Raw genomic sequence first — 128,076 nt, 5'->3', positions numbered from 1 at the left:
ATTGCAGAATAGAAGTAATCGCAGTGGAATTGTTTCTTTTGATTGGTAAATAGATCTGAGTATCATCTTCGTAGAAATGAAAAGACACGCCATGTTTACGTAGAATAGAGCCCAGAGGTAGCATGTAGAGAGAAAATAGAGAGGGAGCTAAAATAGAGCCTTGTGGGAGGCCACAGGTCAGAGGTTCAGGGGAAGAGGTAAAATTACCCAGCTTCACTAAAAACTTTCTGTCAGACCGGTATAACTGAAACCAATTCAGGACGTTAGCTTTTAGACCTACCCAAGACTCCAATCTAGATAATAGTGAGGAGTGGTCTACGGTATCAAAAGCAGCCGATAAATCTAGAAGAATAAGAACCACAGAGTATCCGGAATCAGTAGAGAGGTAAATATCATTTAACACTCTCAACAGGGCGGACTCAGTGCTGTGAGCAGACTTAAAACTAGATTGAAAAACCTCATAAATACAATTACTTGACAGAAAATATTGAAGTTGAATCAGCACAATTTTTTCCAAAACTTTTGAAATGAAAGGTAAGAAAAATTGGCCGAAAAGTTTTTAGAACAGAGGAATTCAGTGAAGGCTTCTTGAGCAGAGGAGTGACCGTAGCGACTTTAAGACTGGCAGGAACAGAGCCAGTTTGGAGACACTTGTTGGTAAGAGACACCAAACTTGTCCCAATTTAATTGATAATTAATTTTAAAAATCTCAGGTGAATGATATCGCTAGAACAGAATGAGGGTTTAAGCTTGCCAATCACCTCCTTCAATTCCTTGAGATTGATAGGTTCAAAAGCATCGAAAACGGCAGAGGCAGATGACATGATTGAAGAGACAGTTAAAGTTAAAGTGCGGCAGACGCTAAGTCAAGTTAATAATTTTGTTACTGAAATATCTCAAGAAGCTTTCACAGAGCGCAACAGAGGCAACAGGCAAAGTGTTAACGGAAGGATTAGTAACAGATTGAATAATTGAAAACAAAACCTTAGGTTTAGAGTGATTACGTTTCGATTACGTAATTAGTTTCAATTAAATTCGAAAAATATGCAGCTTTCACGCAGACTTAGCTGCAGTCTGGTAAGATGTAAGAGAGTCTCTGAACATTTGAAGAGAGATATGCAGCCTGTCCTTTTTCCATTTTCGTTCTGCCTTTCTACAATTTTGTCTTAGGAGACGGGTGTCAGAGTTATGCCACAGTTCAGATTTTGGTTTGTGCTTGTGAGGCTTAAGGTGAGCAGTTGCATTTGCTACCTTAAGCCAGGCAGAATTCATGAGGATAAGATGTTGATCAGCATCCAAGTCAGATAATGGTTGATCCAAGTGCAACTGTGAGCAGCATTCAGCAAAGCACAAGTTGAAATTTGTGCTAAACTGAGGAGAGTAGAACTGAGACAGAATTACAGGTGTAGTAGAAAAATGAGAGAGATCTGGAAGAGTCAGTGAAAATAGTATGGGCTTATGGTCCGAGATCATAAAATCTGAGAGCACAATATCAGTCACATCAAGCCCATATGACAGTACAAGATCCAACGTATGGCCCTGAATATGAGTAGAGTCACTGATCCACTGAGATAGATTAAAAGCGTCAATAAGATTGAGAAAGTCATGTGATAGGGGGTTTGACGGGCAGCAGACATGGATATTAAAATCGCCCACCAATAGAAAGCGATCGTAATTTGTGGCAATATTGCCGACCAGTTCAGTGAAATGCTGTATAAAGTCCTTAGAAGAGTGTGGTGGACGGTAGATCACCCCTAAACATACAGGACCATTCCAGTCTAACTGAAGAAACTGAGCTTCAAAACTGGAAATAGCTGTTACAGCGACCAATCGATAGCGTGCAGAGAGAGAGTTCTTTAAAATAGTTACTATCCCACCCCCGCATCCACTCAGACGAGGAGAGTTAAAAAATGTACAGTCAGAAGGGATCAGATCAGCAACATTTATCCAGGATTCCGTGATGAACATAAAATCCAAGTTGTGAGATGAGTAAAAGTAATTTAATAAAAAGGTCTTATTCACCAAGAAGCGGGCATTTAATAATTCCATCTTCGGTGGAGAAATAATAACAGGAGATGAGGACGCTCTTTTCAGTGAGTGCAGATTTCCGTGAGTTACTCCCCATCTTCGAGAGCCGAGGCTGATTCGGTGGAGACCGGCATGAGAAACAGGACTCGGTGCAGGGGGAGAACAGGACGAAGCCACCGGTAGATCAAGTCCAAGCAGAGCCGCCGTAAAACGATTCATAGGAAGGATCCGAGAGAAAGCCAGCCCGCAGATGAGCTTTCAGCTTCACGAGGTATCCTCCGTGGTTGCCTCGTTTCCTCCTTCGCTTTCTCCGCGGGATGTTGAGGGGCCACCCGCGAATACAATCTGGGATAACCATTCGGAACGACTCATTCGTATTGTCAAAGGAGCAGTTCACATCCGAAGTATAAGAGTTTGTGAGTGTGGATATCCAAGAGTTTGTGAGTGCGGATATCCAAGAGTGCTTGGCGGTCGTAGATTAAAAGCGTGCAGCAGTTTAAAGACAGAGCAGACAACCAGACTAGCAAACACGAGAGCAGTAGACGGCATGCCAAATACACAGGCGCCATCTTGGATCAGAAAAATTAATTCAATTGAGTTAAAAATTAGTTCATTGAGGGAACCCTGAATGCCAACATGTACTGTGACATACTGAAGCAGAGACTGGGCCGCAGGGCAGTATACCAACATGATAACGACCCCAAACACCCATCCAAGACGAAGGGAAAAAGAAGCTGAGGGTAAAGGTGATGGACTGGCCAAGCATGTCTCCAGACATAAACCCTATTGAGCATAAGTGGGGCATCCTCAAACGGAAGGTGGAGGAGCGCAAGGTCTCTAACATCTCGCGCTCTGTGATGTCATTATGGAGGAGTGGAAGAGGACTCCAGTGGCAAAATGTGAAGCTCTGGTGAAATCCATGCCCAAGAGGGTTAAGGCAGTGCTGGAAAATAATGGTGGCCACACAAAATATTGAAACTTTGGGCCCAATTTGGACATTTTCACTTAGGGAACAGCAAATTTACACTGTTATACAAGCTGTACACTCACTACTTTACATTGTAGCAAAGTGTCATTTCTTCAGTGTTGTCACATGAAAAGATATAACAAAAATGTGAGGGGTGTAATCACTTCTGTGAGATACTGTATAATGAACATTATTAGGGGCCATTCACACACCATGTTTTTTTAAAGGGGACCTATTATGCAAAAATCCCTTTTATAAGGTGCTTGAACACAGTTGTCTGGCCGCAGTGAGTGAAAACAACCAGCCTATAATGGTAAAAATCCACCCACTCATTTTTTTTACAATCTAAAAAAATCATAAACAGTCTCTCAGAATGAGCAGTTTCAGATTTTCCCTCTGTTCACGTCACCGAGGGGAAAAAGTCCTGCCCATTTGTGACGCTGCCCTATAAGCATAGACACAGCCCTGAGTGAGAAGCAGCAGTCCGACTCCGCCATTACTGATTGCTTGCTGTAGCTGCTGGAAATATACAATGTCAGCACCAAAGAGACATTTCAAGTGTTGTGTTTTGGGATGCACTAGCGAACATAGGAGTCTCCATAGACTTCCTCCATCTGAGCCGCTGAGGACACTGTGGTCAAGTTTCATTGTCTAAGGAAATGTCCTGGAAAAAAACGGTAAAGTCCCCAATACGTGTAGGGATCAATACCAACACTTCGTGCAACATCAGTTCCAGACAAAGTATCACACGTTTGTTTTCCAAATTGCCCTTCTGAAAGAGCTTCTTGGCACTCTGTCAGGCTAATGACGCTAAAGCTACCATCGTCTCTGTCTGTTTTCACTGGTGCTGCCTATGAATGATTGTGAATAGGAACGTGGTAGTTAAAAGTTGCATATGAAAGCAATGTGAGTCGATCGCTTGAGTTTGTTGAGCTCATAATCACGACTGGGACTAAAGTTTATGATAGCATGCCATGCACCATGAGACCAGCTATGTCGTTATTTTTATCCCACCGTGCTCCCCGTCTGTGTAATTCATAAACGCAAATGTATTATGCACAGTACAATCAGATGACTGACTTTTAAACAGAGTATGTTTTCTGTAAAGATTGTACTTATAGGGGAATGTTTGTTTGCAAAGGCTAACAGTGCTATTGTCGGAGCGTGACCTCTTGAAGCTCCGCCCTCTTCTCCGGGAGCACCAGTTCATTTGCATTAAAGCAACATACTCATATACAGCGCATTTTGGTTTATACCCTAAAAGTGGCAATTTTAACAAGTTATAAAAAATTATCTGTCGGGTATTTTGAGCTAAAACTTCACATACACACACTGGGGATATCAGAGACTTATTTTACATCTTCTAAAAAGGAGCATAATAGGTCACCTTTAAAAACACATTCTATGTGAATGGTCCCTAATAGCATTCATTATATATGTGTTTTCCATATCATGTTTGCTGTTTATTTACATGTATTTTGATGGCACTATTAAAGCCTGTCCTTAATAAGATATACATGTTGAAGGAAATGGTTTGTGGAAATGCTGGCATTAATGTGTAGCATACACAAACATGTCACTTTACATTATCTTCCTCCATTTACTGTTATATTTATCGCATACCACCATGAAAATTATACAGCATGGGTGTTATTAGCCTTCATGTAACTTAGTCTAACCCTATCAGTCCCAATCAAGTTATTAATTTATTTCACACTGGTAATTGCTAATATAAAGATGGTTGAGCAAAGATTTCAAAGCTGTATGCTAAACATTTTCTTAACAAATAGGCAAAAATTAAAACATGTTACAGTTATCCCTTCTCCCTCTCATCCAGAACCACTAGAATGCATGAAACTTATCCGAAATGACCTGTGTGTGCTTTGTATTTCAGGGTTCAGTTATTCTCTCAAATGCCCTATAATCAAAATCAGCTCTTAATTCAGGTCAGAGAAGCAGAGTTATATCATGCTGTTCATCTGAAACTGGATCTGTGCGTAACAACTGTCCCATGGCAGCCTGGCTCATTTTACCAAATTTGCAATCATGACAAAACACAGACATGTACAAGAAAAAAATGGTATTAAGCTAATTTTCTAATTGTTTACAAGCCTCCACTGAGACCAAGTACACCATGGGCACACCAGGTAAAAAAAAAAAAAGAACGGTTTAATCCAGTCCGGCTATTGATCTAAAATGAGTGTGACACCCCTGGGTTAGAGGCTGTCAGTGAACTGCTAAGATGAATAGTGCAGTTTCACTGAAACCTATTAGTCATGTAACAGGCCTAAACAGCTCATGCATTATTTCTGACTGGTTTAATAGTGGAACAATAGGACAAAGGACAAATTTGCAAGGGCCGAGTTATCATAATTCAGCTTTTGTGACAGGTATTTCAATATTAAGCACAGTTAAATAGCTTCTACAAAACTATTTCCCGTTACAAAAAGTACTAATTATTGAAAGCGTGCACTATTTTGACATTTGTAATGTAATTAGGGTGAAACCCTGCAAATAGCACACTGGGATGAGCTAATAATGCTATAGTTTGTCTGTGGCTTTTGATGTTACAGAAGGCAGTATGATCACATTAGGCACTCGGCAAACTTGGTAACGCTTTATGTGGAGGAATCATACTTGTGGTATATATAGGTACAAAGGTATAATATATAATATATATAGTACAGAGACTTTCTACTGCCAATACATCCACAAACATGCTGCTGTGAGCATGTAAGAAATACTGCTGCTGCATATGAAATGATCCCCATATATAACATACATAACATTACCTCATAGCAGATCTATACAGGTGGAGCTGGGGAAGGTGGAGGATTTCTTAAGCGCGCTGCAACTGCTACAGAAAGCACTAGCCAAGTATTTGAATATTGAGCAGCAAGCTCATTGGCTACTGATGTGAAAAGAAACCAATCAGCTGCGCCATGTGAATAATGATGTCATTATCGAGGGGTGAGAACCAGAAGGGCGTAAGTGACATTTTTGGTGAAATGGAGATCTATATATATATCAAATGAAAGCTCTCAATGAGCTCTTTCTACTGGCAAAAGTACTGTCATCCACAAGTTTTTTTTTATTTTTTATTATAAACAATTGAAATCAGTACACAAAGTCAGATCAAACTTTGGAAAAATATGGTAAAAAGTTGGTGAAAAGTCACTAACAGCTTTCTGGTTCTCACCCCTCGTTATGTCATTGAGTTATTGGCTTGCACCATCTAGAGTTTCATGACAGAAATTTGCATTTACTAGCAGGTGTCATATATGTGTTTATCATCATCAGAATAAAAGGACCCAGTACCATGACATTATGGATGTAAATCTCCAGTAAGTTGTTTTATTAAATTTGCTTTAGAAAATGTACACACATTAAACAATCAACATGCACAGGTTTACTATACACAATCCAATTCTTTTCAATATGAAAACGGTATTCAGCTCCAGTACATCATCTCACAGAGATGTATTCAATAAACAATGCATTAATACAGAAATATCAAAACATTAGGTCAAGTGTTGTTACATGTATTCATATGGAAGGTGGGTCTATTTGAATCTAACACACGAAAACACAAGTTAATCTTGATCTCGTCAACATTTCAACCAAAGAGGAACAAAATATCATCTTGCATTCCACTACATAATCTTTCCACAAATCAATCTCTGACAGCCATGATCAAATTACTTTACTTTTAAAGGACAACACTTGACCTTTAACAAAAAACCCATTACAAGTTGATATCATAAAACTGAAACAACAAAACAATACTTACAAAATAGAAAACACTTTTTTTAAACCTTTTTTTTCAGAAGCAATCACATAAACCAATTATTTTTTGTTTGTTTTTGTTTTTTACATTTATAATCAGCACTTAAGGATCTCAGATGAAGTACTCTGAAGCAACTCCAGAGAAAATATGAATAATATTCACAAAATGGGCTGACAATCCAGAACAAAATACACAAGTCCCAACAGGCACCTAAATGTCAGCAGCCATTATCAAAGGTTAAATCAAAATCATGCAGCAGCCTTCATCCCGGACACAAAAACATCCAAGAGCTTCAACAGGGTTTGATGTGACATCTATATTGTACGGCAAGTCTGTAGGGACAATGCAACTTTTCTCACTCAGAGAGCATTTTCATTTACCCTCACTTCTGACTGCTTCCTATTTGACCTTACAATTCAAAACCAAGGCCGAGTGTGCGGGCTGCCTTGAACAATGCCCTGGAGTCTTCTCAAATGTGCGTGAGTGAGAGTCGTATAAAGGCCCTTTGAGTGCGGTCATTCTAAAATGACACAGAAAGGTGGCCACGTCCCTTTCGTGAGGGGAAACAAAAGAACAAAAAGCAAAGCTGCTCCTAGTCAGCTGTCTGAACAGTCCTGATACAGCTCGCCATGCTGTTCATCTCACATTCATCTTGTCTTCGCCTCTGCTAATAACCATTATTCCCTTGCAGATTTGGTCAAAAGCCACTGCAGGGTGCACTGTAATTTATTAGCGCGGTTTAATGGTGTGTACATCACGGTAAGGATCAGTCAAATCATGTGCTTTCAGATCATGGCTCTCAATTTTTCTGCGTTCTTGTGTTTATATCTTTCGACAGCAATGTTTTAGGCCATATTTTATTTTAGGATTGCAATACACAAGTATAATAATTAAAGGAATAGTTCAACTGAAAACATAGACCATCCAAGAAGTAGATGAGTTTGTTTCTTCATCAAATGCAGCATTACATCACTTGCTCACCAATGGATCCTCTGCAGTGAATGGGTGCCGTTAGAATGAGAGTCCAAACAGCTGATATAAACATCAAAATAATTCACAAGTAATACATGATGTTACTTGATGGACTGGACTGGAGTGGTGTGGATTATTGTGATGTTTTTATCAGCTGTTTGGACTCTCATTCTGACGGCACCCATTCACTGCAGAGGATCCATCAGTGAGCAAGTGATGCAATGCTAAATTTCTCCAAATCTATTACCTCAAAGAAACAAATTGTATTCATTTTGGATGGTGTGAGGGGGTGAGTAAATGTTCAGCAATTTTTCATTTTTGGGTGAACTATTCCTTTAATTACCAGGACTGAAAGAGTCTAAAGCAATTTGAGCGCTACTGGGTAAGCAGTTTTTTGCTCTGAACCTTTCCTAAACACATCTGATTCAGCTCATAATGGCCCTGAGGAGCATCTGGTGAGTGGCCTAGAATCTGTGCCGCAGTCCAGCACAGCGAGAAAGTGACAAATAAAACACAAACTATTTATCTGAGGTTTGCTAAACAAGCTTCGAATACATAAAGTACCAGAACTTTTAACAATCACAGAAGAACAAGTCACAATGTACATGGCCAAAACAAAACAAACAAAAAACAAGTGGCTTTTAGCAACCATTCAGCATTTCTGGTTGAAGATACAGCATACGTGTGCAGTATCCAGCGCTGCCCACCCTTTTAAAACAAATAACAACTAGGGATGTGCTGATATCTGTACTATCTGTACTAAAAGCAACGGCCAATTCAACAATGTTTGCATACTCTGCTGTGTGAAGAACACCGGCAGCAGACTTAATATGCTTGCTCAGATCTAACAGTGTGCAGATAAACCGAGGGCAAAGAAAATAACACTAGCTGACATCTAATTTTTTTGTTATATATAATAAAACAAGCTAAACTGGGTCAAGAATGTATTCTGAGTTTATGCTGTAGTGCTTAACAGATTATTAATACATTAAATGCTATTAAAAACACAGATATCATGTACATGTACACTCGTTTTCAGTTTTCCAAAACCAAAAAAAGAGTATAATACTTGAGTCATCCCTTGTGAAAAAGAAGTACACTTAGGTAGGTATGCTTTTAAGAAGACTATATACTTTAAAATAATCAAGTGTGCTAATGAATAGAATGTACTGATAAGCATTTATGGTGAACTATACATGCTTTAATGTCAGTTCTATTGAAACTTGTCATTTATTGAACTATATTTGTAATTACTGATTTGCAATGAAGCAAATTAGTATAAATCTATTAACTGTGTAATCTTAAATAACACATCAAGTTCTTTGCATGTGCTTTAATGTGTCAACACATCAAAATAAGTGTACTTCTTTTAAGTATGACAAAATATTATTTAAACAATGATTAAAAATGTACTTTATAGTTAAAAAGTCATTAAAGTGAATACATTTTTTCATTAATATTTCATTAATATGTCTTTTTTCATTAATATGATCTAAAGTACTTTTTGCGCTACAAGTGCAAATTGAATACAATTAAGAACATTTCTTTTTCACAAGGGATAATTAAGAGATACTAATAAAAAAGGTCATTAAAATGTGGCTTTAGCACTCTTTCTGTTATTTAGCAAAAGAAAATCTAAAATCTGTCATTTTGTAATACTGTAATAATTGGTTGCTCATCTCAAAATTACAGTGCATTTTTGATCATCAAAAATTATGAAATTATTCTTTATTAAACCGAATCATTATGACTGCATTAAGTGTCTAAATGCTTAATCAAATTTTAAACTAAGAACATCTCTAGCATATTTATAAAAGTCTAATACGTTCCCTCATGTCACTATCATATGATATAATTATCGCTGTGAGTGTACACAGATTTACCCATAACCTCTCCTAGTGTTAATGCAGTTCAAACTTTGTAGATCTTGTCATCACAAAACCTGTGAATGTACTGTAGCACTTCGTCAATCATGAATACTAGAGGCTTGTAGCTGCAACATGGTGCCTGGAGCAAACTAATACAAGCCTTGTGAGTGCTAAAACATAGATAAGGCACCGAGACAACTCTTGAACAAATAACTGAACTAATAAGCAAAGGCTAAAAGTTAATTAACGATGTGATTACAAAACAATCACAAGTATAACAAACAGCTTAAAGGGATCATTCACACACAAAATATGATCCTTCTATAATTATTTACTCACCCTCATGTTGTTCCAAATGTTTTTCTTTTTCTTTGAAACACAAAAGGTGAACTTTTTGGCTTGAGAACATAAAATTCTCATATGAATTTGTGAGAGGTGACATAGCATACAAGTTGTATGGACTAAATTTATCATATTTTATAGCGCTTTCATGACCTCAACACTTAAAATTAGCTGTAAATGTACTCATCCTCAGGTCATCCAAGATGTAGATGAGTTTGTTTCTTCCTCAGAACAGATTTGGACGAATTCAGCATTACACCACTTGCTCACCAATGGATGATCTACAGTGAATGGGTGCCGTCAGAATGAGAGTCCAAACAGCTGATAAAAACGTCACAATAACTAACCCACACCACTCCAGTCCATCAGTTAATGTTGTGTGAAGAGCTGAGTATTTGCAATAAACAAATCCATCTGTAAGCTGTTTTAACATCTTCCTCTATCCATAATATTGCTTTCTCCAGTGAAAATGTTGTCTGGTCTGAATCAGGAAAGAAATATGCACAGATCAAGCAACGTTGAAAAGCAAAAAACAGTCTAAATCAGTTCTAAACAAATATGTAGGCTTGGGTTTGATGCGAGAAGACAACAGGGGATGGACTTTTCACTGTAGGAAACGGTTTTATAGATTATGGACTCTGATTTTGGACAGAAGTGATGGTGAAAAATTGCCATATTTGGACAACATGGACTGGAGTTGTGTGGATTGTTGTGATGTTTTTATCAGCTGTTTGGACACTCATTCACTGCAGAGGATCCATTGGTGAGCAAGTTTATCCAAATCGGTTTTGATTAAGAAACAAACTCATCTACATCTTGGATGAACTGAGCGTAAGTGAATTTTCATTTTTGAGTGAACTATTACTTTAAAAGGCCTCTCTCTCAATTCATTGTAATTGCATGGGAACATTCTTTAAAATCACACTTTGTGTCCCACAGCCAATTAAAGTCACATGACAACAACATGAGGGTGTGTAAATGATTTTGGGTGAACTAATCCTTCAATTTATGATGTGATAACTACAAAACAATCACAAGTTTAACAAACAGTAGCTTAGTAAGAAGTAAAAGGATGTTAACTACTTTGGCATGTACATGGAAGTAAGGCATTTGTTCTGAAGGATCAATGAGAAGATGAAATCTTAGTGCAGTAACATGACTCATCCCTCCTCGTACACCAATATGCTTCAAAAACCTTCGATTGAAACCTTGTTAGGGTCTCGGATCACTTGCAAGGACACAATGATACACAGTACATAACACATGCACATGAAATCTGACCACCGTGACGCTGACATTTTCCTGTTACACTCCTTGAAGGCCTCGCCAGGCATTGCCTCAGATAACTCTGGAGAGATAGATCGATAATCTCTCTTCAAAAGTGTTTTGGTGCACATCTCCAACAATTCCACAGTGAGGAAGAGTGCAGGCAATCAAACCGGTCAGAGGATGTTCGATCCTTTGGACCGTTAACACAAAGCCGGTCTCAGTGTCGATAACGCGATGATAGAAAGCAAGGAGACGGGGATGGTGTTGGGTCGCCAGGCTCTGGACCCTCGTACACTCATACCTGGAACATGGAGAACAGGACTTAAAGGGGCTGAAGCTTATTAACTTGTAATTGATGAATAAAAATAGACTGGGAGTAATATAAGAGCAATAAAGGAAGGCATCGTTGGGAATTGAAGGATGAAATTATAGCTTTATCAGTGTTTAGCTCTACATCTGGTGGTGGACAGTCTTGTGCTCTAAGCAAATTTGTATTGACTTCCAGTACTGTGCAGTTTTTCCAGTTTAAATGACTAACTAATTAATGGTAAAACAGGTTAGAAAACCATGCTGTTGGCAGGCACATCTAATAATTTCCTACATTAACAACTGAAAACTGAAAGTAACTTTCCCTTCTGTTACATTGATATTTAAATGAGCGTTATGACAGCAAAGTAATTCTTAAAAAAAAAAAAAAAGAAAAAAGTAGAATAGTTTAATCCAAAAATGAAAAATTGCTGAATATTTACTCACTATCTTACACTGTAAAAAAACGGTTAAATGACTGGCTGACAAACAAAAAACATAAAATTAAAGTAAAATATTGTAATTGAAACAAGAAAAAAAAAAAAAATCTGTAAAACCCTTAATGAAAATTTCTATAAAAGTATTGTTTTTGCACTTTATTTCAAATAAGATATTTTACTGTAATTTTACGGTTTTTGTTTGGCAGCTGTAGTTGCCAGTCGTTTGACGTGTTTTTTTTTCCCCTCAATTTTGTTTACAGTGTACCATCCAAGATGCAGATGAGTTTGTTTCTTCACCTGAACAGATTTGGAAAAATTTAGCATTGCATCACCAAAGGATCCTCTGCAGTGAATGGGTGCCATCAGAATGAGTCCAAACATCTGATAAAAACACCACAATAATCCACAAGTAACCCACACTACTCCAGTCCATTAATTAAAGACTTGTGAAGAGAAATGCTTTGTGTTTGTAATAAACAAATCCATCATTAATGAGTTTTTAATTTCAAGCTGTTGCTTCTGGCTAAAATATGATTCCTTTATACATAATCTTGCTTTCTCCAGTGAAAAAGTCGTCTAGTCTAAAACAGGAGAGAAATATGCACAGATCAAACACCATTTACAAGCAAAACAGTCCAAAACAGACGATTGTGGATTGCTTGTGGATTATTGTGATGGTTTTATCAGCTGTTTGGACTCTCAACCTGTTTCTCCAAATCCAAAGAAACAAGCTCATCTACATCAATTTTTGGTACAACTGTTCATAAACTTGGGGTCTATACAATTCTTTAGTTTAGGAAGTATCTTGTTGCTAAACAATTATTTATTTGATCAAAATTAGAGTAAAAACAGTTGCATTTTCACTGACGTCCAGGAGATGCTCACTGAGCAGTTTTTCCTAGTTTAAATGATTGACTAATTAATCCTAAAGCAGTTTGGAAAACCTTGCTATTGGCACAGCTAATAATTTCCAACATTAACAAAGGAAAAGAGTCAGGGCTTTTTCTTGTAAACTAGACATTGCAGGCCATTAGATGAAAAATGTGAACAATAAGCCACAGAGAAGTTGTCCCTTGCAGTTGCATCAGCCTGTGACGTTGTATCCATGGGGGAGCGGAGACCAACGGGCAGAGATAGATGGCGAGAGCTTGGGCTACTTAATAAAGATCAGACTGCTAAACCCAGTGGAGAATAAAAGGTGTACAAGGAGGACACATCAAATCAGTGAGAACTCATTTAGAGAGGCGCATTAAATTCTGAGGGCAGTAAGAGAGCGTCTACGCAGCAAACTGCACCTGCGCTGTTCACTCGGGGGAACAGCAGGAGAACATTATGAGGTCAACAGTGCATTGTTTATTTTATAGGGGCCTGTGTGTTTAATATCCCTTTGGCATTGAATGTTTATCTTTTTTTGCACGCACCCGCAGGTTTAACTCACCTACGGAAATGTAATATTGTGTAAGGATGCAGACGTGAAATAAATGAGCCGAATATAAACAACTGATAAAATCGAATTCATAAATCACTCATTTTCTAAAGTAACAATGTCCAACAGAAACAGCAGGATAGTAAAATTTTTTTGGTCTCCCTTGAGCTTGTTACATTTTCATAAAGGTCCTGAAGGGTAATCAGCAAATATGAGCAGTGATTTCACAGCACTGTGATTGGCTCATTACCCAGTGTCATTGTTCACAATACGGCTGCAGCTAACGATTATTTTTTATTGTCGACTAATCTATCGATTATTTTTCCGATTAGTCGACTAATCTATTGATTATTTTTCAATTAATCTATTTATTATTTTCTTATCAGTTGATGAATTCTTTAGTTAAACTATCAATAAATAATAACAGTAATTCTGCTATTAACCTTAATATTTTATTCAAACGTGTTCTCATAATTAATATTTTACAAAAATAAATAATAATAAAGAAAATAATAACAATAAATAAACAAAAATAATAACAAGAAAAGAGAGAAAAAGAAATAAATAATAATAACAATAAATAATTAATAAAAATAAAAATGAAAGAAAGAAAATAACAATAAAGAATTAATAAAAAGAAAAAGAAAAAGAAAGAAAATAACAATAAATAAAAAATAAGTAAAAGAAAAATAATAGCATTAAATAACTAAAAAAAGAAAAAAAGAAAAGAAAGCAAGAAAGACATAGGCTAACAATAACAAGAAAGAAAGAAAGAAAGAAAGAAAGAAAGAAAGAAAGAAAGAAAGAAAGAAAGAAAGAAAGAAAGAAAGAAAGCTAATTACAGGGCAGTGAGACGATCAATAGAAATGCACATTATGGCTGCATTCACAGTTGCTGTTTGGGACTGACAGCAGTTGCTTTCAGGTGAGAGACTTGAAATGTTTTATTTATTCAGCAGATTAAAACATCTGCTTGAATGAACATCTGAACATCTGTATATTCAACATCAACGGCGACCTTGTAACATGTTTCAGCAATGCATTTCTAACATTTATAATGTGTTTACAAACAATTCTCAGAATTGACTTTACACAGACTTTTGTAAGCGAAATGAACAGCCATTTTTCATATTGTACATTTTAATAGTAAATTCACTTTTATCATTTTTAGAACTGCAATATCAGCCATTATTTTAGATGTGCTGCATCTGTAATTATATGGTATGTGTAACCTGGAAACGGTCTAAATGTAACTGAAACAAGAATTTACATTTTTACCATTTAGTCAGTATTTAAAAAAAATTTTTTTTTTGAAAGATGTCTAATGCTCAAGACTGCATTTATTTGGTCAAAAATACAGTAAAAACAGTAATATTGTTAAATATTATTACAATTTAAAATAACCGTTTCCTGCTGTAATATATTTTTAAAAGTAATTTATTTCTGTCATTCAAAGATGAATTTTCAGAAATCATTCTAATAAACTGATATGCTGAAATATTTATTAGAAAGAAGAAATATTCCTTATTATCAATGTTGAAAACAGTTCTATCATGACAACTCTGAAGATTTTAGCATGGTAATAGATATGACAGTGTTAATGTATTTGGTCTTGGCTGAATTGCTGCTGCTGTCGGTTATTGCTGTAGTTGCTACTGCCAATGCATACGGCGATACGGTGCTGAGCATTTAAGACATGCTGCTGCACAAATAGCATATAAAATAACCCATAGCAGATCTATACAGGTGGAGCTGGGGAGGTGGAGGGTTTCAGAGGAATTCTGAAAGCGCGCTGCAAACTGCTCTAGTGAATACTAACCAACAATTTAATTATTTTGTGGAAACTATGATAATTTTTTTCAGTATATTTTGATGTTCAAACGAACAGTATTTATTTGAATTTCTTATTATTATTCCTTGCTATTAAAGTACACATTATTGTTATGCACCCCAAACCTTTGAACAATTAGTCCAGTGTAAAAACCTTTACACTGGACTAAAAAAATATTATTTCAGGAGACCACTACACACCAATGCATCAAATTTAAACAAGTGTGTTCTTACTAAGTTTATGTATGTTGATGGGTTCGGTTGGCATCCCTTCTCCTCCGTCACTCAGCGCTCGTATCTGAATGATGTAATCGTCATCTGCAGGTAGCATGAGCTCCACTGAGGTCAGATTTGTTGTTATTGTGTTAATTTCTTTATGCCGGTTCCTTCTGTAAGACACCTGGAGAGAACAAATGAGAGAGGTGCTAACAACCACTTAGATTTATTCAGCACAAGCTATTTTAGACGATAACGGAAGTAAAATCAAATTATCATAAACTGTGGGGAACTGTAGTGTTTATTAGCACACCTGGTGTTTTTGCTATACTGTACAGCACATATTTTGTAGATCTGCGGTATAAATTAGTTTTATTTTTAATTTCCGTTACCACTAAGGTGGGTAATCGTCCAACAAGAGAAATAATATAAGCACTTTAATGTAGTTGTTTCCTAAATGCTCACTGGAATAGAACAAGCTAATATGATTATGTGAAAATAATGCCCTACAGTTTGGCTTTGAGGCTTACATTGCTGGGAAGCACTTACCTGATACCCGGAAACATCTGACTCCATCTCCAGAGAAATGACAGGCTCCCAATGAACAGTGAGCTTAGAGCCAATCAGATTCCACTCCACGTTCAAAGGTGGCTGCCCGGGTGCTGAGAGGAAACACCACTATTAGTTTCTGTACATGTGACGACATCAGAAAGCCAGGAGAGGTGCCTGGATGTCTGTTTGTTCATAATTTCATAATGTATTACACTAAACAGATAGTTCTAGAACCAGAAAAGGCAGTTCTGGCATTTAAAATGTGTATGACATTCTTTTCCTCTGTGGAACACAAAAGGAAACATTTAGTAGAATGTTCACACTGCTTTTTTCCTAACACGATAAAATAGTCCATATGCTTTATATATTATATCCCTAGTCTTTTGAGGTCATATGAATATATAGTATAGTATGCAAGTTAAGGACTACTTGGGTACTTTTGCTGGTCACTGTATTCTTTCGCTATATGAGAAAGAGCAGGATGAACATTCTTTTAAATATCAAATTTTTTCCCTACGGAGGTTTGAAATGATGACTGTGATTAAATGCTGACAGAATGTTATAACCTTATAACCAATAATTATTTAAATCTTGCTTTTTCTTTACTTTTATATTCAGCAAGGACACACAACAAAAGTGACAGTAAATACATTTATAAAAATTTCCATTTCAGATAAATGCTTTCTATTAATGTGACACTGAAGACAGGAGTAACGGTTGATGAGAATTCAGCTTTTCCATCACAGTAATAAATGGCATTTGAAAAAAATATTAAAATTGAAAAGAGTTTTATTTTTCCACAATACTACAGATTTTTACTGTATTTTTGGTCAAATAAAAAAATAAAATGTAGTAATAAAATAAAATGACAGGTGTCTTTATCCTATTTAAATATTAAAAAGGACAATTCTACTTTTTTTTATAAAGTGTGAATATTAAAATTAGACAAACAACAACAATGAATAATAAGTTTTATATACCTGCAGTGGCAATGCCTAAATAAACTGAGAATTTTAACAAGCGTATACTTACGGGACTTCTTGGTGGTCACATTGATGGTGGGAGAAAGAGGGCCAGTTCCTGCTGTGTTGAAAGCGCTCACTGTCAGGAAATACTGAGTGTATCCTCTCAGACCGCTGATGTTAACCTTGTTTTGATTGGCAGACACTCTGACTTTGCCCATGGTCTCAGGTTTTGTATCGTCCTCCCAGTACACCACCTGATTTCAAGAGCAATGAAGAGAAAGCACAGTCTGTGGGATCTAAAGCCTCACGGATATAATGCTACGGTGCCATTATTGTTCAGTGCAGGGGAATTATTATACAGGAGTACTTCACTTTTTCCACACAGTGGGTTTGGGGTGACATGGATGAAGAGTTTCACAGAGGAATGTGTAATGTGTTCTCTGTGTCCTTAAAAAGGATGAAGAAAAGCCATTTTGCCCAATGCGGCAGAGAGGGCCTCCTATGCATACGGTAAGAACAGGGTACCCTATTCTTATTTTCAAATGGAGCGTTTCCATGGGTACAGAGGGAACTTTGAGGTGCAGCATGGGAGATGACAGGCTCTGACAGAACCCACGGTGCATTTCAAAACTGGACAGAGAGTCATTTCCATTTAGAAGAAGGGACGCACCTCATAGCCCAACACTCTTTCTGAGGAAGCGCTGAGAATGTGCCAGCTCACTTCAATTTCAGTGGCAGAAATGCTTCTGGCCCACACGCCGTCTGGAACGCCACTGGGCTCTGAGAGGAAAGATAAAAAGAGAAAAAGATGAATACATAAAGACAGAAAAGAAGCAAAGAGATGAGAACAAAGGAGAAGAAAAGAGATAAGGAAATATGAGAAAAGAAATGACAAAATAAGACGAATAAGTGAAAACTAAAAAAGAAGAATCGAGCTGAAACAAAATGAGACAACGAGAAGATGAAAATGTGACTGAAAGCAGTGAAGAGAGATATAAATGAGACACAACTATGAGAAGAGATGAGATAAAACGAGAGAAGACAGAAAAGATGAGAGAAGAGAAGAACTAGGATGGAACAAGGAGAGAAACTGAAATGGGACTGAGAAAAGAGAAAGGGAAAAATGAGACCAGAGAAGACTAGATGAGACGAGAAGAGACAAAAAGAGAAAACAAGAAGATAAAGAGAAGAGATGAGATAAAATAAAATAAGACAGGACAAGAGGAAGAAAGAGGATACAGTGAAGATACAAACTTGAAACAGGTGAGATGAGACAAAAAGAGTGAAGATGATGAGAAAAGATAAGACAGAGAGAAAGATGAAGAAGTTGAGGTGTTCTTGAGAAGTTGAAATGAGAAGACAAGAAGAGAAAATGATGAGAAAAGAGAAGATGAGAGCAAATAAAAAAAGAGATTTAGAGAAGGGAAGAGACTAGAGGAGATGAGAAGAGAAGCACTAGGATGTAACGAAGAGAAAAGCAGGAAAGAGAAGAAAAACAAACAAACCAAGAGACGAGGCAAGAGAAGAAGATGAAATGAAATAACACTGAAAGAGAAGAGATTAGATGAGACAGGATGTGAAAAGACAAGACTATGAGGAGAGAAGACCAAAATGTGACAAGATTGATAGAGAGTAGACAAGAAAAGAGGATGCATCAAAGGCGGATGTACCAAGACCAAACGGAAAGAGAATAAATGAGAATAAAATGAGAAGATGAGATAAGAATAGACGAGAAGAGAAGAACAGGATGCAACAAGGAGAGAAGCTGAAACGAGACTGAAAGGAAAGAGAAGAAAAGAAAAAAAGAAGAGATAGGAAGACAAAAAATGAAATGATGAAACAAGATAAAACTGAAAGACAAGAGATGAGATAAAACAATGAAAAAGCAGGATGAGAAGAGACACAACTACGAGGAGAGAAGACCAATATGAGACAAGATTGAAAAAGAATAGACAAGAATAAAAGACAATGGAAGAATGTAAATGAGACAAAAGTAAAAGTGAAGAGATGAAATAAAACAAAAAAAGATGAGGCCAGGAGAACGGAAGACACAAGAAGAGAAGTAAGACGCAAAAAAGACAAGACAAGGCTAGAAGAGAAGAGACAAGATGAAAAGCATAATCATCAGTGCACAAATCAGAAGTTGATGAAAAAATTATTTATAAATCTTTTGTCTCTAAAATGGCAAATTACTAGCCTCTATTTTAATAGGATAGTTGATTGACATAAAGGAACATTATCTGTACAGGAATTCAATTAATGCGGTAGCTTCCTGACACACCGCTGTCTCCCCGTCACTCCACACTGTAATAGCTCATCTCAAACCGATCCTAACTAGCTGAGAGATTCCCACACTGCCGAGCATGAGATTCCAGCACTAAAACCACCTGACATTTACAAAACAACATCACGTAAAGCCATTATAGTACATGCTTTACTTTGTAGTTACGATAAAAAAGAAAATTGCATTATGTATTCTTGGACATTTAGCAAAAATGTGTTCTGTTAAAAAAGGGCAAATTACTGCTAAAAACGGCAAGCAACAGTGTTGGAGAAACCCATAAAATTATATAACATTATATATTCTAAATCTATATCCTACAGTATCCAGCTTTTTTGACCATTTGTTATAAAATGAGCCGTGTTCTTTCAGTGCTGCACATAATAAAGTGCTGGTGGTAAAGGAATCAATTCCAGCCTGTTCTTTGAATGTATTATGCACCTTACAATAGATGAATAAATACATAGCGAAAAGAAAAATTCATTGAAAACACTGTAAATGACTGAAAAGGTAAGCTTTTGTGCGCTGCTCATAATGCGATTGACAGTCTCACCATTCTCAGCCGAGAACACAATGGTAACAGGGCTGAACGGTCCCTGGCCTTTGGTGTTGTAGGCACCCACTTTGACGCTAAATGGAGAAAAGGGCGGGATGCTCTCGTTTCGGTATACGTAACGGGACTGGGATGGTATGGAGGTGACGGCGTGCGTCCAGTTGACCTGCCCAAGCGGCCGGAAAGCAATGATGTAGCCAAAACCATCTCCATTTTGCAGGTCTTCAGGCACAGGCTGGGAGGGAAACAAGAAACTATAGTGATATTAAAACATACAGACCAGATCCAGCCTCAGGTTCACACCCAGTGCCTTTCAAAATCCCACACAGTTGCAACCTCTTGAGAGTGCAAATGAACCGCTTTCTAATATACAACCAAATTTGAATTGAATGCCATTACGGGAGTAAAGGGCCCAGATGGAAAACAGGCTTGGCTTTGACTGAGGTAATAAACACCCCCATTCAATTCCATTTAATTAGCCAAAACTATTACCTCGCACAGAGGGAGTGATAATATAGACAGATGACTTACCTCCCATGTTATTACTAGCTCTGACTTGGAGCCCCCCCCACCTCCGACATCGGTGGGGGCCGTGTCAGGAACTGCGTACAGAAAAACAAAGAAAAAGCAGGCATGTTTTCAGTCCAGAGGATAGATGCAACCCCTGCCTTTCTCATTGTTTCTTTTCTTTTTTTTTACTCAAAGCCTCATTATCAAGTATCAAATGAAACAAAGCTCCGGTCCCTTAGCAACTGCTTTTAAAAGATTCTGTGGGCAGCGTCTCAGTTAACTGGCTTTGTTTTCACCATTTGCCAAGAGACTCTCAACAATAATGCTCGAAGAATTCGTTCTATAATATACAAAGAGGCACTTGAGCACCGAAAATGTATCGCTTCATCATGGGACGTTTGAAGAATGTGAGCATTAGTGGATTCAACCTCAGACAGCACGCCCACAGGCCGCCTACAGTCACTTACTGACCATCTGATGCATACCACACACAAAACTGGATTGCGCTTTCTCGATCTGGCAAGCTCTGTTCTGATTGGCTGACTAATTTGATGGGCATTTTGCGTACCTTTTGAGGATGAAATTATCACTGGACTTGCCAACGTTTGCCATGATTAAATCAGATCAATAGTACGCAGAGCAGTTCTGTCTGTGAAATAGTCTGTCTTTAATACTTTTGGAAAGGCAGAAATTCTGATCTTGGAGTAATTTTGCTTCTGACCACTTCTTTGTTAGTCGGGTCAAAGAAAATAGCTAGCAAAAATAAGTTAACAAAAGATGTTTTGATTGTGTGTTTTGATAATGTACATCATCACAATAATTAAACGATTTTAATCAAATAAATTTAGGGGAAAAAAAGGATTGTTTCATCTAATCCATTGACAATCAACAGAGCTCGCAGAAGCTGAATGAACACTGGTAAACAACAGCATTTGCTAGCAGGTTTATTAACCCAAATGCATCCTATACACATATTAGATTAGACATATACATAACATACACTTAATAGTTAAGGTTTAGTAAGATTTTTTTAAAGAAATTCATACAGTTGATAACCGTTATCTACTAGGGGTGAAACGGCACACAAACATAACGGTTCATTATGTACCTTGGTTTTGATGTTATGGTTCGGTACAGCAGGTACTTGCTTTTTTTTGTTTTTTTAATTAAACAGTGGTTTACTGAACAAATTGCTCTCTTTAAATACATTCAATTATAAATAATATTTTCTTAGGGATAAAAATCTACTTCTCAGCTCATGCTCTAAATTATAGCGAACCCTTTTACATGACTTAAATGTAATTATTTTTTATTATCTATTTATTTTTAAATATAATAATCAACACAACTTAAAAAAAGTTATATGCAAACATGTAAATTGCACACAGTGCAGTTTTTAAATTAACTTATAAATTATACAATTTCTATTTGTTGTTTAAATATATTCATTGACACAGTGGCTGTGATAACTTGTTTCATAACAGATAAGACATCACTAACAGCTAAAATAAAATATAATGAGTATATAGTCGAAAAATGCTCTTTTCTAGATTTCATTTCTGTAGTGAACTAATGAGCTGTGGACCTGACATCTTAGTAGTAAAGAGGAAGCGATGATCACAGTCACTCACGCTCCACGCTTCCGTTTGAACGAGGCGTTTATACAGCAATCTGTTGCACCACATCAAACAGCGTCAAAATTGACATTTATTGTTTGAATTTACTGAAAGTTTTTTATCAACAAAATTAACAATTTTAAAGATGAGACTTTGTTTCTTATCAAAAGTAACAATAAATAAAACAGGATGATTCCAATGATGTTCCACTCGTGCAGTGGTTAAAACAATAATGTATTTGTGCCGTACACATGCGCAGCGAACCGAAAATGTTCGGTATGAATATGTATATTGTTACACCCATATTATCTATTTTTAACTATTTTTTACTGTATTTTCAATCAAACACACAGCCTTGGTGAGCATAAGAGAATTCTTTCAAAAACAATAAAAACCTGAATGACCCCAAACTTTTGAATGGCAGTGTAAAAATAAAGTTATGAACTGTATTAGAAATAATTGTTTCACATGCATTTGTTAAATGTTGGTATGTTTAATTTAATATATACAATTTCTGAATGTTTGCAACAACTTTGTTCTCTCTCAAGTAAAATGTAATTTTCATAGACTAAAATTAGATCAAATTAAAAATGCTTAAAATGAATGACTATTACATTAAAGACAATTTAATTAAAAAAGACAATTTAAATTCAGTTAAATTTCAGTTAATTTATCAATCTAAAAATTGTGTATAAATAACACTGTTGGTGACTCACCTGCATCCTCGGTTCTTGTTTTAAGAGAAGCGGGGCTCGGTTCCCCCACGCCGACGCTGTTTCTGGCCAGCACTCTGAACTCATACTCCACCCATGCGTTCAGATCCACCACCGTTGCCGTCAAGGTGTTCCCATCAATCACCTCTGGGACTGAGAGCAAACAGAAAAGTCACGGTTTAATCGAAAATACCTGGATTACACAGTGGCGCCATGAACGTCAACAACAGGAGCCCAATTTTGAGCCAATGTTTACAGTAAGCCAGAAATGTCACAAAACATAAAAAAAAATTGTTCTATTCCACATCTCTGTCTGGGTCGGATGTTGTTTGAATGAATTTGGATTCAAGCGGCAGGGCAAGAGACCAGATTAAGTCGTTTTGCGTTAGTACTTAGAGGCCCTTATATGTACTCAAAGCGAGCATAAGCTTCTTTCTTAAAAGCACATGAGACGTGCTATGGTAATTTCAGTCTCTCGCTGAATTGATGCTCCGCTTGACTAGCTTTAGCTAATCCTGTATTGTTACCCGTGTTCACCGCTTGCCAGCCCACTGTGAAAGCTGTCTTGGCCTGGATGATATAGCTTGTGATGGGGCTGCCATTATCCTGGCCAGGTCTCCAAGAAAGCTGAGCCGTGCTGTCTGTGATCTCCTCCACTGTTACGCCATCTGGAGCTCCTGGGGGACCTGATTCAATCAGACAATTAGCAGTGAATTAGCAATTAGAAATGAAGTTACCTTCACTGACATCTAACCTTGCTCACCCCCTGCCAGGAAGCTCTCCGCTTATCGCCCCACTAAGTTGTGATATAAGGCCAGTCTCTAAAAGGTGTTATTACATTTTAAGCTGTTGCTTTTGTGGGAACACTAGATCTCTTTGAGAATCATAGGAAAGCTTTTCAGAGGCTTGAGCTGTTTTCTTAACAGCTACAGCATGTCTCATGTGAAAAGCTGCAAGCAGGCCTTCCTCTGCACATCTTTAATTGGTTCCTCCAATTATAAATGTGCAGAGCGCTGTCTTCCTTTGTCAAAATCACACTCCTTTGGGGGAAAATATAAATAAATGGAGCATAATGTTTAGTGGTTTTGTCAGCGCAGGTCATTGTGTCACTCGTAGCATCAATAACAAGATCAGACAGTGTTTGTTTCTCACCAAAAAGGGACTTGAAGACAAAACATGAGGACAAATTGTAAATTTGCTTCTTTATATTTGGTTTTGGTGGCTAAATGCATCTTTAGCCAGACTAACATTTACATAATTCATTTTAAACCACGGACCCCCTCTGTGCATAATATTGAAATGCCAGACACTCCTATTATCTGTAAATTAAACTGCCAGACGTTTTAGTAGCTGATTGTTCTTCAGGGTTCCCAATGACTTTTCCAGCTCCTTAACCTTTATCAAGTAAATAAAATGTTTAAAGAGCTTGGCAGAACTAGAAAAATGTATATTCACTGAAAAATGTCTATTGAGTTTTGAGACTGCATTAATTTATATGACTTTTCTAGATGTAGAAATCATACATTTATAATTTGACTCCCCATAGAGCACAGCAGCTGTGACGTCAAAATCTGGAAGACTAATTCGTCATGGGTTCGCTCAACATTCTCTTATGGGTTTTTATAATGGTGCTTTTCAATTTATAAGTAAAATAAGGTCTGTGGTAAATATAACTTGACGATACTTGTTTTGCTGTACAACATAAAGCGCACACACTCACACCCCAAACATTCTTATGTAGTTACTTACTACATTATTACAAACAGACATTTAAAAAAAATAATGTAGATCAAAACGTCAAAGTATTGTCAGTTTTTGATTAACACAGACTTTAAATTTCATAAATTAAAAAAAAACATTCTAAAAACTCATAGGAAAATCTTACAGGAACCCACTGCAAACTAGTCTTCCGGTTTTTCCAGGTTTATGGCTGCAGCAGTCTATTCAGGTTTTTTCAAGACAATGGGATTGAATTTAAGTAGCAAATATGTTGAGTTTTAGTTTTAGCTGACTGTAATGCTTGTTATTATTTTAGTAATTTTAAGTCATCTTGAAGCCCTCTTGGAAGTTTGCTGAGGCCCTCTAGTGGATCCCGGCCTCTGTTTGAGAAGCATGCAGATCCTTATAAAACTGATTTTTTTTTTTTGATTTGGTCACTACAGCCAGTTTTTTCATGCATTTTGTGCTTGCTGAGCGCTAATTTTATACCCTGCTTCTACACTGTTATAAAGCATTATCATAGGCTCTGGCAGTAAAAGTTGGCATGTCAATCTAATTTCAATTGAAAGATATTGATCCCGCTAAATCTCATTTGTAACTTTGATAAACAGCTTTGATACGTTCCTCTAATTACCTCTAATGGAACATGTAATAACAGATCAATTCAACAGACAGATACATTTCCTTGGCAAAGCATTTGAGTGTTCTTCTATCAGGTTTTCCTTCCAAATCCAAACCCTGCATTTGAAGCACCCCCAGATGCCTGGCCGTCGCTCTCTTACCTTTCACGATTAAAATAGCCGCCGCTGATAAACTCTCGACATCCGTGTCGACCACACAGACGTACTTTCCGGCGTGTTTCAGCTGTATATTCCGTATCATCAAATCTCCAGATGTACTCTAGAGATTTAAACACACACATACACATTACAATCCACTCTGTCAACTGGAGCTTTAAAGCGACAGGAAGATGTGTGAGTTGTTTGCTATATTTGCCGGCAAGTGATTCAGTAAGTGTAGACACCCTGCTGGGTTTGGCAATGAAAATGTGGCCCAACTCCACAGCTAATGGATGACTTTTGGCAAAGGCTGTTCGCTGCTACGTTTGAAACGTCCGTCATAGATAAACATTCCCTCTGGCCAAGCCTTAGGCTCCTTCAGCACTGCACAGAATCCAGCTACCAAACTCACTCGCTAATTGGCTAATTAGAGCTTAATCACATTTAAGAGGGAGTGTGATTGGATTCAGTGTGCCGAAACCCTGAGATACGAAACCGTACAAGTGATGAATACTAAATCCACACGCGACAATTAAACGCCTTTGTTAATCTAATAAAGATGAAGAAAGTTGTTCATAAGAGTGGAGGTGAACTTTAAAAGCACTTTGTCAAGGGAACAGATTAAGTACTGTGAAAACAGGTAAAGTTATAAATATATTTCCAATTATATACATCATGATACATGTAATTAACGAGTAAAAAGAGCATCAGAATCCTCATAGCATAAAGTTATAATCATAGCGAGGACCTTAATTATTGGAAAGTACTTTCTGATAAACTAACGTTTTTATTCTTAATATGAAAATTAGATTTTTAAAAGAACAGACAACTTTGAAAAACTCAAGACTCCAGCATTTTGTTTCACTCCATTGCTCTCCATTTAGATGATTTTTAACATAAGCATTTATGTATGCATTAAATTAACATTCTATAACGAAAGCCCGAATAAGACAATATATTTACGTGACTTGCACTACTGTTCTAAAGTTTGAGGTCTGTAAGATTGTTTTTAAAATAAAGGAATACTTTCACTTAAAGTAACAAGGATACATTCTACTGATCAACAGAAACAATAAAGACATTTACATTTATTCAAATAAACTTCTATTCCTTTCTATTCCTTAAAGGAATTTATTCCTGAAAAAATGCATCACGATTTGCATAAAAAAAAAAAAAATCAGGTGATTTCTGAACGATCGTGTGACACTGAAGACTGGAGTAATGGTGCTGCAAATTCAGCTTTGCATCACAGGAATAAATAACATTTTAAAATATATTAACATAAAAAACAGCTATTTTAAATTATAATAAAATTCCATAATTTTACTGTATTTTTTATCAAATAAATGCAGCCTTGGTGAGCATATGGTATAGCATATAATGTATTAAATTAGGTGATCAAATGAAGCTAATGAAAAAATTCTCAGGGAATACTTGACAGTTGTGTCACTTTTCATGTAATATTTCAGTGCAAAAACTCACCTACTTCACAACCAGCATCACTTTTGTGGGTGCATTTAATTCTTACTTTATTCACCCATCTGTCAAAAAACTTCAGTTTACTAAAATGGATCCTTTATTGCCATTGTTTATAGACACTGATTTGCCTGGATGTTGATATTGTCTATGCAGCACTGAAGTCTTTGGCACAGACAACTTCACTAATTTAATAAAAAGCGATTAGATTTCAAATAAATTCAATTACATGAGATAAGATGTATGCTCTTATCTGAGGGGGAGATTGTGGTTGGCAAACAAGAGGTAAATCTGCGATTTCAGCAGTAGGCTACAAATTTAGTTTCATTATGGAAATGAATTCATCCAAGCTGCGAACTTCATGCTGATAATCCTACAAGACGGGTGGCATCGGAGAATTCATAAGAACTGGAATATAATTACTGATAAGAATCACTGGCTTAAATGAAGATGAGAGCGCTTCCTATGTGTGCCCCAAATGTTGAAAACCTTCACATTTTCTCTTCACATTTATGATGGAATTACCATAATTAATTTGATTTTACTGTTGCTTTCCACAGAAAACAAACTCATTTAAGTCTCTAAAATATGCAGCCATATTTGAAAAAGAAGTAATCTTTTTGATGGCTTTGGGGTGGCGATTAATGAATCTGTTTAAGGATTGCTCATTTGAGTCATGCACATCCAATATTGACCAGTCAGTCCTCATTAGGGCATTCTCTCAGTCTTTAAAGTCATTACTATTTCTAGAAAGGCGTCATTACATCCCAGAGAAAAGCAATCTGAGATGAGATCTGACCATTCAAAAGCCATATGAGGATATTACACTTGAGATCCTTGAAGGCAAAACTTTGATGGATTGGTTTTTATTCTGTGAAGAGGTCGGAAAAGAGCTCAAAGTGAACGTAGTGGGCTGCTAAACAGTGAAAGGAACAGCTAAAAACCTCAAAAAGAGACTGATGAATTGATCCCTGCCAAGTCTTCCACATTTTAACAGTAGGTCTGGCTCAGAGGAAAATAGCTTTATACAGCAACTACTGGCTCTTCTCCTTCAAAAGCTAACATTTGTTGAGTATAATGAGTACAATAAATGTATTCGTTGTAAGAGCTGTACGGTACCAAGACATTAAAGGTACACGCAGTATTTTTCCTCATTAGAAAGGTTTTACACAAAGAAATGAATCGTACATTTGCATAGTAATTTTGGATACAATCTTTTATCAACTTCTTCTCTTTCAGTTAGCACAGTTTTTGTATTTCATTTGAAACCGACTGATCGCAGGCCTTATTGATTTGCAGTTACGAACCCGTTTTTGATTGAACCTTATCAAAATTATTTTTGCACAAGCACAGATCAATGAGGCCTACGATCAATCAGTTCCAAAGGAAATACAAAAAGTGATAACTGAAAGAAAACAAACTGACAAAAAGACTGAACACAAGATTTGGTGATAATACAGCATTATGATAGGTTTACAAGCAATTTTTGACTGGGAAATCCAAATTAGTTAATGGATAATCAAGAAACTGCTTGGTGAAGATGAAATGCTAGATATTTATTGAACATCTTTTCACAGTTCTATGACATGTTAAACAGTATAGAGCAGAATATTGATAGAAAGAATATCCAACAACATATGACTTACCCCACCCACATGCTCGTAATGTTGGTCTAGTTTATTGAGGAGCTGCCCATTGAAGGCCCAGGAGAATGAAACATCCAGAGCAGGGTCACAGGAGATCTGGCAGGGCAGTACGATGCTCTCCCCAACAATGATCTCCATGTCCACTGGACCCTGGGTGATTTGTGTGGGATCTGCTCCAAATCACACATAAGCTTGATTCATTTAAATGTAAATATACACATACAGTATATATAAATTCTAAACCACAGAATTAAAAGAGCCATATTTCTAACCAGAAAAACATGACAAAACCTGAAATCAATACTCCAGGTACCACAGCCAGACCAACCGACTGTAAGATTTAGAGCAAAAATAAATTATTTGAAAATCGAAAGCAGACAAAGGTAGGAGACTGTTTCCTTATCAATGAATGAACTACTAATTCCATGATGAAGCACCGCGATGTATTTCCACAGACTCCTACAGAGGCATATTAACAACCTTGGAGCTCACAGTAGGTCTGTCTTGAAAGGTTTATACAATATCACTAAAAACCAATTTCTCTAAGGAGGAAATGAATGGGATTTTTACTTCTATCCACTAGGTAGGACACTACAGCTTTATCTACTGTATAAGGAAAAAGGCTTAGTAGTCTCTTGCTCACTCTCTGTTTTTGATGTAGACTGATTTAATACCACAGAAGCTAATAGATAACCAAACACACTCCACACACACACACACAGTATAAGAAAACAAATAGGGTCAAGTTGGGTGGATTGGACTTTTTTAATCATTAGTTACAATAAATGCTCTGAAAATAAAATAAAAAAATAATTTAATGCTGTAACGAACTTCATGAATTTGAAATGATCAAGGAAAATTCAATTTCTATTCAACCGATATGACCCCTTTAATGACATCAATGTTTTTACAAGTGCCCAGTTGCTTAGTGCGGAATTTCAGATTCATATTCAAATCTGCTGGCGTGAAATCTGCTGTAAAAAACTGCGATGTGGTAATCTCAGCAAAACCCAGAGTGCAAACGCAGCATTCTATATTTTTCCTCTCTAAATTGTGCACGCTCAACCTATAACCTACACCCTCACACACTCCATTAGTGTAATCCAGGGTAATTGCAATGCCATAAGCAGAGCGTGAAAATGGGTAATTACAACAACACACAAAAAGCCACTGTATCCCATCCCTGTTGAGTTGAGCTGAGAGAAAAAAAAAAACCTGCCAGTTGGAGAGCTGAACCGCTCAACCCATCGCATTACACTAGAGGAGCATGTAAGCCCCAGAAAGCAATCAAACAACTTTCCTTTCAGAATGCATTATAAAAACAGAATGAACTACATGAAACAGAAATCCTCTAATTGGCAGAACACCTTTGTATATACTCCTCTGGATCAATCTATTTGTTGCTTTTTCTGCTTTTGTTCCGCTATTGTAAGTCGCTTTGGATAAATGCACCTGCTAAATGCATACATGTAAATGTTGTTCTGGGGTAACTATCAGGTCAAGATAGCATATTTCACTAAAAAAAGATAATATATAAAATAAATATATATAAAATTAATTCTCATTTACTTAACCTTGTGTTTTACCAAACTTATGTGATGTTCTTTATTCTCTTAAACACAAATATGATATTTGAAGAACCTTTCAGCTATTTTGTTTATGCAATAAAAATCAATGGGGTCCAACAGTTTCAAGCTCCAAAAAGGACATAAAAGGTAGTGTAAAAGTAATCCATACAACATCAGTGGATTGATGTTTAAAGTTTTCTCAACTGATCAAATAAATTAAAGATCCATTTGTGTATACAGAGTCCAAATCAAATATGGCATCACTTCAGTGTTATTTTAGTATCACTGAGATACGTAAATAGCTTTTTTTTTGGTAACACATTTTGAATTAGGTTTTATTTTAGTATTTTCTTTTTGTTTTAATTGTATTTTATGTCTTGGTAGTTTTTTTTGTATGCAGATGATTTTATTTCAGTTAACTTTTATTTTATTTTAAGTAAAATATTTTTTTATGGTTTTTGTTTTAGTTAACTATATTAACCATGCATCACATTAATAACATGAAATCTCATTGGTTCTTACATGTCATGTGACTGAACATAATGATGTCATAACACACACACACACACACACACAAAACAGTGAGGTTTGATGTTATTCACACCTTTTCATATTTCATTAGTTTTTTCTTTGGAAGTGCTACCTTTATGTCCTTTTTGGAGCTTGAAACTGATAGACCCCATTGACTTCTATTGTATGAACAAAAACAGTTGAGACATTCTTTAAAATATCTTTGTGTTCCACAGAAGAAAGAATCATCTGCAACAACATAAATGACAGAATTTTCATTTTTGGATTAAGAAGAAACTGTCATGATTTTGATTAATTGTGCAGCCGTATCAAGCACACAATTGCCTGTGAAGCCTCCAGAGTTTGGAGAAAAATCACCACTTCCCACACAACATTCCCACAGTTGAACGACAATCTAAAATAACTTCTGTGTGCAGCAAAAGCAAAGAGGAAGCCCAGAGCGTAATACTGTTACAGTAATCCATACCTGTGACCAGCAGTCTTCCTGTAGTGCTGGCTGCACCAAACTGGTTTCTAGCCAAGCAAGCGTAGTTTCCCCCGTCCATCTTGGTCACATTTATAATTCTAAGTGTTCCATCAGGGAGTAAAGTTATCCTAAAGGAGAGAAGAACAATCCTCTCAAATCAAATTTAAACTTGGTTAACTCATAATGGAGCTAGATTCCGAGTACAAATGTGTTTTATCTTTCGGGAACAGTAGAAATGTAGTAAGAAGAACATAATGTGTTTCTATACAATGGCACATAAATCTCTGTACACTGGACACTCTCCATGGCTCGGTGCATGCAGCTGTCCGAGAGCCAATGAAGCTGAAGAGTGCGTTCACATGAAACAGTCATTCAAACGTAAAGCCGACGAGCTAACCGCGGGCTGCATCGCTCAAACTACCACCCCATCATTTGAATTAGACTAACCCTTCATGACTATTTCTACAATTTTAACATACTCTTTAACAGGCTCTTAAGAAATACAAACCTTATTTTCTCACGTACATGTGAAGTGCCTATAATTTGAACCACTTTCAATTTCATTTACAGTAATTTCTATTTACCTGTAACTGCAATCTATGACTCTTTAACCCTTTAAAACTCTGTAAAAAGCCTCTTTCACTGCTGGTGTCAATGGTTGTGCTGCTTTATATTTTTTGTGTAAACTTTCATGTTTTTTTTTTTAAATACAGTTCAAAAGAACAGCATTTATTTGAAATATAATCTTTTATTTTTTTGTGTCCTTGCTCAGGAAAATTATTTATTTCTTTAAAAAAGGATTACTGGAACCAAAATTTTGAACTGTAATCTATATTATTCTTGAGATCTAAAGGAATTAGCATTTTATACACCCAAAAACTGCTTAGTAAAGTTAATATATACTAAGTCAATGATATTTTGATAAAATATTAGTTTTTTCTAGTTTTCTAGCAATTTTATAATGTTACAACCATCTCCGTAATGGTACATTTTTGTATCTTGTAATAAATACTAAATTATCCTCAAGGCTTTCTCAGTGTAAAAATGTAATGGTACTATTAGTGTTGGCATATAGATGTGTAGCAGTGTTTGGTTTATGGAAAAAGCCTTACATAACAGCTATCCACTATATATCATCCATAGTACCAGATAGCAAATGCTGGTAACCCAGTGCTGGAATGTTAATGTCATAATGCACAATTCCCCGTCAATGCGCTTACAGTTAAATTGGACTTGGGACGTCTCACCGAATGCTCTCAAAACAAACAACTGTGGCTTAATGCAAATCTATTGTTTTCCCAAAGTAATTCTGCACCCTTGACAGGATTCTCCCCATAATCCAACTTCATTATAAAAAGAGCCAAGCTTGCGATCCGCCGTGCTTCCTCAAGTGGCCTCCTACCAGGAATCATTTCATACTTGACAGACTCAACCCAAAATGCAGAGCGACCTCCTGCCGGCCCGGCCTAATGGCCTGCTTCATAATTCATGAGTGTTATGGTCAGTGAGCTACCACAATTGGCAATGCAGCTTCCTTTTGATAACTGTACAGTTGCAGGCTGTGCACAGATAGTGTGAACATAGCAGGGCTGCTGGGGTGAAGGAATAAGAGGAATTAAGGACAAGAATACAAAGAAAAGAGAGAAAAAATATTTTATCTGTACCTCTCTGAGCTCTGCACCGGTTCGTTGCCTTTCCTCCACATGCTGATGGCTGTGGGAAAAGCCTGCGGCCTGCACTCCATGGTGACTGTGCTGCCCGTCTTGGCTTTAAGCAGAGCTCTGAGAGGGCTTCTGGAAAAGTCTGGGGGCGAGGCTGTGGAAAAACACAGGGCCGAGAGAGTCAAACTGCCACCTCAGGCACGAATGCCCTGCATGCATTACTGTAAACGGACAGCAGCATTCTGTTTGTTTTTGTGTGTGCTGCTGATGTAGGACCACTTAAGCATTTTCTCTTAAAGGAACAGTTCGATGCAAATTCTGGAGGGACTTCACTTGTATGCTATCTGTTGTTTTAGCACTTCACTAAAGGAACTATGCAAATCAGGTAAGAAAATTAGTGATGAATGCAATTTGCGCAGTCCAGCTCCCCATCGTGCGGATGGTTCTGAGCACTAGGTTGTGCAATATACAGTTCACTACCATAATCTGACCAGTCTTTATTGAGACCATCCGAGAAAAAAAAAATACTTATATATTTAGTATGATCATACTTAATATTACAGTATGTGAAATATTATTACAATGTAAAATAATGGTTTTCTTTTTTTTCATATATTTTACAATGTAATAATATTTCACATACTGTAATATTGATCCAGGGTTAATACAGTTAACTTAAAATAAACCCATTAAAAACATTTTCAATACTTCATTACTAAAATGAAATATAAAAAATTGACTTATTTAATTACAGCTAGTTTCCAAGGCAACATTTCTCATTTTCTCAATGACTAAAAAACGTATAGTATAAAACCCTAAACATGTTTAAGGATGACTGATATTACACAGTCAGATGACACCAGTGTTTATATAAGTTGTCCAGCTTTTAAAGTAGCCCTTATATGAAAGACATTTTCCGATACCGATGACGCAATGCTAAAAGACCAGCACTAATTGGGTCTAATGTGTCTCCTCTGCCGAGAAGCAGCGTTTATCCAATGCTGTGAATGGGAAAGCTGCTTATGCACTGTCATAGCGAACACGCTGCGGCCTAAAGCATTGTTAAATAGCATCTCTATTACCTAATTAGCCCGTGGAGGGTTGCTGGCTCCTACACAAACATCATTAGACAAGACCAGTGAAGGAATTGGCTGCAGTCAGAAAGCAGAGGTGTCCTTAATGACCTCTACCCACTTTCCACCATTTCTCTCTCTCTCACTCTCTCCATCTCTGTATGAACCAATGACGAAGATCTTTCTCTGGTCTTTGTCACTGTCTACTCGAAGGTTTTTCAACCAGTGAACCCCTCAGTTGTGGCTTTGTCACGTTGTCAACAGAGCGGCCAGAGTTCCTCATCTCCCACCAGCCAATCAATAGTGGATTAACATTTCTGAAAGTCACAGTGCCACGCCACCCCACTCTAAATGTTGCAAAATCAATGTTCTTATGGGAAATGTTGAAAAGAGGGCAGCTCCTTGGTGTGTGAGCCCATTTTAAGAGTTTATATGCCTGTAAAAAACCTCAGCACACACCAGTGGATGAGAGCTGTGTTCTGATATTCATAATCAGTCACACTGCAGTTTCAACCTTTTTTGCAAACTGCACTAGTCACTTCTTTGTAGTGCCAATTGAACCAGTGACTCAGAGCTACATTTAAAAGTACTGACTCAAAGTCTACTCACCATCATTTTTATTTAAAAAACTCAAGCACACTGTAAAAGTATGTAAAAAAGGTGCTCTAGTCTGTCTACTCTAGTCTTAAATAGGTAACAGACACCTAAATGCTATCATAAGTGTTCTCAATGCTACTTGTTAAAAGCTTGCAAATTAAGTGTTGCTTTGTTTGCATTTATTTTCCCGCAAATGAGAAATGTGTGTTCATACAGGTATTCAAGCAGTGTCAATAACAATAGTACGATAAACAACAATAGTATGAAAAAAAAACAAGGCTTTACCTAATTATTAAAATAACTATACATAAAAATATATATTATAATATATAATAGCATCATAATAGCATTACATCTGCCGGTCTTAATTCACTCTAATCTAGTATGTATTTTAATATTTATTAATGTTTCTCCAGCTGCTTTACCTACATTAAAATAAAAATATGCATCATATAGCATCACATCTGCCAGTCTTGATTCACTCTATGCACTCTAGTTTTTAAAGTAATACTTATACAGCCATTCAAACAGTCTCTTTCATTGTTGAAATGACAGTATGAAAAAAAATCATAATTTATTGCAGGCAACCGAATGGCAGTAAAAAAATAAAATAAAATTATAACTGGCAAAAATAATAATTTTATTATACAACATTTTAGTTTATATACATTCATTTCTGATTTTAGTTACTAGAAAGATTTTAAATGTTATACTGCACATGCAAAACTGCAACCAAAAACCAGTGTAATGAAATAGACATGTTTTGTGTTTGTTGGGATTGTGTTGCAGAGTGAACAAAGGCACAAGATAATTGGAAATGAGAAGGGTACAGAAGGTTCTCTTACCTAACACCACCAATTCAGCACCAAAATAAATGATTCCGTGTTTGTTCTCAGCGACACACTGATACATGCCAGCGTCTGAGAGGTTTACAGAGCTGATTGTCAGGGCTCCGTTCTCTATCTGGATCCTGTCCTGTGAAACAGAGGAACAGCAATGAAAAGAATTTTAAAATAGCTGTGCATTCGACTCAAACAACAGAGATTTAGGCATTATATAATCAATACAGCTTTGTCATATACATTTGACAGAGTTCTCCAGCTGAGGTTTGACCCAAGGATGTCTGCACTGCCAATCTAGTCTTTTCACGACTACACCATTGCTTGAATTTTACCTCGGCTGCCAGTAGTTCTCCATTCTTCAGCCAGCTGTATGAAGGCTTGGGCTTCCCATTGGCCTTACATTCCCAGAACAATCTCTCTTCGATTGACAAAGCATTGTCTCGCATCGTCTGAACCCACTGAGGCTTTGCTGAAGAGACAAAAGTCAATCATTTTAATGAATTAATTCATCAGTCATTCTTTATATATTCTTTTTACTGTTTTTGTGAAGATCTTTTTTTATGGTCTTTGTTCTCAGATGTGATCATGTTGTCAACAGAGCGGCCACAGTTTCTCATCTCAGTATTTTTCCCATTTTATGCTCACCAAGGGTGCATTTATTTGTTTATAAATACAGTAAAAACAGTAATATTTTGAAATATTATTGCAATTAAAAATAACTATTTTCTATTTGAATATATTTTAAAATATAATTTATTCATGTGATGCAAAGCTGAATCATTACTCCAGTCTTCAGTGCCACACGATCCTTCAGAAATCATTCTAATATGCTGATTTGCTTCTCATTTTTTATTTATTTATTATTATCCATGTTGAAAACATATGCTTTTGTGGAAACACATTTTTTTTTGAGGATTCTTTGACGAATAAAAAGTTCAAAACAATAGCATTAGAAATATATAATATTGTAACATTATTATGCATCATTTGTGACATAAATGCATTGCATCTTCATTGGTTTAATGTGTCCTTGCTAAATAAAATAATAATAAAACATTCTTACAGATAACAAACTTTTAAATCGCAGAGTATAAATATCACAATCTTGATTGATAGGTTGACACTGAATATTTTTAAATTCTATATGTTAGTTAATGTCTTAAGAAAACATTATATAAGTTATGAAAAAACTAACTTTAGTTATATTGTTATTTTAAAATGAACATTCTTTTCTGCATTTGTCCTCTTTTCAAGCTTGCCTCCTTGTTGTCTAATAAACACAGCATTATTATTGGCTCTTTGAGAGACTGCTTTGTTCCTCTTTTGTCTGTTAAAAGCATCTGTTAAATGCATAAATAAATATAGTACCACGTCTTCCAATCTTAATGAAAACATAATTGTTAAGGCAAACACTGTCGATATTGATTACTGCTTAGTAATGTCTATTCTTATTGTATTTCTAAATTAATTATTTTCTTACGATAAAGACTTACAGTTGAGGGCCATATATAGCGACTAGAAAATCAGAGAGACTTGGGCTTGTTCTCTAGTAACATGCTAGCAGTTACAAAAAACCTCCAACTGTACAATGATTTTAGGGTTTGGCTTTGCTGAAACATGGCCACTCTTTTATCCAATTAACTGGAAGCTCAAAATGTCAATAAGTACTTGATCTATCCGTCTTCCTCCCGATTAAAAAGGTGACAGGTTTCCATTCATGTCTATATCCATGATTGACCCGTCAAGCACGGTTCTATAATGTGACACTCTCCTCATGTTCTGCGTTGTTGATTCCCCCCAATCACACAAGATCAATCACCATTCCTGCTAACAACGTTTGCAGGTTTTGTGGCAACTAAGCACTTAACTGATCGATTGGAGTCATGTACTGATTGACTCATCAAGAAAACTGATCAGCTTTGGTTTTCCAGGAATTAATTAAACCTAAACATCCATGAAAAAAGAGCTGACCAGCCTCGCAACTGTTATCTGTTTTTCTTTTCTAAGCTCTAGCCTTTTTCAAAGAGTTTGGCATACTGCATTATACAAGGATGCTTCCACTCTGACAGCGCTGGGAAGAAAAGCTTTCATGTTTTTGTATCGTTTGTGGAGGCTGGGTCTTTTCAGAAGAAGGTCAGAGTTGCACCTGCCCCTCTAACCTTCTCAATAAGTCATACACAAACCTTGGGAATGAACAAACTCACATTCACAATAACAGCATTTCATCTGGGAACTTAGAAGTGGTGGATACACAAATGTGAGTGGAAGGAACACCTTTGAAATCCCAGCAGTCTTATGCAACAGCGCTACGCTGATTTGCGCTACAGTTTTTTATGTATTGTATTTCACTAATGGGTTCCTTGCAAGTAGTTTTCTTATTTGTATTATATATCCATTTATTTGAATCAATAACACCACATGTGAAAGGTCTTCATACCTACGAGATATTGAGTAGCTGTTCTGCTATTAATTATCATGAGGAACATGTGCTATTTTTATCTTGCTATTCAATAATTTTTAAGCACGCTATGGCTGGTAATTCTGCACATAGTCAGTGATCTCCACATCATTAGGTTGAGGCATGTTCTTCTTATTATTGTGTCGATGGAAAATGACAGAGCCAAGGAGGTAATAATTCTCACATGCTTGCTTCTAGTGCCTAATAGTCCTTTGAGTCATGCCTCGCCTCCAAATATGGGCTCACAAGTGCTTAAGTTCCAGATAGCCTGTAATTTGTCCATATTTAAGCGATATCCCTTTGAGCCAGACTTTGGTGTCAGATTTGGAACAGAAGCTTTATCTTATAAAACTAAGGCAAAATAATGAATAAACTGGAGAGTGAAATATCAAAGATAATAACAGCTGACCTAATTGCAGCGTCTGGATTGCTAATAATGAGCAGCATAAACATTGCTTTCTCAAAAACACAATCATGTACATAAATGCTGCTAACATATTATTGTAGCCCAGTTTGTGCTGTTTACAGTGTTATTAGACTTTAGCCATTTATATTTTTATAAGCAACTGAAAAAAGCACAATGAGATGTCAGGACATGTCAAAAGTTCTCCAGGCCCCCAAAACACCCTCAGACCCCAGGGGGTTAACTAAAATACAATGATAAAGAATAACAAACCACAGGTGAAATAATGATTCTATCTAGCATATATCCATTTATCTATCCATCCATCCATCCATCATAAAGAAAATATCTACAGTATATATCCATTATAAAGCAAATATCTATCCATTCATCCATAAAGCAAATTAATGTTGCCTACAATTATCTATCAATTACATAAAGCAAATAAGTGTTAGACATCCATCCATCATAATGCAAATATTTATCCATCCATCATCCTTCCATAATAAAACAAATATCTATCATCACAAAGTAAATATCCATTCACCCACCCATCCATCCATCCATCCATCCATCCTAAAGCAAATATCCATCCATCCATCAATCCATCCATCATTAAGCAAATATCTATCTATCCATTATAAAGCAAATATCTATCCATCATAAACAAAATATCCATCCATCCATCCATTTATCCATTATAAAGCAAATATCTATCCATCATAAACAAAATATCCATCCATCCACCCATCTATCCATTATAAAGCAAATATCTATCCATCCATCCTCCATCCATCCATCCATTATAAAGCAAATATCCATCCATCCATCAATCATAAAGCTAATATCCATCCATCCATCCATCCATCCACCCATCCATCAAAAAGCAAATATCCATCCATCATAAAGCAAATATCCATCCATCCATCAATCCATCCATCATAAAGCATATATCCATCAATCCATCCACCCATCCATCATTAAGCAAATATCTATCTATCCATTATAAAGCAAATATCCATCCATCCATCCATCCATCCATCCATCCATCATAAAGCAAATATCCACCCATCCATCATTAAGCAAATATCTATCTATCCATTATAAAGCAAATATCTATCTATCCATTATAAAGCAAATATCTATCCATCATTAAGCAAATATCTATCTATCCATTATAAAGCAAATATCTATCCATCATAAACAAAATATCCATCCATCCATCCATCTATCCATTTATCCATTATAAAGCAAATATCCATCCATCCATCCATCCATTATAAAGCAAATATCCATCCATCCATCCATCCATTATAAAGCAAATATCCATCCATCCATCCATCCATTATAAAGCAAATATCCATCCATCCATCCATCCATTATAAAGCAAATATCCATCCATCCATCCATCCATTATAAAGCAAATATCTATCCATCCATCCATCCATTATAAAGCAAATATCTATCCATCCATCCATCCATTATAAAGCAAATATCCATCCATCCATTATAAAGCAAATATCTATCCATCCATCCATCCATTATAAAGCAAATATCCATCCATCCATCCATCCATTATAAAGCAAATATCTATCCATCCATCCATCCATTATAAAGCAAATATCTATCCATCCATCCATCCATTATAAAGCAAATATCCATCCATCCATCCATCAAAAAGCAAATATCCATCCATCCATCAAAAAGCAAATATCCATCCATCCATCATAAAGCAAACATCTATCTATCGATCATTTATAAAGCTAATCATAAAAGTAAATATCTATATAAAGCCATCATAAAGCAAATATCTATCATCCATCATAAAGAAAATATATATCTATCCATTATAAAGCAAATATCTATCATTCCATCATAAAGCAAATATCTATCTATCCATCCATTTATTATAAAGCGAATATCCATCAATCCATCATAAAGCAAATATCTATCTATCTATCTATCTAAAAGCAAAACAAAAATGCTATCTATCAATCTATGACTTGGCTCTATAAAACTGTAACTTCTGCCATTTGACACCTTGCTGGATCAACGAAAGTGTCTCAAATTAGTATTTAGCACTGCTGAGTCTTGGCACGATGCAACATCACGCTGCCAAATCCATTACGTGAGCTCCGTTTATTTTGGTCTTTACTATGCAGTTATAGAAACTATAAGAAAGTCCAGACAGGCCAGAAAGTAATCAGAAAGCAATTCACTGCAATTGAGAAATGACTGAACTGGCAGAGGTCCTCATGATAAATGCTGGCAAGAAAATCTGAATCGTTTTGACAACAATATCCATTAAGTGCATTTTAAATGATTAGCAAGCATTAATTTCAATGACAGAGAAAACGATATGGCAAAGACGACCGGCTTCTGCAAATCCTACTAATATCCAGTCATTGTGTAACAGTACTTTGAAATAATGACACAAATGCGAACAAAATAAAATCATACGATGAATAAAACAATCATGTGTATCTACATGTGTACAACAGCGCCACTTACACAATGTACAATGTATCTGAATACAGTGATTTATTGCAAGAAACTGCTATGACATTTTGCAAAATCCGGGTAATAAACAAAAATTAATCATACCATGTGCACTGAATATAAAATTACAATGAGTGAAATAATCATACCATGGAAAGACAGTCGTCCTTGCACTGTGTTCTTTCCCATCTTATTCTCAGCCACACATTCATAGCCTCCGGCATCCTCCTGCTGGAAACTGGGAATCTCCAGAACTACATTTGAGTTCTTCATCTTCACCTTGCTGGGAAACGGCACTCCATTCGCTCGCCTCCACGTTATCTCTGGAACTGGGCTGAATGTATGAAAAACTACGGTGAGTGATCTTGCAAAAGAGAAAAATTAAGCTACATAGAGAGAAAAAAGAAGGAAAGAACACACAGAGAGAGAGAGAGAGAGAAACAGAAAAGACAAAGAAATTTTGTATAATATCATTATATTGTAGATTACTGTCGTTCCTCCTCAGATCTCAGCTCTAACATACTAAATGAGTTACATTTCCTCATAAGACACCATCTCATTTCTTTTTGCAAGGAATACGTATATGGCTCATCCGCTAATGGGATCAACTGAGAGAGAAAAATTGCCTCAAGGCAAAAAATAGACTGTTATACGGTATTTCCCAAACAGATTTTGACAAGCATGTTTAAAAGGTGGCGAGAAGTGGTGGAAAAAGTCCAAGTTGAAAAACACATTAAGCTCAGTGACAAGAGTACCATTAAAAGTCAGGGTAGCCATAAAGGAAGGAAGCGGCATCAGTAACTACAAAAGGGTGAGGAATCACACTTACTTCCCCAAAGCAAAACACTCCAGTGTCACAACTGATCCCTTTGCAGCTGGAACCATGTCAGAGAAATTAACCTCTATTTTCGGCTCATATTCACCCATTACGCCTATAAAGTAAACAAAATAATAATTTTTTATTTTTTAATGTGTGTACAATAGTAGAAAACACATTATATGATAGATACAAAAGAGTGTTAGGAGGTGAACAGCTTTTTTTCCCTGAGAACAAGCAGCTAAAACAAAGGCAACAAATTATTCATACCATCATCTGGAGTCTGACACAATGTGGAGAGGTGTGGTGTTTGCTGCAGTTTTTACTGTGTCGGTAAATATTTTCTCCAGCCATTGTTTGTGTTTACTTTATGGCAAAGTATATTTAGGACTGTGAAAGCATTTCTTGAGAGTAAGCAGGGTTGTCTACGAAGCTCTGACTTCTAAAAAAAAAAAAAAACACTGTCTAAAACTAATTTACACTGTCTTACAGTTGTTTAAAAGTGTTTGCATGGTTAACATGCTGTCAAGTAGACACCAGAGAAAATGTTTTCGGTGTTGCTTTCAAATCCTAAGCAAAATAAATTAGTGTTACATTTAAAGTCCAAATACAAAGACAGAGACATAAATCAACTATTCATCGGCATTATTCAATACATTAAAAAGTAAACCATCGCTACCAAGCCTACTTGCATTTCTGTTTTTGTTGATTTTAAAACTATTCTCAAATATAAGTTTTTGTCTTAGTTGAGAAGTTTTTTTAGTTGCTGTAGCTACTTAACAGACCTTAGCGCATTTTATATTATTAGTAGTAAACATTACTACCAGCCAAAAAATACGTGATTGACTAATATTTTATATATATACTGCATATCAGTCATGTAGCAAAAAGAAAATTACTAGCCAATGGTGGTAATATTGTAAAGGTCTACTAAGAGGGTTTATTAAGTTAATCAAATTAGTGAAATCTAATATGGAATTAATTTAAGATCCTGCTACTTCATTTATATATATCTATAAAAAATAAAAAAAACCCCCCGACTACATAGGCCTATATTTGTTTATTGCACCTTGGGAATTGAACCAAAGCACAAAAAATATACATTTTGCTGTTAGCCCATGCTAGACACATAATTTATCTAATGTTGCATAAGAACATGTTAACTATTTAGTTTGAGCACTTGTTTAATATTTAATATTACTTGGGTTTTCTTTTTATTATTTTACTGGATACACTACATTAAAGCTCTTTATTTATGTAATTTTATATGTAAGATGGAGCTGGGTTGGACCTCCTACAGCAAGTGCTCTGACACAATTCAACCCAACCTGATGCTTAACTGCATCAAAAGGTCAATCAAACCCTATAGTGCTATGCTATGATTCAGCTTTTGACTACTAAATTGCCCACTGGAAAAATGAGAAGATATTTACCATCGGTTCGTAGTACCAGAGGGGTCGGGGAGCTGAGGACTTTGCCTTTAGTGATGCGGTTTACCACCACGCACGTGTAGTTACCCACATCTGAGGGCTCGACTTTGGCGATGTAAAGGTTTCCCGTCTCCTGAGAGACAAAGCGACGATTGTCTTGCTGAACAAAGTAAGGGTACTCATTAAAGACCCATGCAAATGAGAGATCTGGAAAATAGATAGGGAACAAAACATATATAATTCAAAACAAATCCACTAGGCTAGCCAAACACTCTTGGGAACTTAAATGAGAAATTCTTCATTTCTTTTATAATCATTAGGGCACCGATAACACTTTTCTTTTCCAATAGCACTTCTGAAATCTGATCCAGGTGTATCTAAAATGATCATAGGGTAATTAGAAGCCTAAGCTGTGTTAAACGCATCTTTATAAAACACTAAAAAGAAAGTCAAGCCAAACAATATTAAAAAATCAAAATAAAAAATACTCTGACATAGGTGTCAGGCGTAGATTCAAATGAATGAACTCACACACTTACTTGAAAGCCATTAAGTCCTTCAAATTTGTAAACATTTTTACAGGCCACAAGGTGCAAAAAAAAAAAAAAAGTGTTCCTATGGTCTCTAAAAATGATTTTAGACAAAGCATGTAAGCTCTTCCCATTCAAAAAACATTTCATGGAGCACACTGATAAAAGTCAGAACTCTGTATTTCACACATGTGTACAGCATATTTATGCTAGACTAGACAATAAACCAAAAAAGTAACACTATAAATGCCTTACCTCCTGCATATGATGGTGTACCACAAAGTAAAACAACCCCCTGGCCTTCTCGCACAGAGACAGCACTTCTCGTTTGAGTTTTTAAATTCAAGTCTGAAAGGCATAAACAAAAAAAAAAAACAGTCAGAAGATACAGCAGTGCTAGACATGAGCATGAAATAAAAATACCTTAGAGATGATTTCTTTTATCCCAGATTAACATCCCAGCAGGCACCATGCTATCAAGTGATATCAAATTTTAGTCAAGATTTGATCAAGATGTTGTATAACATAATTTTAAGGTCAGTTTGGACAGAAATTTCTTCCAGTGGTAATTGGGTGAAAATATGAAATTAATACTCACTGAAATTGGATAATGTATATGTAGGCCAAAGTGTTTGACATTTGGTTTACATCAAATCAATGTCAAGGTTTAGATTAGGGGTGCGCCAATCCGATATTCAGTATTGGTATCGCTCCGATACTGGCATTTTCTGCTGGATCGGGGTATCAGTCAGATGAGGCCGGACTCCAGACTGCGACTAAAACGGTTTTAAAACAGACTAAAACATTTGAGACCAAAAATATTAATTTGCGAGTGAAGTTTTTGCTGAGGTCGTCACTGGCGACAATGTATATTTACATGTTAAGACTTAAAAAAAAAAAATCCTGATTGTTTTGCGATCACATCTTTTGTTATGTTCACGTATTAAACAGAGACGATGCGCATCAAAGTTTTAATGGAAAAAGTTTCAAACAGTCCTCATCTGCCGAAATGCCTGCTAAACGCAGCTCCCTGCAGCACGAGAGATATCAAAATGACGGAGACGTGCAAAGTGAAAGTGCACAAAAGCGGTGTCTATTTCTTGCACAACTTGAACAAACATCAACAGGAAAAGCTGTCGGCTGTGTGGATACTGGCAATATCGTTAACAATTCTCGTTTATAATCATTACTAATATGGCTTCTTCTTATCAAGATCTTAGTCTATATGCTGTGTTCTATATGCGTGAACTTTATATTAGCCTGACAAATAACAGTTTGAAAATGTGTTGTGTTCACTTTTTATTTTGTGACTATATTAATAAGTTGGAAAAGGCGTTTAGTTCCCACTTTAAGTGAACCTTAGTTCCCAGATGGATTAAAATGCTGATAAATGCAAGAAAAGATTAGACATAAACATGATTGAAATGTCAAAATGTAAAAAAAAATAAAAAAATTAAATACTTTATTCTATGGCACCTAAAAAATAATTTGGCGCATACGTTTTTTTCTTATAGGAGCCAATAGCTCCTTACTTGATTTATTTGTCTGGAGCCCTGGATATTCTGCGTAGACTATTCTGTTATTTGGTAAGCGCCACAAAAGCCACAAACACATTATAAAGCACCATAAAGTTTTCAAGCACTATATTCCAAGTGTTCTGAAGCTGGTCCATAGTTTAATTATGTGAGGTACAGATGAATATAAAAATCAAGTTCACATAAACTCTTCTCTCCGCTGTGGCTCTCTGTCATCCACCATTCAGCACTCAAACTGCGTGTCGCATTCGGTTACAGTAAAAACTCTCATATCTCAGTGTTCCTAATATTATGCTTGATCTGTAAATAAAGATAAATGGTTTTGCATAAAAGGACTTTATCTTGCTGGAGTTTCGTGCTGTTAAATCGTGTTACTTTCTACCGGGTGTCTGTTAGACCACAACACTGTTGTAGAGAGCACTATCTTCACGAGCACAGTAACTGTCATTTAAAACTGTTAAAAGAAAAGCGCTTTGTGTCACTCTGTATTGGAGCCTTTTGTTTTATAATATTTTTGTGCAATGAAAGATTATTAATAGTGTAGGACATCAGAGACTGAATCAGACAAATTTAAGATTCGATCAGAACATCGAAACATGAGAAGCTGAGATTCCACAAAGAGGGGCCTCAAAGCTGTAACAGGACAACGTCATAAATCTGTCCAAATCCTAGAACCAACTAGTCTGAAGCAAGCAAACTAACCAGCAAGCCTCTTTCACAGAACAGCTTACAACCTTGAGTACAACTCGAGTCTGTGACCGCCTCAAAACTTCTACCAGCCACAACTCCATTGGCTTCCCAAGACGTCACTTCACGACTACTGAACTCTCAACCAATCAGCCACTTCGGGGAACCCCTTTCCTGCAACGACGACGACAAAAGTGATTCCCTTAGCAACGCAAGCAAGTAACCTCCAGGTTCTAACTGAATTGGTGTCTTTAATATAAATTTTAGCCTCATTGAGAAACTCAAAGCGAGGGTTAATTAAGTGATTGATGGTTGCTCAGGTCTATGCAATAGCACATATTGCTATGAACATGGGATTTCACATTTTCATTCTCTTAAACTCATCCTTTCCTCACTTTCTCTCTTTCTGCAACGTGTGAATGCTTGTGTTCATGTGTAAGATTAGTTTATGTCTTAGGTTGATCAGTGTCCTGTTAAAAATGTATTACAGTGACCCTTTTGATGGGCCTTCCACATGCATTACTTTTTCGATTGCCACCGCAACCAAATTTTGCCTCGCTTTGGTGACTTTGATGTTGAAATGATGATGTGTGAACATGTGATTAATGTAGAGCTTGTTGGAGAGCATGACCAGTTGTCTCGACAAAGTATGCTTTCCATGTCGCTTTATTCGTGACCTCAATGGTTTTGACACCGATACGCATGTAACATGGTGTCGAGAAAATCTCTTTTTCAGTATCCTCTGAGACCTGGTGCTCAACACAATACATTGCTCCCCATGTTGGCCTGGAATTCAGATGTCTGATCCTTCACTTTGCATGCGTCAGGTGACCCCTTGGAGCTTGCTCACAAGTTAATGTCTTAATCTGCCGATCCTGTTACTGTGCTATTAAATAGTGTTTTCACTATATTTTGGATTTTAATATCCAGTGCAGAATTGATGTTATATGGCTTGGTCAATGAATCGCTGCCACCTCAGTGATCAGCTGTAAAACAGTGATTCTGTTCAAACTCCCTATAAAATCATAACTATTTGCTTTACTATTCGCTATTACAATAGCCTTTCTTGTTCGTCTCATCTGTCATATTGTGCTGCCTCATTACTGTACTATATATTTAAAAGTGTATCTTTTAATTTTACAGTATATATTTATATATACATATATTACTTGTTTTTCATGAATGTATTTTATAACAATAGCAATGTGTATCATTTGACCAGATTTATTCCTACATTTATTCACTTTTATTTGTTCCCCACTAAATAATGCTTTTTTTTCACTAATTTTAGATCTTATATAATTATTGTAACTTTTGCTACTGAATTATCCACAAACCTAGTTTATAATAGTATTTGTCATAGATTATGATTATATATATTTTTTCGTTTGTTATTTTTCTTTATAATGAAGATGTCTATATTTAGTAGATTGTGTGTAACACACAAAAGAGTGATGATCAGGTCAACACACATTGAGGTATATAAATTCAACATTGATTTAAAAAAACTGCACTGGTATCGGATCGATATCGGCATCGGCAGATACTCAGAATTTCTGGTATCGGATCTACTCTAGAAGCTTGCATTCTGTAAGTCAACGATGCATTATTGTACCATCCCAAAGAGGCACAAAATCACTTTCACAGACTTTTTCATTAACTGTTCCCTCCTGGTGGAATGACCTGCCCAACTCAATCCGAACAGTCCTTAGCCATCTTCAAGAAACTATTTGAACCTCTAACTCTTGCACTTTCTATTCTAATTATGTTTTATCTAACTGTCTTCTTTGTATTTATTAGTCTTCTTTGTATCTGGCCCTCTAACACTAGCTTTCTATTTTTATTCTATCTACTTGTTTTCTTTATATAAAAAAAAAAAAACCTTGTTAGGCTAACCAAGACTTGTCATAGCACTTGCATATTGTTGCTCTTTTGTTGGTTTTGATTGCTTCTATTGTCCTCATTTGTAAGTCACTTCGGATAAAAGCATCTGCTAAATAACTAAATGTAAATCTATGTTCTATTGTGAATAACATATTGCTTCATGTGATCATTTTATTCAAATATTAAAACCTCCCAACATTTCTGGAATTCAGGTTGTGTTAAAAATATAGACCAAATATTAATATTCCAAGTCTTCCAAGGCAAAACGATTGATTTGTGAGAGGAATAGATGCGATCATCATCTCCATCCGCTCTAAATCTCATCCTGTGTGCTGCAGTCGGTGCAAAAATTCAAAAAATGTCGCCAGAAGAAGCCTTACGTCAACCTTAGTTGTGAAATGCCATTGGCTTTTGTGTGTCTCGTGACCGATTGCGTCATGCTATGGGAGTATCTTTTTGAATGAGATATGAGCACGTTAACGGAGCGGGATTATTTTCAGCGATTAAAACCTTATGTGTTACTCTCTTCTTCGCATAAAGATATCGTATGGCTTCAGAAGACTTGGAATACAATACGTCTTGTTTGTAATACTTTTATACTGCTTTTTTATGGTCAGTTTTTGCAATAAATACCTGTGACTGTTCTTCTATTTGCCTGTTACATGTTTTATATTGTTCAGAAATGGGTAGATGCTCCAATGAAAGTATAAATTTATAAAATTATTTATAATTTTACAAATGCATGCAAACCATTAAATTAAGGTAAACAAGTGAAAACAACGGAGGACCCTGCATGTCGAAAAGTGATGCTAAAAGGGTACCCTGTGCACTTAAAAAATGACACTGAAGGGTACCTTGAGCGTCAGAAATCAATGCCAAGGGCTCCTGACCAAGCATCAATATGTGACAAGCTGGGAGTGAGAATGTGTTTTTCAATAAAATATGACTTTGCGATATGACTATTTCTGGTACTTTTTTGTGCATGCACGGCTGTACCACGTGGTTTAGAATGCGTGTGAGACACAACCGCTTCCATGGAACGCCGCGATTTCACTTGGTAGTTGTACTCCATTTTTTGTACACAATTCACTGTATAATGCGGATGAATTTGGCCAATTTTAATTAAACAATCATGAAGTAGTGCTGCACAGCTAATCAAATTCAGATTGTGATATGGACTAACGTCAGTAATTATTAATATTTTGTTCTGTGATCTTTGTTCACAATCAAAATAGGTGCATTTCTTTTTGAATTTACATTTGTATTATTTATGTAAAGTTTGTTGAATAAAACTTTTCTTTCATTGCATTGCTTTTGTGTCATTATTTTGGTGGTCGAAAGAACATCAGTGTGTGGATGTCAAATGAACGTGAAGTTTTTTATATCAGTTTGATTTGCATTTTTTTTTTTTGACACCAATATTTAATGTCAATTTGATGTCTTTTCAAAATCAAGGTGCCTGCTGGGATGTAGAGACAACTATACGTAAACCATTTGTAAGACTTCAGCTCAGTAGTTTGTGTGAGCATCCCGACCTGCCCAACATAGTAGTGGCTCATCCAATGGTGTGAGTTTGAGGTTGGACTAGAGCTACAACTAAAAATCATTTTGATAACTGATTAATCAAATGATTGTTTCTGTGATTATTCAGATAACACTTTTTTTTCTGAATATTTTATTGCAATAAATAAATATTTTTTTTTATTTTTTTTATTTCACACACTCTATGAAATAATTTCCTTGATTATTTGGATAAAAGGCCTTTTTTCTGTATTTTATTGCAATCAATCATTCAATCTATCAATCAATTCCAAACAAGAAAACAAATCTAGTGGTTTTATGTAGGCTATACTATACATTGTTACACTGTAAAAAAATCTATGCCAATTATAAGTAGGCTACGTCACAATAACTCACTCCTCTGATCAAAGTAACATGTTCTTGACATTTTATTGTTATTATATTATACATGTTATGCTTTTACTTGCCAAATTTATTCCACACAAGAAAGAAAATTCTCAATTCATAGCAAAATGTTCTTGCCATTTCTTTATTGTTAGTGTTAGATTATTTTGATGATGGTCCTATAGAGTGCTTCATCCATTTTGGCCCATTGGTTCAAAATAGGTGTTCAAATGGGTTGAGATATTGTGACCATATTCATCAAACCATTCAATGACCTCTATGGTTGGGTGACAGTCAACCTGGAAGAGTCCATTCCCATCAGGATAGGAATTATTCATCATCGGATAAAGGTGCACTCTGAACAACTTTTTTGACTTGCAGTGACTTCTTCCCTCTAAGGAAACAAAATGAACCCAAAGCATGCCAGCAAAATAGCTCCCATAACATAACAGAGCCACTGTATTCTCCTTAATTGACTCCAACGTGTGGCTGGTGGGTTATTATCAGTATACAAAGGATAAAATGCAAGCTCCAAGGGGTCACCTGACGCATGCAAAGTGAAGGATCAGACATCTGAATTCCAGGCCAACATGGGGAGCAATGTATTGTGTTGAGCACCAGGTCTCAGAGGATACTGAAAAAGAGATTTTCTCGACACCATGTTACATGCGTAACGGTGTCAAAACCATTGAGGTCACGAATAAAGCGACGTGGAAAGCGTACTTTGTCGAGACAACTGGTCATGCTCTCCAACAAGCTCTACATTAATCACATGTTCACACATCATCATTTCAACATCAAAGTCACCAAAGCGAGGCAAAATTTGGTTGCGGTGGCAATCAAAAAAGTAATGCATGTGGAAGGCCCATCAAAAGGGTCACTGTAATACATTTTTAACAGGACACTGATCAGCTGAGCAGCTGAAATAGACAAAACTGTTTTTTTTTTAAAATAGGAGTCAGTCAGTGAATACTGATATCCTGTTTTAATTACATTTATGAGCCTCTGTGGTACATCTGTTCTATTTATAGCTTAGAATTCTGGCTATTGTGACGTCATACGGTCATCATTTACTCACTCAAGTTCTTCCAAACCTGTACGAGTTTCCTTCTCCTGGTGAACATAATATGTGACCCTGGACCACAAAACCAGTCATAAGGGTAAATTTTTGGAAATTGAGATTTATACATCATCTAAAAGCTGAATAAATAAGCTTTCCATTGATGTACGGTTTGTTAGGGCAATAGGACACTATTTGGCCGAGATACAACTATTTGAAAATTTGGAATCTGAGGGTGCAAAAAAAAAAAAAAAAAAAGACTAAAAATACTGAGATATTGAGAACTTTAAGGTGAATTAACAACACTTTTTTGTGTGTGTTTACAGAGCCGAGAGAGCTCAATGTGCAACAACTTGGTGTAAACACATGCAAATAGAAAAAGCACCAGCAAATTAAGAAAACATCTTAATCATTTGACACCACATATGCAGCAAATACTCACAAAACAATAAAATACAGAAAAGTGCTGCAAGTAGCACAGACCACAATGCTTACAAAAAGTAACCATGATTTTATTATAGTAAAAGTGAAGTAATCATGTTTTTTCTGGTGTATATTAATTACCATTTGTATAACCACAGTTGTTTTAATAGTAAAACCATGGTTTAATAGTAAGTCCATGGCAAATGTAAGCTATTTGCTGTCTGAAAATGCATTAAACAGCACAGAAATTTGTCAAAGCACTTGACAGGGCAAGCCATATTAAAATATATGCCTAAAGAGTTTGTTTAAAGCACTTAATGTAACATGAAGCATCCTCTTGTTTTGGGCAGTTTGGACTGTGCATTTTTCCTGCACTGCTCATACTGTCACCTCTGCTGTTTTTCAGATGTTTTATCCATTAAAATGAATTATTCACTGCTGTAAAATGACGTGACTGGCAGAGGTTGTCAATGCACAGCACAGAGACCAGATTAATTAATGAAATGAAAAGTCATTGTTGACTAGTTTCATTAATGATTATTAGCTGTTTGCTATCTGATGCCAGAAAATGTCTCAAGGTTACGTATGTAACCCTAGTTCCCCGAGGGAACGAGACGCTGCGTCGAACGCTTTGGGAACGCCTTCAGCGAGACCATGCTCTGAAACGTGTTTAATCAAACCAATGAATGGGCGCGATGTAACGGACGAGGTGACACGTGACCAGGAAGCTATAAAAGTGCGTGAGGTGGATACACCGGCAGCTTCTGGAGAATGAGGGAAGTGCTAGCAGGGATGCCGGAAGTATGGCAGGAGACGCAGCGTCTCGTTCCCTCTGGGAACTAAGGTTACATACATAACCTTGAGACTTTCCCCTTCAGGAACTCGATCTGTGTTGAACACTTTGGGAATGAGATGCCCATGCCGCCAAACTCTCAAAAGTCCCTGCGTAGTGTGTATGAACTTTCTTTTCATACGGCCAGGCTTCAACGCCGCTACGTTTCCGGGCGGACACTGGGTATGCTCTCCTTAGGGCACTGGGGAGAGACGGGCACCATATAATGAGGTGTAAACCGCTCTTCCCCAGCGGGGGCTACCCTCAGAAACCCTGGGCTTCTTTGTCGAAGACTTCTTAGCCAGAAGGACGGTCCTCAGATCGTCACTCCTTTCGCGAACCACATTCATGTGGGGGCGTGCGAGTCACAACGCTCACTTTCTGCAACTCTCTGTATGAGGAACGGGCACACGGTTGGGGCTGCTCCCGTCCCGCAGCCTCCTGAGATAGAGAGCGGAGAGGAAAGAATCGCTGAAACGCCGCCGCTTATTTACGAGCCTCCTGAAACCTGTCGGCAACGGAGTTGGCGGTGTCGCCAAACAGGCCAGAAGGCACAAGCGGGGCGCTGAGGAGGAAGACCCTGTCTTTCTCTTTTATATCTGACAGGGTCAACCAGAGATGCCTCTCCACGGCCACTAGGGCTGCCATAGACCACCCGATTGCTTTGGCTGTCTCCTTTGTGGCGCGGAGAGTAGGGTTGTAACGATATAACGGTATGACGTCTATTGCGGTTTGAACGTACACGGTTATCATACCGTAAACATTTGCATATCTACGGTTTTAAAAAAAGAATTATGAAAAAAAATATATAATAATCTCACCCACGCATATGCAATTTATTTCGGCTGCTTCACTCTGCTGAAATAACAGAGACAGAGATTGTATCTAATCTCCATCCCCCGCCGAAAAAAAGTTTAAATTTGCTGTATGGGAAAAAAAAACACAAACGTGGTGTTGTCCTTGAGGACGAATACAATTTTCAAAAAATGTGGATGCAAAGTGGCTGCAAAAGCAGGCAATACATCCAACATGTTCGCTCATATTCGCGGACATCATCCCTCCGTGCAGATAAAGGTATGTCGCATTTATAACACATTATAAGGCCGTATAATTTCCATGATGCAGAGGGAATGCCGGTGCAGTCGTGAACATGGGATTTACAGTATAACGTTAACAAGGTTGTCACTTAAAACGCGCAATCTGATGGATGGATAAATCAAAAGTAGATATGAGTGGCACCGTTTTATCTACTAAACATAAACATCAGCGGAGCTGCTCTGAGAGAAAACCAGTTTTAATTGAGAAAAAACATTGTCAAATACACTAAACTCAAAGGTCTGCTACAACCTGTCAAAATAAAAGTTCAATTTAACTTGAAGTCCTGACAGAAATGAATTAGCACTGTACAATGTACTTAAAAGTTATGACAACAATAATAATATTCTTTATAATAATTAATTTAAACATTATTTTTAAGGAATATCATGTTTGTCCATGTTTTAACTTAGAATACCTCTGTTGTGCAGCACTTTGCCAAAAATAAAAGTTGTTAAATTTTCATTTGATAACATTTTAAAACATTAATTAAAATGTTAACGTGTGATATAGATATACATAAGGCTTATGGCTTTATTTTGTAATTTTTTTCCTCAGAAAGGAGGCTTACTTTCATTAAAATGATTTCAAGTTTGTTGCAATAAAGGATTTGTTCACTCAAATAACTTGTTCTTATTCTTTTAAGATTCATTGTTACTGATAAGAATTATTGTTTAATATATACCGTGAAACCGTGATATTTTCTGAGACGATTATCATACCGTGAAAATCTCATACCGCTACAACCCTAGCGGAGAGACAAATCAGCGGTTCTTCTGAGTTCTTGAATATCGTCAGATTTTACTTCCCCGCCCTCATCCAGCTCTTTCAGCAGGTCTGCTTGGTAAGCTGAAAGCGTATGTAAGCAAGCACCAGCCTGACCTGCTGCCGTGTACCCTCTGCCCACCAGCGCTGATGTAGTACGAAGCGGCTTGGTGGTCAGCGCCGGAGCTTTAAGAGACGATGCCACACCGGGAGACAGATAGCTCGTGAGCGTCTGTTCAACCCGGGGCATCGCTCTCTATCTGCACTCATTTAGTCCCGAGACGTTACTATAATCAACAAGGGAGGGACTAAAGAGGCGGGCCGAATAACAATCTTCCCTACGATCTCGAAACCTCAGAATGGAGATCGGGGAAAAACGGCAAGCCCCGGCGTGGAGGGAGAGGCTTAGACTTCAAAAAACGCTCATCTAACTTGCTCTTGTAAGCTCCTCATACTGTGCAGACTGGGGTGGTTCATCGGCGCTCTCGCAATCGCCCTCCTCAGAGGATGGCAGTCTGAGCGCCGAGTGCTCTCCGTGGGCGGAAGAAACCGCTCCATCAGAGCGTGCTTCCCTCGAGAGCTGACTGAGCGTGCTTCGCCCCCAAGCAAACAACACAAAGGGCAGGGAGGAACACACAGCCTAAACTGCTGTTTACTTTTATCACACCCCTTATCAGACTTAGACTTAGCCTTTGGCATGGCTTTATTTTTTCTCACAGTGACAGACAACGGTAAATAGGACATACACATACACACAGAGCGCTTCGCTAAATGACAGAAGCTACCGGTGTATCCACCTCACGTGCTCTTATAGCTTCCTGGTCACGTGTCACCCCGTCCGTGACATCACGCCCATTCATTGGTTTGATTACACACATGTTTCAGAGTATGGACTCGCTGGAGGCGTTCCCAAAGCGTTCGACGCAGCTCGAATTCCTGAAGGGGAACATTATTTTTGCGGTTGCATTCAGCAACGTCAGTAGCACAGAAATCACACATTTTGCACATAGTGACACACCTTTAAAATAATGGCATTGCATGCACAGGAAACTTCTGATCTGATCCAAAACAAACTCATAACGTTTAAACTTACATTTTTGGATATAAGCTGAAATGTATATGGGCATATACAATATGGATTTTCGGACAGAAAGAGCACTAAACGTAAAAGTATTTATGTATGCACTTTATAAATGTATAAATTTAAATAAATGTAAAAAATAAAATAATAGATAAATGTACCGTGACAATAATTTTAGTTTCAAAATAATATTACATGTAAATATTTCTTTCAAATTAGTTAAAGCAATGTAATGGAATTGAACATATTTAATTGCCATTAATTACATGCAATAAAATCAACTGACAGACTAAATATTTTATTAATCTTTGTAAACATTAGTAAATTTTTGAAAGCCATTCATACCCATATACAATTCAATACATTAATAATGTGCCTATTTTAGGGTCTATACCAGAGGTGCCCAAATACTAATTAAAAAAAAAAATGTACAGTGAGAATTTTAGTTTAATATAATACTATATATGCTATTAGGGGTGTAACGATACACATATTCGTATTAATAATAATAATAATAATAATAATAATAATTGTCAGCAGCCATATCACCCTGTAGCCCAAGACTGGTTGCCTACTGAAGCTAAGCAGGGTTGAGCCTGGTCAGTACCTGGATGGGAGACCTCCTGGGAAAACTAGGTTGCTGCTGGAAGAGGTGTTAGTGAGGCCAGCAGGGGGTGCTCACCCTGCGGTCTGGGTGGGTCCTAGCGCCCCAGTATAGTGATGGGGACACTATACTGTAAAAAGCACCGTCCTTCGGATGAGATGTTAAACCGAGGTCCTGACTCTCTGTGGTCATAAAAAATCCCAGGATGTCCTTTGAAAAAGAGTAGGGGTGTAACCCCGGCATCCTGGCCAAATTTGCCCACTGGCCTCTGACCATCATGGTCTCCTAACCATCCCCATATCTACTGATTGGCTTCATCACTGTCTCCTCTCCACCATTAAGCTGGTGTGTGGTGGGCGTTCTGGCGCACTATGGCTGTCGTCGCATCATCCAGGTGGATGCTGCACATTGGTGGTGGACGAGGACGAGGAGATACCACCCTTACTATGTAAAGCGCTTTGAGTGCCTAGAAAAGCGCTATATAAATGTAACAAATTATTATTATTATTATTATAGTGTACGGGCACGCGCTGCGAAAGGCCCCACGATTACCTCCTCTTGCTGGGGTGTGTCGAAAGACGATGATTTTGTTTCTACGATAGCAGAGATGTTGTCAAAAACATCAGTTATTGACAATATTAGGAGGATTTGGCATTTCCAATTAATGTAGGCCTGTTGCATTCTTATTTTTATTAGGTCTATTATTTTTATGAAGTTACTTTTATTATTCAATTAAAATTACAATTAATTTGCCCCGCAACAATTTGCATTAGTTGCATTAAGGTGTTGATAACTAATTTTCTCTCTTCTTTAAGCTAGTTCAATATTGGCAGCATCAACTCTACACCCTGTATTGAGCAGCTGAAGTGCTAATATAGCATGCTAACACACAGTCGATGACTCACATGCAAACTGGAGGCTTGCTCTTCTGCTAAGAATTGCTCCCTGTGGGTTGAAGGCAGTGCACTGGTATATTCCTCCATCCTGGGCTCGGTCCAGACTCCTAATGACCAAATTTCCTCCAGATAGCCGCCGACGGGAATCGGTACTGAGATTAATCAAAGTGCTGTTCAGAGACCACCTACAAACACACAAACAGACAGATGATAGCGCACTCAGCTCAATGTGTTGTGATAACTGCTGATTTTGAATGATTTTTCGTGATAACCTTTGAAATTGATTTTGTTTTGGATGTAAAAATGTCACGTGGAATATCAATGAATCATTACAAAGCGGATTCAGATTGGTATTAAACTTCATCCCTGATTCATTTCAATAAGAAATATTTCAAAATCCGAACAGACTGATGGCCTATGAAAATGTTGTGAAGAAAAGCTACATTTTTCTCATCGAACGTCCAGTTTCACTTGGAAAGGGATCATATTATACAGGTACAATTGTTTACAAATTGCAATTCATGTTGAGTTTTTATGCTGAAAGATTTCCAGCAGCTCTTTTTGCTGTCCTTTTCATTGTGCAATGATTAGCGCCGGAGAGTCTCATCAATTCCACTTTTTCACACCTCATCTACGACCATTAAGACCCAAGACCCGAGCCCACCTGTGGCCTTAACTACTAGCATGCAATTCAGAGGCCAGCCCGCTAATGTGGACAGATTTTCAAAGGGCGCAAGATCATTTAAGGATCCTGAGGCCTCACTAGTCATTCACTCTGACAGGGCCTCAGCTGGGTTGAACTCCCATAGTTTAACTGTGTGTCTGCACACTCCAGGAACAGATGCTGTGTGTGCTAATTTACTAGTGTGAGCAGTGGATGCAAATAAGCTAATGGAGGTGTAAATACAAAAACAATCTTATAGAGCCATGATCAAGGCCCCCTATTGTCCAAAACAATATACAAAGGCTCTATGACTTCTCCAGTTGTTCACAATTTACCAGACAAGGATTAAGCATAAGGATTTTTGCTAAAGGTCCTTGCACACTGAATCTGCATTTTTTTGGTTTTCTCATATTCATCATCCTTTCCTATCAAAATGCTTGCTATGGATGTGAAAACGCAGAAAATCGAACCTGGTTAGATTTTCTTTATGACGGAGGAAAGTTTTGGAAGCAATGTGTAAACTTGATTGACAACATGAGGTCGTATTTATTTTTTAACGTGCGACAATTTCGGACTCAGTGTGCAAAAACCTTAACACTTTACCAATTCTTTTTTTTTACTCAATTTCTATTATATTTTTAATATATTCATTAAAAAAAAATTAATTTAATCAATTTACATGACTTTTCCAAAAAAAAAAAAATAATTCCAAGACTGTAGGAAAACTGAAATTAAATAAAATAATAAACGTCTCGATTTTTAGTTGCTTTGGCTTATTTTGTTTTGTAATGCAAAATCATCTTGAGGGCCCTTGAAAGTTTGCTGAGGCCTAGTGGGTCCTGGTCCATTTTTATTTATTCTATATATACAGTATATATTTTTAAAATTAATATATGTATAATTATTTGTATTTTTTAATTATGCAAATAATTAAAGTATATAATAATAATGACAATAATAAATACTATATAATACAAATTAAAATAACAACAACAACCAGGGCCGGCGCAAGCTTAACTGCCGCTCTAGGCAAAGCCCTGCCGTGCCGTGCCGCCCCCACTTCACTCTCATAATTACATACGATTTTAAAGATGCATGTGAAAGACTGGAGAATTTGTTTATTGATACAACTGCATTAAAATAAAAGCAGTTTTCAAAAGGCATGTTTTTGGATTGTTAATTTTTTTCCTCTACTTCAACGTAAAAAAAAAAAAATCATAATGGTAACACTTTATTTTAGGGTCTCTTAACTAGTTGCTTATTAGCATGCATATTACTAGAATATTAGCCATTTATTAGTAGTAATTAAGCACATATTAATGCCTTATTCTACATGACCTTATTCTACATCCCTAATCCTACCCAATTCATAAACATAACAACTATACTAACTATTAATAAGCAGCAAATTAGGAATTTATTGAGGGAAAAGTCGTAGTTAATAGTGAATAAGTGAAAGTGAAAGTGAAGTGACATACGGCCAAGTATGGTGACCCATACTCGGAATTCGTGCTCTGCATTTATCCCATCCAAAGTGTGTGATTCACAGCAGTGAACACACACACACCGTGAACACACACCCGGAGCAGTGGGCAGCCATTTATGCTGCGGCGCCCGGGGAGCAGTTGGGGGTTCGGTGCCTTGCTCAAGGGCACCTCAGTCATGGTATTGAGAGTGGAGAGAGCGTTCCCTATTGTAAAAACTCTATAAGTGTTCCCTATTCTAAAGTGTTACCATAATAATAATAAAATAATAATAAATAAATAACCACTAGTATAGCTGCAAATGCAAATTAAGTGTACAAGCCTGAAGTGGCCATGGGAAGATTTGGGAGAATTCCTGGTGAGCAGCGCAAAACAGCTGGTGTGCACAGCTATTCATAGTCAGGGCTTAATCTGAACAAACCCGGTCCGGATCCGGCACCTCCGAATTCCGATCATCTCATTTGGCGGATACCCTTCCTCCAATGAAAGACGTACATGTCAGGGTTATTATAGTTTTGCATTTTTAAATTTGTTTTTATTTTAATATCGCTTTCAACTTTCGCTATAAATTTCAGTTTTGTTTTTATTTTTTAATAATTTGGTTAATTTTAGTTTAGTTTTTATTTTGTGAACAGTTTTCTAGCCTATAGTTTTTATACAGTTTAGTTTCCGTTTTAATTTTAGTTTTAGTAATTAAAGTTTAGCAGAATTAACAGAACACTTCCAGAGCGTTCTTAACTTTATAGAAAAATGTTGCAATAAAGTAACCGTGATTTTTAGTTTAAGTGCACACTATAAAAGCAACTGATGTAAGCTGGTAGTCACTTAAGTGGGTCAACCAAGTGATTGCGTGAATGATCCCTTACTCTCCATCCTTTGAAAGAATGGATGAAACGCATTTGTCCGTGTGTCTCTCCGTCTCGAATCGCGCTCACGGAAAGCGCTCGAGAAACAGTATCTCTTCCGCGGCTCGGTACGCTTTCAACTCGTTTTTTTTTTGTCTCGAGCAAGAGACTGTACGACATTCACTACATGATTTGACTGATTTTTTTACGTAGAGAGGGTGACAGCGCACTGCATTAAAATAAATGATAACTCATGTTTTCATAACCGCTGACCAAATTCAAAAATGAAACTAAAACATCTTTGAGAGCAAGGGGGCCCCATGGTGTTTCGGGGGCCCTATGCAGCTTGCCTGTAAAGGCATCTCTCTCACTGACTACTTCGTCCCGATCAGATTCAAAATGGTCAAAACATGATCTACATATATGCTCTACATTTTTTCTGATCCTTCCTTTTATGCCGATCGTCTTGTATTCGGACCCACAAGAACCAGAAGTCCCGTAACTCATTCAGGACATGCGCTAGGGTTTTCCTTACCGTAATATACCTAGAACACGGATTGCCGTAAAAACTTGTCTTTGGCGGGGAAGCGTTGCCTCTTAATTGACGGGGAAAGTTAATGGCCGGGAAAGAGTTAATAATTCATATTCCACATGCACAAAACAGTGTTGCATATTTCCATTATTTCTCTTCACTTCCATACTAAGGCAGAAAACAACAACAACAACAACTAATATTCAGATGAAAATGTTAATAGTTCATATTTAAAAAAAATCAAGCTTTTTCCCCTTCAAATTTGTTTTGTCTTCCAAACTGTTTTTTTCTCCATGGGAACAAAAAGCACAGTTTACTGACAAGGAAGGCCATGATCTGGTTTTATACACCCACGCTGTGAAATTCACAAATTTATTCTTATGAATCCACATCAGCTGTCAAGTATGCCTTTAGTGAATGACACAACAGGTTAGCCATACATCCATAAAAGAGCAAATATGATGGAATATCACTTGACTCAATACATTGGTTCCAGTCACAGCTTCTTACCATTTTCACCCATGTATATTTATTGTCTTTTCTTTTCAGCATGTTTATCTCTGAGAGCAGCTGTATATGTCATGAACATAGCAGGGATCAGGATAAGGGCCAAGAATAAAATGCTCTTGACATCTCAGAATGTAATAGCTTTCTCGCTCCGCTCAAATCATCGCTGCTTCTAATGTGAGGTCTTTCGCGAGCAATGCAAATAAGAGCTGTTCGACGTCAATAAGCGGTTTTCTGTTGGGTAAAAATAGTAAGTGAGGCAAGTGAGGCCTGATCAAGGGCACTTGACACACAGCGACAAATAGGTGACACATCCGCGCAGGCTGCGATAGCAGGAGAAAACAGAGATCGAGTGAAGGGAGCTGTGAAGTGGGGTTACGTTTGCCTCAGGGCTTTTCTGGAAAGTGCAGAGTCTCCAGTGTGGCTAAGGCTGAACTGGAGTCGACCCTGCTGTTCATATCAATTTTGTATGGGGGGGGCGGCATCATTGATATGACTGCTGGTGTGGGATCCAAAGCACCAGGCTCATCTGCTCATCTCTCTGCTCTCCTCATGGTGCTCAGACCTTCAACACCTGTGGACCGCCCTAGAGACCAGTCTCTGGCTGTGGCAGCCAGCGTATGCTCCAGGGGAGCAATCTCTACTTTCACAAAACACACACACACACACTCATGGGCCAGCAATGCAGGCCAGACACTCTCAATGCTTCAAAATGGTTTCTAAGAAAAAACAAAACAAGAATACATAAAAATGAACTGCATTTGTTTTGCAACTTAATGCTATTGCAACAGAAATTCAATTTTTAAAGTTGTGGTTGATTGCAATTTCACTTTTTTAACGTTAGTGTGTAATGTTGCTGTTTGAGAATAAATAATATTTGCAAAGTTACGAAGCTGAAAGTTCAATGCAAATAAAGATATCATATTTTCAATTCTGGTAGTTTAATGCCTACAAAAACGGCTCATAGGGACTACAACGAGTTCCCGGGTCCGTTACGTCAAGAATCCAGATAAATCCCGCCCCCGGGAACACGCAGCAAAGGGGGCGAGGCCATGCTGCGCTGCTTTAGAGAAGAGGAAGAGAAAACTAGGGATGCACGAAAAAAATCTATTCATATATGAATCGCGATTCTGTCTTCTAACGATTCTAATGAATTCACAAGTTTCAAAATCAGTGTTCTAAAGCAGCGGTTCTTAATATTGTTCCTCACATCCCCTGCTCTGCACACACTCTGCATCTCCCTCTCTCTCTCTCTTTCTCTCTCTCTCAGATCATCAGCTCAGTGAATACACTTATTTTCACATACTGTAACTTTGAGAAGCGTTATACATGGACGCGTGTGCGGTTGCCGTACTGTATTAAAGCTTTAATCAGAATAAAACCGTATATTAAAAGCTAACAGAAGCAGTAGCATTTACAAATAACAGCGTATGTAAAATTATGAGAAAAGTGTATTCAATAAGTGTATTCAAGACGCATTAAGACCCATTCACACCAATAAAAATAACTGTAATGATAGGCCGATATGACCAAACTCTCATTTCACGATAAGATAAATGCATTTTGCAATAAGAATATATATAATCACAAAATAGTTATTTGGGATTTTATTTTTGTTATTAAAAATGAGAACAAAGTAGTAAATTACAGACAATAGGACAAATATAATAGAACAAAGATACAAGGTTTTTCAGGTACAGAAGGTTTAACATTATAAGAAATATTACAGAAATTGAAAGTCAAATGTAAAAATAAAACACTGCATAGTTTTCACTGTATGAAATTGAACAATTCTTAATAGAGAAAAAAATTATTCAGTCAAGAGCAGTGAGCGATTTTCTGTTATGCTGTTTGATTAACATTAATGACAATGGCGGCAACGGATATATTAGGGTGCTGTCACTTTAAGCAAGTCAACACTTTGCTAGAGACTTTAATTCATTGTTACAATTTATATAATCATACTGCCTTAATAACTATTAGCGTCCACACTGATGGATGATAACTTTGTATTTAATATAAACGCATGCTGCAGTTATGTTGTCTGCAGCATTAAATGCTTGAAAATCTGATTGGCTATCAATGTTTGTTATTCAGCTGTTCTGAAAGATATTTTTAAGATATTATCGATGGATTTCTATGGTATTGCCATGCCGTGGTTGCAGCAGATGAAATAAAAATTTGGATTTAAGTCCAGCAGTACTTTGGTCACACTTTAGGTCCAGTTCTCACTATTAATGAACTATTAACTACAGCGTTTACCTCAATAAACTCCTAATTACTGCTCATTTATAGTTAGTAAGGTAGTTGTTAAGTTTAGGTATTGGGTAGGATTATGTATGTAGAATACTGTCATGCAGAATATGTGCTTTATATGTACTAATAAATAGCTAATATGCTAGTAATATGCATGCTAATACTGTAAGTAACTTGAAAGTGAGAATTGGCCCCTATACTGAAGTGTTACCAGTACTTTTATTATAAAGAAACAAAACACTCTAGGAGAATTTCTTCCAAAAACAGAACAGAACAACCAGGAAAGCAACGACGAGAACAGACCAAGAACTGAACAAAACATGGGGTTTAAATACAACCCAAACCAATCAAAGAAATAAACATCAGGTGTAAACTAATCAATGAGCAACCAAGGAAAAAAAAACTAGAAAAAAAGGAAGCATACAAAACCACAAAACAGAACAGATGTGGACTTCCCTATTCTCACAGAAATTATAATAATTAAAACTTTAGAAAAAAAAAAAAAAGTTATTGTCTTGAACGGGCCTTAACAGACCTACAGTACAGTGGATAATATAGAATTACTACATAAATTGTGACTTGTTGTTTTAGCTTTAAGTATGGATTTGGAATCCAAATTGCAACCCATCCTAATAAACTGACTTCACAGCTGTTCATAAGTGGATGCATATCAGAAGTTTTGTTTGTATCTAGTTTAGCAATTTCACTTGAATAATTTGTGGTCACAAATAAGCAATATAAAATAGGGTGCATGGTTGTGTGCAAGTGAAAACATTGTTGTCACTTTCTATCACCAACGAACCACAAGGAACACCCAGCAAAATATTCCAGCACCATTGCAGATCATCACAAGCACTAACAAAAACATGTAAAAATTCTCCTCAACAACTAAATATGCTTCCTCTTTATTTGAAACATTACTGCCATAAGCCACTTCACAAAATAGAGTGAAAAGTGAAAAACAATTTTTGACAGTAAATGGCACCTATGCTGTTTGGCTGAAATTATGGCTCCTCTAATCCAAATACATCATGGAGACTGTCCAAACTATGCAATATATATTTTTAGCAAGCTATATCACCTAGCCCTATTATTCACAAAATGTAATAAGTCTGCCAAAATGGTGCACAAGGACTTTTGTTCTTCATGCTTGAAGTCAAAACCATCACTTGGTCTTTATTGCAGCATTTAGCTGTATTTGTATTCAAAAAAGATGCATCTATTAAGGAAACTAATTTCTTATGCAAGCTGCAGCAGGACAGGAGTTTGGGATTTCTAATATAACTTTGAAAGACTGGATATTTTGAATTCAGGGTTTGATGTATTCTTTCAAGCAATTACCTTGTCGTTTGAACAAATCATTTTAGCACACGCTTCGTTTAAGCTCTGCAGACTTCAAAAATATATTTTTGTCTGCAATCACACTTCACTGAAGAATTTATACGGATTAAATCAAGTCTTTTTGGCAATTCATCCTTGATATCTCATGCTGCCAGTAAGCACTGGAATTTGATAAAGTTTGTCAAATCCTTATTCTTTGGAGTTTCTTCGTCAATATTTTTTTGCCTGGGTGTCAGGAAACTTGGGTGGTAAAAATCATATTTTGACAGTTAGGGGAGCAAGTGCTGCAATGTTCAAGAACGGGCCGGTGAGATAGTGCAAGAGTAATTTAAAAGTGCATCTACCTTCAGTTTTTATGAACCTCACAGTTGTAGCCGGCAATTTATTCTAGAGAGCTGACAACTCAGCTTCCCTGCTCAATAGCAGGAAGGAGCTAGAGAAGAAGCACTTCAGCCCTATTTGCACATCAAGAGAGGTGTGCAGGTTAAGGCTCAGGCACCGCTCTGCGTGATGTGCGGCACAGCAAGAGAAAGAGCAAAAAGATGATTAGAAGAAAATGAGGAACGCACAGGCCTGTAAAGTAAGGGTACAGTAAGGCTAAACATCACCCATGCGCCTTCAATCGGGGAGGAAATCTGTTCCTTAAGTGAGATGAGTACAGCAACCACTCTGGATGGTGATTAAAGATTTGTGTCTTTAGAATGTCTGTGTCTAACTTCCTGTTAACACCTAAGATGTGTTTTGGTAGATTGGATCATGTGTAGACATAGGAGAGACATTTCCATATACTCCTGACTTTTTCATCCATCTCTTTTGTCCACTTTCGACCACTTACCTGATTTCTTTGAGGGGAGGGTGTATATGGGATTTTTCAGATCAATCAGTCTAATATTGTGAAATAAGCTTGCACAATTTACTTATGAATGTAAAAGGAGACAACGGAAAATGATACTGAGAGCAGCAGCTTTTGTTTCTGCTCTGATAGCTGCAAAAAAAACTACGCCGGGTAATCAGGAATGGTAAGAGAACATTGTGCTTTTTGTAACCCAGGCTCATTGGAAATACATGCTTGTGGTAATGTTTCTGCAACACCGATATTTTGTACCTATGTTTCACGGCAGTTCAACACACATTCAATACGTGGCTGTGGCCATGTTTTTATTACGTTGGTACAGGAATGCATTGCTGCGTTTTACGTTAATTAGTTAAACCCACCTACACCAAACCCAACCTTAAACCTACCTGATAGTGTTAATGAAAGCAAAAGTGATATAAATGTATCAGTTTTCTAATCTCGCAGCATGTTAAAATCGTTTTGAAGTCATAATATTGTGCAAGGATTTGTGTGAAATTTAGGCTATTTTAGTCGAAACTCTGGGTAGGCTTTTAACATTTCAAATCAAACATAAGATTTCAGCTGGCAAAGTTTAAATCTCGTCTGGCTAGCACGCTTCAACAACACATCCCATAATGTTTAAGAATTAGATCAGTAGGCAGAGAGGCAGCACTCTTTTGTGCCTGTTGAAATGCATTTGACCTCATTAATGTTTATGAAAGCAATACAGTCAAATGCTTTTTAGAAATGGTCGAATGTGGACAAGCTCAAAATGTTTCAGACCCCATTTACAACTGTATTTAGCATTGTCATCTTGTGATCGACAAAAACACAACCTAATGCAAGGTGTAAACAGGGTCTAAGTCCAAATAACTCGCTGTATATGTCATACACAGCAATCTGCAGTGAGAAAAAGATATGAGGTCAATGATTTTCAATGAGAGTTGCTGTTTTCTGGTGACATAAGTGATTGGCTGCAATTCAACAATGCTAAAATGTTTCACTTTATGCAAATGAATTGTGAGCAAAAGGAACAAAGACAGTGGAGATCATGTGATCCATCTCCTGCGAGATTCGGAATGTGAATAGTAAAGAATTGAATGATTTTGATTCCTCTTAACGATTCCATTTCCTTAACAGTTTCATTTCGTACTTTAAAAGGAATAAAGGGAAATAAAAAAAAGCAAATTTCTTGAAGAAAGAAATGCTTTCAATAATTATTAAAAACTACTTCTTCTTTTTAAACTAACAATACATCTAATTTTTGAGATTTTATACAGACCACCAACATTATTAACACCAAGTCCTAACAGGACACTTGACGCCACAAGATGTGATAAAAATCCTAATCAGCCAAGTTGGCTATATACGTGACAAGCACCAGGAGATTCTGTTTCTGGAATGCTTTCTATTTCTGCAACATCACGGCTGACAGCTGATTGCATTTTATGTAATATTAAATTCATTTAATTTTAATATCATTGTGCATAACTTTTATAGCCATAAAGAACGTAACAAATCATAGTTTACCACATATCTTGAAAATAAATTAAGAACATTTTAGGAAATAATGTATCAGTCACTGTGTGCGTTTTGAATTTTTATTAATTTAATAATTTACTTCCATTTCGTTGCGAGTGTGAGACAGAAGTGCACTTGCAGAGAGCCCACCCACACTCTCTTCTGACTGGCTCTGATTAGTGATTGATTTTGTTGCATCCTGTAACCGTGTCGTGTCTGGTATGGACAGAAAATTGTTTGTCGCTGGAATCTTATTGCATCGTGTCTGGTTTTGAAGAGAGAGTAATGCCTACTAGCGAAGAACAGTACAGCAACCAGGTGACCTCAAAAACACTGTCAGTGTTGAGAAGGGCATAAGAAATTCTCTAAGCGAAAAAAAAAAAAATTCTGATCAGCTATTTTCAGACATTCTGAAACAGACTGCAAACAGTAATAATATTTCAACCCAGTATTCAAAACACACTTTTGAATAAAAAATGTACACATTGCATTTGAGAGATCTAGCTTGGTTTAAATTGCATGATGCATGGCACATAACATGCGCCACATGTTTAATTGATGTGCATGTGTCAATGCATTCATTGAGCCCTGCCAGCGTGAATCCGGTATAAATATTGCAGTTTTATGGCGCTTCTGTTGAGATGGAGCCCAGGAAGACACTATGAGGTACAGCCTCGAGATGTGAAATCCATAATCCATTAAATTACAGGAACATTCCTGATTAACCATTGCCATCAGATAATGCAGATGTCACAATGTGACACACTGCGCCCGGCATATATCTAATCTGAACATACAGCAAAAAATAATGGACTGTTGAGACATACCCAAAAGAAAGATCATTTTGTTGTCACGGTTAACTCTCCCCATTGCGAGGGAGTGAAAGTTGTGAATTCTGTACATCTTGGTCATTAAATTCTAATAATATCATACAGTACTTCATGAATAAACATAACATCATGCATGATTGGTGTTGCAGAATCATTCAAATTACTGAGAGGAAGAAAAATGTCTCAAAACTTTGTGAGCTGCCTACATAGGCAGCATTAAGTCATCAAAATGACAGAGCAGTGGGTGGAAACTTGCAGATTAAGGGGCAGTAATATTATAATGCGATCCCTTTGCCACATCACCAAGGGAGCGAAATCAGACGCGCTCATTTTTTTCAGAAGCTTGCAGAAAAAGGCTAACTAAAACAAAGTTACTGGGTTAACCTTTTTCACGTTTCCTTGGTTGGTAGATGCACTGGGGACCTGATTATAGCACTTAAAACCTGGAAAAGTCAGATTTTCATGATATGTCACCTTTAAATGCTAATGAGCTCTGCTGACCCCGCCCCTCTCTTCCATGGGGTGGCGAGCAGACTGTAAACTACAGCCGCAAAATTGGTTAACTAGCACGTTATTAGGAAAGGCGATTTGCAAAGATTCATAAAACACCCTTATACTCACTTCTTCTGTAGGTGAGGCTGGATCACGAATGATTTGTGTGAACATAGACACATTTATGTAGATCGGGATCGGCGCATTCCCTTCAAAGCGAAAGTAACGTTAATCCTCTGCGTCTTCAGCGGCTCAGATGTCAGGAGTAAATGACGACTGCTATGTTCATTATTACATCCAACAACAGAACACCTCAATCGCTTAATCGGAGACATCTTGTCTTCCCCTCCACCGGAGTCGACACAATGGCGGACAGCTCTCAGCTCACTCAGGGCGGGTCTAAGGTAAGACGGCCTTGTCAATCAGCTATGGTGGGAGCGGCCTGTGCAGAACTACGTCATTCAAACAGGAATCTCAGAACAGCCCAATTTGAGAAAGGGGATTTTAAAATAGGGATTTAAAAAAAAAAACACTGGGTGGATTTTTTTTATCATAGGATGGATGTGTACATCCAACAATGTTCAAACAACTTGAAAAGTGAATTTTGCATCCGATGACCCCTTAAAGAAGCTCACTAGATTAAAGAGAGAGAAAAATAGAAGCAGAAAATGCAGTTGTACCTGTACTGAGGGGAAGGAATGCCCTTTGCGTCACAGGTCAGTGTAGCCTCTTCCTCCAGTGAGCCCACTGTCAGATCACTAGGCTCCATTCGCCATTTCGGCCCATTGAAAGACTTATAATCCACACACTCTGAGAACAAATAACAGAATGCAATTACATATTTGTATCTTAATGCACAGTGTCATTTTTTCAATATTAAAATACCTTTTCATATTAATGGAACAGTTCACCAAATAAAGAGCAGACGCATACCTGTTCTTTTCCTAAGGAGAGACAATTAAATGTAAGCCATACTGTAGGTTTGTTCCTTCCAAAGATGTAAACGCTACAGCTTTGTGGCGCTATTAAACCATTGATCTGTTTGTTTGAGTATCCAAAGCTGCCAGAGACAGTGACACTGACTCAGCCAATGCTGTTAGTTTAGCGGTGGGAATAATGCCTGACTAATTTGTTCGAACCAAAGGCTGATGGGTTTAAAGTCACCATGAATTCAAGATTGACTATTCATATTGTTATGGAAAATTACAGGGTTTATTATAAATGATTTATCTTGGTATGCATTATTATTTTAAATTTTTTTCATAACATTTAATCAAAAACTTCCTGTCCTCCTCTCTTCTCTGATGACAAGTGCACCATTAAGAGGATGACAACGATCCAATCAATTCCCAATGGACAAAATCAAGCCCCATTTTTATCTCATTCAAAATAGATGATAATAGATAATAATAGTTGATTAGCAAAAGAAAAGAAACCTGTTTGCAATTAATAATTTTTGCAATTCATTTATGTCACGCTTACTCTAGTAAAAAACTAAAATGACACACTTCAGCTTTAAATTCAGCTTATTTGATTTTAACAAAAGAAAATTCAATAACACTTTATAATAGGCAATAGGCAAGAGTTTTCCCTCAATAAACTCCTAATTTGCTTCTTATTAATAGTTATAAGGAAGCTGTTATGTTAAGGTATTGTGTCAGGTTAAAATATGCCTATAAGTACTAATAAACAGCCAATATGCTAGTAATATGCTTGCTAATAAGCAACTAGTTAATAGTGAGAATTGGACCTTAAAATAAAGTGTTACTGAAAATTCTACTTGGTATGGTGTTAAAGGCATAGTTCATCTGAACATGAACATTCTGTCATCATTTGCTATGGAACATAAAAGACGATATTTCACAAAACATCACAGTGGCTTTTTATGCATACAATAGAAGTCAACCAAAACAGTTTGTTTACCAACATTCTTCAAATGATCTTCTTTTGTTTTCTGAAGTGGAAAGTCATACAGATTTGGGACAACATGAGGGTGAGCAACAGGTTTTCCATTTTGTGTGAACTACTCCTTTAAGAATTTTTAAAAAACAAGTTTGAGGGTAAATAAATATTCTGCAGATGACAGAAGCTGCGCAGTAACATGCATGCATAAAGAGTGCAGAAATGCGGACCATATGTGGTGAGATCACACCAGGTGTGTGGGTTCTAATCAAGTGCTATGCTCGCATCACTCAACTTCTGCTTAAGATGTTATCAAAGTGGAAAATGCACAGGAATCTTCACATTTAAGTGTGACATTTGTTCAGAAAATGGGAACTAAGGTGCTCTCATATGACATTTACATTGTGCACATTGTGTCTTTCTATTTTTTATCCTCTCCTCAACTCACTGAAATACAATGTCTCTATTCAGTTATATGTTACTTTAACTCAAAATGACAATTCTGTCCAATGACTTTCTTTTTTTTTTCTACAGAAGACAAAAGAAAACATTTCAAAGAATATGTTGGCAATTTAAATAAACTTGGACTGAAGTTTTTGAGCTTTAAACGGACCACAAAAAGAGAAAAAAATACTAACTTGTGTTTGAGGAACAGGCTGAATACGGTTATATATATGCATGTGTGTGTGTGTACAAAAGAGACTCTAAAATTCTTAGAGAGCACAAAAGACTGTAAAACTGTCATTACTGTCATTGCTTCTCTCATTGCACAAGCCAATTATGAGCTGTCATCAGATGACTGATGATCTCTTTTTAAATATTTTTTCTATTAATTAAAACTAAAGAGTATTTTTTTTTTTTAAATGGATGTCCCAACTGGGATACAGGATTTGCAATTTTCAGAGAGTTCAATTAAATATTCATGCAATATTTTGGTGAGTTAATATAATTTTGTAATATCGATATATCAATTGCAGGTCCCTAAATCGAATCAAATCACAATCAGCATGTTTTGATCAAATATCATATTGCTTGCTGGAGTTTTTTTCCCCAGAGAATCTGTTTTAGATGGTATCATGATAAAACATCCACTTTGCACCCCTAATAAAACAAATACATTTTTGAGTTGGATTTTTTTTTTTTAAGAATCGGAATCAGAATTCACAAAACCTGAATGATTCATTCACAAATCAAACTGGTCCTCGAGTTCAGCTCACAGATTTCAATCTGTTCCTCACTCAAAGCTATCGTATGGCTTCAGAAGACCTCAAATACAGCACACATGTTGTACAGACCACTTTTATGGTGCATCCTGTTTGAAGCTTGAAAGCCTCAGCGGGGATTCATGGAAAAGAGCAATCAGTAAAAATACTCAAAATATCTTCTTTTGTGCTTTTGGGAAAGAAAGTCACAGATTTGGATCGACACAAGGGGGAGTAAATGATGACAGAAGCATCATTTTTAGGTGAACTATCCCTTTAAGAGCTGTATATTCTCAGTGAATTCTTATTCACAGAAATAACATCTGTATAGGAAGTGGAGCCATAAACTGTGACATACAAGTTCAATTTCCTTGGAGGACACATTATATCGAAGCCTCCAAAAGCTTCTATGACACAACACAATTCATTTTCAAAATGACTGCACAGCTTAATTGAAAGCCCCTCCACCACATCCAAAACACGTCCTGTTCCTGTAAGCCTGATTCTGTGCGTCAGGGTCTATTACTGTCTTCCGCTCATAATCAAGATATGGGCTGATAGCAACAAATGCTGCAATAACAACAACCAGGTTGACCACATACACATAATGCTTCACTGAACAAGAGGACCCTTTTTTTGGGGAGCACTTGTTATTTATATACTGTCAGATTTCTCTTTTTTAACTCCGAGCTTCAGAACATTGTTACAGTCTACCTAAGAAAAGATTAAGTTAAAGTTGATAGAGACATAGTTGTGAATACATCACAAGAGCCACAGAGGGAAGGAATTACCAATTCATTTTACCTGCAAGACACTCCATGATTGATAGGAGCAAAAACTGTTTCCATAGTAACGTCATCTTCAGCTGCCAGGGGCGAGTGTTACTTGAATCCAGTGCGCCGTGAATGAACGGCTGCTCTCTCTCTCTCTAGAGAGAGAAAACCACCTGACCTGTTGAGGAACAAATTATGAGAAATTAGAAATACTTTGTTATAGGTAGTCCAGTCTATTTTTCTCAATTAACTCTAAAAATGAGTTTTTATGCAAAAGAAAGCCATGGGGTAATGTGCGGTGGCTGCTGTGTGCTTACAATACACATTATGGGGTGAAATTATCACAGCGCTAATGCAGCTAATGTGGCTTAAAAGATCACAAGTGAGATCACATGCATTCAGAACAGCACTCTTTTCCATGATGCAAATTGATACTGATCGGCTGGAGAAACTAAAGTAGATTTTCACAAATAAAAAAAGCCTATAATCAACAATATAAACAAATAGGTCAACAAGATTTATGCAAAATGTGAATGTTTTTCATTTAAAATGTAATTTAATCATTATATACACAATTAATAAGCACCCATAAACAACATGAACACATGAACACATGTCCGGTTTCACAGGCAAGGCTTAAATCCAGTCCCAGACTAAAATGCATGTTTGAGCTGTCTTATCGGAAAGTAATTTGCTACTGATTTGTATCAAGATGCACATCAATAATGTTTTCTAAGGCACATTACCAAAAAAAAAAAAAAAAACAACACTCGAATGTCCTAATTTAACTTAATTTAAGGCCTTTAATCCTGGCTTAATCTAAACCCTGTCTGTGAAACCAGGCCTGAAACAATGATATTGAAGGATCAAACTCAGTATACACATTATTAATAAACATACTATGCATAGGCAAGCAGATGAGCCCAGAATATGAACACATTGCTTGCAAGTGTTTCTCATATTCTCACTATTATAAATACAAATCTCAAGGTGCAATTTAGCTCAGAGCTCATCTGCTTGCCTTTATTTAGTACGCATAAACATATGGTGTATATTTAATTTGATCTTTTAATATGACTGTTTTATCATTAAAACATGTCAAGCGTTTTAGATTGCCCCACAGTTTTGTGGTCTGCATGAGATTCATATGATGTAGCAGCAGTTTGTTTCTGATTGAATTGGTTCAGTTAATGATTCAATGACTCTTAAAGACAACCCATTCCTCACTACCCGCTGGAGTAACAACATTGTAAAAAAAAATATGAAGTTTTTACAAAATAATTTTGGCAGATGTGGTTGCCAGAATAATTAAACTGTAAAATGTACAGTATAAAACTGTAATTTACAAACAAAGAAAATTTGAATGTAAACCAGTCATTTCAACAATACACACTGCTATTAAAATCTGTTTTGTACCTTTAACATACTGACAATCACCATAATAATGCAGGTGGTAAAAGAGAAAGCCACGTGAAGAATCAAAGCTCATCACAAGTAGCTTCGCCACAAACAGAAGTACGCAAACACAAAACACCATCATGGTAAAACACGACACTTAAATAATGCAATACATTTTCATTAAACAACAGAAGATGTAATATAAAGCCCAAATGTACATAACTGATAACAAAAACTATTAAAAAAACATGATTATTTAAACAAAATACTTTCAAATGTGGAGTGTCATGCAGAGAATTATTCTCAGTTTACAGTTTTTGACTGTAAATTATACACTGATTAGTTTTTTTCCTTCTAAAAACTGTACAATTAATAGCATTTTACTGTAAAATTACATGAAATGTCTAGATTAGATCTTTTACAGTTTTTCCCTGTATATAGTACGGGAACTTACTGTTAACGTATTAACTGTTTTTTTCCGTAGCGTTTTTACAAAATTGTATAGTTAAAATTACACATATTTTGTAACCTGCAGAAATAGTCAGAAAAATCCCAAATATATGAAAGAAACAGAGAAAACACAATTGGAAATTGGCTCAGCCAATCAAATATGAGGACTGTTCATTTAAACCAAATTTTAAGAGTTTAAACCAAAACAATCTTTTATTAATTTTTATTATTTAAAAAACAAGCAAAAAAAAAAAAAAAACTAAACCAGTATTTGGCTAATAAAAGGTGTGCACATGACGTCACAGTAGCCAAATGTCACAATGGTTATGCTACAGATTTTTTTTTTTTATCAGAAAACTGGACTCATGATGTCGTAGCATATGAAGCCACCTCATCGTCATATTGCGATTCCCACATATTGTACGTATTGAATCAATGGCAAATCATCTGATTTTAATGAGAAAACATTACCTACTGAGTCACAGTTTTATATCTCAAATCTCCCTGTACATAAACTGTAAATGATTCAACAATGATTTTGTTAACAGCATGCATTTTAAAGTCATTATGATAACAACTTCAGCATTGATTAAATTGACACTTGATTCAACAATATACACATATACACTTCATTCCTATGCAAACTAAACTAATGCTAGCAAAAAGCCATAGAATTTGCACTGTCCTGTAGCTTTTTAACTGTCCTTGTTTCCAAGAGACTGAAGTGGATGTTGGTTAATAAAAAGTCATCATAAAATACATGCATCGTAACTTATTCAGAGTAATAAAGCTGACTGCATTGGTACATTTGCATCTCTCTGAGCAAGATGTTGCATTGGTAAACTTTTCATTTAAAACAGCATATGTATTATGTTGTAAGCAATCTTATGCTAACACTTGAAGCAACTACTCACCAATGCTATAGGGAAGCTATAAATCCATTTGCCATAAAATCGCAGCATAAAATATTAAAGCGTCTGAAGATTCAGTCTGGTTAAAGGGGAAAATTATGTCCTAACCTATGCCAGTTGGCCATCACCTTTTGGATGAGTCAGGATGTACACATTACAAATGTGATGGTCTGCGTGCTTGTTTTTTTTTTTTTAAATTACACACTATTCACAACAGCCAGTGAGTTATGGGGTTTGAATCTGCCAAGCAACATTTTAAATCAATTTCTGGAGCCAAAGACAGTGAAAAGAGACAGAGGGAAGGATGTAGTACTGCGGATGTGAGAACAGAGAGATTTCAAACTGGATCTCAACTGGTTTTGCTTTTTGATTTTACACTGGGCATCACAATCCAAGCTAGAACCAAACAACATACATTTATTAATATTATTAATAAGAACAATATTACCATTCAAACCTTTGGGTTAGAGTTGCTATGATTCTTTTTAAATGTTTTTGTGAAAGATCAGAAATACAATATTGTGAAATATTATTACAATTTAAAATAACATTTTTCTACTTGAATATATTTTAAAATGTATTTTTTTTCCTGTGATAAAATCTGAATTTTCATCATCATTACAGTTTTCAGTGTCACATGATCCTTCAGAAATCATTCTATGCTGATTTGCTGGATAAGAAACATTTTTATCATAATCAATGTTATTAAAAAAAAACATTTTGCTGCTTAATATTTTTCAAGATTATTTAATGAATAGAAATAAAGCATATAAAGCATCTATTTGAAAAAAAATTGTAACAACATAAAAAGTCTTTACTGTAACTTTTGCGCAATGTGCCTTTGCTGTTTTTCATTCCAAATAATTACAATTTACAATTAATGTTTTAAATATTAAATGGTCATATTAATAAATTTACATTTTTACATTTAGCATGTACTGTACTAATCGTTACGCTATGGAAAATATACTATGGTTAGTATTTGGTTACTATCTCCTCGATTCAGATTTTTTTTTTTTTCTCAGAAGCAAATAATTTACTGCACAAAACATTTCTGGATGGCACCAAGTCATGTTTATCCTAGCTGCATATTTAATGTTATGCTGGTAATATTTTCTGAACCTTGTGTAGTTTTGTCCATGCTTTTCAAGGATAAGAGCAAGTGATACAATCTGTCCATGTTGGCATCTGCCAACCAGTTTCTACCAAACAGCAGATTAATTTGCGCCCACATACCACAGAGTTTGATCAGAATAGACCTGTGACCCATTTTTGGGCTGCGGCCCACCAGTTAAGAACCTCTGCTGTTAAGACGCTCAACATCAGTTTCTCATAATACACTTCAGAGAAGCGCTTCACACAATTCACTGACGCACAAAACACACACGCTTGCACAAAGCCGAGTAATATCCAGGCCACTGAAGACTTATAAGGCCACTCCAAGAATGATAATTATTGCCATCTCGTGTAGCTGCCGGAGCGTGGGGCCTCAGGAAGGATTCCCCTCATCTTTCAAGTTTTAGGCTGGTTTTAGCAGGAGTAAGTGTGTAAAATGGGATTTAAATACTCTGGATTTTGTGTGAAGAACACTGCATGTCATGTTCCTTCTTGCTAAGCAGTCTTGAAGTGAAATCCTCAACGGCAGAGCCTCTGAGACCTTCTCATCACACTGAACCGTCTAGTTCATTCCCATTAACGAAACGTGTGTGCTGTGTAATTAGGGGCTCTGCTATTTGCAGCCTAATTTAATGCCTTTTAATACAAACAATTCAACATCCCTCCAAATAAAACACCCTGAAGATGTAAAGCCACATCAATAATGCTTAATGTTCGAACTCTCTGAAGTGAAGACTGCTTCAAAAAGCCATCTCCACTCCATTACAAACAACTCACTGATTCCTTGATTATGTTTACTTGTTCCTTGACTAAACATAATTACGGGTCAATAAAAAACACTCTTTTGAATGTACAGTATATGCGTCCAGATTAGTGTGAGTTTCATTAACTAAAATGTTCGTTGACCACCTTTTTCATGACTAAAACAGGACTACGATGAGACGACACCAACATCATTTAACTGTGACTGTTATTGACGAAAAAGACAATGTAGTTTAAAAAATAAAACTTTTTAATTCAATAAAACAAAAAGTGATGCTTTCTTCACCAAAAAGAGGAAAGAAAATTATATAGACTGTTTTTAACAAGCCTCCATAGGTTTTCATGCTAAGGGTTGCCAGATGTCAAGAGATTAAATCCCCCAATCAGAGCTTTTCTCTTAAAAAGGATAAATTTCTATGGAATTATTTTTTATCCCGTGACAAAACAAGTTTACATAATTCCTGTCCCGTGAATTACTTAATCTTCACAACCTGGCAACCATGAGAACATTGTGTTCCTTCACATGGCTGCTGTGACTAAATCTGCAATCAAACCTTCTCGGTGATGAATAAATCCACACATGGATCTTGGTTATACTGATTGCGATCTTCATTGCTGCATAAATGCACTTACGAATCGAAGTCTGTTTCTGCCACAAAATGAAAAAATAAAAAAAGGTAATTGAAACATCATGTTAGCATCTCCCAATTCGGAGTTTATTGCAAGATATTATCAGACTTGCAAGGCGTAAACTCAGAATCTAAGAAAAATTGTGAGAAAGAAGTCTGAATTGTGAGATAAAAAGTTGCAATTATATTTTATCCAGACACAAGCTTCCATATTCACGCAACGTTTGTAAGAAATTACAACGTTATCTCACGACCAATTCGTACATATTTTACAAGGTGGCTAATTCATACGACCTCACTCGTACGATTTTGTATAATTTTTCTAAACCCCAGTGACGGATAGGTTTAGGTGTAGGTCATTCGTACGAATTCATATGAATTGTGCAACTCGTAAAATACGTACGATTTAGCAAAAATCGTATGAATTTGTACGAGTGAGGTCGTATAAATTTGTATGAATTAGCCACCTCGTAAAATATGTACGAATTGCCGTGAGATCGGGCTGGAAATTAACAATAGAAAAGTCTTTTAATTGTTATTTTAATAGAAAAACACCAGTAATGATTACAATTTTGAGCAACATAATTGTGATTATCTGTTTAACTACAGCATGTCTAAAATATGACAAAGTTTTCATTGATTAAAACTAGACTAAAATTCCCAGACTTTGTCAACTAAAACTAGTCAACAGGACACGCTGACAAAGTATGATCAAAAAATAAAAATGGCATCTGACATAGGACTAAGACTAAAACTAAGACTAAATAATAAAAAAAACAGCCAACAAAATTAACACTAGTCCAGATCTTTACCCAAATGCAACACTCAAACCAAGCTGATGTAGCAGAGATATAGAATGTAATGAAAAAATGTTCAAGTGTAGCAATAAATTGACTTTTAGTATTCTTCTCTCCTGAGGACAATATTCTGTCAATAGCAAGTGTAACAAAATGCATTACGATGCCCTGAAGTGCTTCAGATAAATGAAACATCAGAGACATTAAGACAAAAAGAAGCAACACAGACAGACAGTCCATTTGTGACAAATAAATCTGTTGCTGTCCCGTAACGTTGCATTTATAGGTTAGTTAGCTGACGTCTTCATGGCACAACACTTTGTTCTGTATAATATGCGGGTGAGATCTTGCTGGTTTATGTCTTGATGATTCTCTGCGGGGTATAAGAGGGATTATTGTGTCGCTGGCCGGCCTGACTGATTTTCTCAATTACGAAGCTGTTGAGCGCAGTTTAGCGGGACAGATGTTATATTTGTATTCATTTATTTCATTATTTTACAGGGTGGATGACACGTGAAATGAGCCTGAAACAAGAGATGAATATCTATTATGTCCCTTATGTAAGGACACAGATATAAATGGCATCAGGTGTGAAATGGTTTAAAAAAAAAAAGATGCTGAAATCAGTCACAAAATGACACTGAACAGCAATATATCATTATTTAGAAATTGAATGTAATGTTAGAAATTGAGTGAAATAATAAATCTATCTATATTGGCTAATATTATTGTTCAAGTCAAATTATGCTTAATAATCTGACAGCATTTAAGGTCATGCACAACCGTTCTTGTTCATTACTGTTTAATTCAATTGGTACGCATAGATCATTGCTTTGATTTTACTCTGCATGTAAACATTTGTATGTTATAGCGTCTTATTAAGTGTGCATATGTCTCATGCACATATCTGTTTATTGCTTTGAGGTCACATCTGTAAAACAACCTGATACATTTTCTTGATAGCAGATTTTTTTTTATATAGTTTTCAGCGTATTGTTATGCATGTAAACATACATACAGCATGCCGTCAATATAAGGCTGGGAAATGTATCAAATATTCAAATAATATTTGCAATGATGTTAAATAATATAACACTGTAAATATTTCAACAATTTTAATAAACTGTTAATTTGGTAATTACATGTCAAGAGACCAATTACATGATTCTTCATTGGAACTTGAAAATTTAAGGGGATAGTTCACCCGAAAATGAAAATTACCTAATAATTTACTCAACCTCAAGCCATCCTAGGTGTATATAACTTATTTCAGATTAATAAAATCGGAGTTGTATTAAAAAAATGTCCTGGCTCTTCCAAGCTTAACAATGATAGTGAATGGGGGTCCAAAGATTTTGAAGCCCAAAAAAGTGCATCCATCCATCACAATAAGTAATCCACATGGCTCTGGGTGGTTATGAATTGATGCATTTGTGTAATAAAAATATCCATATTTAAAACTTTATAAACCATAATCTCTCACGAGAGAGTGGCATTCCAGGCGATGACGTAGGATGTTGGCGAATGCAGTGACGAAATCAGAACCAAAGTGGAGAAAGCAAAACAAAACATCACGAATTAGAGGTACAAAACGAGGATTTGAAAAGAAACATGTCAGAGGATTTCGATATAAGCCAAGAGAAGACTGGTTTTCCTTTGCTTTAAACAAAACTACAAAGCATTTTTTTTTTTAATGATGGATGGATGCACTTTATTTCTTTTCAAAATCTTGATCACCATTCACTGCCATTATAACGCTTGGAAGAGCCAGGAAATGTTTTTAATATAACTCCGATTGTATTCGTCTGAAAGAAGAAAGTCATATACACTTAGGATGGCTTGAGGGTCAGTAAATCATGGGGCAATATTCATTTTTGGGTGAACTATTCCTTTAAGTGCAAAAAACAGCATTTTTGAAATGATTCCATTTATGTGACTCAGTTTAAACTGTCCATTTCTAAGATTCAATTAAAATGTTTCTTTCAACAACTATGTTCTTTATTTTTTTTATTACATTTTTAAATTACATTTTAGTTCTTGCATTAACATTTTGAATCTACTTGGCAGAAAGGCCTGTAAATGATATATAAATTTTCCTATATATATATATGTGTGTGTGTGTGTGTGTGTGTGTGTATGTATGCTGTATATATATACCACACAGGATATAGGATATAAAAATATATCGGTCAGCCCTAGTGACCTACTAACACCAACTGTCAAACTGAAACCCAACAAATGGAGAGATACAGCGATGAGCAAGGCCAACTTTTGAGGCACAGTTGTAGTGGACGTGGCGATATTAATCTCAGGTGGTGACGAGTGAAGCTTTCACTCTGAAACACAAAGCCATTAATAACAGCCTATCAATTGCTTTCTCTTTCTCTGGAACCAGAGAGTGGCCTCTACGGGTACCGGAGCACATCATCAAAATAGCAAATGAGACTGGCGGCAGCGGCGAGGGAAGCGATACACAGAGGCGCCAGATTTGTGATAATCATCATTCACTCTGTCCCTTTGCCTGTAGGCACTTTACATCAAAACAAATGACAACTGCATCTCACAGTGACATGTTAGTTTAAGCAAATGCATAGAAGACAGCTTATCAAAACCATTCCCGACAGAGAAACAGCCGTGTGCCGACGCTGATACCAGCGAGGTTTGGGATAAATGTGCACATTATTGCATTACTGTAACGGGTGAAGTCTGTTTTCCTACGTGATGTCTGTTTTTCCTTTTTAAATTATGAATAAATGTTTGATGAACAGCTTGGTGAACAGCTGGGTTGTATTTAGCAACAGGTGAGATGACCAATCTCGCAATTGAGAGAGGGCGGATGAATGCAAATCGTTTCTAGGAACAACAAAAAACTATACAAATTTCAAAACAAAAGAGATGCAAGAGGTTTTCATTTCTGTGTGCTTCAGTCACAGCGACATTAAAAAACCTGATTTGATATGTGAATTACTAAGGCCGCTTAATTATCAACATGATCAATACATTGCTGAAAAATCTTTTGTACACAATCTACTATACACCTTCTGTCGTCTGATTGATAATTCATACTTTTTTAGCAAGATAAAAAGCCTTTTAATGTAACTCTAAAAATGTTCTCCTTCAGGTCATGGTCTTGCTGTGAAATCTTCAATGATTCAAGTTACCGCAATAATAACTTTTACTTCATAACTTTCTACTTTACTTCATCATATCTAGAAAAAGCATGTTAAAATGTGAAATCTAATATGATGCATCAGGCTTTTGAAGAATATTTATTTGTTGTAGGTATACACAATATTATCGGACTGATATTGGAATCGGCCGATAATGGCTTTAAATGTAAATATCGGCATCGGCCTGATATGAAAAAATATGCCTATATGTCTTGCCGATAAGAGGAATGGGTTAACTCACATGTGCTCAAGGTGTGCTAGTGATTAGATCACGTCAGCAGTGTGGCTCATTCTTGAAGAAAAGTGTTGTCTGAATGATGATTAGAGTCACTGTTTTAGATTGCTGCACTTAATCTGTGAAAGCACCTACAGAATGACGCGTTCAGTAATAGCATGTGTAGCAGCAGCAGCGGCAGCCTCCCCCGGGTCCTAACGCATGTTCGGCAAGGAGATTTAATCTTTAGGGGACGCTGTTGGCCTACTTCTTATTAAATTAAAAGTAAAATAGCCTACACAAATAACATTTATACTGTGTTTCTGATTAAATAAAGCAGTAATTGATGTCATAAAATAATGAATATGTTTTGATTTAATGGTCAGAAGCTATAGCTTAAATGAAAAAAATTAAAATCAAAAACATGACACTTGTAAATTAAATAATTTGATATATACTGATTTATTCATTAATGTGTAATATGTTTTATTCCTTAAACAAATCATGAGCTCTAAAAGATTTTCAGAATTTTTACAACTCTTTTGTTTTACACCGCCTACAAATGTTAAATCTTAAAATAAAATGTTAGGGTTAACACGGCATCTTTCTGGGGGGGAAATGCAGCGATTGATTTAGTTTATTTATAGTTATTTTCAAAGCTTCAATGTACTGTAAAAAAAGCCTTCATTATGTTTTATTTAATTCTAATAAATTAGTTAAAAATGTAAAATATTTTGCTTATAATTTCTGCACAGGAGAGACTTGGTGTTGTTTAAAAACAAAAGGAAATATATCGTTATTGGCATCGGTATCGGCTAAAATTAGATGAAAAATATCGGCATATCGGATATCGGCAAAATCCAATATCATGCATCCCTAATTTGTTGCATTGTTTTGAAATATGTTTTGACCCCCACAATACAAACTACAGAGCAAAAGCATTTAAATATGAGGAAATAGAGCGGCACCTGATATTTATGTGCATTTTATGTACGAATTTTATCTTACTTTTGGTCATATTAATATTAGCAACTGTATCAAATAGTATATATGCATATTTTACTCAGTTTGGACACCTGAATTGAGGTGTTTTTTTCCTCCTTGATTATGTGTTCCATACTCTCAATATAAAACTATATATAAAAGCCTGACGTATCATATTTGATACATACATGAATATTTTGTTAAAAGCTTCAGTAAACTGTTCCATTTAAAAAAGAAATCTATTTCATATTAGGCTTTACAGGGTTAACCTATAGCTTTCCTCCTTTTAAAATCAATGAGAGAACATCAAAAGTACATCATATTCAGAAACATATTTTCATTAAAAAAAATTGCATTCTGTCAAGAACTATTATGTTTTTTTTTGCCCCTTCCTCTCTTTCTTTCCTAAGTGCTGACCTTATTTAGTTCTTTCCAAGAACTTTAAGCTACAAATCCATTTAAACCTAATTTCTGGAAATTAGAAGAGCTATTAAAGTGTTGTTTTTTTTAACTGACAAACAAAATACTTTTAGCCGAAAATGGAGGTACTTATAAAAACCCTTATTTTATAAATGATAAAATCGTGAAAAACTTCCATTAAAAAAAGTGTCTGAGGATTTTTCTGTCACATTGTGTTGTTAAGTGCTGATCTGTTGTAATTAGACTAGGCATGCGTTTGTCCTTAATTTATTTGCTCCCTTAAGCCCAAAGTCGGAGACACTCATTAGGATAACGAATGGCAGCTTTGGAAAGAGGTCTCAGGACACAGAATTCTTCCCACTCCTACATGACTAGACGACTAATAAATCTCATCATGGCTGCTCCCTGTGCACGAGGAGTTTTAAGAACAACGCCGTTTTTTAAAAATGTCAACCCACAAGGGCACTTATGCTAACAGATACCTAGAATTACTTGTTTTTGTGCCATATAGACCCTGCAAGAGATTATTTGAAATGCAATTTAGTTCTTGCCGTGAATAAACTGAGGGGAGCGCACATATATAAAGCAGGTCATTTGAAGATTCTCCATGGTGTGAATTTTACGCAAGTTGTCTGTGGCGATGAATGACTTAATTTCACAGCTTCAGTATTATTAAAGGTCCACAGATTTTTTTTTTTCCTCCACACGTGTGGAATGAAATGAGCAAAATGCCTCTCCTCACATGCAATGCAGAATGCATGTTTCATGTGTATGAGCAATAGAGTCCTCGGCTGAATTTTATCACGGATTCATATTAAATCTGTGGCTGCGAGATGAAAGGACACTCGCCACTTCTAAGCGGTGCAGAAAGGGAGGAACATTTCTTGACTTCTCTTGACTCCATGTGATTCTCATATTGCATGCATACTTCAGATAAATAATTCAAGTGAAATTAAAAACCAAAAGTTCACATTAAAAATGCAAAGTCATATTACAAGTATCATTCCTGGAGGAAGTGGTTGCTCTCGAAGAGAGCATGATATCAGTTCAACCACAGAGCATGGTGAAGTGTTACATCATGACTTGCTGATACAATATCACTGCACTTTCAGGAAACACAAACAGGCATTTTGGATACATTTATGCTATTTTTTACATTACAGCATTCAAGTTACGTGATAAAGAAAAACCCAACATGCACTTTATGGGTATAGTTACCGTACTGTGCTGAGCTACTTGCAAATACACTTTACACTACATCAGACAAAAGCTAAAAGTACATGATTCAGCAATGTATTTGGTAAAAATGACATTCCTGCAAGAACTATTATTAGTTTTTCTTTTTTATCTTTCTTTCTTTAGTGCTCATTCAACTTCAAGAACTTCACAAAGCTACAATGTCTATTAACCTCCTTTCTGGAACTTTAAAGTGGTTTTACTGATGAATGCATGACGCATGCATGTTTGGAAAAATAAATAGTGTGTGTGTGTGTGTGTGTGTGTGTGTATATATATATATATATATATATATATATATATATATATATATATATATATATATATATATTTATAAAATGAGGGAAAAAATGTGAATGACCTTGTTTTAATATGACTTAACATCACTTATTCAACCTAGATACATTAATTTATACCAACAAAACTAATTTTATGGGTTAAATCAGGTAGAAATAGCTCTTCTAAGGCATGCAGGTTACTACTTTATACAGTGTAGTATATATTATTATTACATATAGGCTAATCTAATAACATATTATTATGGATAATATAAAATGCGATTGGTGTAACAAGGGCATTGTAATGTAAAGTAATAGGCACTTTTGTTCTGAATGTCAGGCTCTCTCCAGGGGCTTTCCTGACACACCAGCAGAGCACCTGTGCATTTCTGCAGGAGATGCGCAGCTGAAGCTCTGCCTGAAGTTCACTGCTGCAGAGCTCCTTATATCCGTATCTGTCAAATCCAACCCTGTCAATCAGCATAATTCAGCACGCTGTTTAACAGTAAACCAACACGAGCTGATGGGTGAACCAATATTTGACCTGCTGATTAAAGCATCTGCTGCTTCATTCACTGTGAATTCTAATGCAGCAATAAATGGCACGGAATTATACGGCTGAACCTGAAAGCCATGCAAGGTGAAACAATGAGCAGACAGAACAATTATAATAACAAAACGCTCTGAAATGAAAATTTCTACTTTACCCGACTAACGTGTTTTTTCTTCTCTCAGTACGTGTATTTCTTCAGTCTGTGCTCCACAAGCGGTAGATGAGAGGTGCTGACATCGCAGTCACTGAGATTTCGGAAAAACCATTTTGCCCAAGTCTTTGCGTCCAGAGATAGCGACAGGGAGAAAGAGAGAGAGAAGAAAGCGCAGGCTGTAGGAGGGTTTCGCCCTTTCTCCTTCGGTTCTTCACCCCTGAATATATTCCAGCAAATCTATCTGCAAACTGCGCGCAAACCCAGACAGTCCCTCTCCTGTGCCAAGCTCACCTCGCTGGATTCACAGCCATACAGAGAAAGAGAGAGACGTTGTTTGCGGCTAGATTTACATTCAGCGTGTCCAGCCAGCGCTGGGTCCAGCAAATCAGCAGAATGATAGCGATAGACTGGAGCGACACACTTTATGAACAACTGCGCCACCTTCTGACCGAAGCGCACAGCTGGCTGTGATGAATACAGAAGGGAATCGTGAGGATTTTTTACTTTTTTGACTCGTTTTCCCTCAACGATTCTGCTTCCCCAGTGGTTCCATTAACGATTTATTTTACATCTGAGTAATGAATGAGTGAAAATGCATTTTGAAAATGCATTTATTATAGCTACATTATACATGTCTTAACTGTCAATATTGACCAATTTAATAAGTGCTTTCTGAATAAAGGTGTTTATTCATTTTTAATAAATAAAAAGTACAATCTTACATTTAAATGGTAGGTGTTACGGTTTTCACAAAAAATATTAAGCAGTTTTCTAAAGATCCATGATCATCATTGGTGACCAGCCTTGGTGAGCATAAGAGACTTCTTTCAAAAACATTAGCCAGTAGTTTATTTATTTAATAAAGACATAAATATATAACTAACATTTAGCCAGTAGTTTACTTTTCTTAATCAATCTTGTTTTCCAGTATAAATATCTGAACATCCCTAAACATACTTTCGAGATGAAAAATAAAATATCAGTACTTGTTTTCAGAGAAACCAAATTAAATGTAGTGATATTTATTAATGATTTGCCAATGGGGTAGGAAAAATAAACATGTTTCCCTTTGAATTATGTTTATTTTTCTTATCCCATTGGCAAATAATTATTTATCTGAAAAGTGATTTAATACTACATGTGATTTTGCTTCTGAAGTAAATACGTAAATGCATTTTGTTTTAAGGATGTTTAAATATTTATAATGGAAAAGTATAATTTTTCTTTCTTACTTGAATTCTTTCTCTCTTTTTTTTGGCCACATAATTAGTCAGTTACAGCATGAAGCCCATTTTTAGGATGCCTCCCAAAACATTTTTACAGCGTGGGCTGTATAGCATTGCACTGACTATGCTGATCTCGTCAGGAAACTTTCATTTAACATAAAAAAAACCGAACTGACATGCTTTATCTCTGACACCTACAGCACAAAGCGCGCTGAACTTGTTATGTCAAACATGACAGGCTTGCAGTTATGCTCAGTGCCTTGAGAAAGATTACATATCTGAGTGTGCTCAAATTGACCTTGAAATGAGAGTACCCAATCCCATTCAGGAACAAATGACATGACTCTATGGGTGCCACCGGTCCACAAGTGCAGTTGGACCTGTGTAAAGAATGTCAAGTCTCTGCGATTGAACTTGTCAACTGGTCTGAGCTCCAAATGGTTACACTATTCTAGAAGGGTTAACAAGTTATTCAGGTATCTGCAATAAAACAAGCCCCTTCACCCTATCACGCACACAAACCTATAATTCAAAGATGAGAGCAACTTAAATTCAACCTTTAGTAGGCTTCGTCTGTGCGTCAGTCAAGAATTTCTATAAAAACATCACTGTCTATCAGCACACACCCCACAGGCCTGCGCTGGAGCGTAAAACACACCCACGTCCACCCACAAAAAACACTGCATTTTATTAGCACTTCCCAGATATATCCATCTATATCACCCCAGTATAATTGTTGTTGGAAATAAATCTCTGAACAAGACCGGAAGATTAGATGATCTTTGGAAAGGTCGAACAGCACTCCTCCGGGTGTTGAGAACAGGTCAATTCCAGAGACAAACCCCAGTAAAATAAGCTCTCTTTATTAAAGCCGAAGCCATGTTCTTCCCCACTGCCATTAAACACACATTAATCATGCTTACTTCAGCCCAGGATACTTTAACACAGTCCAGCCATCATTAATAACGCTCCATCCAGTCCCGCGTTGACATTTCCTTTAATTATCTCCGTAATTTATTCATGTACTGTATCAGTGGCGCTTGATGTGCGAAGCTGCCTGCGAGGAATATTTTACTCAAGCCTCTTCAAGACACAGGATTAACTATGCTAATGAGGAAGCTGGGAGGCATGACTGCTATTTGTGTGTGTTAAGCCGGGAAGCCATTAGGCCCACGATACACACGTGCCAATTGAAACAGGTTTGAGTTTGTTACTGTGTCAGAAATATTTTGAGCATTATATTTGTGCTACTAGGATGTAATTTTGTCATGCATTTTAGTTTGTTGAGTAAACACTTGAGCCATATTCAAGGCTTTGAGCTTTGCACTTACATTTACATTAATGTTGTTGTGTATGTGCTGATTACTGTTCCGAGTGTTTTGGTATAGTGTTTGCACATTACATGACAGATCAACGACTGAGGGTCACACAATATTTTACTCAGAAGAATACCTGATAACTTTTGTCTCATTTACAAAACGCATGCGCAGGAAGTGATACAGGAAATCTTGTAAGACTACAGCTCTTCCCCCTTAAATTTCCTGTGCCATGTGTGTCACTTTCTCATTGGCTGTTGGTGGCCACTGATGTAATTTCCAATCAAAACACATTTGTGACCCTGGACCACAGAACCAGTCTTAAGTGTCAATTATTTGAAATCACCCAAGCTGAAAGCTGAATAAATAACCTTTCCATTGATGTATGGTTTGTTAGGATAGGACAACATTTGGCTGAGATACAACTATTTGAAAATCTGGAATCTGAGGGTGCAAAAAAATCTAAATATTGAGAAAATCGCCTTTAAAGTTGTCGAAATGAAGTTCCTAGATATGCATATTACTGATCAAAGTTAAGTTTAGATATATTTACGATAGGAAATCCACTAAATATCTTCATGGAACATGATCTTTACTTAATATCCTAATGATTTTTGGTATAAAAGAAAAATCGATCATTTTTATCCATACAATGTATTTTCGACTATTGATACAAATATACCCCAGCAACTTAAGACTGGTTTTGTGGTCCGGGGTCGCATTTTACACTGTAAGACTCACAGAGAGGGTATCGGTGTCACCTCAGAATTCAGGCTGTCACTGAATGAAAATCAAGCCAAAAATTGATTTTATATTTTCAATCCATCCCATCCATTTTCCAAACTACCTTATCCCCTGCAGTCATCAACTTATTGTAACTTATTATATTGTACAATTGTAATTTATTATATAGCACTCTTTAAAAAAAAAGTGTTTTACAGAATGTACACTCTTAAGAAAAATGGTTCTAAACAGTACCCGTGTTACTTCGGTTTGTAACAATAGCAGAACTATCGAGCAGAACCATCGATTCATCGAGTGAGGGCCTGGCGTCAGACGCTCGCCACGTCTGACTGCCGAGGGAATGGAGGAGCTCATCAGGGCCTACAGTACGGACTCTCTGGAGCAGTTTTAGCAAGCCGACCCGAAACCGGAGCCTCTCAGTGCTTCTACCCATTTGAGGTGAGAACACAGGAGGAAACTGGTTCCACACAAAGGCTATAGAACCTAGCGAACGTGTTAGGGGTCGCCAAGCCCGCAGCTCTACAAATATCTGCCAGCGAGGCGCCACGAGCAAACGCACAGGAAGATGCAACACTTCTAGTAGAGTGGGCTCTCAGCCTGAATAGGCAGGGCACACCCTGTGCCTGATAAGCCAGGGTGATGATGTCCACTATCCAGTGGGCCATCCTCTGCTTGGAGACTGCATCCCCCCTTGCATTTCCCTTCCCCAGACAAAGAGCTGGTCTGAGGTCCTGAAGCCTTGCGTCCTGTCAGCGTAGCTTCTCAATGCTCGGACGGGACAAGCAAAGCTAGGGCTGGGTCTGCCTCCTCTGAGGGCGGCGCTTGCAGGCTCACCACCTAGTCCCTGAAGGGAGTAGTGGGAACCTTGGGCACATAGCCAGGCCGGGGCCTCAGGATTACCTGGGAGTCAGCCGGCCCAAACTCTAGGCACGAATCGTCGACCGAAAATGCGTGCAGGTCCCCTACCCTCTTGATGGAGGCCAATGCAAGCAGGAGCAGAGTCTTCATTGAAAGAAACTTCAGCTCAACTGTCTGCGGAGGCTCAAATGGGCCCTGCTGTAGTGCTCTGAGCACTAGAGACAGGTCCCAAGAGGGTATAGAGGGGGGCCGTGGAGGATTTAACCTTCTTGCCCCCTTAAGGAACCTGATTACCAAGTCATGTTTACCTACCGACTTCCCTTCCATGGGGTCGTGGTTGGCAGCAAACGCAGCCACATAGACTTTAAGGGTGGAGGGAGACAGCCTTCGCTCCAACCCCTGCTGCAAAAAGGACAGCACGACTCTGATCGGGCATTTCCGGGGGTCTTTTCGGTGAGAAGAACACCACTCGACGAACAGGTTCCACTTCAAGGCGTAAGCATGTCTCGTGGACAGCGCTCTCACCGAAGTGAAGGTGTCAACTACCTCTTGGGGTAGGTCACCTAGAACCTCCATGTCCCGTCCAGGGACCAGACATGAAGTTTCCAGAGGTCTGGACGTGGGTGCCACAAGGTGCCCCGTCTCTGAGTCAGTAGATCCTTCCTCAGAGAAATCTGCCAAGGAGGGGCTATCACGAGGACCATCAGTTCTGGGAACCAAGTCCGAGTGGGCCAGTTTGGTGCCACGAGCAGGACCTGCTCCTCGTCCTCCCTGATCTTGCACAGTGTCTGCGCAAGAAAGGCTCACTGGGGGGAACGCATACGTGAGAAGGCCCCGCGGCCAGCTGTGTGCCAGTGCGTCCGTGCCGAGTGTTCCGAGTGGTCAGGGAGTAAAACAACTGGCAATGAGAGGTCTCTAGAGATGCAAACAGGTCTACCTGAGCGGGTCCGAAGCTCTCAGAACTTCCGGATCGTGACCACCCTCGTGCATGTCCCTCAGTGCTTTTAGCCTGAAGAACCTGCAGTAACGCCATAGCGTAAGGTGAAGGCAGCTTCTCCACAGGCCACATAAGCATTGCCGGACAGACCAAACGAGTACCTACAGGCCCGGAAGAGGAGGCACGGTTTGCCCTGCAGGGTGGAGACAGTATTAGGACACAACTGCATCGCAACCGACCGCTCCACCGGGGGGACCCCCGTATACCACCTAGCTGCACCACCATCGAGGGTGAAGGGGAAGGAGATAGCAGGGCCGTTTCTGGTAGTAAAAGGTGCCGTCCACGACCTGGTAAGCTCCCCATGCACCTCTGGGAAGAGAGGCACTGGGGCAGGGCGCTGAGAACTAGATGATCATCTTCCCACCATGAGAAGATGCCTCATCCACGAACGCCACCTCAGCATGCTTACTGCCCAGGCACATGAGGCAGCGATCATGACCATCACCCGGCGCCTGGTAACGACAGCATCCAGAAACGCACGGGTGACATGTTGTCTGTAGCAAGACCCAACTCGTCTTTACAAAGACGTAACGTCGAGTTTGCCAGATGCAACGTCATATTTAAAAAGACAATGCTCTTTTAGGGAAAAAGCTCTTTTAGGGTACTGAAGCGCACAGGGGAGATGGTCGCCTGCAACACAAACAGGGGGTAGTGCAACCTGATGTGTGCAATTCACTCGACACGGGAAGAACCACCGCCGTTGAAGCGCCGTACCTCCAGCACGAGAGTCTTCCGAAGAGCGTGCTCAACTTGTTGAATTCACTCATCAGCAGAAGTCAGGAGCAGAACGATGTAACCGCTCGGCTCCGAAGCGAAAACCTGAATGCGCTGCACCTGCTGCCTACTTATACTCATGCTGTGATCAGCGGCAGCTGGATGCAATAATCGCATGCCAGTGTGCATTGGCTCGTTTAGTTATACTCGAAGTGGATTGGTCTCTCTAAGCGAGATCCCAATTCGCCGGTCACCGACGTGACTCGGAGTGACCGACTGATAGAGAACTTGCTAACTAGCACGTTAGTAGGAAAAGCGATTTGCAAAGATTCATAAAAGAACCTTATACTCACTTCTTCTGTAGGTGAGGCTGGATCACGAATGATTCGCGCAAACATAAACGCATATAGGCAGATCGGAGGATGCATTCCCTTCAAAAACAAAGGTAATACACTGTTGTCGGGACTAAATGACGACTGCTATGTTCATTATTACATCCAGCAACAAAACACCTCAATCGCTTAGGAGCCATTCTTATCTACTCCTGCTCCGGTGTCGAAACAATGGTGGACTGATGACAGCCAAAGACTATAGAAATACAAAGATGGTTCACTCCTATACTTACGAATGGGCAAACTGCAACGCGCAATATGGTGGGATAGTCCCGCCTTCTAAATGAAAGATCCAATTGTTGATTGGGGCAGTTCATTTCAGATTTTGTTGCTGATTTGAAATATGTAATTTAATCGCGAGTTCAGCGAGCAGTTTTTGAGATTTCAGGATTTCAGAAACATCCTTTACAAATAATTTATTTTCTAAAACAAATAAAACACCTCAATACTGCAATAATTCAAGGTTTACACAACAGCCTGTTAAAGATCTACAAACACTCAAGTATTTGTTAAGCTCAAGTGATCAAAAAGGGCATTAGTAAATCAATATTCTTAAAAAAAGTCTCTCTTCAGGATACAAATAAAACAATATTAAGTAAAACAGTCAAAACCCACTTGCACATGCTGATTTCGACCTCATGACTGGCTGCAGCCATGACCTCATCTCATATAAGGGTATGTTTACACAACAATGATGTACTTTGTATTTTTGAAAAGTTTCCAATACAAATGACAACATTGTCAAAATGATCCCTGTTCACATGGATCTGCGGAAATGACTAAAAACTCTTTATTATGCATGTTTGGCCAGTAGTTAGCTATATCCCTCTCAGGGATGCCAGGTCTGTGTAACAAAACAATCCCCACTGGTAGTTAAAACCAGCCTAATCACATTCCAAGGGGTCAAAACCACCTTTCAGGAGTTTCACCTAGGTTTAAATCACTTTCGTTGTTTTTTTTTTTGTTTGTTTTTTTTTCCTCTGACTTACGGTTACGGACTAAAATACAATCTTTGGCATGCCTTGTGTTTCACTCGTAGCTGAAAGATGTCGTGACTGACTCCAAAACCTGCTCATAAACATAAATCTCAGTACTGAGATTAGAGAACATATTTTAACATCAAATTAAATTAAACCCAGTATTATAACGAATAAAATCCATTTATGTTATGCAAGGCAAAAGGCGTTTCAATTGTGCGAAACAACCACTGCTAACGCAGTTGACTGACACTTCGTCCTTATGTTGCATTGCGTAAAATAATATAATTTACAGCTCAGTAAAGACTTTATAAACGAAATAAAACATATATAAACCTTTATTTCGCTGAAGAATTGCACCAAATTGGCAGCGGCACTGAGAACTGCTCTCTCCAGAGGACTCAAAAAGCCTGCAATCTGAATGTAACTCAGCAGCGGGGTTGTTTCACTGGAGACAGGCTCAACCCAGCGGTTCGGTAGAATAAAATAACCCAGTATTAAAAATGACCAAGCAACTTAGTTACAGAAAAACTACCCAGCACCTGTATAAAAAATAATAAAAACAACCCAATAAAATAATCGAACAGGCTGAACCAAGCATTTGGGTTAAAAAATAACCCAGCATTTTTTAGTATACTCTTTGATGCTCATTCAAATTACAAAGTTGCCAAAAAGATTCTTAAGTTCTAATTACATTTACTCAAATACTTCACACTGCTGAAAACAGTAGGCTACATTAATTACATGCATGAACTACACGAATTGAACTGTGGAGTGGGATTATTTTCTTTAAAGATTAATGATTCTCACAAACACAACCGTAACCAAAGACATCGCTACAAAATATAGCAACAACTGCAACATTCTGTAGTTCAATCCAATCAAATCCAGTTCGCAGCAGTGCATGCCAAGTGCCATAATCACTGGAATGGAGCTCAGCTTAGTCTATGTGTAATTACCCTCTCTTGCCTTTAGCTTAAGTTTACTTACGTGCTGTCAAGAGAAGCATATCTATAAAGGCAATAACAGCTCCTGGCAAGACTATCAAACCATCTGGCGTAGAGAACAGGGTGACAAAAACAAACGCTGACAGGGACTTGGTCTTCATCCAGTTTGGAAGGCATGGAGAGAAACCTCCGCGCTCCAGGCAATGCTTACTCAGCATCTCTAAAGGAAATGCACGTAAGGCCATCACCGCGCAACACTGACCATACATCTCATTTTTGTTATTCTTCTCTGAGGTGATGACCATTGGAGGACAATTACTCATGGAGCCCACAACTATCTATTTGTACTCGCCGAGGGCGGATGTGTATTCTTAAAATGGTAATTTGCGTTTTGAATTGCTGTTTGACTGTAGTCATATTCCTTCCACAGACGGTTTTGTCTAATGGAAATGCATCATGCATCATATTTAGGACAGTGTGAATATTCCTAAATTCAAGTGTCTTGCTTTATCGCTGTGTTTTATTTTCACTGTAAAAGATATAGCTCATTTTCCTTGGGATGTAATATGCATTCAATCTGATGAAGTCGGATGAGTGCCCCCATATCACATCCTACCCTATTAAAAATGACAGCAATTTTATAACATTCCCAAATGCGTAAAAAACTCACAGGTACAACTTTTGGCTTTAAGTGGCGATATAATGCACATTCATAAACAAACCGAGCAAGACACTTTACACACTGTAGATGTGTTGCAATTTAAAACTCCCGTCACAGCATTTTGCTTTGCCTTGCCTTGAGGCTACACTCTTAAATGAAAATATGCTCTCAAGACGATGCTTTTTCCCTGTTAAAGCATCTGAAATTCTCATGAATGAAGGAATAAGCAAACAAATAAATAAATATGTGGAAATATATATCCACTCAATAAGCACTAAAAACGTTTTTATATCCCTCCTTGTCAATTTGAGGTCCATGCTCTTCACAGTATTTGTCTCTTATGGTGAATTTACCTCTGCAGTGTGAGTCTTATTTCCTCTGGGTGCCCTAACCCTCTCCTTAGTTCATTATCCTGCCTGCTGCTAGTCGGGCCGCATAAGACTAATGGCTCTCTCTGCCTCTCATTGCGCACTGCCATGCAATGGTGGAGGGGTCTATTACGCTTGAGCAGGTTGAATTTACCTTCTCCAAGAGAGTCCATGGTGGACTTTAATGAAAGGACAGCATCCTATAGACATAAATCCTTATTGGGTTGGTCTGTGGAGTTGGTGGGATGCGGGATGACAATCGGACCACGTGGCCCTCAGAGGCACATGACAGCGATAACTTATCCCAGACAGACCGCGGCTCCGTCTGTGCCTGCGTTCCCGATATAGGGAGGGAAATGAGACGGGAGCAGGTGGCGGGTCTAAACACTTCCAAATGTCAATCTGGCCTTGAGATTCACGGCACAACATGAGTGGGAGTCAGGCAAAGCTTCGCTGACTTCAGTAAATTGAGATTTAATCAAACCGCTCTTAATTGAAATCTTTTCTCCAAACACTGTTTAAGTCCGACCCGGTGTCGTGTTTTTGTGACAAAAGACAAGAGACCAGAACTGTTTTCTACCAAATTCAAAATTCAAATTCAAATTTTATTTGTCACATACATATACATACGTATACCATTATGATGCAGTGTTTTACAAAGTAAAACAATGGTGAAACAAGGTAAGGCAGAAATTTGCATCATTGTTAGATTGTCAGTAAAGCCTAAATAGTAATAATAATAAAAAAAAAATAATAATAATAAAATACAATATATATATATTTAATTTTTTTGCATAAAATGTTGCATTAAATTGATCAAAAGTGAAATAATTTCTTATGAAAAAACAATCAAATAAATGCTGTTCTTTGTATTTATCAAAAAATGTATCATGGTTTCCACAAAAATATTGAGCAGCACAGCTGTTTTCATAATTGATAATAGGAAATGTTTCCTGAGTAATATCTGCATATTATCACATTATCGTGTGACACTGAAAACTGGAGTAATGATGCTGAAATTCAGCTCTGCCATCACAGTATAAAATTTAGTTTCCCCAAACAGAGTTCCTATAGAACTAAATACATTCCTAGTTCCTGCGGTGCGAACACGCCAAAAAGCAGGAACTTCCGCCAGTAGTTCTAGGAACTATGAAAAGGTCCCTCTGGTGCGAAAACATCTAATGTTTGAACCTTTTGTAATAGTTGCATATGAGTCCCTCAGTGTTGTCAGCGTGAAAAGATGGATCTTGAAATCATACAGTCACTCATGGAAATGGTTCAAAAATGCAAAAGATGCTGGAAAAGTCAACTTTTGAATGGGGTTATTTTTTAGAAGTTCAGCTATTATCTTGTTTTTTGGACTATATGTAAACCTTTTTTAAAAGTAAAATATCTTATTCAGGATGGTACTAAATAAAAAATAACATGCATTTTGTATAATCCTTCTTATTTTGGTAAATTAATATAATATAATATATAATCCATGTAAAAGTTTTTAATTGAAAACAAAATGTATTCAGCAACATGAGTTTCTCATTTGAGTCACTGGCTGAATAGCATGAAATCAATATGGGCGATAAGACCGACAGAAATGATCTAGCTGATTCATTGTTTCCTGTGCTTCTGTGTCACAGTAAAAAGTGTGAAAAACACATTTTGGTGGTATGAATGCTGGTTCGGTTTGGATGCAACCAATGTTGGCAATCATATTCCTCCTCATGCTTTCAAACCAGCTTTTCTCTTTCTATGTCTCACCTCATCCTCCATATTTTTTTTCCCCTTCTTCACATGGCCGTCTCATTTGTCAGTTATTTAACTGGGGCTCAATTATTAATCTGCCTGCTCATGGAGATGGATCACAGTCAAATTGTGGTCAAAAAAAGCTGAATATGCATCTCAAATAAATATTTCAGCACTTATTTTCACCAGACTGCTTTTTTTTCTCTGCTTCGGTGATGAGGCAGGATGTCTGTGGTTGCTTTTCTAAACAGCGAAACAATGAGGCTGTAGAGCGCAAAGTGTTGAGACCATAGGATCAATATGCTAATGTACTGCAACAATAACAGGCCTCACAGACTGCATTCACTGGAGCTGAATCTAGCTTTGAAGTTTTTTTCATAAAAGCATTCACAGCTGGAAATTGTGTATTGTCTGGTGCAAAAGTCTATCGCCCGCAATTTTAGTGTGATGCAACTTTGAGTAACCCAATACACACAATTCTAGTCGAGCTTAATTACGTGAATAATCTCCATATTAAATGACCCCAGGGATCAGGGAGAGCTGCAAGGTTGTGATACTGGGGCAAAAATTGAGGAGCTTGAGGCTTGTTTAAAAAGACCAGACTGTATTGCAACTGTTTCTTTAAAATAGATTTAGCATTTTCTTGTACAGTATATTGTGAGTGGACTTCCTCTGGAAAGCTTTCAAAAATCAATAACTCTGCTGTCACTCCTGTTACATTTTAACATTGTGTGAAACATCATATTTTTTTTTTTTGATGACACAGAATTCACAATCCCAAGAATAATCTAACCCTAATCATATATTTTTAATTGGAATGGTTTAGACATACATTATCTTCATTTATACAACAGTTCTTTCTGGTCCACGAATCTGATTGGCTGATCAGAGTGTAATATTCTAGTGATAACAGCACTCCAGCCATTTCACTGTGTGTATCACTCTGCTTGTAGTATTTCTCACAGCAAGTGTCATGGCAGATGCCCAAATCCACTATAATTCTAAAAATAATACCATTTTGTGTCACTGAATGCCGTTTGGGTGAGAATGTACTTGTTTAGACTTCAAATATGCACTTTTTTTGAAAATTTGCTTTGACGTTTTCGGAGATGTGAGCTCCAGGGTGTCAGCAGCGGACATTCAGCGTTCATGAATAGCACACTACAACCACTCAGAACATGTTAGTAAACGCATAGCAACACACTACAATTCAGAACACAGTACCAACCATATATCAACACACTAAAAAAAACAGCAGAACCATAACAGCTGTTAAACAACACACTAGCAAACACATACGCAATACGCTAAAAACACTGAACACCCTAGCAACCACTGAGCAAATGCACTAAAAAAACACACTCATAACACTCTAGTAACCACATAGCAGTACATTTATAATATTTTAGAACATCCTAGCAATTACAGCACACTAAAATTCACTTGCTTAGCAAATGTTTGCAAATGAACTCACTTGAATGTGAATCCATGTGATCGGGAATTGCATGTGAGGGCAAAAGAGTTTCCAATGCAGATTCTGCATCAAGCGAATTCGTTCTATTGACCAACAGAAAGCTGTTTGGTTTGAAAGTGACTTCTACATCTTCATAAATCGCTACACTATTGACTGTAGACAAAGAAACTAAATTTTGCTAATGCGTCTGCACTTTTAAAGCAATGGCTTATAGGAACCACCCAGTACACCCTACTGTAGCAATACCAGGGCAAGTTTTGCACATCATTTTCTTATGAGGATGTACAAATATATTTTATGTGGTTGTTGGCTTGATTTCTCTATAAAGACCTTTATGCTCTTGAATTTCTCTGGTCCACTTCACTTCTGTGTGTTTGAGTCAAATGAAATGTTTACTCGTATAAGCAGAGGATGATATGGTCTTTAGTTTTGTTTATTTTCGGTTTGAATGTGATAAAGGAAAAGAAAGGAACAAACACAGGATTTAAACACAGGAAGTCACACTTCTCATAAATTTCCACAGTTTTTGGTACAGGTTTAGGAGAATTATGACAATTTCCATAATTAGGTAATTGTCTTTATTATACTTTATGTATCAAATCTCTTTATTTCCCCTGTTCAAGCTGTCATAGTCTCGTCCAACACACTTACAAGAAAGCAGTTTTCTTCTGAAAAGACTCCAACATCAAAAAGGGTAAACAAGATCTATTTCCTACATGCTGCAATCACTGATCATCAGATTGAGGTTACAAGGCAGACAGAGAGCTGTCAATCATCCTGCCACACACTTGTAGCCTACACATGTTCAGTACAGAGCGGCTTCATTCACCATATTTACCAAAGGGTTGACACTAAAAGCTTTTTGACAGCAGCAATGAACGGCCACATAAGATCATGGATGGGCTCATCAATGCAGTTATTTGCTTTCTCGCGCTGGTTGTTAAGTCACTGGAATACTCCTGTCTGGCAAACGAGCACCACAAATTCTCAAATACTCATGTAAATCAGTTTATGAAAGACATGTAGAAATAAAATAAAACAACTGTAATTTGGAATGACTGAATGTAAACCTGCTTTATCTCACAGTGCGTTACTGAGACGAAATGACTGATTAAAGCAATAGTTAACAAAAAAAGAAAATTAGCTGAAAATGTACTCACCTTCAAGCCATTCAAAATGTAGATGAGTTTGTTTCTTTGAGGTAAAAGATTTGGATAAATGTATCATTATGCCACTTGCTCATCAATGCAGTGAATGGGTGCCATCAGAATGAGAGTTCAAACATCTGATAAAAACATAACAATAATCCACAAGTAAACCACACCACTCCAGTCCATCAGTTAGCCTAACATCTTGTGAAGTGAAAAACTGCATGTTTGTAAGAAACTGCATATTTCTGTAAAATCTGCATATTTCTCTCCTTATTCAGATGAAATTACATTTTCACTGGAAAAAGCAATATTATAAATTGAGGACTCGTATTTTAGCAGTGAAAAACATCTTAATGATGGATTTGTTTCTTGCAAACATGCATCTGTTTACTTTAAATAGATGGAATTGATGGTTAATTGATGGACTGGAGTGGTGTGGATTATTTGTGGATTATTATGATCTGTTTGGACTCTCATTCTGACGGCACCCATTCACTGCGGATGATCCATTGATGAGCATGTGATGTCCAATGCTATATTTCTCCAAATCTGTTCTGATGAAGAAACGGGCTCATTTACATCTTTGATGGGTGAGTAAATTTTTTTAGTAAAATTAATTTTTGGGTGAACTGTTCCTTCAGTATACTGTATACTTGCAAACAGGAAAGCTCTGAAATCCTTTTTCTCGTGCAATGAACAGTATATAATGCAGTACAGAAGCGTTAATCATAATTACCACTTGTTACCATGGTTTCTTACCTTAAGTGCAGTGAATTAAAAATACAGAATTGTAAGTCTTTTAAGCAACAGATGGCCTGGATCAAACATTTTATTGCCACAAATCTGAAAGTTGCAAATAATTCAAGGCAGATACAAAATGACGGAGCTAGTGCCAGTGAGATTTATGGCAGTAACAGAATCAATTTTCATCAGTAAAACAATCATTCTCTTCTTACTCTTTGCTGTTTCTGAGAAGGTTAAGAATATTTCAGATGAAGATTGGAGGGGATGTGGAGTCTTGAGCACAGTCAGTCATTACTGATGATTTCCGGGCCTCCGAATGGTAAAAATTAGAACAATCGAACTAATTAATTAAGCACTTCTTAAAATAAGCAGCGTTGGTGGTCCTGTACAGCAAAAACACAATAGCGGAGAGGCAGATCGGAGACCACTCTCCGGGAGTGCTTTTGTTTAATCAGCATGCTGCTAATAAGAACGCTCTGTAGCCAATCTTATATGCTTCAGCGCCTTTCAGAAGGAGCTGGCTGAGTTCTGCACACTGGCCGGCTTCAATGTTCATTTGCTATTCTTTAATTGTACATTAATTATTAACTCACAAAATCCTTCATTAAATAACATATTAAACCTGACAGATCTGCCTGACTGTGTGTTTGTGTCCTGCTCAGTGGTGAATAATATTTAAAACTGTCTGTGTGTGCATGCATGTGTGAATGCATGCTTAAACATTTTATATAAGCATAAGGTAGGCTATAATTATCATACAGAAAATGATCGTACTATACCAAAAATGTAAGATCCATCACAGTCACATACAGTATGTATAATACTTAAATATGTAAATAACTTTTGAACAGAACAAGAACTCCTCTTTTTTTCCTTAAAAGACTTGCATGCTCTATAGAAATATGAGAATGGGATTCAGATAAGACAACAAATAGATTTCTTTCTTTTTCTTTGACAACAGTATTTTATAGTGAGTCATTGTTTTTCATTGATTTAACTAAAGTCCTTAACAGTGTAGCAAAGAATTTGTGTGAGCACACAATAGCAGATACATTCCATGAACAGCAAGACAAAATAGGGCCTGGAAATCCTTAAGGAACCCTGCAACGAAATGTTGGTAAAGTCCAAAAGCATTCATTAAAAAAGAATAAACATTTTATATACTACCTTGAGTATCAGGATTAAATGGTTGAGTATTATGAACGATATTTTTAAATATTGAGAAAATGAAAAAAATAAAAATAAAATAAATTTACTTCCCACCATACTGTAGTATGTAGAACTTATTCCTTCACATTGGGCCACATTTTCTCTTATATTTGGTAAGTTCTGGATTTTCTTCAATATATTTGATCTTCTTTTAACTATAGGGACAAGACTGTCAAATACCTTCTCAAAGCAAGTGAGGGCCCTCTAGTGTGCAGTATCTTCACTTATGTTGCCTGTGAGTCGAGTTCTGTGTTATTGACAGCTCGGAATTCACATAAACAGGTTGCCTGGAATTAAATTTAGCTGTGAAGCTTCTGCAGCATGATCCAAGAGCGTCAGAGATGGCGGTAGATAACAGTTAAAGACAGCTCTGAGTAAACCTGTCTTGGCAACTTCAATTTGATTGCTTACAGGGGTCATGAAATGCAGTTTCAGAGTTTCTTGAAGTTAGTTTATAAAGTTTACAATGATTTTTGCACTAAAAAAGTGTAATTTTATTAATCTATCAATCTATTATTTGAGCTAAAGTGACCAGTAGCAAATTTAAATTACTCCATGTAATTTCTTTCATGTCTAGATGTTTGCATCTCATGAGTGCACCACATTATTTCAAAAACATATATTTTTCAGAAAGGCCTGCTATTTATTATCTGTACAACTGTTTAATGAGGAAAATGACTTGAGTACACTTATAATATTATGTTGTTTATACTGATTTCCAATTCTCTGTCTCATCACAGTGCCAGAGGTTTGAAAAGCTTGTCTAAACCCACATTCAGCTCTCTGTCCTTCTCTACATGAGTGAGTGAGACGTGCCAAGCGCCATCAGAGACTCTGCAGGCGTCTTGAGTCTCCTGACAGTGTTATCTCTAACAGCAGCCTGCTCTTACTAAAGCCTTGAGCAGTTCTAGTATGTTGGAGGCGTGTGTGATTGTTGATACTGAATGTAAGTGCTGCATCTGGGCTGTGCTGTACATGCTCAAGTGCTCCCATGCCGCTTGTGTGGCTTGTTTCTTACACTTACACTAGAGGGCAGTACTATATTGCTGGAGGCAAGGCATTCATTTACACTTTTTACAATCGCTAGGACCAATTTCTCAATGTCTTGGTCACTTTTTTTTCTTCTTCACACAGTGAGCACAACAGCTATCTGTGTGGGCTAAAAATTTTAAAATTTGTTTTTGGAACAAAATATATTCAAATGACTAGATCTCTCATATTACATGATTTCTTGTCATATTACATATTACACAATTATGACTTTATAACTTGCAATTTCGAGTTTATATCTCACAATTCTGAGAAAAAAAGACAGAATTGCGAGTTTGTATCACACAATTCTGAGAAAAAAGAATTGCAAAACGTAAACATACAATTGCGAGAACAAAGTCAGAATTGTGAAATACAAATTCACAATTACCTTTTTTTATTCAGTGGTGGAAACGGGCTTCCATAGATCGGGGCAAGTTGACACATTTTTTGCGCAAAATGGCAAATGTGTTTTAAATGTTCTACATTTATTAATTACAATTTCTATAGGCCTATATATATATATATTTTTTTTTTTGCTATTTCATTAATTGTTTTATAATTGTTCTGCTGTTTCTGTTATGCCCATAGTGTGACAACATGTCTACAGAGATTGACTTTCAAAAAGAATCCTACCCTGTGGCATCTGTTTAGTTGGCTTATAAAATAATCTTTAAAATCTTACATTATATAATTAAAATGAAACCACTTTTTTCCATTTTGTTAAATATTAAAACTTTACTGCATATTTTTGGTCTTTGTGCTTTACTACAAAGCAGCAAAGTAGTGCACTGAAGGTCAAAGTTCAGAGAAATGCAAAACAGCCCTTGCTAGTCTCACTGCAACATCTGAGAGATACTCCAAATGCAGAAATATCTAAAGACAAAAGGTTTTGTTAAACGTAGAAGATACCTTTTTTCCTGAATGATGTGATTGATGTGTTTGAACTAATATCTATATTTGTCCAAGTGTCAGCTTAAAATACACACATCAGACATGATTACAATGGAACGAGCCGAACGACGCAGCTCATTAAATCACTTTGTGCATTCCACATTCCACATGGTCAACATCACCATGACAACAAAAAAGGCATTTTTTTAGGACAATAGTGGCCTAGGCAGTTAATGAGGTTTCAGAACATCCCTTGTGTGCACTCTGATCCTTCTAATGCAAAACTAGCTTTCCACACACCATAATCCACAAAGAGGGGGTCTAAACCCCAGAGGAGAGAAACACATTTGCATTATCCATTTTTTTTTTTTTTGGTGGTGGGTGGAGTATGGGGACAAAAATGTTTGGATGGGAGTGAATTTACCAACCCATGTGTCTTCTTTTCTTGACTTTCAATCACTACTTATGCCAAATTTGAAGAAACACTTGGATACATGTAGTGTTCTGTTGAAGCAGATCATCCTTTAAAGCATTGTAATTGCACATTATGAATAATGACAACATTTCTGCAATAGGATTCAAAGAGAGTTGTCCAGCCATTGCATGCAATAACTAAGAGAAAGCAGAAGGACCAATTACGTGCATGGCTGGACATTACCTGCCCTCCTGCACTGATATTAAAAAGCAATTACAGCATGTTACGTATAGTAGAGTTCATTTTAACTCTGATTAGTGGTTCCTGACACTCTAAGGACATTCATATTCACTTATAAAGGTAATTCAGGGAAGATAATACAGAGGGACACTCAGAAAAACCCTCTTAGACTCATAGTGTTGACCTCTGCTAGTTTATGTTCAGCCTGGGTAAGCAAAGTAAATTACACATCTCCTAGGGAGCTCTCGACCATAACCTTCCTGCTGGTAGAGGAAAAATCTGAAAACATGAACGGTGAACAGCACCTCCAACCCCTGTCTGCAAAAGCGAGCCCTAACATGGGCATACAAACACATCAAGGCCTCTGAATTCTGAGCCAGTGGGATAAGCACTTTGCAGCCGTGCACTCGCTGGTGTCCCGCGGACCCAGCAGTTTAAATAGACTTGGTTTAAACAGCTTTAAGTGAGCACTCAGAGGGACCTGAACGGCTGCAGCTACAGTTATAATGAGTTTGGAAAGCTGTGGAAATGACTGGAACTCACTTCAGTTTAGTATCTACTGCTTAGATTGACAGTGTTGGAGGTTATCGAGTCAAACCAAGCCAAAATTATTTATAAAGCAAGTTATGTTGACCCTAAATGCTGTAAAATAGGAAACAAGATAGAATATAAAGAAATAAACAGAATTAAAAAATGACACTATCTATCTATCTATCTATCTATCTATCTATCTATCTATCTATCTATCTATCTATCTATCTATCTATCTATCTATCTATCTATCTATCTATCTATCTATCTATCTATCTATCTATCTATCTATCTATCTATCTATCTACACTCTAAAAATGCTGGGTTAAAAAATATCCCAACCTTAACCCAGCAGCTGGGTAACTATGGGACAGAACACATGCTGGGTTGTTTTGACCCAAGGGCTGGGTTTAACCATTTGACCCAGCATGCTGGGTTGTTTATTTGACCCAACCAGTGGGTAACTCTGTTGCTGGGTTAAACATTACCTAAATATTGGGTTATTTGTTGTCTCATTGCCTTGCTACCTTTATATTATATTTAATATTTTAAATATTATTATTAAATATTTATATTTACCAATATTACCAATAATAATAAATAACAATCACAAAGGAATGTAAAATTATTATTTTTCTGTAATACAAACAAAAAATGCAACTGTTAATATGAATTTAATGAGTTTTCACATTTCTTTTTAAAACATTTTTTGAATGGGTGCTACTGTTACACTTTACATCCAACCCCTACAGACACAAATACAACATCGTTTTTTGTAGATCAGTTTCTTTAAAACACAAAACTGTGTAAACTAGGTACTGTAGATTCCTATTCTTTGTGAACATTGCAGCATCATAACACTATGAAATTGATTATAGCCACATGAGAATCAGTCCAAACATTGTGCCATTAAAACTAAGCCAAACAAAGATACCTACGACAGACAATACATGTGACAAAAAATTAAAACGTTACAAGTGGCCAGAAAAAACTTTTGCCCTCAAATCCATCACACACGAAGACTCATGTCCATCAGTATGATATACTGCATGGTGGAGAAATTCCCAGGAAGGAAGATGTTAGTAGATAGATAAACAGATAAACAGCCTCAAGCAACAAGTCCGTTCCAATGGCATTGCCCGAAACAATGGCGAAGGTGTGGGATGTCGTTGTCTCGTCACCAAGGCAGAAAATGTGCAGGAATGCATCACCATGTAGGTCCCCACCTGTTAATTACACGACACTTAGTCTTGCAACATAACTTGCATTTCTACAAGTTGTAACATTTAAGTTGACTTAAATAAATAACGTTTAAGTGTATTTTATGGAAATCAGCCAAACCATCATGGTTCTCCACACAGACACTGTGGCAACATCTCCAAGATGCTTCAAGAAACCTCCCTGCAAAACTTCCTGAAAAAGTGCACTGAGGGCAAAAGCTGCTTTAAATGCAAAGGATGCTCACACCAAATGTTGATTTAATTTAGTTAATAGAAGTTAATTGATAAAGGAAATCTATTTATGACATTATTTTTGACAGCATCCTCATTTTACAGCATTTTTTCACAAGTGTCTAAAACTTGTAACAGTACTGTTGCTTTGCAGGTAGGTTTCTTGAAGCATCTTGGAGATGTTGCCACAGTTCTTTTGGATTTAGAAAGCCATACAGAAACGTTACACAGACAGTAAGTTAACTGAATTTACCCCTATATTTCTGACCTAACGATAGTTCATACATTTCACGCATTTCATGCACACACACACACACACACACACACACATATATATATATATATATATTATATAAGGATAAAGAGATTGTTGAGGCCTTTTTTGTCAACAAAAAAAATGTAGGCGGTTACTTCATTCACAGAATAACGCTAACGTTAACCCGCACAGCGACAAATCAAATATCACATTAACTGTGAAATCAGTGTGCTCTTACCACAGCTTATTAAAAATAGAGGTAAATATTATCATATTAATTTACCTTATAATCCTGCTTGCTGCAAGTTGCTTGACCGTCTAACGGCGAGACGAGTGAAGAATCCAGAAAATTAACAAGAGGAAAAATAAACAAACCGTTTGGGTCAAAATAACCCAATCCAGTTGTTCAGTGAAAGAACCCCTTGCAGTCCATTTGACCCAGCATGAACAACCCAACTGTGTGTTTACAGTACCTCAAACAACCCAGAATTATGACCCAGCACAATTAACCCAACAATGTGTTTACAGAAATTACCCAGCACTTTTAAGAGTGTATTTTTCTATCCATCCAACCATCCATACATCTATCCATCTTTCCTCTAAAAAATGCTGGGTTAAATACAACCCTGCGCTGGGTAAAATATGGAGGAACCCAGCGATAGGGTTGTTTAGACCCGGTTACTGCCCAGAAGGTTGGGTTAAACATTTAACCCAACCATTTTTGTTTAGATGGACAAAAATGTTATTTAATGGTCAAGTACTATGGGTTTTGGAAGTAAAAATTATAAATCACCACGTAATGTATGGTTAAAACTGATATTACATTCAACGAGGTAATTTATGTACTTTTACAGTATTGTTATTTTTTTCCCTACAAATACAAGTCAAGTTATATAAAATAAGCTTTTTTGAAGAATGTGGTTAACCAAACAGTTGACAATAGCCATACTATGGAAGTCAGTGGCTACCGTCAACTGTTTGGTCACAAATGTTTTCTTTTGTGTTTAACAAAATAAATAAATGGGTTTGGAACAATTTAAGGGTGTGTAAATGTTGACAGAATTTTTTAATTTAATTTTTTTATTTTTTTATTGATTTATATATTTGGTGAACTATCCCTTTAACACTGGTTGTCAGTATAGTTTATATAAAATTTTTATTTTATTTTATTGTATTGTATTTTCAGTTTTTTGCTCAAATAGGTTGTTATATTATATAAGTTAATGAAATGCTGTTATGTGTTGCAAAATGTGCTAAAAATGTCTCCCGTAATGCCTTGACTTACAGTACACTATTTATGATTATCTAGCCTACTTTTATTTATTTAGGCTATTTATGTATGTATGTAAAATGAAACGTACAGTAGTTCAAGTTATTAGAGTTCTCTTTTCAAAAAAGTAATAAAATCCTCTCACAAACGTCTGTTTTTTTAGTGGCCGACGGTCGTTGTAGTTATTGGTGCAGAGCTCCTGTCAGTGCACGGGACACTGATGGGGCGCGCGTGGGAGGGTGATGCGCTCAGGGTGCGTGGGAAAGTTTGTGCGGCTCGCGTGTTGGTGTCATCCTGCTCATCACTCGTGACAGGAGCCCGCTGGAGCTTAACGCTGACTGAAATCAGGTAAGGCACTTTTAATTAACAGGTGGGAGAATGAATAATGCAAAGGATCGATCATTTGTTATGCAATTTTTGATCTCACAGTGCGTGTCACTTTCTCTAACTCTCATCTGTCACACATGGGCATGAGTTTAATTCAGAGTTAACTGATGACATGTTAAGTCATGACTCGAGAAACCTCATTTGTTTATTCTAATTAATCTCTTTGACAAGAAACATGCCTGTGCACTTGAAGTTAAGTAACTGCAAAATACCTGCTTATATAATTAACCTATTTAGCCTATGTAGGCGTATTTTTTTATTAGTAATCCAGGCTTTTATGGCTAAATAATTTAATTTATATCGTGTTAACCAGGCTGGATGGAGGAGCAACGCAGTGAGTGTATTGTGAAGGTTGGGGCTCTTCTCATGCACATGAGAAAGAGGAGGTCGCTTAGGGCAGGGGCTGTAGTTTGTTCTCTGAAGTCTGTCTATTCAGGCTGCTGCAGCTTTTCACAGAGAAATAGGTCGAACCTCTTTCATTGTGACCCAACTTGACTGGGAATGGGTAATTGGCAAATCCAGAAATACTCAAATACCCTGCTGAGACCCTAGTACCAGACACAACTTTACATCACCACCACAAACATGCTGAAATACAAATATACCAGTTCTTTTAATGCGGCAGTACACTAGAACATTGGAGAATGAGGCCGTTTTTATCAGCATTTGATAAGTAATTTTTCACAGTGAAAAATTTTTTGTTCATCAACCTAAAATGTGCTTCAGGTGGTACAAATTTAAATTGAATATCACAATTATAAAAGTTCAGCAGGTATTTAAGTAGGCTATTCAATAATTATAAGTATTTAGTATGACTGAATCAAACTGACTACTTTATTTTACACCAACAAAAGAGAAAGTATTATTAAAATCAATCAATCGACGATAGATTAAATCTATCTATCTATCTATCTATCTATCTATCTATCTATCTATCTATCTATCTATCTATCTATCTATCTATCTATCTATCTATCTATCTATCTATCTATCTATCTATCTATCTATCTATCTATCTATCTATCTATCTATCTGTCTATCTATCTATCTATCTGTCTGTCTGTCTGTCTGTCTGTCTGTCTGTCTGTCTGTCTGTCTGTCTGTCTATCTATCTATCTATCTATCTATCTATCTGTGATTCTGAATGACTGTATGGCTTCCTTTCTTCTGTGGAACGCAAAATAATTTATTTTGAAGAATGTCTCAGTAATTAACCCCACTGACTTAAAAAAAACTAAACAAAACACTGAGATTTTTTAAATTTTTATATTTAATGTGTGATTCATTTGTGAAAACATGTTATTCAATATTTTAATGTGTTACAATATTTCAAATGATATGATCATATGAATGCAATTTTGGAGCAGTACAAGGATGAGAAAATGATGACTGAATTTCCATTTTGGGAATTTCCATTCTGCAACTAACCCTTGCAGAATAACCCTCTAAAGACAAGACAGCAATACACACTAACATAGCATGCAAAAAAGAAAAAACAGTTCTTTATAGAAAATATGACCATACAAAATGTGAAGAAACTACTCTGCATCAAAAATCCTGACAATCCTTAAAGAGGTACATTGGGTTCAGTCATGATTAATCTCTATCATTATGTCCTGAAACCTTTCAGATGCTGGAGTCTGATGCACATAAATACCATATAAACCTGTAATCCAATTTATCAACATCTATCTGAACTCCACACATCTCTGTACGTCTGCCGCCACTGGCAGATTTTCTCCTAGGTAATGTCTGTGTTTGGATTCTTGCACCATCTTAGGGATAAACTTCTATGTGTGATTCCTGCTGTGGTGAGAATGGATTTGGAGGGATTTTCTAAAAGTCAGTGGGCAGTGGAGACTCCGTAAACACAGAGCTAATCCCATGAGGCTCTAGGGCTGAGTGCCCACTTAATGGACTTTTAACATTTAGCCAGTCTCCAAGTGCACAGGCTGTTCATTATAGACCTAACAGACTTTAAGTACACTGATAAATATATTTTCGTCTCTTTTGTAATTTCATTTTTTAAGCATTTACAACCTATATTTATAACAACAAAACTGGAATAAGAAATCTCAAATAGATTTTTTGTGACATTTGGGTTGACAGAGCTTTGCTATGCTGTTGTTGAGATGTTGTGGGTGTTTTTAGTACATTATTATGAAATTTTATAGGGTGCTGGGGGAGGTTTTGAGGGTGTTAGTAGTTGTTAGATGGTTGCCCAGTCTAAATAGCCCACCACCAAGTCTTCTGAGGCCTATGCCATGTAGCCTGTTTAGCTGGCTGGCCAGGTAAGTTTCAGGGTGTATTCACACTGGGAAAGTCTGCTAGTTCACTTGCTTTGGTTCGGACCAAATACAATGGTTGATTTATTTTTTTTGTTTGGTGCGGTTCGCTTTCACACTGCCCTTTTTGCAAGTGAACCAGAAGCTGTTCCCTGAACCCATTCATTGGTTCATCCATTCAACCGTACCAGAGTTCATTTGGAAGAGGACTGAGACCACCTCTTCAGCTGGGTCTCGGTACGGTTGTTTGGTCCGCACCCGAGTGCGATTGCTGTATTCACACCTGTCCAAAAGATCCACACCAAGGGGGGAAACAAACTTGAGTTCCATTCAATCGAACCAAAAAAGACAGGTGTGTATTCACCCTCAGATTAGCATGAAAGTGGCTCAGTTTTAGGCACCATGGAAGTCCTCCAGATTTTCTTGCTCCAAATTAATCGTGACTACATCAAAAAGTTAAGAAGTGCCCCAAAGGGGTAGTTGTGGCTTAATGGATAGAGAGTCAGACTTGTAAACCGAAGGTCGCGGGTTTGAGTCTCAGGTCTGGCCAGTGGTGTATTGTAAACTCAGAATTCCAGGCATTCTAAATTGTAGACAGCAAAAAATGCTTCTGTATGCTTTTTATATTTATATAATTTAATATAGTTAACTTAATCTATGTCACACAAAGAGTACCGTTTTTCTGCAGATATCAGCATAACACATTTAATAATCATTTTATACAAGTTCAGTAAAGCAATAAGTGGCTTACATTTTAGAGATAATATTGCTTGTTTTTGCTCAATTTGGCAACGTAAAATAGTTCCAAACAAAGATCACAGCACTGTTTTGCATCTCTGAGCAATGGATGGCGTTTACTTATTGAATGAATCAGCTTTTTGAACGAATCGGATGATAAAAATGATTCAGTGATTCACTCATTAACACAGTCTAGCCCTGCATCCCAATGCTCATACTATCCATCCTAAATAGTATGTGAGATTACAATAAGTGTGTCCCAAAGCATAGTATGTTGAAAAGAGTATGTCAAAAGTCCCCGGATGGTCTACTATTTCAGGTTGATTTTTGAAGTGTGGATCCGTGCACACTCTAATGGCTAAAATTGCCCACAATCCATTGCACTTTGGCGAAGGATTCGGTCCAGAACTACAAACACATATAAAACGCGTTAGAAAAACTACAAACGTGGTGGATTCGCGCAATCGACGGTTAGGTAGAGAGGTTTGCAAAAAGGAGTTTTAGTTACTAATAATCAACATTTAACCTGGTAAAAAATATTTATTTATTGTCATCCGTGTTATATTTAATCTGCAACCGCAATATGAACTTTTATAAACATCCATTTGGTCGTTAACTTTTAAATGCATCATTATGCAGAAGATATGAGTCGAGTTCTCTGCATGAAAGACCGGCGACTGGCAGATCATCGAGCTACTTCTTTTCTCTCTAATACGGTAGGAAGTTAAATGAAATGAAATGTGGAGGATGTTAACTGTGACAAGATGACTGACAGGCCAGTTTACAGTAACAGGGTGCGTGTAACAGGTGCGGCAGAGCGGTCCGTTAAAGACGCAATTGTGTGACGTGATAGTATGTCCCAAAGCTTGCCTACTCTTCTACTACACACTCAAAAGTGTGTACTTTTTCTTCACCAAAAGAGTACATACTTTAAGGGTGTAGTATAAGTAGGCACATTGGGACGCAGCAAAATGCTTTGTTCCCGAATGAATCAGTCGTTTGAACTAATCGGTTGAATCTCAACGACTCACTCATTAACAGTCACATGCTGCTACCTACTGGCGGTCTTAATTTCACTTTTCGACTATTCGATTCATGTCTTAAATTATTTTAAATATCAGTATTCAACGTATTATGTTAAAAACAAAACATTAGGCCTATTTATGCATCTGTAACTGCAGTTCAAATGCATCCATGTCTGCTCTGAGATATATTAAACTGTGTAAATACATCTAAAGGCTATTTCAGATGCAGATTCCAGAAATGTTTTCTTATGTTGGAATGAAAGACACTGAGAAGAACTGGATGATGTGCTTCTTATTCTTACCCAGAAATACAAAATGGAAGAAAGAGTTAAAACTGAACACAATCTTGCTACTCAAGCGGTGTATGAACATTATTTATATTTACTTGTTCTTTTCCATTTTGTATTTACAGACTTGCTTTCTCTTGTTTCATACAAACACAACTGGTACCATCTTAATTGTGGCTCACTTTTCAACTATGTATAAAATGAAATTGGGGGACTAATAAGTGGGGGACTATTAATATTACTGTGATACTGTCACAGTGTTCATCTTGTTGGCTGGACAATTGTTTTGTGAGGGATTGTAACATAATAAAGGGGTAGGATTTTAAAACGCATCAATATTTCATGTCCACGTAATTATTTATTTGGTGAAAAACTGTAATATGTGGTATGACTGCACATTATCCTGTACATTATCCATCAAATCTGCTTGCTATGAACTGTTTTCATTGAGCTAATAAGATATTTCAACTCAAATAAATTTGTTACTTGCTGTATGTGGCAAGAAACCGTACAAGAAGTGTGATTGTTTTGGTGATGTTATGGTTTATTCTGAGATAACATACATTTTCCCTTATTCCTCAGATATATTCGCCTATTTTATAAATAGATAATAAGTGACATTTCAATTACATTATGACCACTAAACTAGGAAATGTCCCCTATTTCCTTTTTAGAAATCTGGTCACCTTAAAGAAATCACCCAGAAATGAAAATTTTTTCATCATTTACTCACCCTCATATTCCAAACTTATATGAGTTTCTTTCTTATGTTGAATGCAAAAGAAGATATTTTGAAGAACAAAACAGTTGTTGGTCTCCATTGACTTCCATAGTAGGGAAATAAACACTATGAAACTCAATGGGACCATCAGCTGTTTGATTACCAGCATTCTTATAAATATCTTCTTTTACACTCTACAAAAATGCTGGGCTAAATACAACCCAGCGCTGGGTAAATATTGGACCGAACACATGTTGGGTTGTTTTCAACCAACAGTTGGGTTAAATGTTTAACCCAATCTTCTGGGCAGTAACCCAACCACTGGGTCTAAACAACCCAATCGCTGGGTTCGTCCATATTTTACCAAGCGCTGGGTTGTATTTAACCCAGCATTTTTTATTTTATGTTCAACATCATACAGGTTTGGATTGACATGGTGGTGAGTAAAGGATTACAAAATTTTCATTTTTGTATGAACTACCCCTTTAATTTGTACATGGTATGATCTTATATTTTTAAAAAGTTATCTTGTTTGTTAAAGTGTAAATTCAAGCTCAAAATGTCCTTGATTTGTATATAAACCAAAAGAGTTTCCTCTGAGCTACTGTATATGTGTAGTGATGACACACATTTTACAAAGGAAAGCCCTAGCTTGTTGATATTCAGACAGGGAAAATATTCTATCTTGTTAGTATTCCAAAGTTAGTAAAAAGAGGGAGTCTTTTTAGGATTTTCGAGCAAAAGCACGCTTTTACATATGGCTTTCTCTCAGACAGGTCTGGTGTATAGTGCTGACAGTGTCCTGCTGTGGGGTTCACAGTCAGACTTCTGTGTCCGCTGGGGCCTATTAGGGAACTCTTCCCCACAGGACAGTGAGTAACAATAAAGAGGTTCTGTATTTTTCATTCTTCAGATGAATATGAATCATCACTGAGCCTCTCTAACAAACTGTTTGCGAAAGGGGTTGTTATTTTGAGATCTGGTGGAACTAGCGATTTGGCATGGTCTGCTGCATTTACTGTCAATCTTTGCTTTTAAAACTTTGGATGCTTTGGATGTCAATTATATTTTCTGGCTACTGTTGGGCGTTCTGAAGACTGGTTTTGCAGCATTCTCTCTTCACATCTGAGGCCATAAAACATGATTTCTTTCTAAACTGATTCTAACCTTGTGCAGCCTGCTGTATCCACACAATCCCCATTAGTATTTGTGAAAATGAATAACATTAGAGATGTACAAATGTTAATGAATCCATTGAGCTTCATGAAATACTGCATTCATGGTTTGATATGTATGGATATATTTCTACACATAAGATTTGTTCTTCTATTCAAAGATGCACACAATGGAACGGAATAGAAAGCATTATTTCTTTAGAAGGGACTATGAGCCATTTTTACATTTCCGGGGTTCTCAAAAGCAAAAGTCATCGTAGTTGGGTGAACTTCTATAGTAGTAACTGGAAACTACAGCAAATATAATTTTTGCATTCAATTTATGATTTGAATTGCAATCAAATTATGATTTCAGATTATTGATTAGTAAAGACCAAATAAAATACTGATAATAATGTATTGTGTAAGGACCGCATGACCTCAAAACACTTTTACCATAGTGCATGACTTTTAGACAGCAACATTTTGATGTTTGCTCCACGTAAAAAATTCAAATATGCTCAGTAGCTCACCTGACAGAGCAGTTTGAAGTGCATGCGAAACACAGTTTCTGTGAAACACAAGTCACAATAAAAGAGCTAAAATGACATGTTTGCTTTTGTTAACACTATTGGTTAGGTTTAGGTTAGGGTTTAGTTTAGGTGATATAATATTTTCCCCTTAAATAACCTTTTAGTGCCTCTTACCGGACATTTGATTCCCAAACTGCAGCATAAATAAACTTGGAACATTATAAAATGTTGCAAAATGAATCTGTTTCTGATTTCAAATGATCTTTTACCATCATTTACTGGACATTTCACTTTTAAAGTGTTGTGAAACTATCTATTGTCTACTATCCATTGTCAAGCAGAACTTGCCAAGAAGCACTCTGGTTTAAACTGGTCCTTAGCTGGTCATGAGCTGGTTTAAGCTGGTCATGTGCTGGTCCTATTAGCGTCAAACCAGCTGAAACTAGCTGCCATGCTTCAAAACATACCCAACCAACATATTTTTCAACAGGGTTGGGACATAAACACTTCTGTTATTAGGTTATTGGTCAATATCAGTAGTTGCAGTATTGGCCTATCAATGGGATTGATCGATATATCTGTTTTTAACTTGACGGGACACTCAAAAATAGCGTTTATATACAGTATGTAAGATAAAACCCATAGTAGTCAAGGACTAGTCAACCATCATGGCCTAATCATAGTTTTCATTGTCTATCCTAAGGTACATCAATATACATGTAAACATCACATATAAATTCCTATGACTTCTAATAGCATTTCATTTATTATATACCAACAGTAATTTATAAAGTATAGTAAGCATTATACTGATTTTCTGTCATCAAAGTGAGTAGATGGAAAATGGGGTTGTGACTTCTCCCGCTGGCCGTAGCTAATGTAATTACCATCTCACATGGTTTCCATGGCTTTCCATGGCACTTCTGAGGAGAGGAAACAATATTCTATAACGATGCCACCCATTGAGCGAGATCTGGGCTGCTCTGTCTCCAAACACACACCCAAACACAAATACACAAACGTACAAAAGACACCCACTCCCAATGTCCTGTACACTCTTTGCAACCCACTTGGAAAACGTCCTCCCCATTGACAGGCACAATGGCCCACATTCCTCCTAAGTGTGTATGGACAGGGTTTGCTGGCACTTCTAGTGTACTTCAGTCCAATTCAGTCTGTCTCACACAGCTCAACAGAAGCTCTCAATGTGTGTCCTGATATAGAATAACCTTTCTCGCTCACACTTCCCTCTGAGGCCACACATGACAGTCTCAAAGTAATACCACTTTTTCCCCTGACTGCCCACCTCCCCATATTGACAATGTTCCTCTTACGCTGGAACATAAAGTAAATACATTTTCCGTTCGTTCCCTAAAACATCCTTCTCTTTTGGCGTGATTCATATGACTCAGTCGAATCCATTGAGGGTAATTTGAGACGATAATTTTATAGTCACACTCTGGTTCAAATGAAAGACTGTGGATTCAGATGCAAGTTATCTCACATATTGCCTGATGGGAGCAACAAAAGATGTCAGTCATCACAGAATAGGAAAGTAAAGAACGTGGCTGCTACTAAGAGACATTTTTACAGGTCACTGCAGGTTGTTAAGCATGACCTGGTTTATATTAGGTCAAAAAAGCTTCACATCGCATTGATGTTCTTTTGTGTAAAATGAGCCAAATGTTGCTTAAATTTCTGACTAACTCAGTTTTTTTTTCCATTCGTGAATCTTTTTCTCACTTCAGGACTGTTCCCCAGATCTGTTACTTTTATATCGAGCTGAATAATATTGATATGCTAATGAGGCCCCTCTCTTGGGGTCCCTCTTCTCAATCTAATCTCACTAGCACCTCCTGAAGTGTGTGTCGCTCACAGCCCCTTAACACCTGTATTCACTTTCCTGTCGCATAACAGACCACATTATGTGATGAGAAAAGTCAGTTAGAGCAAACTTACACCTAGCCGTATTAAAAAAAAAATTCAACAGAAATGTTTGAATAAACATTTTTGTGTGTTCTATTGCTTAAAATTCCAAACAAAATATATTCATATCTAAATTGAAGTAGTGTTGTGGTCAGTTAAGTCATTAGTACCAAAAGGGTGATTAAAGCTGCCTTAAACCTGTGTGAGCATGTTATATATAACATATGAGTCACATTTAAGAACATGTCTCTGACAGTTTTCAAAACTGTCTCACTCATCTAATACACCCGATTCAACTCGTCAGTTCATTAGTAGAGACTTTAAGACCTGAAGTGGGTCAGAAAAGGTAAAGAGAGTTGAGAGAAAATACAATGCGTGTCAGATCCGCGTCACGTTCAGCAGCAGCAGCTCTTAAAGCAATAGCAGGCAAATAACCTAATAATCCAGCTGCTGTGATGTCTGATCATCAAAGAAAAAAAGGAGGAAATTAAATTGCAATTAATCGCAAAAAAATTTGTGATTACTTAGTAAATTTTTTTAATTGATTGACAGCACTGAAATAAGCAAGCCGCATTAAAATAGAATTCAGGTGATATGCAAACAAGGATGCATTAAATTTATGAAAAGTGAAAGTAAAAACAATCATAATGTTACAAAATATTTATATTAAGTAAATGCTGATTTTTAACTAAAAATGTTATCCTTTTAACATTTTTTGTTATCCACAAAAATATTAGGATTTTTTTTTATGTGTGAAAATTCAGCTTTGTCATCACATGAATAAATTACATTTTAAAATGTATAAAAACAGAAATTGATTATTTAAAATGGTAATAATATTTCACAGTTAAACTGATTTTACTATATTTGATCAAATAAATGCAGCATAAGAGGATTTTCTTTCAATAACATAAAAAACCCAAACCCTTCTGAATAATGTAACCTATTTCACTTCAAACGTGGCTCATCCAAGCTGATACTTTGACCTTTTAACCTTCTGAATACAGATATTTTAATATGCTAATATGCATGAAATTCACTTGCTTTATTCAGTACTCAGAAAATAAAAAAATAAAAAAACTTAAAATGATCAATACATATTTTTTCTATACCAAAAAATAATATATATAAGGTATAGAATTAGATGAAGGACTGGACTTACCACAACACTGGGCCTTTTCATAGTTTAGCTACTCATTAAACCATTTAAACATTTTTTACTTATTTGGTAATGCAATTATTCCATTCCATTTACTATTATAATTATTCCATTCAATTTAACCTTCCTAATAAACACTGCATATTTGTTTTTGAATCATATCATACTGCAGCACTTATGGGAACAACATTACACAATAAGTGTAGATTTGTTTCAGCACAGACCTTGCCACTCGAAAGATTAAGTAGGTGAAGTGTGGATGTTGTTTGGGAATATGGTTGCTGGGCTGGGTGTTTTCCTCGACAAGCTGTTACATGTGGCAAAAATGATAACACTGTGTGAAGCCTCAGGGATTTCTGTTCATTCTCTCCCACAGTGTTTCATTCACGCACGCAGACACACACCCTTCAAATTTACAACGCATTCAGATACACGCTGAAACACACATGTGTTCAGAATATATTTTGAGACAAAGGTCTAGAAATACCTGTGGAGCTGGAGTGTGTAACACATATTCTTCTATTGTTTGAGCAGAATTGTCACTGAACTATGCTATTCAAAGGCAAGTTTCTGTTACAAAATGAAAGGAAGATTCCAGGTGTAGTGCTGAACTAAAGTGTAAGCTTCATTCTCATGCTAAGAAGATTTCTTCCCTGTTCCCCACCCCACTTCTCAGGTTTGGACCATATTATAATTTCTAACCATTTTTATTAATTACCTTCTGAAATGAGTTTTTGTTCGTATTTAGTTTGCTTCTCTTCATATCAGAGGTTTTGAAGTGTATACTGAAGTCAGGGCTGGACTGGGACAAAAAATCGGCCCTGGCATTTTGGCCCAGACCGGCCTACTACATACGATCAAAATACTACCCATCTTTGCACGCTCTTGAATATGTATACCAGCTCCTATTCCATAAAAGCACTAAAGCCATATAATAATAGGTAGGAAAGAGTGAGAGTTGACACATTAAAAACTTCTAAAAAGTGTAATTTATTAATATAATAAAACTATAATCCACACGGATGAATCCTAAAACTATAGGCCTATATAGTTATGACATCCTGTGTATGTGCCAGTGTGTTTGAGGGAGAAAGGGAAGAGACATGATAAATTGTTGATCAGATGATCACTGTTTCCCATAGTATAGCATTAAATAAACTGTAAACTTACTTAATCAAATTTGTTAACTCCTTGGATGAACCTTTAAAAGCATAAGAAGGCATCCTGTGTGTTTGTGTGTGTGTGTGTGTGTGTGTGTGCAGTGGTGTATAAAGTACCCGAAAGCCATACTCAAGTAAAAGTACAGGTATCTTACCAAAAAATGACTTTGGTAGAAGTTGAAGTCTTCGTTTAGAATATTACTTGAGTAAAATTCTTAAAGTATATGATATTTATTGTACTTAAGTACGAAAATTATTTTTAAAAATCTTAAACGTACTTAAGTATTGAAAGTAAAAGTACAAGTAAATGCAAAATGGAAAAGAAGCAAATATATATATATATATATATATATATATATATTCATACAGCTTTAGTCGATTGTGTTCAGTTTTAACTCTTTCTTCCATTTTGTATTTGTGGGTAAGAATAATAAGCACTTCATCCGGTACTTAGTGTCTTTCATTCCAACATAAGAAAACATTTCTGGAATCTGCATCTGAAATAGCATTAAGCGTCTTAGGTTAAGTATGTAACCCCAGTTCCTCGAAGGAACGAGACGCTGCGTCAGGAGACGCTTTGGGGAACGAGATGCCCACGGCTCCAGACTTCCAAGTCCCTGCCCTGTGTGTATCCATACGGAGCACAGCTAGGGCAAGAGAACGGAAGAGCCTGGAGTGGTTCTCATGTCCAGGCCATAAAATCTGACAAAGGTCAGGGGCGTGGACCATCCCGCAGCGTTGCAGATGTCCTGGATAGGGACACCTGTGAGAAAGGCCTTGGAGGCCGCCACACTCCTCGTGGAATGAGCCCTGACTCCCATGGGCGAGGGGAGATCAGAAGACTCATAAGCCATCTGAATGGCATCCACAATCCACTGACTGAGGGTCTGCTTGGAAGCAGGAAAACCTCTCTTAGGAGGACCAAAGCAAATAAGCAGTTGGTCCGCCTTCCTCCACAAGGCAGCTCTGTGGACGTATGCGTCCAGTGCTTGCACTGAACACATTCGATTTAGCCTCAGCTGGTCAGGCTCCCGAAAGGGAGGAGGACTAAAGGCCTGCAGCACGACAGGCTGTGGTGTGACAGAAGGAACCTTGGGGACATACCCCTCACGAGGGTATAGAAAGGCTTTGGCCATGCCAGGCGCAAAGTCCAAATGGGTAGGGGCCACAGAAAGGGCCTGCAAGTCCCCAACTCTCTTCAGAGAAGTGATCGCCAGAAGAAACACGGTCTTCAGGGTGAGATGGCGATCTGAGATCTCCTCAATAGGCTCGAAGGGAGGCCTACAGAGAGCGTTCAACACCACAGCCAAGTCCCAGGGAGGAACCCGGGACCGTACCGGAGGCCTTAGCCTCAGTGCACCACGGAGGAAACGTGTAACTAGGGGTTGTCTGCCCACTGTCAGTCCACCAAGAGGGATGTGGTAAGCAGAGATTGCCGCCACATAGACCTTCAAGGTGGAGTAGGCTAACCCTGCGGAGAGTCGAGCCTGCAGGAACCCCAGCACTGAACCAACCGGGCAGTTAACTGGGTCGAGCTGGCGATCTCCGCACCATGAAGTGAAGAGTCTCCACTTCAGGGCGTACAGTTTCCTCGTAGAGGGAGCTCTGGATTGGAGAATGGTCTCAACAACCTCGGTTGGGAGACCAGCAGCTCAGGGGCCACACCCACAGCTTCCACAACTCCGGGCGGGGGTGCACAATGGTGCCTCCTGCCTGTGAGAGGAGATCCCTCCTGACTGGAATCTCCCATGGAGAGCCGTCGAGGAGGGAAATCAGGTCCGAGAACCATACTCGGCCTGGCCAGAACGGGGCTACTAATAGCAACCGAAGTCCGTCCCGGTGCACTCTCTCCAGAACTCCGGGGAGCAGAGCTATCGGGGGACAGGCGTACAGACGAAGCCTCGGCCACGTCTGTACCATGGCATCCAGCCCCAACGGAGCTGGATGACGTAGAGAGTACCAGAGGGGACATTGCGCTGACTCTTGAGTGGCGAAGAGGTCCACCTGAGCCTGGCCAAACACTCTCCAGATCTGCTTCATCACCTCGGTGTGACGCATCCATTCCCTGGATAACAGCCGCTGCCTTGACAGGGTGTCTGCTCCCATATTTAGGTGCCCAGGGATGTAAATCGCTCTCAGTGAGAGGAGTTTGCCCTGGGCCCACGCAAGGATCTGGCGTGCCAACCTGTACATGGGGCGCGACCGCAGACCTCCTTGGTGGTTGATATAAGAGACCACCGATGTGTTTTCGGTGCGAACTAACACATGTTGACCTCTCAGGTCTGGGAGAAAGTGTTTCAGATCCTGAAACACGGCCAGCATCTCGAGCCTGTTGATGTGCCAGGCGAGATGATGACCCCTCCACCGACCGTGGGCAGGGCGGTCACTCATGACCGCTCCCCAACCGGTGAGGGATGCATCCGTCGTTAGCTTTACGCGGCGACAAGGAGCTCCCAACACCAGGCCCTGGGACAAGAACCAAGGTTGTCTCCACATGTCCAAGGCACGTAGGCACCGCCGCGTGACCTTGATCATGCGAAGCGGGTTTCCCCTCGGGGAGAACCCCTTGGTCTCGAGCCACCACTGTTGGGGTCTCAGGTACAGCAGGCCAATAGGTAACACGTTGGACGCAGCCGCCATCAGACCCAGCAGTCTCTGAAACTGCTTGACAGTGAGTGACTGGCCTTCTCTCACTCTCCTGACTTCCGTGAGGATTGACTCGATCCGAGCAGGAGACATACGAGCCGCACTCCGCTCTGAATGAGCGAGAATCAACCAATCATCGATATAATTGAGTATGCGGATGCCCCATAGCCGCAGCGGAGCTAACGCGGCGTCCACACACTTCATGAAAGTGCGGGGTGAGAGTGCTAAGCCGAAGGGAAGTACCCGATATTGGTAAGCTTCGCCCCCGAAAGCAAACCTCAGGAACTTCCTGTGAGAGGGAAGGATGGAGACATGGCAGTATGCGTCTTTTAGATAAATCACGACAAACCAGTCCTCGGACCTGATTTGGGACGCAACCTGCCTGAGCGTGAGCATCTTGAACTTCAGTCTGCTGACTGAGTGGTTCAGACGCCGCAGATCCAAAATGGGACGCAACCCTCCATCCTTCTTTGGAACTATGAAGTACCGGCTGTAGAACCCGGACTCTCTCTCGTGAGGAGGAACCACTTCGATGGCCTCCTTCCTTAAGAGAGTATGTACCTCCTGTTCCATTACCAGAGCCTGCTTGAACTGAGGCGGACGAGAACCGAACTGGATTCTGTAGCCGCTTTCTACAGTGCGCAGGACCCATCGAGACACATTTGGCAGTAGTTTCCACGCTGCGAAATAGTCTACTAAGGGAACCAGTCTCTCAAGGCTGGCCTCTGGTGTAATCAGAACGGCTAGTTCGGTGCCCTGAAGCGGCGCACTGGCAGGGAACGACCGAACCCAAAGGGATGTCGAGCATCTCAGCTCTGCTACGATACCGGGTGGAAGAGACTGGGATGTGTGCTTGCTGGAGACCGCTGCGCCCTGAAGCCAACCTGTACATGGGGCGCGACCGCAGACCTCCTTGGTGGTTGATATAAGAGACCACCGATGTGTTTTCGGTGCGAACTAACACATGTTGACCTCTCAGGTCTGGGAGAAAGTGTTTCAGATCCTGAAACACGGCCAGCATCTCGAGCCTGTTGATGTGCCAGGCGAGATGATGACCCCTCCACCGACCGTGGGCAGGGCGGTCACTCATGACCGCTCCCCAACCGGTGAGGGATGCATCCGTCGTTAGCTTTACGCGGCGACAAGGAGCTCCCAACACCAGGCCCTGGGACAAGAACCAAGGTTGTCTCCACATGTCCAAGGCACGTAGGCACCGCCGCGTGACCTTGATCATGCGAAGCGGGTTTCCCCTCGGGGAGAACCCCTTGGTCTCGAGCCACCACTGTTGGGGTCTCAGGTACAGCAGGCCAATAGGTAACACGTTGGACGCAGCCGCCATCAGACCCAGCAGTCTCTGAAACTGCTTGACAGTGAGTGACTGGCCTTCTCTCACTCTCCTGACTTCCGTGAGGATTGACTCGATCCGAGCAGGAGACATACGTGCCTGCATCGTGGTCGAATCCCACACTAAACCAAGATAAGTGGTTCTCTGTACTGGAGAAAGAACACTCTTCTTGGCGTTTAGTCTTAACCCCAACACCTTCATGTGGGCGAGAACAACATCTCGATGTTGAGCCGCACTCCGCTCTGAATGAGCGAGAATCAACCAATCATCGATATAATTGAGTATGCGGATGCCCCATAGCCGCAGCGGAGCTAACGCGGCGTCCACACACTTCATGAAAGTGCGGGGTGAGAGTGCTAAGCCGAAGGGAAGTACCCGATATTGGTAAGCTTCGCCCCCGAAAGCAAACCTCAGGAACTTCCTGTGAGAGGGAAGGATGGAGACATGGCAGTATGCGTCTTTTAGATAAATCACGACAAACCAGTCCTCGGACCTGATTTGGGACGCAACCTGCCTGAGCGTGAGCATCTTGAACTTCAGTCTGCTGACTGAGTGGTTCAGACGCCGCAGATCCAAAATGGGACGCAACCCTCCATCCTTCTTTGGAACTATGAAGTACCGGCTGTAGAACCCGGACTCTCTCTCGTGAGGAGGAACCACTTCGATGGCCTCCTTCCTTAAGAGAGTATGTACCTCCTGTTCCATTACCAGAGCCTGCTTGAACTGAGGCGGACGAGAACCGAACTGGATTCTGTAGCCGCTTTCTACAGTGCGCAGGACCCATCGAGACACATTTGGCAGTAGTTTCCACGCTGCGAAATAGTCTACTAAGGGAACCAGTCTCTCAAGGCTGGCCTCTGGTGTAATCAGAACGGCTAGTTCGGTGCCCTGAAGCGGCGCACTGGCAGGGAACGACCGAACCCAAAGGGATGTCGAGCATCTCAGCTCTGCTACGATACCGGGTGGAAGAGACTGGGATGTGTGCTTGCTGGAGACCGCTGCGCCCTGAAGCCCCGTATGTGGCAGGGTTGGCAGAGCGATCTCGTGAGGGCGCTGTGTGCTGCAGCGATCGTTGCTTTACCCCAGCGGGGGCTACCCTCATAAGCCCTGGTCCACCACCATCAGGGCTTCTTGCCCGAAGACCTCCTCGCCTGAAGCATGGTCCACAGATCCTGCTTAGGCTGAGAGGTCCTTGGCCGCGCACCCTTCTTTCCACCCCTCTTACGAGGAGGCGCATGGGTGGCCACGCTCTCCTTTTGCGCCTCCCTATGCGAGGAGCCAGCACGTGGCAGGGGCTGCTCTCGCCCAGCAGCCCCGAGAGCCGGAGAGCGGCGAGGGAGAAACCACTGGAATGCCGCCGCCTGCTTCCCGGCCTCCTGGTGCCTGCTGACAACCAAGTCAACAGCGTCACCAAACAGGCCGTAAGGCGATAGCGGGGCGTTCAGGAGGAAGACCCTGTCACGTTCTTTAATATCCGACAGGGTCAACCACAGGTGCCTCTCCGCCGCATCGCCCCATAACCGCGCGCCCTCGCCCCTGTCACATTGCTATAGAAACCAGACGAGGGGGTGAAGAGGTGGGCCTCAGTGTGGAGGTCGGGGAAAAACGGCAGGCTCCGATGTAGAGGTGAGGTCTGAAACCGCAGGAAACGCTCATCCAGTTTGCCTCTCTGCGGTTCCACCGAACACTCGGCCGGCCAGTCGAGTCTCAACTTGGCAACTGCACGAGTGATCACCTCCACAAGCTCCTCATACTGGGGTGAAAGAGGGGGTGCGATGTGTTCGGCGCCTCCCATGTCAACGTTCTCAGAGGAAGACAAGAGAAGCACCGCGGCTGCTGCCCGAGGGGAAGTAACCGCCAGGCGTGCTTCCAGACTCGGGGAGCGGTTACGGGATCCAGCAGGTGAGGATGGAGATAGAGACTCGCTCATCTCCGATCCCTCTGCTAGATCCCGTTGCGAACCCCACGGACGCAGTCTCCGCTCCGCCTCAGCGAAAGCGGGACCCGCGCTGCGGGGAACGCCAATGAAAGAACCCTCTCCTGAAAAGAGGGCCTTTCGGGAGCGAAGCACACGCAGAGGAAAACCCTCGCAGTGCGGACAGTCAGCCCCCTCGAGGGCTGCCTCCGTGTGCCTCGCTCCCAAGCAAAGCACACACAAGCTGTGTGTATCCTCCGCACACAAATAACATTTGCACGGAGGCACACACCAGTGTTAATTTTGGCAGGCATTTTTGATTTAGTCTTAGTCTTTATCTTGAGACGAAAATGCTTAATAGTCTTAGTCACATTTTAGTCATTTGAGTCTATCATAGTTTTAGTCTAGTTTTAGTCATTTGAGTCTTTCATAGTTTTAGTCTAGTTTTAGTCGACGAAAAGTCATTGCATTTTTGTCAACTTTTAGTCAAACTGCAGTTACCAACATTTATTTTGGTAGCTATTTTATATGTAGTATTTAAACAAAAACAGTCATCAATTCTTCTCTCTTTAGACCAAATCAATTAAGCTTAGTTATGAGAAATTTGAATCAAGGATTGAATTTGGAAAAACTGGAATAAATTTTCATTTTTTGGTAGAAATATAAATTAAACTCATTTTTCAGATACAGTAGGTTTACTTAACAAGTATACATTTATTTAACATCTTTTGGTGGTTAACATTTATGACAGATAATTAGGAATGATTCAAGATTCAAGATTCAAGAGTTTTATTTGTCACATACACAATTATACAGAGTATAACCAGCAGTGAAATGTAGGTCAGGTCCGCTCCAAGGACAGTGCAATTATAAAGAATACAAATATTAAGAAGAAGTACAAACATAAAACAAAAGATAAGATAAAATAAGATAAGATAAAAAATATAAATCTAAATGTGCAGGTCAGTATTGTTGACTTAAATAGTACTAAGAGGAATGTGCAAAAATAATGTGCAAAAAGTTGTACAGGGTAAAAATAGCAGCAATATGAGGTAGAGAAAAATTATGAATAGCTTATTGATATGGTGATATTTACATGGAGTCAAGTGATGTTATGACACAGAGTTAGAGTTTAGGAGCCTGATGGCCTGGGGGAAGAAGCTCCTCCTAAGTCTCTCAGTTTTTGCCATCAGGCTACGGAAGCGCTTACCAGATGGAAGCAAAGTGAATAGATGGTTACCAGGGTGATTAGAGTCCTTGAAGATTTTAACAGCTCTATTTTTGCAGCGTTTGAGGTAGATGTCCTGCAGAGAGGGGAGAGCAGACCCTGAGATGCGCTCAGCTAAGCGCACAACTCTCTGTAGAGCTTTGCAGTCCTGATTGGAGCTGTTTCCATACCACACTGAGATGCACTGAGTCAATACACTTTCTATGGTCCCTGAATAGAAAGTTTTCAGGATTGCTGGTGAGACCCTGAATTTCCTCAGCTGTCGCAGATGGTACAGTCTTTGTCTGGCTTTCTTAACCTGTGTTTGGATGTGTGTAGTCCAAGTCAGGTTCTCGGAGATGTTTACACCGAGGTACTTGAAGCTGCTCACCCTCTCCACAGGGGTCCCACTGATCATAAGAGGTGTGTAGGGCTGCTGCTGTCTCTTCCTAAAGTCCATGATCAGTTCTTTAGTTTTGCTCACATTCAGAGAGAGACAGTTGTCCTGGCACCATGATGTGAGTCTCTCTACCTCATCCAAGTATGCGGTCTCATTGTTGTTGGAGATGAGGCCCAGAACCACAGTATCATCAGCGAATTTAACAATGGATGTGGAGCTGTGAGAGGACACGCAGTCATGCGTGTAGAGAGAGTAGAGCAGGGGACTCAGGACACAGCCCTGTGGGGCTCCTATGTTCAGAGTGATGGAGTTTGAGGTGAACTGGCCAACTTTCACCACTTGAGGTCTGCCGGTGAGGAAGTCTTTAATCCAGTCACAGAGTGAGGAGTTTAGGCCGAGGTCTGTGAGTTTAGATGCCAGCTTGATGGGGACTATAGTGTTGAAAGCTGAGCTATAGTCAATGAATAGCAGCCTTACATAATTTCCATTGTTGCTATCCAAGTGTGTGAGGGAAGAGTGGAGGACGTGAGAGATGGCATCGTCCGTGGATCTGTTTGGGCGATAGGCAAACTGAAGAGGGTCCAGAGTATCAGGGATGGAGGAGCAAATGTGGCTCTTTACAAGTCTCTCAAAAACCTTCATGACTATAGACGTGAGGGCAACTGGGCGATAGTCATTCAGGCAAGAGGGTTTATTGTTCTTTGGCACAGGGATAATGATGGATTTTTTGAATGAGGTGGGAACCACGGAGATAGCAAGGGACTCATTAAAGATAGAAGTGAACAAACCAGCGAGCTGATCGGCGCAGGACCTCAGAACACGGCCGGTTATCCCATCAGGTCCGGCTGCTTTCCTGACATTCACTTTCTTTAGTGCCCTCCGAACCTCATCCTCCGACACGGTGATTACAGGATCATCGCTGCTCTGCCTGCTGCTTCCAGACGCGTTGGTCGGCAGAAACGCGCTGCCGCCGTTGCCATCGAAACGGCCGTAGAAGATGTTTAACTCGTCGGCCAGCAACGGATCTGCTCTCACCTCCGCGGAGGATTTGTTTCCGAAGTCACAGATGGTCCTCAGTCCCTGCCACATCCGTCGAGAGTCATTGAGCTGGAAATGAGACTCAATTCTCTCTCTGTATCTGTGTTTGGCGGCTCTTACTGCGCGTCGGAGAGCATAGCACGATGCTTTGTACTCGCTCGTATTCCCAGACAGAAGAGCCTCGTTGTAAGCGGCGGTGCGTGTGTTAACCGCGGCACGGATTGTTCTGTCCACCCACGGTTTCTGATTGGAGAATGTCCTTATCGTTATTGTTTCTGTAGCTTGCTCGGTTAGCGTGTTTACGAAGCTTAATGCTACATCCGTGAACTCGCTGACGTCAGAAGAACTCGCCCGGAACATGTCCCAGTCGACGTCATCAAGCGCCGCCTGCAGCATAGTCTCTGAGTGGGAGGACCAGCGCGTCACTACTCTCTGCACCGGAGGTTCCTGAACGAGCCTTTGTTTGTATCTCGGTGTTAGAAAAATGGCGGCATGGTCCGATTTGCCAAAAGCCGGTAGTGAGCGGGCTTTGTAGGCATCCTTGAATTGAGTGTAGCAATGATCCAGTGTGTTTGGTCCTCTAGTTGGACAGGATACATGTTGATAAAAGTTCGGCATGACCTGCTTGAGGTTGGCTTTGTTAAAGTCCCCCGCGATGATGAAGGCAGCGTCAGGATGTTTATTAATGTAGCCGCTGAGCACATCGTGAAGCTTAGACAAAGCCAAGCCAGTGTCCGCCTGTGGTGGAATGTACACGGCAGTAACAATGATCGATGAAAACTCCCGGGGCAGATAAAATGGGCGGCAAATAATGGAAAGATGTTCCAGATGAGGCGAGCAGGAACGTGACAGAATGGAGATATTCCTGGGATCACACCATTTCTTGTTGATCATAAAACATACTCCTCCACCCCAGGATTTACCGGCCTCTGCTGTTCTGTCCGTCCGAATGCTGTCCATTTAAGACGGAAGGTATGTATGTAATAGCCTACTGACATACATTCAGTTTTCACCCACCTGTTTAAGCTCACTTAAACCATAACGGACTGTATTTCCGTGAGATACTCTACATGAGAGACATTTGGACTGCTGTGTGTGTATTTGAGCACTGAGAACTGATCGCGCGCTGTATGAGAACTGAAGAAGTGGAGCGTGCGCGAGAGAGAGCACTTCTATCAGCGCGTTTCCGCCTATCGCACCTTCACTGACTTTAAGTTAATCGACAATGAATTGTGACTCCCGGGAAAAACGGGACGTCTGGTCACCCACTCCCTAACCCTTCGGTTGCTGAGGCCATTGTTTCAGATCGCTATAGTTCGCGTTTTGGTAGCCTATCCGTCCACTGCGGCTGCCATACTGAGACTAGATATGCAAACGCCCCTTATCCAATGACAGAGACGCACATTTTGAAAGACAAGTCAGTTAACTTAGCCTATAGGATGTATTTTGAATGTCCGGTAGTCCTCAAATAACATTTTAGTCCCGTCTCGTCTTGTTAACGAAGACGCGCATAAATTTCGTCATAGTTTTTATCATCAGATATTAGTTTTAGCTCGTCAACGTCTCGTCTTAGTCACAGAAAAAAGGTTAGTTGACGAATATTTTTCGTCGTCGTCTTAGTCAACGAAATTAACACTGGCACACACAGCCTGTATTGCGCCTCACTCCTCCCAAACTTGGTTTTACAAAGCCTCTTTGACATTGCAAAACGGAGAGACAACAGTAAATAAGATTTACAAGACACAGAGCGCTTAGCTGAATGACAGAAAGCTGATGCCGGCTGCATCGCACGTGCTTTTATACCAGCTGGTCATTACATCACCCCGCCCATGACGTCTCACCCATCATTTGGACTGATTACACACGATATTCAGAGCTGCTCACGCTGGAGACGTTCCCCAAAGCATCTTACCAGAAGCAGCGTCTCGTTCCTTCGAGGAATCAGGGTTACATACGTATCCTGAGGAGTTTTTTTGTAATATTGACACTGATGAAAATAAAATTTTGGTATCACAAAGACCCTATTTAAAGCAAAATATCGATATCGTTATATATATCATTATCGTTAAATAAAATTGCTCATATCATGATATAAGATCATATTACTTACCCCTACTTGTGAGTATCATTTTAACATTTTATTACCGAATAGATGGGGTAAATTTGGCTTCTAAATTTAAGACTCTATTTTAAGTGATTGTTTAAACCTAACACCTTCATATTTTGATATCAGAGTTTTATAGTTAATGTGGCACAATTATATTAATGCATTTATTTATGAATTTCCAAATGTTTATATAATTATAAATAATTATGCATGTGAACACAATTATGATTTATTTATTATGATGAAAAAAATTAAATTCTACTGAGAGGCCAAGAAAAATG

General features: G+C 38.0%; 1 protein-coding gene across 1 annotated transcript; it reads right to left on the bottom strand.

Moving 5' to 3' along the window:
• Positions 1 to 11,433: 11,433 nt before the first annotated feature.
• cntn3a.2 (contactin 3a, tandem duplicate 2) lies at positions 11,434 to 71,172 on the bottom strand (the record flags this gene model as incomplete). The annotated part of the gene is made up of 22 exons (XM_079402155.1): positions 11,434 to 11,534; positions 15,469 to 15,634; positions 16,000 to 16,112; positions 17,035 to 17,221; positions 17,638 to 17,747; positions 19,802 to 20,036; positions 20,333 to 20,403; positions 22,644 to 22,793; positions 23,168 to 23,326; positions 25,142 to 25,259; positions 28,261 to 28,430; positions 30,826 to 30,953; positions 32,490 to 32,640; positions 35,002 to 35,131; positions 35,331 to 35,467; positions 40,508 to 40,692; positions 41,188 to 41,290; positions 42,609 to 42,812; positions 43,391 to 43,483; positions 55,912 to 56,087; positions 67,890 to 68,019; positions 71,118 to 71,172. The coding sequence occupies 22 exons, from the start codon at positions 71,170 to 71,172 to the stop codon at positions 11,434 to 11,436; spliced, it is 3,072 nt and encodes a 1,023-aa protein (XP_079258281.1).
• Positions 71,173 to 128,076: the final 56,904 nt, after the last annotated feature.

Source organism: Barbus barbus (genome assembly GCF_936440315.1).
Source record: "Barbus barbus genome assembly, chromosome: 41".
Classification (NCBI taxonomy): domain Eukaryota; kingdom Metazoa; phylum Chordata; class Actinopteri; order Cypriniformes; family Cyprinidae; genus Barbus; species Barbus barbus.
Note: the sequence above shows the minus strand (reverse complement) of the source record. Positions and strands in the feature narration are given on the sequence as shown.